Source organism: Lampris incognitus, chromosome 4 (assembly GCF_029633865.1).
Source record: "Lampris incognitus isolate fLamInc1 chromosome 4, fLamInc1.hap2, whole genome shotgun sequence".
Lineage (NCBI taxonomy): Eukaryota > Metazoa > Chordata > Actinopteri > Lampriformes > Lampridae > Lampris > Lampris incognitus.
Genome location: NC_079214.1, coordinates 19,464,917 through 19,609,095, shown reverse-complemented (window position 1 = coordinate 19,609,095; position 144,179 = coordinate 19,464,917). Strand labels below are relative to the sequence as shown.

Below are 144,179 nucleotides of genomic sequence, written 5' to 3'. Positions count from 1 at the left end.
TACCGACGAGATCCTGGGGATGGCGCTATGTCTGCGTCCGATAGGATTTTGGATAGAGGGCCATTATTCCAGTGGATGTGGTTCATGTGTGCGCTGCTGCATTATCTGCAATGTGCAGTAGGGTAAGACGCTGTGGTTATCCTGCCAGCCTAACCCACGTCAGGCAGTCGTGGTGGCCACTGGGGGATCCTGCCTGGTCCTTGAAATCCAGTGTGTGTGTGTGTGTGTGTGTGTGTGTGTGTGTGTGTGTGTGTGTGTGTGACGTGCCAATTGCAATAAAACAGGGCGTAAAAAATAGATGATATCGAATGTCGAGGGCAGAATTGTGCACTCTTTACTTGAAAACTGCGTGTTAATCTTTGCGTTACAACTTCGGCGATCAATTAAAATGATCTCATATTGAATATTATTCCAATTAGGCTGTAAACTTGAGGATGGCAAATTTGTATCTATAAAAGCTGGAAAGAATTTTAATTGTATTTCACCTTCAAATATATATTTTTTTATGTTGCGCTGAAATATATTCAACTATTCAAGTTTTCAAATCTGGATACAAGGTTTGTTGACAGATACGTTTCATCACTCATCTAATAGTTATACACAATCATACACAATAACAACCTTATAAACAACACAGTTGCATAACGACCGAAACCAACGATCAGTTTCATATGCAAATATGGGTGTGACAATTAACTACAGTTTCAACGGCCATATGTACTATTCACAGAGCAGTGGGGGATGTTTACAATCACAGCATTGTAAGATGGCAACAGGTGTACGCTTGCCCACCCCCTTGCCCACCCCCGTTTCAGGGATGGTCGTTCCCTCAAGTTAATGGTCACGCCCATATTTGCATGTGAAACTGATCGTTGGTTTCGGTCGTTATGCCACTGTATTGATTATAAGGGGTGGGGACACCTGCAGTCAGTTTAGACTGAAGAGGTCACTTAGATGAATGATGAAACGTTTCTGTCAATAAACGTTGTGTCCCGATGAGCTGATTCAAATTTCTTTCTTTGATTTTCTTACCTGGAATACTGAGCATGCATAAAGACGTTTCAAAGTTCTGAAGCGTGTTGGCGACTTTACTTTATTGTAGTTTGAATCTCTTCCACTAGAGGTCACCAGAGCTCCATTACAATTTGTTTACGTAAGCAACTGTAGTGCTGTGTGTGTGTGTGTGTGTGTGTGTGTGTGTGTGTGTGTGTGTGTGTGTGCGTGCGTGCGTGCGTGTGTGTGTGGCTTTTATTGTGGAAATAAACACCCCAGTGCTCCCCTCACAAATGTTTGGTCAGTGTTGTTTGTGCCACTGGAACAGCGTTGCACCACGTGAAACAGAAATTCTCCACTTAAAACCCATTAAAAGAGATAATTTTACCATGTGGTGTTGGTTCCCCCACCTTTTGTTTTCACTTATAAATAAAAAAAACATCAGTCCAGCCTCCTCCCCTTTTGAAGAGACACAGCCTGTGTTTCTCAATAAAAGGAAATAATGTTCACATAGCCAGCCTAGTTGTTAATCTGAACGTGGAAGCATGATGCAGACTGTTGTATTCTACTGATTCTGTAGAACAGGTGGCTGCACCCTAGTTTTAAATAATCTGTCAAAACAACAAAGAGCAGTCTAACATGCAAATAGTCAACATCTGCAGTCCTGCAATTCCCAGTTGTCGGCGTATAATCTTGATATTACGCTTCCGTGATTATTGAAACGGTTGTGAAAGGCCAGTATGACTGACAGAATATGGTCCTCCACATAAAGTTCCACCTTTGCCCTGTAGTGCTCAGTGGCCCATCAATAAAAAGTGTGCGGTGAATTTTAATGTTTTGCAGGTCACCGATCTTCAGCAAGGTGTAGCGCTCTGTAGGCAAAATGAGATGAGGGTTTATTGATTGTTCTCTAACTGACTCAAGGGTAAAAACATTGCACATATTGTCAAAAGGCACACAATGCCAACAATTGCCTCCCCGTTGGCAAAGAATACAGTACTGAAATGTTCAGCTGACGATGTGAGGGGCTTTCTGGAGATTCAGTGGACTACAAGGTCATACCGTCTCATCGGATGCTGTGTGTTTTAGTTCACCTCACAGCCATTCTCGTGATCTATGTGTATAGTCTGCTCACAGAAGTAGCATGCTTTGACTTAACACAGTATTGTATTTTGATCTTGACTCATTAATATTCTGGTCTAGCACAGATAGTTAGTTCATCGTGATGCATTATCGAGGCAGTTTGACTGCCTGAATTTTTATTGTAGAATTGCGAAGAGTGGAGTCTTTGAAAATGCATTTGAAAATGTTGTACATGTGGGTGCTTGACTTAATAGCAAGGTCCGTCTCCTCCTCCTCCTGGCCTTCCGCCTGCCCTCTCTATCCTCTCCACTCTACACTGCCTGTCTAGACTATGATTGAGATCTGCTTCATCACTTTGGGCTGTTCATTTAATGTACTTTCTTGCTCCACCTGCATGATTGCTCCCCATCTCTCTCGCTCTCCTGCTTTCAAAATAGATATGATTGTATTTATATATTTGCCTAATCTGAATTCAGTGTTCTTGGATTTCAAGTGCACTGATTTGGGAATGTAAGGCAATATAAGGGGTTGTTCTCCATCCAGAAGCACATTTTATTGTATAATCATTGATTCATGGTAGAAAAAAATACCCTTAAAGGAAAAATGTACCAAAAAAATAAAATGCAATGAGTTACTCGCTATGACCTTGGGCGGTATGCTCTAGATTTGGCACAGTGAGTATACTCCATGGCTTAACATAATAAACGCAAAGATGTTGTCATCAGTAGACAGTGAATAAAGACCGTGTCAGTAATTTTTGCTGCAAATCTATAAGCATTGCAAGCGCATCGGGGGGAAACATCTATAACCTGACACAAGTGCCCTGAGTGACTCTCCAACTGACTGTGTAAAAGGATGATTTACGCAGTGTCCACAAATCAACACCTTGCAATCATTTCTACTTCCTCCGACATCCAACACTCCACCGAGAGCAGCGGAGAGCAGTTTTGTTGAGAAGTATGACAGATACTGCTGCTGCTAGACTGATAAAAGAAAATATGATGAAACGATGTGAGGGAAACTAAAACAGATTCACATTGTCCCAAATGACTGGAGGACGATGCATTTTTTTTCCTCTTCCTTTTGCCCAAAACCATATCCAGCCTTCAAAAGCTCCCTCTGTGGGATTCATCACTGTGGAAGACAACAGTTTTTTTTATGAAATGTTTTGAAAACAGAAAACATCAACAGGCACATTTACAACAGCTCAAAGGTAAATTAGCTACTGACACTACCCTTAGTATGTAGTGGAGATGTGACACTGAAGTTTAAGCTAACCCATAAGAGACGCATTGACATTGCAACAGTGACCAAGGGAGGTGGGACTTGGAAATATTTTCCAGATGGTCTTGGTCATTCTTAAAAGAGCTATGTGTAATGATTCTGCTTTCCTGACGTATGATGTGAAAGACAAACATCAGGAGGAGTTGCTGAGTGGTGCTCACTGTAACAAAGTTAACCACTCTTTCAAATATGCAGAAATCTGGGGATCTGGGCATGCTAAAACGCTTGTGTCTTTGTTTGCAGCGACGACCAAAATATTTTGCTAGCATTCACGTTTCTCTGCGATCAGAAATAATCTAAATACATATATATAAACATCTACAGGGGACGTTTGAAAGTGGCAGATGTCTGCAAACGTGCTGTGTATCTGCAACCTCTCTATTTGGATTTGTTTGTCTTGCTTTGATTTGTTGTTGTCATTCCCATGGCTGACCGACAGAGGTCAGGATTCAAGTAGAATTACACAAAGCACTTCTGACAGAGGTACCCCAGTTTTGGTCTCCTTATCACATAACGGATTAAAACCTTTGTTTGCTGGATTCTAGCTCTAAGTGCTACTAATATTGATTGAAGTGTCTAATGGAAGAGGATACGAGTTCTGTTTTAGGGCAGCTCCTTCCTGTAACAGTTAATGGTGAAAATACCATGACAGCAAAATCCAGCAATACCTTAGTCCGTTGTAAAGGGCACGTTGCTAAATTCCTGTCCATTTACAATTTTTTTTTCATTAATAACTCGACCATTCATGACTTGACCCAATCCCCCTCAGTGGAAGCGCAACTCCTCATCAAATCCACAGTTTAGAGGCCGCAGGTTGATACTCCCCACAGATTTTAGCGGTAGACTGAGAGATTTTTGGGCCGCCATGTGTTTAGGGTGGTCAACACACGGCCATCCTGTTGAGTAGACAGCTTGTTTTATTAGGGTGTAGCAGTATTACATCATGTGTCCTCCGACAACCAGCTCCAGATCCCCAGACTTTACCAAAGATGTGCAGGCAGGGTGTGTTGGGGTAGCAGAAGTTCACACGCTGAACTCCACTGCAGTTCGCCTGAGAATACACAGGCTGTTGCATAAGGGCCTGTTTCAATGAAATATCCTTTGTTTTCCTGTTGAACCGGGAACAGAGAAGAGCTGGTGTCTGTCCTAGATATTGCACATGTACGCTATGTTTGAATGAGAATCTGATAAATGGGAGTTTTAAACATTCAGTGGAGAAACTGCAGCATAAGAATGCAAAAATCGTGTCGTTCCTCATATTGCTTCAGATAATGCTTTGATACTGTACAGACGGTAATGCAGATGCACTCCAAGGGGTTGTATGTGAACTATGACTGCAGTGTGAATACCACAGCAGGGATCAGAATGTCTCAAGATTCCTGCTTCAGGAAAGCGGGGTCTTAATTTAGCGAGGGTCATTCTCATCCCATGGCGGGAGGGCAGTAATTAACACAATGGTATCCCATTCCAACAAGGCACAGTGCCCTGGAGTCCAGCGGCCAGAGCCAAAGACTTGTATCTATTTTGAGATCCATGGCTCCGGTCAGGGTTATTTAGGAGTGCATCTGGTGATATCGTCTTGGCGTTATCGTTTTACATCATGTTGTTTGAAGAGTTTGAGTGGGGAACGTACGGGAGCAGCATGCAGACAGACTATCTACAGACAGGTGGGAAGCTACAAAGGACATAATTTGAAGACAAGTTGGACGATGCCTTCCTGGCATCTCCTCTCTTTTAGTGCTACTGCACCCTGTTTGCTCTCAAAGGCTTTAAAGTGGGGTTAAGCAGGTGTCTTGTAAGACAAAACTTTTCATAAAGAGTCTCTCAATCAACTCGCTGTAACAGTGATTGAAATTCCTTTGCTCAGTCCCAGTCTGCAGTCATCTACTGTTGCATGCAATTCATGTAATAAAAGGCGGTACTTCATGATGGTTGCTTCTCTACTATAGGTCACAATGTGAGCTAGACTTTGAAGGGTATCAAAGGAGTTCACACAATCCCAAACCTCTCCTATTATAACTCAAACAAAAATAAAAAAATTAAAGGGTTAGCATGTACGCTGTAAGTTCAGTAGATACAACAACACTTGTAGAACAGGTGGGATAGGAGCCTCACGCAGCCAGACAGGATATGAGGCTTGGCATCTTTGTAGACAACTGGACACCAGCCTGGCCACACACAGTCACCTGAATACTCCATGTTGTAGATGACAGCAACTGAGTATACGTCTATCATCCATTCATACAAATTGTTTGTATGAATGTGACATTCCCTTGCATTGTCATTTACTCCGTTTACCTATTTTGAAAAATGCAATTTAAATGTAAACTCCATCTGACACTTAACTGCGATTTAGGGCTATATAAATAAATTTGACTGACTTGAATGATGGTATATATACACACAAAAACATCTAACTGCTGGTTCAGCCACAGCACAGTGCACACCGCTGAGTTAAAAATGTGGGGCCCTTCAATCGCTGCAGCTAGAAAATGGCATACATAGTCTACTACTAGAGCTGGCCCTTGAGCTGGCGACATTCCACATGCTAATTGGTCTCTCTTTTCTGTTTCTGTGCCATGTAAGGCGGGAAAAAATTCCCACTATATCTCCCAGTGAGCTTTTCCTGGTTCTTTCCATTTACATTGTCTTGTTTTCAACAAGCAGAAATTATCACAGCTTTTATTGCATATTGTTTTACTGAAAAGGCAGATTGGATTCTGGCTAATGACTTTTTTTTCTTCTTTTTAACATGTCAGAACCAGCTTCGTGTGGGTGAAGGATATCCTCATTAGCAGACATTGGACAATGGCACTGACCCGTTGGGTTTCCTTCGTCACTTTCAATCAGCGTGGAAGGAGGAACGCTGAACATTTCATTGTTCTTGTGTCACCTTTTTCGTTCACAGCTTGTCCATTTTCCCTTCGGAGTTGATTTTTTTTTTCGGATTCTATTTAGGTCCATTAGGATCTCTGAGTTCGAGAACAAGCTGCTAATGAAAAGTGGCTGTTCTCAGGTCTGAACATGTTTATATACTCATTTGACCACTAAAGACCAGAGAGGTTGATGGAGTTCAAAGCAATTACACTCGAAGAGAAAGTCACCGGTGTTATTTGGGCTGATTACGGGTCTGATCCAACTGAGGCTCGGAAAGGAACACTTTTTTAGGTGGAAGTTTGGTATGTTGTTGAGACTAACAATTCCAAAAAGCATCTGAGATTCGGGTATGGTGCATTCTTACTAAGTCTTGTGAAATCTGAGCACTGAGTGAAAATGCCACGTCCCTTAGGGGTACAAGTAAGGAAGAGCAGCTGCAATGACAGCCGAAGATGCTTTGATCTGTTGTGTGCGGTATCAATCAATACTCGAATACGACAAAAATAGGAACATAAGACCCTTCGTGGGATTTTGTCTGCTTATGGTTAATCGACCGACTTGAGATGTTGGAGGATGTGAGAGTTATTCCCGAAGCTGTGGGCAGCTTACACATGAACAAGCAATCTTGCTTTGCTGAGAAAAGGTATAAATCGCAGTGGTTGTGGGCATCTATCCAGAACCCAGTACAAAGCTTTGACAGAAATCCAGTGACTCTGTGCATGGAGCGATGGAAGCTGTGCACCTGTTGGGGGTGTCTCCCTCTGAAAGAGCGCTCTCCAGCCCGAGGTGTGCAGCGAGCACAGACGCTGCCTTTGTTTGATGTGGAGGGACTCCTCTCTTCACCGGGGGAAATCCACCCACCTGCATCCGCGTTATTGAAAACTTGCTCTCCTGTAATTCTGCGTAGATTTTAAAGGGCCTCTTGACAGACGACACCGATTAAACATCACACAAACGTTCTCCAATCATCAGTGCAAGTTATGAAGCACACATAAGCTGTTTCTCTCTGTGTCGTACTACCTAAAGACGGACAATGACATTTTTACCCATCAGTTATTTCTAGTGGTTTTCTGGAAAGCTAACTTTTTCCAAGCACACTTATTCCAAGATGAACGCATCTGGGGTGTCCAGTTAGCATGGTGGTCTATTCTGTTGCCTCGCAACATGAGGATCGGCAGTTCGAATCCCCGTGTTACCTCCGGCTGCGGGTGGGAAGCCGGATGTGGGCCTGGTCGCTACACTACCACCTCCTCTGGTTGGCTGGGGCGCCTGTTCGGGGGGGGGGCATGAGCCTCCCACGTGTTACATCCCCCTGGCGAAACTCCTCACTGTCAGGTGAAAAGAAGTTGCTGGTGACTCCACATGTATCGGAGGAGGCATGTGGTAGTCTGCGGCCCTCCCCGGATTGGCAGAAGGGGTGCAGTAGAGACTGGGAGGGCTCAGAAGAGTGGGGTAATTGGCCAAGTACAATTGGGGAGAAGAAAAGGGGGGGCAATTTAAACACATATATTGCAAGACAGAGGGTCTGTAATGATAGGAAGCACTTATATAGGTAAGGTTATCTCAGGGTCATAAAGACACATATTAGTAATCAATCATTGGCACCTGCTATGTCCTATAAGGCAATAAAAAAGCTAGTGATAACAGGCTTACCATATTCTGTTGCTTCACAACCGTTGTACTTATTCACGCCTCATCAACTAACAGTATGTGTCTTGTTGTCATGACTCTCTTGTGTATTCTTTATTTCGATCCAAATTTGTTGATTCTCCACCCCACACCCAAGTGTTTTTGAAGTAATTTGTGTGACTTGCTTATGCTGCCAATTAGCTGGCGGTAGATCAGAAGTATGATTTGTGGAGGAAAAAAAAATTTCATGCACAGATAATTTGAATAAACTCAACCACCGACTGCCTCCCTGCATTTATTTTGCAATTAGTTATTCCAATTGTCTCGTAAATTTAGCACAAACACACAAATAATTTCACAAACTCAAGCCGAGGAAAACCGCTTCACTCGAGCCGAAATGAAATTGTCATGGCCATCAACAATTTCTTAGGATGTCAAATAAAAGAACGCACATCCATTATAGGTCATTAACTCATGACAATGATGGCCGACTCATGTGTCATCCAGTCGCATTCCTCTGTAATGTCTCTTACATGTGTATCAGTTATCAGAAAGAGCCATCACAAAGGCGGATATCCAATATCCTCAACGTCAAACGTGATTGTGGCCCGAATGCATCCTGCTATTTTTAACCAATGAATCACTGTAACACGGAGAGACCCACCAACTGTGTTCACTAAACATACCCAGATTGTCTCCCTGGCCACATCCTCTTGTTTTTATGGGAAGTGTTGTGTTACCGCTCTTTCACAGGCGTAACGAGTCAATGCCGGGCCCCAATGCAAGATGGTCAAAGCAGGCCCCTGGCCTGCTCATCACAATCAGATATAACATAACCTCACGTCAGTTGTTTCCTCCTGTTCCGTTCTTTACTTAACCTTACAGAATGGACAGCTAATGCTTTACTTGCTTACTTATCACTTTATTAACAGAAATCCTTAAGTCATACAGTTCAGCTACTTTCATCTCTAGCCAGCGTCACCCGCGGTCTGTGTCACACTCTAATTGCTCCCCGGAACCACAAACTAGGAATAACAATCCTATTTGTTACATCAGTAGTTAATGAAAGCAGTGAAACACGCAGCTTTAACATGACCAGCAACGGCAAAACGCACTGCACAGTTGATACCTAAGTGAAATTGACACTAGGAAAACAGGCCGCCATGCTGTAGAAGATGAGTCATAACAGAAAGGCCAAGTTGGTGATAGACCAGCCCACTTAACAAAATCTGACACAGGTGAAAACATAATTGGTGATGGCGCACAACACATGGACAGCATTATTCATGTCTGCACATAGGCCTTATAAACACAAAACAGAAGTGTGTAGGTTAGTCAAATAAATAATAAATAAAGTCTACTTACATCATAGGTGCACTCGTTGGGCTTTTCGCTGTGCGAAGGCTTGAGACTTTGCCAGCTAGCTAACGCTTCTCTGTGGATTTTGCTACGCAGTAGTACGCACACTCATAATTATGCGTAGGCAAACTTTGCGCATTTTTGAACATACCGTATACCGTAGACTCAGTGCTCAAGATCTTTGATATGGTAGTGGCGAGATAAAGAGGGGCCCGTGCGTGCGGGCCATAAACTGTTGCGGGCCCCAATGCAGCTGCATTACCTGCATATTTGGTAGTTTCAGGGCGGCATGGTGGCGCAGTGGTTAATGTGGTCACCTCACACCAAGAAGGTCCTGGGTTTGAGCCCTGGGGTAGTCCAACCTTGGGCGTTGGCCCGGGTCATCCTCTGTATGGAGTTTGCATGTTGTCCTTGTGTCTGCATGGGTTTTCTCTGGGTGCTCTGGTTTCCTCCCACAGTCAATCAATCAAGTTGCATTTCATATAGCCAAAGACATGTAGGTCAGGTGAATCAACTGTACTAAATTGTCCCTAGGTATGAATGTGTGTGTGTGGGCGTGGGCCCTGTGATGGACTGGCGGCCTGTCCAGGGTGTCTCCCCGCCTGCCGCTCAATGACTTCTGGGATAGGCTCCAGCATCCCCGCGACCCTGAGAGCAGGATAAGTGGTTTGGATAATGGATGGATGGATGGATGGATGGATGGATGGATGGTAGTTTCACCTCTGCACTCTCTTACAGCCTCGTTTAATCATTTTCATCCACCTCTATAGCTAAAAATAAGTAAAAAATAAATCACATCTCTGATGCAAACCTTTGTGAGGTGGCAACAGGATGACTGTTACTTCATGTGAAATATGGCTTTGTTGACCTAAGGATTTTGCTGGTGTTCGACTGGACTGGGGCAAACGAAATATTTGACGTAAAGGTATCCTGATGGAGGTTATGGATGGAGTCTTTTTTTTTTAAACAGACCCTGTTAAATATTTTGCCAAAATGATTTGCAACCTAACATACATCGAAACAGAAATGCACTCAATATGTGAAGAGAGACGGTACACTGTTGGAGGCCCCCTTGAAGGGGACCATGGTGCTCCCACCTTTAAAATGTTAACGTGCCTCACTGTTTCTCGGAGCCCAAAGACCACTTTCTGGAAAACCTTGCAGTAATACCGTCACCCAGAGATACTTGGTGAGGGGGACTCCTGCAATGGCTTCCATTGTATGTTTCAGTCACGCACCACCACTCCAGAAAAGCTTTGCTTCTCTTCTTTTTTTAACTGTGAGCTTACATTAAATCAAGCCCAGATGTTTCTTCTCAACTGCGTAGAGTTACATAACACAGTTTTAACCTATGGATAGAAAGTGTATGCTCATGCATACCAACCATACAAATCCAAATTGATTTTTAAAAAAATAGCTTCTCTCCAGTTTACGGACCTGGCAACCTGTTTGTTTATCATACAAAAGATAATGAGGTCACTGTACCTTAGAGGGAAAACCTGATATGGAATATAACTTGATTGGGGAAAATGAACCTGAAGTCCTGGATATGTCAGATGCCGTTAGGAAATTACAATGCTTGTTTTCAAACTCAAAACTCTGTTTCACTCTTTTGTTTTTGTTATGTTGCATCATATCCTCTTTCCCCCACGGAGTGACGAGACTCATATGGGCTCGGCCGGGCTCGGCTGCACCGGACATCGATGACTATCTCGCTCTTCTCGGAAAATCAAAATTCAGACGCGTAAGAGCGTGTTTGGCATCCACTCTCTCTCCCCCTCACTTTATCTCTCTGTCCATTGCTCTCTCTCTCTCATGCTCTCACTTGATCTCTCTCTCTCCCTCACTTTATCTCACTCTCCATCTCTTTCTCTCTCACTTTATCTCTCTCTCCCTCTCTCTCTGTATCTATCCTCTCTCTCTCTTCTTTTTCTCTTACATGTAATTTTATCGATGATTGATGCTCCCTCCCCCAAGACTTGACTCATCTTCCACCTGCAACCTGCCTAACAGCTGTTCAGCCGACTTGGAACTGGCCCAAATGCATGAAAGCACAGATCTGGACACCAACGTCAGACTCCCAGACTCATATAAGCTCTTCAGAGGCCTCGTGGTTGTGGTGAGTACAAAGGCTGATGTATCCCTCGCCTTCGTCTATAGATGAATCATTTCCCATCCAATATGTTGTTCCCCTTTGAGTTTCATCTTCTGTGTGTTTGTTTCTTCTTGTTTGGACTGGGTGGAGATTGGGGAGTGACAGGAGAGTCCAGATGCGAGCTCGCCTCCTTGTTTGGCACCACATCTTTGCATGAAAACCAGTGCTTTTAGTCAACATGTGCTCTACCCTTTAACCTCATTCCCAGCATGGAAAGACAAAGAGACTTTTAACTCCATGTTGTCAGAATCTATTGTGTTGCATTGTACAAGATGCAAGATGTTTGCAAGATGTTTGCATCTTGTTGCATTGTACAAGATGTTTTTTGTCCATTGGCGGTGTGGGAACACGAGACGCCTGAACAGGCATAAATATACCACTCCGCAAACGAATGAAGCTGCGTTTCTCTTCACAGGGATCAGCACTTCCTCGATGCCAAATGCGGGGAAAGGCTGAATAAATGTTGATCCTCCCCTACTTCTCTTTCGATGATGGACGTCAAAGCCTCATGGTAAGACCCAGCACCGCTGCGCCTACGGAAACACATCTCTGCTCATGCAAATGTGTTGAGCAGGTCATATACCCTCAGCACAGGCTTAGCGCGGGTATTGTTTTTCCCTTTGTTTGGTTTAGGTTTCAGGTTCGAGAGGAAGCTTATTCTTGCAGGAGTTTATGAAGCCCAATCCTTGCTTTAAACAGATAGACTCACAGCAGTGTTTGGAAAGAGGGTGGAATTTGCTTTTGAGGAGCAATCTAACCCTTCGAAGATGATTGTGTGATTAAAGTTCAGTCTCAGGAGAAAAAAAAATTAAGTAGAAAATATTTAATGAACTCAAACATCAGTAAAACAATAATCATTTAGGGGGAAAATGCTGACAGGGATAAATCATATACATAAGATTAAGAGAATATGCTTTGAGGCCAGTTGACAGGAAGCCAAATAGCATAATCTTATTTTCCCCAACTCTTATGACCCGCTCGCACAACAAGTGACATGACCTCACTTCTCTCCTGGGAGGAAAAAAAAGTGAAGTTTTTCTTTTTTTGACAAAAAAAAGTCAAGGTAGTCACAACACCGATGTTTTCTTGACAACAATGTTCAGAACTTGATGTTGACGCAGCAACGTTACACACAGTAAAACCACTCGAGTCTTTATCCAAGGATCAAAAACAAGTCAGTTAAGCAGCGCTCTCGATGGCTGGCCCTATGTCAATATAGTGAGTGGTCTGCTTCCTTGAAACTTGCCCCAACCCCCCCCCCCACCGCCCCCGTCCCCACCCCCAATAGTCCATCTAGGGGGAACGTCCACTGTTTGTGATTACTCAGATGTAAATTACTTTGCATCCCCCTTCAAGAGTTACCAGTCTCCATTTTTAACAGTTTGTTCAAGGTCTCGGCCTTGTCACTCCCACGGTTTGCTGTATGAAGTCAAATCACACGTACAGACAACATAACCTCTGGGCATACAGATGGAAAGTCAAAGCTATATTTCACTGCAGCGGGTCGTTTTCAATGTTAAGCATTAGTATATACACGCATGAGTTCACTGACCATCAATCACAATTATTGCCCATGCCGGGCATTTATTACTGAAAGGAAAATGCAGTCTGAGCCGTTATGCTTCTAATAAATTGACAGTTCAATGACAAAGGAATCACAATGCTATGTTGTTATTGTGTGCTCTGCTTTAATGTAAGTTTGCCTCTCCTTTTCGAGTGTTTTTCCACTTGTTTCAGTGAAGAAAGATCGCAAGAGAACAAGTGCCACTACTTTTCTCGACAACTGATGCAGTTTGAAATTGAATGTCGATGAACTTGGGGCAAAATGAGCTATATTTCACATAAAATGCAAGTTTTCATGAAAATGCTCCATCCTCGGTATAAAATCAAATACTGCATGGCCGAACTGACTTCCTTGTGTATGTGGCCTTGAGTGGGAGCGCTAGCGGAGCCAGACCCCTCTGTTCACATTCAGCCAAGAGGAAGTTGACCTCATCAACATGAGAGCCCTCAGATGGCTGAGATCACGGAGAACCTATCCACCACTAACGACACCCATCCACCCCACCACACACCCACCTGCATCTGAAAATGTCTCCTCTCCACCCTCAAATGATGTATATGGTTCCTGTTTCGTGGGATTGGGGAGGCTGAGTGTGTGTGTGCATTCATTTCTGAAATAGCCCCTGCACAATACAGCATTGAGACACATCAGGGGCATCTGCCTCGGACTCCCATTGACGTCACATTAGCGACAATAAGACAATCAATCATTAAGCCATCCCCTATGGCACTGTGCATGGATGTCTGCCACTGCTTGACAGGTCTTATTAGTTGCTGGAAGTTTAACGCCTCTCCCATTTAAACTAAGCCCAATGTGGGCATGCAGACTTTTGCCAGTGACCCTGATAGATTAGATGCAGACAGTTATAGGGGAACCCGCAAGGTTTTCAGGGTGCAGCTGCCTCTTGACATGAATTTGAATGAATATATAATCTTTCTTGTGATGAATGTAAGTCTTGAATGGAGCCTTAGGTTATGACCTCGTCCTTTTCAGGGGAAATTCAAAACAGGGTTGAAGTGAAGAAGATTGCATCAATACTGCAAAGCTGTTCAGAGCACAACTTCTTCTTTTTTTTTTTTTAGCCAAAAGTTTCTATCACTGTAATAACTATCTCAGTGAGAATATATACCTTGAAATTCTGTGATAAGACAAAATTTTTGTAATTTTTTAATTTTTTTATATATACTCTATTGATCCCTGTAGGGAAATGATGCTCTGCATTTAACCCATCTTAGCTGTGTAGCTGGGAGCAGTGGGCAGCCGCTGTGCAGCACCCAGGGACCAACTCCAGTTCGTCTTGCCATGCCTCGCCTCGGTCAAGGGCACAGACAGGAATACTTACCCTAACATGCATGTCTTTTGGTTTTTTTTATGGCGGGGGAAATCGGAGCACCCGGCGAAAACGGCACGGGGAGAACGTGCAAACTCCACACAGAGGATGACCCGGGATGAGTCCCAAGGTTGGACAATCTTGGGGTTCGAACCCAGGACCTTCTTGCTGTGAGGCGACAGCGCTAACCACTGTGCCCCGGTACCACCAAACATGAAATATATATATGGAATTTATCTTGAAACCATTTCTAAAAGGAGGGGTGGGGGTGGATTTCCATCCATCCATCCATCCATTATCTTAACCGCTTATCCTGCTCTCAGGGTCGCGGGGATGCTGGAGCCTATCCCAGCAGTCATTGGGTGGTGTAGTGATATAACGCCATGTATATACATGGCGTTATATCACTACATCCCCCCTGTTTAGTTTTTTCAGTCGTTTCTGGGTGCATGCATTTTCACCGTACATCTGCTTGAAGGTACGCAATGGGAGTGTGTTGCCTGACGCACCTGTGTCTATCTTCAGACGTAGTGTGTATCCACGACCAGGTAGGTCAGGTGGTGTCACCTTCAGGACTGTGTACGCCTCCTCTCTGGCCAGCTTGCTGTCTATGCTATGCATGCACTTTTCACTGATAGTTATGGAGTGGAACTGTTTCTGGTAGGTACTTTCGTTCTCACTGTCTGTTTCACTGCTACTCTCTACAGCATGTATGTGAGTCCTGCTCTGTTGCTTTTTGTCTATATAGGTTTTGCGCTTGTGCTGTTTGTCTTGTGGTGTGTGGGACTTACTTCCCCCGCTCCTGCTCTGGCTGGAGTGTTCCTGGCGCTCTCGTTTGGCCTTCCTGCAGCACCGCTCCCAGTGACCTTTTGCACCACACGCATTGCATTCATCATCATATGCAGGACATCGACGTGGTTTGTGGCTTCTCCCACAGTTACGTCATATGCGGTCCCTGTCCACAGCGTGGATTCTCTCATTGTGTGACAGGCTAAGTTTGTCTAACTGTTCATTGCCTGCTGTCAGGGCTTCATATTTTCGTCCCTCGGCTAGAACCTCTGCTAAGGAATATCCTTTTGGTTTGCTGTATAGATCATTCCTCAGGGCATCATGGGGAGTGCTCGCAATAATAAGCTCAATCATACGCTCGTTAAGCTCTTCGTCTGAAAACTGACATTTCTGTGCTAGTGTTCTGGCTCTGGTCACAAAATCATCAATATTCTCATCTGGTTTCTGTCTGTGTTGCATCAGTTGCAGTCTATGGATTCTGAAATTTACTTTCAACTTCAGCTGTTTTTCAAAGAAGTCCCATAGTTTGGCAGGCTTTTTCTTTTCATCATCGGTGAGACCACTGGCGTTCAGTCTTTTTAATCCTTCATCTCCGATTCCACGACATATTTTCCTAGCTTGTTTAGCTGCGCCATTTATTTCTTCATCTTCTAAATACAGAGTCATTTTCTGTTTATACAGTGAAATTGCCTCACCCAGGTCTGGGTCTGACCAATTCATCGTCGGTAGATGCAATGCCATGACGTCTCCTGTTGCTAGCTAGCTAGTTAGCTTTGCGGCTAGCTCAGCTCTGGCGCACTCTTGCTTGAATGATGACAGAAATTATCCACGGACAATTTTATCAGTCTATCTTCATTCTTCATAGAGAGTACTTTACCGCTGCCACCATGAAGTAATACTTGGGGTAGTATTGGTCGAGGATCAATGACCACACCGGGTTATAGAACTCAGGTTTAATTGTGGCTCAGTAGGCAGACGTAATAATCATACATGGTAGTGGTGTAACCATAATAACAGTCCGGGTAGTACATAACACCTAATGTAGTTCCAGTGTATATACATGGCGTTATATCACTACAGGTGGCAGGCGGGGAGACACCCCGGACAGGCCGCCAGGCCATCACAGGGCAGGGGTCGATTTCCTTCTTCTTTTTTTTTCTTCCTTGTTTCCTTTAAGTTTCAATCATCTCACCCATCTTTGTGCTGACCAGCTGATTTGGCATTCTGACTTACTGGAGGCCAAAATGCGTTTTTCACTTCAGGTGAAGAGAAAGTACTTAAGATAGCCGGTTCAGTGGTTGTTTCAATTTATGTCGCCTCATGTCCCCGAATGTATCGAGAAAGATTTTTACAAAGGCGGAGGTGAAATGGCCATCAAAAGTGGCCTCCAATGATATCTCTGTCAGTAAGTGAGAGTTTACTGCTGCACTGACCACAAAGAAAGCGAGAGAGAGAGAGAGAGAGAGAGAGAGAGAGAGAGAGAGAGAGAGAGAGAGAGAGAGAGAGAGAGAGAGAGAGAGAGAGAAGAGAGAGAGAGAGAGAGAGAGAGAGAGAGAGAGAGAGAGACACTTGGAGCTTAGTGTGCTTCTTTTGGTCTCTCGCTCTCGGCTCACCGCATTCAGCTGTATAATATGGGAGGATTAACACCATCTAAATGTCAGAAACCCATGTAAGGTTGACTCATGTCTTCTTGTTTTTGGAGTGATTGCTCAATGAAGCTTGGGGAGCAAGTTTGGAGTTGTTGTGAGAGATGTCAGGTTGACGGAGTAGGAGGGAGACGAAATAGAGTGGGGAAGGATAGATCATCTGGTTCTCAGGAAACTTCTCTGGAATCGTTGTTTGCATTTATGATTCAGTAATTATCTCATGATGTGACGGCAGTCATTTTTGTCCTTCATTGCTAGCATCAACAAAACAAGCTGTTCAAAAACATCCATCTGTCCATCACCCTGGGGGGGTCACAGACAGGGTTCTCTTGGAGAAAAGTCCATATTTGTCTCTTTTCTCTTCTACAGCCTCTCCGTACAGGGTTAAGTGATGGTTCAAGGCCCAAGCATCATGTCCCTCCCATTGGCTCCTGTTTTATCTCTCGGTCTCTCTTTCAGACAAGACACTTCTCCAAATATAAAGCTGCTATAAGGAGTTTTCACTGATTAGTCTCAATTCAATTTTGATGCCTCTATATGACCGACATAAGCAAATGAGGCCATCAGTGAGAAGATTAGATATTGCTCTGTAATGATTTCGAAGGCTTGTCTCCGGGCCGGATTCCCCACAGAATCTGATGAAACAATTTACGCCACACAGACGGGACACATAGCCACAATTAGAGACACATTATCTCATCGCTGCAAACACCTGTTTTTCCAAAACACCACTACACCTCTCAGCATCTAATTCATCAATTTAATTTGCTATCCTATTTCAGTGTTGTGTCCTTCTCTCACTCCGATGTGTGACTAATGTCTCTTCTCGTCTCTTCCCCCATGTATGTGAATGGTGTGATGTGAGTCTCCCCTGTGTGCGTGTGTAGTCTGTCCTCCTACCAGGTCTACATGGTGATGGTGGTCACGTGGCTCAGGTCCTGGGCTGTTCTGGTGGCATCTGGACACTGCTTGGCATCCTCCTCATCATATTCTTCATATATTTTATGATTCCATTATAATTCTGTTATCCTCTTTCAATGTTAAATTCTGTACATTGTGTTTTATTCTGTACACACAGCATCCATTGCATGTCCATCTGTCTTGGGAGATATCTGTTGCTCTCCCTGAGGTTTCTTCCTGTTTTTTCTCCCTGTCAAAGGTATTGTTAGGAAGTTGTCCCTTATCTGATACGAGGGTCTAAGGACAGGATGTTGTATTGCTGTAAAGCCCACTGAGGCAAACTTGTACATGTGATTATTGGGCTATACAAATAAAATGTTTAGGAGAGATGGCAGTGGGTTTTTTAACTAGATTGTTTAACACAATCTTGGAAAGTGAGAGGATGCCTGAGAAGTGGAGAAGAAGCATACTGGTACCGATTTACCGATTTTTACTGGTACCGTGATGTGCAGTACTGTAGCAACTACAGAGGTATAAAGTTGATCAGCCACAGCATGAAGATATGGGAAAGAGTAATAGAAGCCAGGTTAAGAGGAGAGGCGATGACTAGCGAGCAGCAGTATGGTTTCATGCCACGAAAGAGCACCACAGATGCGATGTTTGCGTTGAGAATGTTGATGGAGAAGTATAGAGAAGGCCAGAAGGAGTTGCATTGTGTTTTTGTAGATTTAGAGAAAGCATACGACAGGGTGCCGAGAGAGGGTTTGGTATTGTATGAGGAAGTCGGGAGTTACAGAGAAGTATGTAGGAGTGGTGCAGGATATGTATGAGGGAAGTGTGACAATGGTGAGGCGTGCAGTTGGAATGACAGATGGGTTCAAGGTGGAGGTGGGATTACATCAAGGATCGGCTCTGAGCCCTTTCTTGTTTGCAATGGTGATGGACAGGTTGACGGACAAGATCAGGCAGGAGTCTCCATGGACGATGATGTTCGCGGATGACATTGTGATCTGTAGCGAGAGTAGGGTGCAGGTTGAGGAGAGCCTGGAGAGGTGGAGGTATGCACTGGAGAGAAGAGGAATGAAAGTCAGTAGGAGCAAGACGGAATACCTATGCGTGAATGAGAGGGAGGACAGTGGAATGGCCAGGATGCAAGGAGTGGAGGTGACGAAGGCGTATGAGTTTAAATACTTGGGGTCAACTGTCCAAAGTAACGGGGAGTGCAGTAGAGAGGTGAAGAAGAGAGTGCAGGCGGGGTGGAGTGGGTGGAGAAGAGTGTCAGGAGTGATTGACGACAGAAGGGTACCAGCAAGAGTTAAAGGGAAGGTTTACAAGATGGTTGTGAGACCAGCTATGTTATATGGTTTGGAGACAGTGGCACTGATGAAAAGACAGGAGGTGCAGTTGGAGGTGGCAGAGTTGAAGATGCTAAGAGTTTCACTGGGAGTGACGAAGAAGGACAGGATTAGGAGCGATTATATTAGAGGGACTGCTCAGGTTGGACGATTTGGAGACAAAGCAAGAGAGGCAAGATTGAGATGGCTTGGACATGTGTGGAGGAGAGATGCTGGGTATATTGGGAGAAGGATGCTGAATATGGAGCTGCCAGGGAAGAGGAAGAGAGGAAGGCCAAAGACGAGGCTTATGGATGTGGTGAGGGAGGACATGCAGGTGGCTGGTGTGACAGAGGAAGATGCAGAAGACAGGAAGAAATGGAAATGGATGATCCGCTGTGGCGACCCCTAACGGGAGCAGCCGAAAGTAGTGTAGCAGTAGGGCTATAAAAATAAAACTGACTTGACTTGACTTGACTTGATTTTCCCCAAAGAAAAATGAAAGTGAATCTACATCTTTCTGATAATGAAGTCATTCTTCTGCAAAAACACATTTAACACTTTCGTCCACAGCGTCGCACAAACAAAAAAATCCCAAACTCGTCATAGCAGCTTTGAAAGATGTCTTGCTCAATAATCCGAGTAAGAAAACCAAAGAAGGTAGAATCAGTTCATCTGGACACAACCTTCATTGACAGATTGTTTCATCGCTCATCTAAGTGACCTCTTCGGTCTAAACGGACTGCAGGTATCCCCACCCCTTACAAACAATACAGTTGCATAATGACAGAACCCAACGACCAGTTTCATATGCAAATATGGGTGTGACCATTAATTAGCGTTTCAATGGCCATGTGTACTATTCAGAGAGGATTTGGGAATGTTCTGTCAGTTTTGGGAATGTTCTGTCAGTAAACGTTGTATCCAGCTGAACTGATTCAACATTCTTTGAGCTTTGAAAGATGTTTGTTCAGACTCTTGCACCTGATTACCCATAGCGACCGTCATTTATATTGAATATTTGGAGTCTCTTGAGTCTCCCTGCTTTGAACATGCTGCGTTTTGGAAAAGTGTTAGATTAACTTTCTTTGTAGTTTTTGTGAACTCTCACTTCTAAAGGTAACATGTGAACTTTCAGCCGCACCCTCCGCCTCGCTCGCTCTTTGTTCCCCTCAAGCATTGAGAGGGCCTTGACCAGAAAATCTCTTCTAAACTAGAAGATCTTGTTAAAACCAGAACAATTTGTTCTGCCAAAGGGGAGACGGTCTGATTCCAGCATCACATACACACACCAACGAATAAAAAGTTCCCGCAAGACAAACTAGGCAATTAAAGGCGATGAGTTACAGTTGGGGAGATGAAGTGATGGCCATTCTCTTGACACTTCATTAAATCAGCTGCAGCTGAACATGGGATGAGCCCCCCCCCCCCCAGAGTTCACATTGCGTTGTGTGGTATTTATGTGCTCATGAAATGGAAATGTGTTAAAGAGTCAAAATGACAACAAGAACCACCCTCCGGCCTTAATTAGCCTTGGTTTTTGTTTAGCTTTAGTTAAGGTAAATTAGGCACTGGTGAAAAAGATCACCTTTGGATAAACTTGCTGTCAAGAAAGCCCTGCATCTTTCTCATCCAGCGCAACATCAGGCAAAACAATCTGTGTTGGTATTTTCACAGTTGTCGCTTGGAAGGGGGAAATAATCAATTTTGCCAAATGGACAGTCTTGGCATTTTCCAGAATTCACAGCCCAGTTCTGTCAGACAAAAATATTTGATGGCTTATCTAGACAGAGTAATTAACATCAGACTGAAAGATGTTAGAAAAGTCTTTTTATTTATGTTCGTCTGACTGATGTAACAGTTAAATTGATCTCAGTGAATTTAGTGATGGATCTCTTATCAATCAAAGAGCTTCTTCAAGGTCACTACACTCCAAAGCATTACATGTGTATCCTTTCTTTCCTCTTTTTCTACCCTTTGAAGTCAGCATTTTGAAATGCAATGGATTAGAGGGACCCCCACATACAATTTTTTATTTATGCTTTATTATAATCCAGTGTCATTATTACACAGAAACCAATTTTTTTTTTTTTTGGCTGGTCTTTCCCTCACAGTTGGAGCTGGTTTCATCCATCTGACCTTGGAAATGAAGTGCAGTTATGCTGAAGTAAACCTTGTGACCTTCACACAGAATGAACAGACAGACAGACAGACAGATAGATAGCTAGATAGATAGATAGATTGACTGAGTGATCGATTGATTGGATGCTTGCCATTCTCTTGTTTGTGTGGCTGTGCAGGTGTCTCACTGGGGAGAGGACAGAAGGACAAGTGTGTACCTTTTTTTTCCTGAGCAACCTCAGTGAATCCTTCAGCTGCTCGGGGGCAAGAACAGAACAGCCTGTGTGTGGAGAGAGGGAAGGGGAGGGGGAGGAGACGAGGAGAAAGAGAGAGATGGAGAGAGAGAGAGAGGCCTGGCTGGCCGCAGGGTTGCCACGGCAACAGGGAACCGTACATGGCATGGCATTGAAAGAAGGGGTCTGAGCTGATAGGGATAACTGAGGACGCCAGGGGACACCTTTGTGCAATAGGCTTCTCCACTGACCCTTTTGAAATGCAAAAGCGACTAAATGTCTGTGGTCAGTGGCTACAAAAAGAGGTAGTTCCCGTAATTTTTTACTCACTGTTAGATGCAGAGCATTGGCATTGATTATATGATGTATGATATGATATATGATATATGATGTTTCAGTTATACACCATTATTGTACTGAAAATATAAAATATAATATAGCACATAGCATACATAACAAACTGAAAAATTTGTCTTAATTTCTATTTCACGATTAGCAAGTATATGTACTGGGCTCAGGGTGACAATTATTGTTTTCTCGTGTAAAATTCTCAGTCAGTGAAAATTAGTTTAGCTCAACTGGTAGGGAAAAAGCTTTGTGGATTTGAACTCTTAACATGCAAGTGGTACGTGTACAAGCGTACCTATCCTCCTAGGTGCACTTTGCTCAGGCTCAGAAAACGCATCTGTGTAACTCTGAAGTTGGCACTGAAGAAGGCTGCTGCATGCAGTCTGTCCCACAGGTTGAAACTGTTCTCTTTTAAGGGAGAAGTTGCCCTAAAGAGGTGAAAGAGATTACCCAAGTGTGCTTGTGACTTGGATTTCATTGATTTGACACTTGCTTGGAAAATCAAGGTGGATAAAGTGAGCGTCATTGTAATTCTTCCACCTCCCTTAATTGGTGTGGTGTCCTTGTGCAAGGCATTCAACAGCCCAATGCAGTGGTGCTAATGCATTAGATCTGCTCAGTGGACAACAGTGAAAGACTGTGGTTGTTGAGGCTCAGTCAGAAAACAAAGATACAAGCTCGGTCACAATTTCCTGGATAAATAATGGTTTAAAAAAAGCACAAATGGAACGTCATTTCGTGTGTGCTTGTATAGTTTGGTCAATATTTTGTTACCATAAATGAGTTGCTCTTCCAATTATAATTGATAGGAATAACAAAAATGCATCCTTGGATAGAATTATAGAATTAATGTGTCGTTATTACAGTCTTAGCCATAATTAAGGAACAAGTATTGGATTGCAAGCAAAATAGCAAAATCTCTCAAGATTTAGCTAGTGCCATGTGCATTTATTCTGGCAAATGAACATGAATATTGGTGGTAGTGTTGATGCTTGTTTGACTGACCAGCATGCCTGTAAGCAAAGTAGACAGTCGGCATGATCTGGACGTTGCAATCTTGATGTTTTGCATCTCTATGACTGCACACTGTAATTTAAGGGCAATCACAGAGTTTCTTCATCTTGTGAAAATGGTACAATGTGTCTCATTAAAGAAATCCTGATATACTAGATAGTTCCTTTAATTTTACCAGCTCCCTTTTGCGACTTCACAGGGTGATAACAGGACTTAGTGGGGCAAGGATATGCATAGCAGTCTGTCAATATATCTTTCCTTCCTTAGGTTGCACCCTGTGGTTCATAAACAACACAACTAAAAAAATTATATGTGTGATATCTAGTTGCTTTTTTTACTTTTCTGCTAAGATGGCTGGCATACAATCAGACAATTTGATGACACATCAGATGTTCATCTGAACAGGATTAAAATTACTCCAGGATATCAAAATTATCCCAGATACAGTTGGTAATGTCAGGTGTAATTTTTTTTCTGGAAGTCACTGACACGTTGGTTCCAGGCAGGAAGCATTTCTCAGGTCCTGAGGTAATAATAACCAATCACAAGACCTCCTCTGTTGATACTAATGCCATCCAGAGAGGGCTGCAGTTTGTAAAAAAAAGAAGAAGACATTACTGGACCTCCTTCATTAGGAACTAATGTAATCTGAATAGTGCTTTATTTACTATTTCCAGAACAAACTATCCACACATAGTCTAAAGCAATTACAGCCTTATCTTGAGATTGCAGGATATGAAAACCTCTCACACTTATAGTGTTAGAATTTGTTCCCTCCCTCCCTCCCTTCACCAATTGTACTTAGCCAATTACCCCGCTCTTCCGAGCCATCCCGGTCGCTGCTCCAACCCCTCTGCCAATCCAGGGAGGGCTGCAGACCCCCTCCGATACATGTGGAGTCACCAGCCGCTTCTTTTCACCTGACAGTGAGGCGTTTTGCCAGGGGGATGTAGCGCGTGAGAGGATCATGCTATTCCCCCCAGTTCCCCCTCCCCCTTGAACAGGCGCCCCGACCGACCAGAGGAGGCGCTAGTGCAGTGACCAGGACAGGGGAACCCTTAAGGACTTCTAGGACTCCAGAGACAGCCCAACATATCAATTTTAAATGCTACATTTAAAGTCTTCTAATTCTAATTTTAGCCATAGTTTCTATCAAGTTTGCTTCAGTAATGAAAGGGTTACTGTCCTGAAAGCATGAAAATCGAGTTATCCAATCAGATTTTGTTGTTGTTGTCTCTTGGCAGAGAAAGGGTTAGCTGGCTGGCTCCCTCATTGGTTAGGACTGCTAGAAGTCCTGTGCTTGTGTGTTTATTTAGAAAGCGACAGGTGAATCAGCCAATCATATTTTGCTGTTGTAGTGGGATACAAAAAAATATCACCCTAGGACTTCTAGAAGTCCAGACCTATCCAGACACGGGCTCACTCATATAAAAGAATGATGTGCGGTTGCTGAGGAGTCATTACTTGTGATTGACAGACTCTTTCACATTGGCGATTCAAATCTACTGGTTCACTTAAACCAATTGAACCGCACATCACTAACGTTAGTCTGTGTATCAGACGAGTGCGACGAAGTTTACGGAGCATGGCTACAGGAGGAGACGAGAGAGACGTTATAGCTAGCTTGTTAGCATTGCCCTTCTCAAGATGTGCTTTTGGGGAAAAGCAACAAGTGATTGGAAATGGAAGGCCAACTCTCACTCTTGTCTCACCTACGCTTCATCACCTCACCTGTCTGGTGTTGACCATCCCGGTATCCACCTCTTCAGTTGAGCGGTCTTTCTCGGCCCTGGAGTGCATCAAGACGCACACCAGAAACACAATGGGACAGGACCGACTGGGAGCTTTGGCACTGATGTCCATAGAAAAAGGCCTTCTGATGGAACTTAAATCCAAGGACAAACTGCATGATGCTGCCATTGCCCACTTCACAAAGAAGGACCGATGGATGGACTTTATATTCAAGTAGCCTAATAAGGTCAGCTGCCTAATTACATTTTACTCCAAATCTAAGCTGGCGTATTCATTTTACATATTGTGATGGCACCTCATAGCTGGTTAATACCGCACTTTGCTCATGTAACGTTAGGCCTACTATACTCAATATCATGGCGTAAGGTTTGGCATATTTTGCATATGATTGTATTGCTACTTTGCTCATGGCATATTCTGCGTGTGAAGGTTGATTTTATCATAATTTCTATTCTCTGCTCATGAATTGCTTTGACTTGGTCTGGTCAGTTTGTAAAGAAGAGGTTGTATGATGCTGCATGCTAGTGCTGCCCATGGTGATGTTGTAGGCCAGAAGCGGAGGCCATGTCATGTATATTTTCATTGTTTTCCAAGTATGGAGCGAAACAAAGGCTATTTGATATCCAATGGATTTGATTTTGGTGGATCTTGAGGCACTGAGTTACTGGCGGTGTGTGTGTGTGTGTGTGTGTGTGTGTGTGTGTGTGTGTGTGTGTGTGTGTGTGTGTGTGTGTGTGTGTGTGTGTGTGTGTGTGTGTGTTAGAGCTGTGTGTCGGAGCTGTTCACACATTAAAAAATACCCCCAAAATTTGGCTGCTTACAATATCATTGCGCTGTTGAAGGCCCACTGCCAGACCCCACGGTTCGCTATGGTGGGACACACACCCACATTCGGCTTCCCACCCGCAGACATGGCCAACTGTGTCTGTACGGACACCCGACCAAGCTGGAGGTAACACAGGATTCAGACAGGCGATCCCCATGTTGTTATGCAACGGAATAGACCGCTACACTACCTGGATGCCCTGAATTTCTGTTATTTTTGATACTGAATGATGCATTGCAGACAGTTTACATTAATATAGACCATATGGCTGGTCAGGTGTTATGGTCGCATACGTCACATCAATAGTATGCATTACTTCCATTTCCAATACAGTATTGCAGCATATAAATACGATTAAATGTGTCACATCATGCTGACATGTTGCTAGACCAAACACTGCAGTGTATCACATTTTGTCAACCGTCTCACGTCAGCAGGCTCATTGACTCTTGGTTTTCAGAGCCTGGGAACCCAGTCACAATGTTGACTTTAGATATGACCCCATCTGACCAAAGCATGATTTTGTTTTTACAAAGGAGGGAAGATATGGGCACACTGGAACTTGCACATTACAAGAAATCCAGGGCAAAATACACTATATGCCCATTCTTTTGAAAATTATAAATAGAGCAGCTTTACTGCTTCTCTTCATCTTTCAAATTAAATTAGTTTTGCACTGCAGATGCTTCATATTAGGAAATCCTTGTAACTTTGACGAAAAAAAAAAGTATAAGCCAGTTATACAGAAATCCCGCATCTTTGGTCTACATTCTGACACCATAATCCTTATACTCTCTGATGAATATTACCAGCAATGTCTACATCTAATCCTACAAACATGCTCTTAATTTCATGCCACACTGCATCACTCTATTTATAGCGTTTTCTGGTTTTGTGAGGAAATATATTGGAACATCTCTAATCCCATATTGATATTCCTTGAAGTCTATGGAGGCAGGCCAGTGTCTAAGGAATATATGCTGTAATGAGCAACAGATGAATCATGCACATCTGTCTATATGGTCATGATTACACCAGCTGTTGCCATATGAGGTCGGAGTTTTTTCCAGTGGCTTTGGGAGATTGCAAATCGCTTCACAGTGGAAAGTCGAACTCAGACTAATTTAAGTCAGACTCTGGGTACACAAGATAACTTTAACAGTCAGCTCAAAACATATGCACATATAGAACATGCAACTGCAACGATTGTAGATATCCTTGTTTTTAATCCATCCTGCACTGCAACAACACCCAGAAAAGAAAAGCGCTATATAAAATATAACTTGATTGATTGATTGATTGAACTGTTTTGACATTTCTTGCAGCGCCATAGTCAGCAAGATGCCGGTTTGAGGACTCTGATAATGGCTACCACTATCTTAGTCTAGTAACTTTGTTTATGGTGTGTGTTTTTGCAAAATCCATCCATTATCCAAGCCGCTTGATCAGGGTCGCAGGATGCTGCAGCCTATCCCAGCAGTCATTGGATGGCAGGCAGGGAGACACCCTGGACAGGCCGCCAGTCCATCACAGGGCCGACACATTCACACCAAGGGACAATTTAGTACGGCCGATTCACCTGACCTACATGCCTTTGGACTGTGGGAGGAAACCGGAGCACACAGAGGAAACCCATGCAGACATGGGAAGAACATGCAAACTCCACACCATACATTACCATACAGTATCATACATTAGTCTGCCAAACTTGCAGGTGACCTAGTCTGCCAGACTACTGGGTTAGCTTAGCAAAATTAGTTAGCTCACTTTAGCTAGCTCTAACTCTAGTTTAGCTCTTAGTTTTTGCAAAATAATTCTTTTTTTTTTGCATTACAAGCCCATCGAATTGGAGATACTGTGATACGGCCAGAGCTCATGTGGTATGCACGTTACTGGTTGAGCTACCGAGGTGCTCAGTGTGTAATTTCTCAAGCACGTTGACAAAGACCTTGGGGTTGAAATATTTCATACAAGGCGAGAGCTTGTACGGTATATTTCAGTGCTCTGATCTTTGAGAACCTGCCACACAGAAGATGGGATGACTGTACGGTATATCAAGTCAGCAACTCTTGTGGGAGAGAAGAGGGGACGAGGGGATAAGTGGAATCCATTCGTAAGCCAGTTACTGATTACGGCCAAGCTCGAGATAGGAAAAAAAAATGCATTTTTGAAATATGCTATACAACATTCAATATCTCCAAAAAAAAATGATATTGGCAGGAAAAGCACAGGAGGCAGCACTTCCAAAAGTCTGCATGACAGCAAACCTGCCAATAAAAATGTGGACACAGAACAGTCCATCAATCACTTCAGCTCACCATTGAGGTTTTCCCAGTATTTTGAGATATGATGATAATGTATCAGTGATTTATCAACCTGACTCATGGCTGCGGAGTTGTGCCTGCTATCTTTCAAACAAAGCCTGGGCTGCCACTCCTGTTGTGAGTAGCTCCTACCAATGAACTCATCAGAAATCCCTCAAAGAGTCATGAGCTGGATACAGCTGCAATCCGGGTGAAAGAGAAGCATAACAACTGGATGATACAAGTCCTGCAAGGCCCATGGGGCAAAAACCCTGCCATAACTTTGCTTATGAAAATGAATAAAGACAGCTACAAAAAAAATGGACGTGATTATCCCTATCTTGACTTTATATTCCATGTGTTCCTGCCAGTTGAATCCCCCATATCTAGTATCCTGCCTGACTTGTGTCAGATCAATACAGACAGAGCGGTGGTGCTCCAATGACCCGGTGCGTTCGTGGCTTTACCACTACCGCCATCCTTTATCTGCTTTTTTTCTTCTTCTTCTCCTCTTTCTCTCTCCACTTTCTCAGGGAATACTGTCTAAGCAAAGAGAGGCGGTCGCTACTGTTAAGAGGTTAAATAAAAGGCATCTTTCTCTTCCATTAGGAGACGTGGTCTGTCAGAGCCTGCAGAATGTGTTTGGAATCAGTCACCTGAAATGTCTTTGACTTCCAACACGGTGTCTGTCAGCGCTTTCTCAAACTGACAGGGGAGCCATTAGCTTGTACCACTGAGAGTGGCTTCCACAGCATAAGGGATAGGATATTTTTTAGCTTATCCATGCACAGAAAAAACAATATTTTAGCCTCTATATTGCAGTACTTGAATAGAATAGAATAGAACAGAATAGAGATTTTTATATTGTTTTATATTGTCATGGTGAATAAAAGAGTTCTGTGGAGCACACACAAATACATTCACACAGAGGAAAAGCTGTGAGAATATTTAATTTATATTTTTCTATTTGATGTATAACCATTAAACACCGTGTGCCAGGAGGCAGTGCGTAATCTATGAAATGAGGTGCACCCAGTCAATACAACTTTGATTACTGTACATTTGATCATAAAATTCGGCAATGTGTTCTGTTAATGATAGCTTGAGGTAACCACATGCTAGGGTTACGCAGACGTGCACACACAATAGGAAGGCACGACATAAAATGACAGCACAGCCACAGACGCACACACGCATGCAACCCCAGGTGCATACACTATGACAACACCATATGCAAGACAGACACACTCTTTAATCATCCTGTGGTCTGCAGCAGGAAGCAAACATGGTGAAAATTTGCACAAACACACACGCACACACACAATATGCATAAACACAAACACACACACACTTTCCTCCAGCCTCGGCCCACCCCCTGCAAACCTACCATTCCCTAGTCCATGATGTAATGCTATCAGGCTCCTGCTTCAGACCCCTCCTCTGCTGTCTCTCTCCCTCCCTCCTTCCCTCTCACACTCCTCTCTCTTTCCGTTCCTTCTATTGGCGGCTCCTGTCTGCATCTGCTAGATCAGCTCTGACTCCACACACACACACGCACGCACACACACACACACACACGCACACACACACACACACACACGTACACACACACGCACACACACACACACATATGCACACACGTACTCCATCTATCGTCTTCTCATACACTCTTACACACACACTACCGGGGGGATTCCTCCGCCGCTGCCGCTGCAGCTTCAGCGCAATCCACCTGGCTTCTGTCTCTGCTGTGGGGGAGAAGCACGGTAAGTCCCTCCTCTCTGTTATGACAGCAGGCGCTGTGGCTCACAACAAGACAAAAGGCTGAAAAGGTGGTTTTTCTGCGGAGAATGGGGACAATCATGGGGAGGTGTTACTGCTGAGACTGGAAAAAGAGGCTCACAGCAGGGTGCGTGGTAAGAGTAACGGAGTGGCCGGAGAATACTCAGCTTATAAAGATTCCGGTCACCTAGGCACTGGGTACCATGGCAATAGATTGCTATCTGTCAGGTCCTTATCTCACTCAGTTGTGTGTGTGTGTGTGTGTGTGTGTGTGTGTGTGTGTGTGTGCGCTGCCTAATAGTAAGGTGCTGAAAAGCATATTGATGTTCATTTGAGTGCAAATGTGTAAGTGTGTGTTTGTATGATTCTGTGTGTTTCTGTGTTGCATGCATGTGTTTTGCCTTGTAGTGAGGTGTTGGAAAGCATGGTGAGGTCCATTTGTCTGTTTGAGTCTGTGTGTTTGTCTGTGTTCATGTGTGTGTGTGTGTGTGTGTGTGTGTGTGTGTGTGTGTGTGTGTGTGTGTGTGTGTGTGTGTGTGTGTGTGTGTGTGTGTGTGTGTGTGTGTGTGTGTGTGTGTGGCTTCTCTCACTTACACACACAGCATAGATCAGGAACCCTTCCTTGCTCCAGGGTTTGTGCGTTTGTGTTATCTGGTTCTGAGGCAGTTCCATTTCCTTTCAGATCAGAAAAACGTCACTCACTTTCCTATGAGATGACACAGGGGAAAAAAAACAGTTTGCATCACATGAATTTTCCAGTGGCAGGATTGCTACTGCATTGGTTCCTGTCAAAATGTGAATGGTTATGTTGCTTTAGTTTTCATTCATTGATTCATTATTCAAACCACTTATCCTTACTCAGGGTCGTGGGAATGCGCTTTAGTTATCTCTATTTATATGTATATGTCACTGTCATAAGACTGTCACTCTACCACAAATATATGTATATATGTATACATATATATATGGTAGAGTTACAGTCATATGGTAGAGTTATAGTCTTATGACAGTTTCGTAATATAGATTGTTGCTGTTGTGTCACTGATGAAACAGGGTGTGTGCATTTGTGCACTCCTTCCTATGTGACCATTTGGATGCTTTCAGGATGGGCTCTCTCTATCTTCCACCTCTCCCATTGTGTGCACTGGGGTCTCTTGTTAAAGGGCCCATGGATTTTGAGACTAATAGGGAAAGCAATTTCATTATATCCTTGGCTTTTGACTGCTAAATGGCATGTTAACAATAATAGGAATACAGAACGAGTCAACCCTGGATTTTTCCCAGGCCAAGTCCGACCAAAATATGTTTTGTGAAGCAGTGCACTGCAGCCTAACCTTTAATAGATGGTGTGCTGAAATGTTAATATTTTATATGGTGGGTCTAGTTCACATGTGGACTCTATCATAACTAATTCATCCAGATGTTTTTGTTTTCATTTCGTAGAGAACACAGAAAAAGAGAGCAGAATCAGTATTTTCCATTACACTCAAATGGATAAAATGTAAACATTCACAATTTCTGTATCCTATTTGGTTAATTAGTGATTTTCTTTTTTCTTTTTTTTTTGATGGATGTAGTGCCACTGACAGGTCCCATAATCCAAACATATATCTGATGAATCCTGAAGGAAGCAGAATCCTTCAAACACCGTGAGCACACTGGCTGCAAACCAAACATTATTTCCCATGCTAGATAATCGACATGCTGTTCTTCAATTAACCGAAAGCTTTTTATTAGCGATGATTACTCTCTCAGCTACAAGCCCTCCAAAAGGAGAAAACCCATGATGAGTTTTCACACTCAGCTGGCTTTATTCCAATTCTTTGAAGTCATTCATAAAACAGATTTTGCAAATATATGTTGACGCATGCTTGATCAATGCTGAGCACATGAAAGTGCTCATCCCTAAGGCTATTTAACGCCGATATACCCTCTGTTGGTATAGACAGAAAGTAATAAGGTAGGTGGCTTTGGAAGAAACCAAATGGCTAACCTGAAATGAGGACGTAAGCTGTAGGATTTTGGTCAGGATTTTGGTCCTATTGGATGTTTAACATCACATGATCCCTTAAAGGGTTAAAATATGGTTATATTGAGATAGGTCATAGATTTCTCACTGTTTGATTGGATTACAACCAACGGCAGGCTTTGTGCTGTCCCACTATCCCAAAGACCTTTAAAAGTGAGATAAGAAAGTATTTCGGTGATCGTAAGCTAAGTTGAAGTAGCAACGTCTTTTGAACTGCTCTCCTCGGGGCAGTTCCTTGGTTATGACAGCGTTCTCAGATTATGAGGCTTCCACTTCCTCACCCATTTTATCGCCTACAGAAACTGTCTCTTTGAGAAACTTGGGGAGTTTTCTGTGAATTGAAATTAAGCTGAGGTGCAGTTCTCTTGTCACCAATGCATTAAATGTGCTACAGTTTGACACTGTTGATTCTGCATCAGCCTGTGTAATGATGTCAAACCAATCAAAGAAATATCCTTTCTTCCTTAAGGCAGAGGAGGGAAAGACTAGCAAAGAAAATAGTTCAGTCCAAGCAGGGTTCGAATTACACAGTGGCTTTCAGATTACGTGAAGGAAAATGAGGACAGAAATTCCGTGTGTTTGATTTTTTGAAGTGGAATTGCTGGAAAGACTGCACCATGAGTATGTGTGTCACAGGATGAGGCCATATGAGAGAGCTCCTCTCAGATATTTTTGTTGTCAAGACTATGGACATGTTGCTGCTGTTCGTAGGGGCGTCAGAAGATGTGGGAGATGTGGGAAGGACAACTGTAACGTGCAGGAGTGTAAAGTTGAGAAGGAACGAGCGAAGTGCCTGCACTGCAAGGGAGATCATGATACGGGATCAGCACAGTGTCTAAAAACAATTAAGGAAGAGAGACTGAATAAGGTGAGAGCAGAAATGGGATTGTCATATGCTGAGAATGGAGAGAAATGATGAGATGGTGGAAGTGCAAAAAGAAATGGAGCAGAAAAGGAATGGAGCTGACCAGAAAATCTGTATGGCCAAGAAAAGATTTTTGGCATTCAATTGCCATGGTCATAAATTGCGCCGCTGAAATAAAGGGGAAGTCGGAAAGAACCGTGATGGTGTTGGACGCTGCCAGGAGATACTTGAACGTTGTTGAGATATCTGGAGAAAATCTAGACGTAACGCTGCGGGAAGGGTTTGCATCAACTCAGACTGGGTCTGGGTTACAGAATGGACGATGTCTTGAATGGGACCACTTTCGTTGTACAATGTACATCAGTACTGTGAAGGTCTTACATTTCAGTAGGTGGCTGTAATGCAACATTTCGGATGCCAACCGCCAATAAAAACAGGGAGGAAGAAGAAGAAGACGACGAAGCCGAAGAAGAAGAAGCGCTAAGAGAAAAATCGAAGGACAGACAGAAACTCTTTCCATTTTAGTTAGATTATTATTATTATTGTTCAGGGGAATTTTGAACGTACCTCTCAGATCGTCCATGAGTAAGTGAGTGACCACAATTTGCAACGCAAAACAGAATAGACTAATTGCATCGCAGTTAGGGAACAGAATCATATAACAATCGCAACAAAAACCGTCAATAATAATGATAATAATGCGTTTTATTTTTATAGCGCTGTTCATCGTACTCAAAGACGCTTTACATAAATAACAAACGTCAATTATTAATAGGACTACGGCTAGTCCTCACAAACGCACCGCTCAAGTAAGTGTAAACTACTAATAAGACACGTTAGCCCCTAGCCAACGGGTCTGACCCTTTAGTCGAGCGGTTAGTGACGTCGCCTTGTGGTGCAGTACACCCCGTGTCGAATCCCGCACCGGGCAAGAACATAACCGGTTACATTGGTGGCAGCGGTGGGATCCGGAAGTGTGCAGATCCTCAGAAGTCTCTTCGGAGCGCGGGAATAACAAAGCGCGAGGGCGCGCTTCGGGGAGAGGGTGACGACTGTAAACTACTAATAAGACACGTTAGCCCCTAGCTAACGGGTCTGACCCTTTAGCCGAGCGGTTAGTGATGTCGCCTTGTGGTGCAGTACACCCCGTATAAATCCCGCACCGGGCAAGAAAATAACCCGTTACACAAGTAATTCTCCTATTCTTTTTGACATTCTGATTATTCATCCATAGACCGTCGAAAAACTCCGAATTAAATCATTGTTCTCTAACGATTTACCATTCACTTACCGCATTAGCTAACCTGTCAGCTAGCCAACTCGGTGACAAGAAGTTCAAGCGGTGACGTAAACGTTAGTGATGAGTGCGCCGCCACACATGGATGGTCACAGCGGGAATAGACACTGCGTTAGGTTTATTAAAATGGAGACAAATCGATCAATCAATTTGCATTTTATATAGCGCTTTTCTAGCGGCAACAGCCACTCAAAGCACTGTTCGGAAATCGGAATGTAATGAGCGAATAAACACAACATTGGTATATTTTTAAAATTATTATTCATTTCAGGAACCTTAATGTACAGAAAAATAAAAAATATATAAGCTGTGACACAAAAATAGACGATGAGAGCCCCCCCCCCCCAATCTCTCAAAGTAGGCTTTCAAGGGAGCTCATGTCCTTTTCAGGCTAGCCGAGCTCCCCTTGGCTTCCCCGTAATCCGAACGCTGAATCCAAGCAATAACTCAACGTCGTTTTCTTCTGTGTACCAAAATTGGAAATTGGTTAGTACCTTTTATTGTACCTAATAAAATGCTTGACATTGTGGGCCATTCTCATGATGATTCTATTGATTAACAAAAAAAAGAAGCAGGACCTGAGTACCACAGTCTACTTCCCACATAGTAAAACTATCCTGCTTATGTAAATTAGCAAACTATTGACCTTCACACTGACCAAAAGCTCAACACATTAATATTATACCTTCAGACATGATGTTTGTCAAACTTATGACTTGGGCCAGAACCTTCAGAAATGACTGAATTGTGCAAACAAGACAGTGACACGAAGACAACTCAGACCACATGGCTGACATACATAACTGTAATGGTATGCTTGATCGCGACAGTGTGAGTGACGTAGAGCAGAGCAGTATAGCCGGAAAGGGGGTTGGACGTGGGCAGAACGACGATTGTGATATGCTGTATGAACTGCTGAAGTCCAAGTCAGTGTGGATATGGGGTCCAGCGCAACAGTCAGCATTCCAACAGATCAAAGTACTCCTCACCACCTCACCTACCCTGACATATTACGATGTCCACAAGCCCATGGCAGTCTGCAGTTGCGAGCAGCTATGGTCCTGGTGGTGTGCTGATGCAGCTCCATGGCGAGGACTGGAAGCCCGTGGCATACTGCTCCCGACATCTGAGGGATGCAGAAACCAAGTCTTGCGAGCGTCTGGGCCTGTGAAAGGTTTGGAAAATATCTGAACGGCCTAGAGGGGATTCAAGTTGATCACGGATCACAAACCCCTAGTCCCGCTGATGAACTCCAAGGATCTGGACAACGTACCCATCCGCTGTCAGATGTTGCTAATGCGGCTGATGAGGTTTAACCCCACAGCAGAGTACGCACCTGGCAAGACCCTGGTCGTGGCGGACACCCTGTCCAGGAGCCCCTTGAGAGAGTAGAGTGCTATGTCGCATCCATCATCGATGGCATGCCAGCTATAGAGCAGAAGATGGACAGCATCAGAGCAGCCACAGCAGCAGATGTCAAGCTACAAGCCCTAATCAGGTACATACAGTCTGGGTGGCCAGAACACATATGTAAAACACACACGACTGTTAGAGAGTTTTTCCCAATGAGAAATGAACTGTCAGTACACAATGGGTTGATGACGAGGGGCAACAGAATAGTCATTCCGGAAACGTTGAGGGTAGCCATATTAGGCCAAATACATGATGGCCGTCAGGGCTTGACTAAATGCAGGGATCGAGCAAACGCGTCGGTATGGTGGCCCGGGATATCATCCCAAATCAAAAACAAGGTCTTGCCTTGCCCGTCATGCCAGGAACTGAGAAGAAGGCAGTCCAGAGAACCACTAATCTCCACACCCCTTCCAGAGAGTCCTTGGAAAAGAATAGGAATAGACTTGTGTGAACACAATAAGCAGAGTTACCTGTCATCTCAGATTACTATTCACGGTATATAAAAATACTGCACATGCCCACGACCATCAGTGCTCTAGTGGCCACAAAGTTAAAGGCTACGTTTGCCCGATATGGAATAGCAGAGGAGGTAGTTAGTGACAACAGGCCACAGTTTGCTAGTGCGGAATTCAAAGAATTAGCGCGCGAGCCTGACTTCCAACACATAACCTCCAGCCCACACCATCCCCAGAGAAACGGACACACTGAAAGGGCAGAGCAAACAGCAAAAAGGATCTTAAAACAAAAAGACCCTCTTCTAGCACTCATGTGCTATAGATCCTCTCCATGCAACAGCACAAGTGCTAGCCCTGCAGAACTCTTAATGGGCCAGAAAATCCGAACACCCCTGCCTACCGTCGGCAGCAACCTGCTACCCAAGTTGCCGAGTAGGCAGCGCGTCAAGGCCAAGGATGCTGCAGAAAAAGCAAAACAAGCGCACTACTACAACCAACATTACAGGGTGAGATGCCTACCTTCCTTGCAGCCAGGGGACCATGTCCTCACCAAGCTGGACAACCAAAAGTCCTGGCTTACACCCGCAGTAATGACCAACGAGAGTGTCACACCGAGGTCCTACCTCATTGAGACAGAGCAGGGAGCTACACTCCGCCATAACAGGTGCCACCTCCAGGCGGTGCCCACTGCAGGATCACCGGTTTCAGACACCATACCCATACTCCCCCCCGACCAGCTGCTGGACACCCCGGTAAGGCCAAGGAATGGGCCTCCTGCCCTGAGTGGGCGTAAACCCAAAGACACTGATGGACTGATACGGACCAGGCAGACCAGGTCCGGCAGAGTCAGTAAACTAGTCAAGAGACTGGACTTGTGGAAAAAAAACAAAGAACTAATGAGAAAGGGGGGGGGCAAGAAATGGACCGTTGAAATACTGCAAGTTCCTGGTTATATAATGTGAAAGAAAAAAGAGTTCCAGAGAAAACTGTGAACTAATGAGTGGGTACTTATTGTTCCTGTAAAGTGAAAAGAGTTCCAAAAAGAGTTCTAGAAAAGTAAAAGTAGCCAGTTGGAACAGTAAAAAGCAGTCACAGAAATGTAATGTTCTAGTTCATGTTACTTAATGTTTTGTAGTGAGCCAGAATAAGCTTCACTGTTACTTAGATGTTGAGCAGTTGCACTATGGTGAGAGGGGAAAGTTTAAAGGGGGAGATGTAATGGTATGCTTGATTGCGACAGTGTGAGTGACATAAAGCACAGCGGTATAGTCGTAAAGGGGGTTGGACGTGGGCAGAACGACGACTGTTGATACGTGAATGTAGTGCCTGAGTTATGCAAAGTAAAGGGTAACAAAACGGACATCCTAAGACTGGACGTTGTATTATTGTAACAATAATCACCAAAAGGGTTTATTACAGTAACAAAGGAGAAAAGGGAGGAGACTCCCGTCTGTAGAGCAAATAGATGCTCTTGATCCTTTTTCTTTGTTTTTTTTGGGTGAGGGTCTCTAGGGTTGCCAACTCCTTGAAATGGAAATAAGGAAAAGGGGACAGGGACGGGGGTTGGATGGATGGGGCGGCACGGGCATAACAAATATAATGTGCCTTACCACTATACACACACACACATATATATATATATACATATATACATATATATATGTATAATTTATATATATTTTTATATATAATACGGAACGATTCCTTATTTTAAGGAACGGTTGGCAACCCTATGGGTCTCCCCTTCTCCCATTTCCCTGCTTTGTTAAAGTCCTTCATATCATTTAATAGCAGTTAAGTCTAAACATAAAGAGGAAAATTCGATTATTTCCTCTGTTCTGTTGCATGTTTTCTCAAGACATTTTTATTTTTAAAAAATTTAAAAAATTCCACATATTTGTATTGGGGTAGGCTCAGGCTGTGCATCAGTGTGACAACATCACAGACCAGAATCTTTGTTGTCAGGTTTCTAACATTGGTAGATAATGACAATTATGCAAATTCTTAAATTTAGGCGTATTTTCCCTTTAATACTACGCTTTATTTTATATGTTAAAAAAAAGTATTATCTCCACCAGGCGGTGGTCTTGAGGGGTTATGCGTTTGTGTGTGTGTGTGTGTGCGCGCGCGCGCGCGCGCGCGTCCGCGGCTAATATCGCAAACTATTGGACCTATCAGCCTCTTTTTTTGGTGCACAGTTGTGACTGTATGATGAAGAACCATTCGTGTGGTTGCGATGATTCATAACCTTCGAAAAACGTTTGTTCTCGCTATCGCCGTTCCCTCTCCTCATCCACTCTCTAGCTCACTCGACCAACGCCGCTTTCCGTCGCTGTCCGCTTTGAGTCAACAGTGCGCGTGCGCGACTCACATCTACAGTTGCGTCACATCGGGCAGCGACAGCATCAAAACCAAAACATTATGTATTCGGGTCCTGAAAATAAACGAGAATTCGGTCGTATTACGCAAGTCAGCAAATCATTCATTGCTGATCTCGGCACAGGAGAACTGGAGGAACATTGGATGAACCAAACATAATCGGCTCTGTGCATGACTACAGTCCACTGACTTCCGGTTTCTACCGCAGCGGTCATACCAGTTTCCTGTTTGTTGGCGTGTGCTATTGACAATGGCCTATTTTTCGCGATGCCTGCAGCATTTACCATGGATGTCAACTACATGCACTCGCCACACTACTACTACTACTACTACTACTACTACTACTGTTTTCGGCTGCTCCCGTTAGGGATCGCCACAGCACGTCATCCGTTTCCATCTCTTCCTGCCTGCACCTCTGTCACACCAGCCACCTGCATGTCCAACTCCACTCCAAAAGTACAATTTCAAGAGTAGGATTAATCACAGTCACAGCTGGAAATCATCTCAGTAGCTAGAACAATATATTAACCATGTTTTGTTACTGCTGTTTTATAAATTAAAACCGATCAGCAGAGCAGCCATTCTCCTTGATCTATTTTATATCATGAAAACTGCGATGGTTAAACATTTGAAATATTTTCATAAAATTATTGATTAAAATTATGATTTAAATTACGATAGCCATAGTATATATATGGCAAAATTGGGCGGCATGGTGGCGCAGTGGTTAGCGCAGTCGCCTCACAGCAAGAAGGTGCTGGGTTCGCACCCCAGGATAGTCCAACCTTGGGGGTCGTCCTCTGTGTGGAGTTTGCACGTTCTCCCCATGTCTGCATGGGTTTCCTCCAGGTGCTCCAGTTTCCTTCCGCAGTCCGAAGACATTTAGGTCAGTTGAATCGGCCATACTAAATTGTCCCTAGGTGGGTGGGTGTGTCGGCCCTGTGATGATCTGGCGGCCTGTCCAGGGTGTCTCCCCACCTGTCACCCAATGACTGCACAGATAGGCTCCAGCATCCCTGTGACTCTGCACAGGATAAGTGGTTTGGATAATGGATAGAAAAGATTATGATAGCCTGAGAACTGTCATTTCATGTCAGACATGGTCACTTTTGTGCGAGGGTCTGTCTAGGAGGCTGCACATCCACAGACTGACAGGGAAAACATTTTTATTAGGTAGATTTTTTAGTTTCTGTGCTGCATATCAACTACTTTCTTTTCCATATTTCCCATTCAATCGCTGCGCAAAAGTCTTATAAAGGCAGGAAGAAACCTTGGTTTTTCTGTCTGTGTGTACATGTATTTGCCTTCTCCCGGTAGGCAAAAAAGGGGTTTGTTGCCAAGTCCAAACACCGGTGAAGGGGAGATATGTATGCCTGGCGGAGATCTGCACTCAACTGAGTGCACTCCTCTAGTTTTTAATGAAACTCTGAAAGTAATTAATTCATTCTTAGCACCTGAAGGCTCCCCCCCCTCTCAGAAATGTATAATGCAGCCCTTCCCCCTTCTTCCATGCAGCTGAACAGGACCTTCACCTATGCCCTGTTGTGGCATCTAAAGCCTTCCAGGCCCTGAACCACAAGGGCGGAGCAGACAAAGAAACCCAGCATACACACCAGTATATTTACATATACTCAATTGGCCATTGTTGGCCTCATTTCCATTTTTTCCCAAGCCCTCATGAGAAAACTAAACAGCAATTAACTTGTGTTAATATCATATAGAATTAATTTTAGCACCATATGCCAGCCCCTTCCCCCTCTCTGTGCGGAGACAGTATATATTGGCTTTCTTGGACTATCAAAGATAAAGGGCTGTCCTGTTGGTTCAGCTGGCTCAAATCTGTGCCACATGTTCGCATAATGGAGTCCATTTTAGGACCTTCGTCACATGTCGAACTCTCTCTGATTGCTTCCTCCCTCTATCTGTCCACTCCCCATTTCTGCCTTTTTTTGTTGTCTCTGTGCATATTTTCTCTCATTTGGTGCTGTTTACAAGCCAGCGGAGCAGAAATGCCATAAGGATAATCTCTTTTAACAGAAAAATAAGCTTAACAATTTTTAAATCAGATCACGATTCATTGCCATAGATGATTTGTTGAATATTTCCAGGCTGTTAAGGCGAAATGATGAATAAAACTTGCGCAGCAATAAAACATCTTGTAAAAGATTAAGATTGCAAAACCGATATAAGCTCGAATCGAACCCTCTTCTGCCATGTATTGTACCTGTTGTATGGTATGGGCGGATTAATTTGTAAACATTTCTGACATGTTCCAACTGGTTCGGACTGAAAGTAAAAACCTAATAAGATTGGTAAAATGATGAATAGATTTGTGAGCTCGCTATTATTGACTTTGATGCAGACATGAGATTACATCCAAATGATCGATGGTTTTCTTGAGTGGCACTTCAGTCTTTATTGCTGCAGTGGCAGCAGACAAAGCCCATGTCCAACATGGCTAGCAAGCAGATACGACCAGTATGGACAGAGATTCAGAGTAGCAGTGCCAGGAATCTCTATGTGGAAAGGCCACACTTTGACTTTTTGATATATCACATTTCATATGGGTCAGGACACAAAATGGGTACTGGCGTCAATTATGTCCTTAAGGTCCCCATTAGCCAAATAAAATAACGATGTGTGTTCATGAGTCTGGGACACAGACATAGTCTGAATACACTTAATTTGATTTCTGCTGTTCTATTTCTCGATTTAATTACTTCTTCATGGGTGTGTTTCTTTTTGTTTGTGCATGAGTATCGACTGCAGAAGTCTATTAATGTTGCTCCCAACACGACATCAATGTTTTAGTTGACTCCTTCCCGATGGGAGCAAAGGGCAAAATGCAGCAGAAAGCAGAAAGTTCTGACGAGCTGTTGAGCGCAGTGTACAGGCCTAAAGAACATCAGACGAGAGACTCGTGTTTTTATCTCTATCTGCATGTGGTAAATGATATTTTTGCTTCTTGTCTGGTGCTAACGGTTTATATCAGCAAGGATCATGCGAGTAAAATGCATGGCCTGCTGTCGCCATCAGCACCAAAACAATGTCGCCAAAACAACCTCGCTCAGTATCCTTGTTTTTACTTTTTCAGAGAGAGGAGATGAGATAGTTTTGGATAGACCACCACTCCTCGGTTGATCAGACAAGAATCAACAAAATAGCACCCTGTGAAGGGAGATGCTCCTCTGACTTCTCTTGGCATCTCCCGTGTACGTTTACATTTTCTCATTTAGCATACACTTTTATTCAAAGTGAATCACAGAGGCAGTGGTGCCCGCAGAAGATTCTAAATGGTCAAAAGAAGGACCGATGACTTTTGGGGTTTAGCACTCAAATTGTTCTTAAAATTTGGACTATATTCCTCATGATACAATTGCAGCTTACATCATTGTGCAATCAAGAGGATGAAGAGACGTAATTTGCTAAATTCATGCAAATGAATATTTGGACATAATAGAACAAGAAAGCTGTTTGAAGACAGAATTGAAAATATTGTGCTCCAGCTGACTTTGCATGCACCCTTGTACTGTACAGTAGTTACAGCATTTTCAGACAGCACTATGGTGAAGTACTAAAATATGTGGATCAAGCTCAGGATCTATTCTAAGGTTTCTTGCAAAACTGGAATGCAGCACTGAGATATAGGCTACATATTAGGTTAATATGGAGTGGTTAATGTCACGTGACCTCACCACTAACACAAGACTTTTTAATTCGTGAAGACAGAAGGGTGGCAGCGAGGGTGACCAGGCCTATATTGAGGGTGACCTCAGTCACCCCTAACTCTGATCTTGCAAAGACAGTCAACAATTAGGAGATTGTATTCCTGTTTCAACCCACGGGCATTTTCTATCATTGATAAAAGTGCATGTCATTACAAGTGCAATTAGTGTAAGTGTACAAAAGGTAGCTCACCAATAGTGATGCAGGGAATAAAAAATTCCAAAGTAGCTGGACAATTCCCCAAATCCTAATCACAGTCATGTTTAGAGTCTACCTGTAGATAACATGCCTTTCTTGAGTGAAATGTGAGTTTGCAGTCCTGATGGAAGATGGGAGTTTCTTTCACCATTTTAGGGCCAAGTGAGAGAAAAGTCTGGACCTAGAGCTCAGCCCTCTTGAATTGGGCATGTAGACAGCATCCTTCCAGAGGTAGAACAAAAAGCAGTAGTGTACATTTTAATATGGGTTTACAGTTCCCTGGACTGCCCAGAAAATCAACAGCAAGGTTTTGAACACCACGAGCACAGCCACCAGGAGCTGGTATATGGATGCAAGTGGAGGTGATACTGATTTCTTTGGACAGGCATATAGAGAGGATGTGTAGAGGAGGCTGAGTGAGTTGTGAAGTCATTTTTGGGGCTGCCAAGCTGGGACGAGGTGAGGGTGTTGGAATGAGTCATACAGACTTTTATAGCACTGTTTTTTTTTGTGGGGTTTTTTTTTTTTTTGGACTGAAGGCACCTAGAACAAGCTGCTCTACCTTCCTCATAGTCTGAGATGTAGCTCCCTGGACAAGAGTGCATACACAAGGATGTAGGTTCACATCTGTTTTATGATCTTGACAAGTCATCTCTTTGCTCCCATCTATCTTTTTGTTTTGTGTGACTGTATATCATTAATATTAATAGCTCTTTTATATCTATGTTTAGATAAAGAAATTCCACAAACGTCAGGCATGACATATAAGCTCAATTTATTTGTAATAGCCTGCTTTCCATTAGAAGCCTAGTAAGGGCCCTAACTGTCTATATTATGCAACTACTTGGTTACATCAACAACCACTTTACAGTGGTATCTTTTGTGTCATCATTAAACGTGACTGTCAAAGACCTAAAAAGCTAAGTGCAATTAACCATTGCAATTCTTCAGAAAAGATACTGCTGAAAGCTGTTGTCGGGCTGGGCTGGAATACCTTCAGAAGGTTTAGGGAGTCTCAAAATCCAGTGTTGCGTATTATTGGAAGAGTCTGTCACATACTTAACCCCAATAAAAGCTTGATGGGGGGCCCTAATAGGAATGACTGGTGCATGCTCCCCTGGGTGTGCATGTGCTATGATGGGGGCATTAGTTAAGTGGAGCAGCAGATTAAGCTTGATTTGGTCAACAGCTAAGCTCATCTTTTAGTAAGTACAGGCTTCTTTAGGCACCTACTGCCTTAATTCATAATGTTTTTGAGAGTTTTATTTTCCCGGTTGTTGTATCTCTTAATCAGTGATGCCGGCTTCGTTATTAAGTGTAAAATGCTCCAAACGGGCCTTTTGGCACTGAGTGGTTCCTGAAAGACACCACTTCATTCTTATCAAAGCACTTTTGCCCCAAAGAGTCATTGCTCCTTGGCATCTTGTGCACCTTCAGTTTGCTAGTGCCACTGTCTGAGGCTTACGTAGCATTTTAATTTTGCCTGCCTTTTTTCAATGGTGGGTACAGGCCAATGTGCAAGACATTGTGAATCTATCAGGTGGCCCACAAGATTCTGGGGAACTCCACCACAAGAACATCCCTGTCAGAAAATCACTGTCAAAGTACTGTGTTCAAGTGAATCACATCTCATGGGATGTCTTATATTAGGCTGCGGGGTGAATATGGGCAACAGGGAGGAACATTATGCTCAAGTTTAAAGGTATTAATTCTACTGAGTGGCCTATCCACCTCCTGCTGTTGCCTGCTTGACTTTCTGCAGAAGTTGGATGATCATAATCTTCCTAGAAGTAATCTGTGATTCAATTTAAGGGATTACAGAAGCCTCAGCAAATAAAGGCGAAGAGCTTTGATTTAGTCTGTATCCTCCAGAGGACATACTCAGAGAAAAATACAGTCAGTAACAGAGAGAGAGAAAGAGCGAGAGAGACCAAGACTCAGTTTAATCCCCACTTGTCGTAGGTTATTCCTGAGGGAGAGGTGTGTTGGCCTTTATTTCAGTTTACGCACAGTCGTGCAACACCAGTCAGACAATGACAACTTTTCCAGAAGCAAATGTCAGGACTCTGTCAGGCTGGTTTATCAGGACAGCCTCACACATTCTGGATATGGCTTGATCCCTTTCATCACCTTTTTGGCTGTCAGGCAAAATTTTGCTGATTTTTCATTCAGACTTTGCATGGTGCAAAGGCCAAGAAACTAGAGACCAACTGTTATCTGGCCCCCTCTGATTCGATTGTGTTTTTTAAAAAAAGTTCTATGCTTTACGTGAGGTCTTGATTTGCATGCTCCCCTGTCAAGAAAGAGAGATAACAATGGTAATTTTTGATGAGCTGTGTGTTGGAGCAGAGATAATTCTTTGACGTGCTGTGGCTATCCTGATCTGGGCAGAGGTCAAACAGAGAGGCCATTGTTTTTTATTGTTTTTTTTTTCCTCCAACACTTAAAGGAAAGTGTGATGACTGGAGTCCTCTACTCCTTTTCTCCTTTCAGGGGTACTAAATAAGAGATTACATGAATGGCTGAGTTTGGTTGTGTTCAGGTCGTCGCCTTTGTGCGTAATCCCTTGTAATTCTCTTTGTGGTCAACATTCTCAGTCGTCCTCCATTGTTTGACTTGCTTTTGATGAATAAACTGCAAGGAGTGTCCCGGGGGCTGATACCCATGAAAACACACCAAGAATTATCTTTTTTTTGGTTCAAATGAAATAGAGAGCAACGAAATAGAGAAACAAATAATAATAATAATAAAATAATATCTCAAGCAAAGTTTAACTGAGTGGTATATGCTATTTTCCTTATCTCACTCTACCAGTGCGCGCGTGCGTGCGTGTGTGTATGTGTGTGTGTGTGTGTGTGTGTGTGTGTGTGTGTGTGTGTGTGTGTGTGAGAGAGAGGGGGGGGAGAGAGAGGGAATTTTTTGTTTGGGAAAAGTTTTGGAAAAAATTACTTCTGGATAACTGCGTGTGTGTGAGACGTGAGAGAGAGCGAGAGAGAGATAATTTTTTTGTTTGGGAAAAGTTTTGGAAAAATGTATTTCTGCGTGTGTGTATGTGTGTGTGTGAGAGAGAGAGAGAGAGAGAGAGAGAGAGAGAGAGAGAGAGAGAGAGAGAGAGAGAGAGAGAGAGAGAGAGAGAGAGAGAGAGAGAGAGAGAGAGAGATTTTTTGTTTGGGAAAAGGTTTGGAAAAAATTACTTCTGGATAACTGTGAGAGAGAGAGAGAGAGAGAGAGAGAGAGAGAGAGAGAGAGAGAGAGAGAGAGAGAGTGAGTGTGAGAGAGTGAGTGAGTGAGTGAGTGAGTGTTTTGGAGAGAAGTTTTGGGAAAGTGAGCCTTTATGTGCGGATAGCGTACAGGCTCCGCTGGTCTTTTGCAGCCTGCGGTACCGAAGCAGCAGCGTGTCTCGTGTGATGGGGGAGGGGCTTAAGTTTGCCGATTCGAACGCGGTCATCCTCAGTCTGTGGCGAAGGAGGCGAGTATCCTTTGGACACACGAGTGATGGACGAGTCTCCGTACTCACGCCGAAGTTAAATACGGGATTTATTCGGGAGCCGTTTTTCTCTCTCGACTGGATTTCTTCGAAGTGAGAGGAGGTAAAAAAAAACCCGCCTACGGTTGTTGACCCGCAGCGTACGGTGAGTTTTCTTTTTGTTTTCTTTGTAGTTTTACGCGTCCCTGCACCCTCGTTACCTTAATAGTTTTAGGTTACAGACCTTTAAAACGGTCGGGATTGCTTGTCAGACCGGCGAGGTCGTGTACCACCGACTCTTAGTTTGCGCCCTTTTCTTTGCTTTAAATTGCCGTTTTTAAAACGTTTCAGAAGCGCCGTGCGACCATATTTAAACTGCTCACCTCAGCGCAAATGGCATTTTTTTGTCCCCAGTCAAAGGAGCGCGATTTGTTGACAGAGGATTGACAGGTTTGATAAGCCCCCCCCCCCATATCGACGTGTTTACATGTGAAGTGTGCTTATCAGGGGTGGAAAAACCCCGAGCTGTGGGTTTAAATGTCTTAACCGCACGTCGTTAGGGTTAGCAGAGCAGCTCAAGTAGTTCCTATGGCAGTATTTGTGGGGAACGCAGTTTTGGTAGGTGAGGCTGACCAACTGGCCCCACTGTTTTCTTCTGATCAGGCTGAACGGCTATTATTTGCATTTAGAGCAGAGTAGCAATAAACGAGTGGCCATTTTGGTTCCCTTGCTTGCCTTTTTTTTTAATCTCTGGTCATCCCTTGTAACACTCGCAAAATACCCACTGCTCAGTGTTTATTCTTCCAGCGGGTCTGCCACCAGCACACCAAGCCTTTTGGATTGGATGTTGATGTCACCTCTCCTTTTAGTTAGCTTCGGATGACTGACCCCTTTTCTGCTGACAAGTTGCAGTATATGTTAGAAAATCACCTCCCACTACTGTCCAGTTATTGAAAAATGTCTCCATTTATGAACGTATGGCAAAAAATAAAGGTCTGTTTTAATTTACCACGTTATTGGTAAAATCGAGCGTTTGCACCATTGACAAAGAGCATCTCAATGTTTTTATTCTTTGAAAACCAAACTGAAAGCGATGTCAGTATTCAAACTGCAGGCTCCTGGCTGTAGTATGCTGAAATCAGAAACTGATAGGCAGTGATGGACCACCCCTCCCCTTTTGGCCTCTGCTGCGCTCCAAATGGATCCAGTCTGTGATGCTGTAACACTTATGTCATTAATAACGCGGACGGTCTCTCCCTCTTTTTGGGTAAACACAGGCTAATCAGGGAAATTTTCTTGAGACATTCTTGAATTCTTGTGCAAGCAGCCTGGGCTCTCTTCTTGGTCTCTCTGCTGTCTTCCTCTCTCTCTTTCTCGCTGGTTCGTATGCACACACGCGCGCGCACGCGCACACACTCAAAACAAACACACTTTTGGACTCCACCCAAAGCTCCACCCAGTTTAACAACTTCAGAGGGCTGGTCAACATGTGGAGAGATTGTGGTAAAAGCTGGAGGGGAAGTGGAAACTGGGTAGGGAGGACCATGAGCCTTGCACAACCCCAAGAGGTTTGCATCTAGAAGGAGTTGGTCTGTTAGATACAAACTGATGGGAATTTGGTGAACTGTGGTCTTCAGAGCCACAAAAGCCCACCGCTGTTCCCCATTCAGTGTGCAAATGTTAGAAAAGACTCATCACTCTTGCACCCCTTAAGCTCAGAGGTGACAGCCGTTGCAGAGCAGACATGAAGTAGGCAATGATGCCTTTTCAGAATGTATTGTCATTCTGATTCACGGAAACCAACTTTAAGGTTTAGTTTGATCTGGAGCAACCTCTTACCTTTTTGGGATATCGTGCCATACATTGTTGTTAACCATATTTTTGGAGAATGTAGTGTGACTATGATGTGAATGTAGAGTCCTCTGCAACCGTAGCTGTGATTTTCTGCAAATAAACTGCTTTGCAATAGATCCATTTGGTCCACAACTCTTGAACATTTGGCCGGAGGGGAGCATAGGTAAAGGAATCTGCAAGGTTTGATATGCCATTAATGTGCCCTAACCTGTGAAAATTCACACCTCCTGGTTCTCTACAAGGTGTGAATTCAATGACTAGCATTTGCATTTTCTAAGAGCCGGCTGTAGCACTGCCCGCTTGTCTCTACCGTGTCTACCCTTAGCTTTGTCTGCAAGTCTGAGCCACTTAGGAGGCCATTCATGGTCGGTGTGACTCACTGGCCATGTGAAAAGGCTGCCCATAGCCTGCTGGGATTTAGATGCTAAGTTTGAAAAAGAAAGGGCCTTCTGCATTGACTTAGACAAGGTGTCTCTACTTGGATAAAAATGTATTATGTAACATGTCCTCAAAATCCTGAACGAGAAATGAATGTCCTGCTCGACACATCTTTTGTTTTAATAAGAAATGCAGAGAAAAAAAATATGCTGTGAAAAACACTGTAAAGGACCGGTCTTAAAGAAAACAGACTTCTAACTAGTCTGGAATGTTTTCCCCTCATGAATCCACTGATAACCAACGCTGATGTTTCACTTAAAGCGATAAGGACGATCGTATTCTGTTTTGTACGCTAAGGCCTTCATGTTTTTCAGTGTTTGGATAACGCATAATAAAATATAATCATATTACTTTACTATAGAAAAAATCACCTCCTTAAACTTATATTTTTTCGTCATTCTCATCAAAAGTAGTTTGTTTTGTTTTGTTTTTGTTAACGGTGACAAGCAAGTGTTCTGTACCATGACAAAAGTATAAATGGTGCTATTCCATTCTATTATGGATGGAAATTTAACATCCAAGTCACCTGGGGAGGCCTGGCATGTCTTTTTAAAAATATATATTTTCTCCCCTTTTCATCCCAAACTGACATGTTCAAGTCCCTTGTTCTTCTGCCACCACAGTAGTTACACGCAGAGTCGCTGGCTGCATCTGTTCATCCACTAGCTGCAGGTTTCTCTGGGGGAACTTAACATGTGTGGAGGCCCATGCAGACGCCCCACCACCAGTAGGGGTCATTAGTTGCAGTGGAGGGACACGTTACCCCTTCTGGCTCCCCATCCAGGAGCATTGCCAGTTGAACTCCCTGCGATGCCCGGCCAAGCCAGAAGCAGCCCCAGGATTCAAACTGTGAAACTCAGCATTGGGACGCTAGCAAGTTATTAGTCTGCTGCACCATCTGAGTGTGTCTTTATTTAATTTTTCCCCCAATACAGCACCTAAGAGAAGGATTGTTAAAATTAATATTGAAAAAACATTCGATATTTAAAAACAAATATGAAGTTGTGTGTTCCACAACAATACATTTGTGGAAGGGTCGGTAATAAGATGCCACATGCTATTTTTGCAGCTCCCTTTCTATTTCTTCTCAATCCATCAGTGATTGGGAATACACAGTGAGTAACTGGTGTTCATATACATATACAATACCTGTGTGTTAACAAATGTGTGTGTGTGTGTGTGTGTGTGTGTGTGTGTGTGTGTGTGTGTGTGTGTGTGTGTGTGTGTGTGTGTGTGATCAAGTCCCTGATAAAGGTACCGTACTAAATGAGTGAATAAAAGCCTTAATTTACCCATGTTGTCTGCAGCATGCATCAACTCTATCAACAGGACTGTTGTCAGGAGGGTTGCCATTGTTGACATATTACTTCCTGTATTGACTGCGACTGCTTGTAAAGGCTTAAGACGGAGCCCCCTACCTGACAGTAAACATTAGAAGGGTTTCAGCTGTTCCTTTTGAAGTAGACATTTGTTCGACAAGTATTAACAGCCAACTGCCTTTAAAAACAGCAAACCTGATACATGACTGAAAAAGTTAAAACCATGTGTCCACTTGGGAAGAGTTAACAGGATGAGTTTTCCCATCATAGTTTGTGGTTACAGTTATCAGCATATGTTAGGCAATAGCAACATCTGAACATGTTGAACTGATTGTGATGTGGGTATGACAAGGTGTAGCGTGGGCTAAAAACCAGAACAGTCATCTGATATGGCCAGTTTCTAAATCCTCTTTCTCTGCCTGTCTGGTCGTGTAAAGAAATGAGCCCTCAAAATGGTTTAGCCATAGGGATTAATCGTGTTCACCCAACCTAATGTTTAAGTCATGAGATGAATAGTTCAATATGGATGGCCAAGAATTTGGATTTGATGGTATAATTAGCAGATGAACTGTGGTGCTAACACGGCGTGGCGCAGACCTCCATAAAGGCCACCATTGTGCGATTACATGATTGTAAATCTCTGACTCCCCATTGTCACGCCATGATGTTTACACGACTGACATCATCATTAACCCAGAAAATAAATAGGACGCTGTCTTGTAATGCTGCCATTGGCATCTCTGATTGTAGCCCCCCCAAGGCAGATACCTGAGACAGAAAGACATGAGGTAACCAGGATCCCTGGGGAATAAATGAGATGCCAGTGTTTTCTACAACTCTGACTTTTTTGGACAGGCATAAAATTGCATTCTGTAAAGCTGTAGAGCACTAAACAAATGGAAATCGTTTCATGATCTCATTCCAAGCAGGTTGTTGGGCTTTATTCATGAGGATTGTCTCATTGGACAATCCCAGATTGTTTTTTATATGTATTTTTTAATCCTTCAATGGGGGAAATTTTCTTTTTGGGAGCCATTATTGTGGCACTCATGGAGCAGGTTGGATTAACGATCTTGCTTAATGATACTTTTTACAAATTGACAGGTATAGCCAAAGTAATCAAACGTTAGGAGACAACCCCATTAACCTATAGTGCACCCTGGCATCCCTTCAAAATGAACATTAGTCCTCTTCACTGGTCATGATGCTAAAAGTCTAGAATACTTCATATAATGGTTATTTCCAAATTTAATACAGCAATTTTCCAATATGAGTGGCTTTCCCAGGACTTACTTTGGTCCCAGTAGTTCCTGTGTGGTGATCAAGAGGGACTGAGAGAAATTATCCAGCCCATCATGCTGCATTGTGAGTGACATGCATGGCTCATTATTGACGCTTTGCAAGTTTTTCAAAAAATGATACCCTGCTGTTCTCCGTCAGGCTTGAATAATTTGAGGCAAGGGTAACTCCGTATCAGACAGAGCGAGGTGACCCCAACTTTCCTCTAAGCACTTATCTCCTCTGCCAGTCCTGCTTCACTCACTCATTTGAAATGATAATTACTCCTGACTGCACAACTGTGCTGAGCGGTGTCTAAACTGACGCAAAAGCGATTTGAATATTTCATCTTATTTTCTCATGGCGCTATAGGATGACTGCCTTAAAGGGTTGTCACATGTGCTTTTCTCTTGATTTGGATGTTGGATTTACAGCATATTGGTAGACAAAAATGGCGTTTCCCTCGATGGACTTTTTTTCTGCAGGACATTTAGCTGACTATGGTAACACTCCACATTGTTCGCTAGTTAGCACAGATTGGTCCTATGCCACATAGTCATGCCAAGCCAAGTAGGGCACATCCTGTGCCCCACCAAGTCTTGCATTAGGCTAGCATATGAAAAATAAGTTTGGCAAAGGGTTGGAAGTGTCTAACACACAAAGTAACCTTGTGTATTTAGAGATGTGAATGAACAAATTGATGGGGTTGTTGATTAATTAATTATGCATGATCCAGACTGTCCTCTGAACAGTATCTATAACTAAAGTTTTTTTGTTATTTGATATACTGAAAAGGAACGTTGAGCCACATCTGTGTCTCCCAGACAGCCTTTAAAAGTCAGTATTGGGTTTAGGGTCACAGCATTAGACTAGATTGTGACCTGAATTATTGGTACCAACAGTTATAATAGGTCACCTTATTTGTTTAGAGTGTGATCCGTTAATCTTTTCATTGGCCCTTTAATAGTCTTTTTTTAAATAATTGTGAATTAATGAGGGACTTCCACTTCTGGTTTGGGATGATGGCGGCGAAAATTCACGTTTGCAGCGGCCTCACCCAGTACCGTCCATGCAGTGTCTTTGTCCATGTCTGCGTCTAAGTTTTGTCTTCGTTTGATGGCTGGGAGAGCTGGTGCCGGATCGGCTTGGAGAGCTTGGTCTGCTGCGTCCTGTGGGCCCAGGGACCACGACCCTGCCTGGAGCTGCACCTGAGGAGGTAACACTGAGGGGGCGGTCTGACAGGACACAGAAGTGGGGCAGGCTAAGCTAACTGCTATCCTATGCAGACCGGCAATTCCGATAACACCGAGAGCGGTCTGGCGGCGGCCTCGCCTGGCATTGACGGTGTTTTTGGTGTCGTCATGTGGAGTGCGGGGAGGTGTGTCAAGGGTGTCTGGCTGGGAGAGCTAGCGTTGGGTTGCCTGGGGGAGCCTGGTCTGCTGTGTTCGGTGGGCCCAAGGACCATGGCCCCTGCCCGGAGCTGTGACTGAAGTGGAAATACTGAGGGCGGTCTGACAGGATGCGGAAGCGGGGCAGGCTAAGCTAACTGCTAACCCATGCAGACCAGCAGTTCCGACAGTTATCCTGGCTGGCGTTCGTTCCCTTGTACAGTGATTTTTTTTTTGTTTAGTTTGGATATATGTGTTAGTTTGGATGCCTTTGTTAGTTTGGATATGTGTGTTCTTGTAGTTTTTGGATATGTGTTTTTGTCTTTGTGTTGCACTGATGTGAACTGGGGGAAACGATATTTAGTTTCATTTCATGTATGCAAGTACATGAAATGAAATGACAGTGATCTTGATTCCTGACTTTCTTTAAACAAAAGCCTATATTTTGCAGCCCATCAGGTATTTGAGTGAAAGAGGGGCATACTGCAGCAGGATATATTACAGTCAATAATCAATAGACGGATGATGGTATGAATATTCACTTCAAATTTCAGTTGTCACATTTTCACTATCACTTGGCTATCATACCGTTGAATCAGTAATGCAATAGCAGCTGAGCCTGTTTATTCATTTTGCTTAGATTGGGTTATATTATTTGCCTTCAGAAAAAAGCCTGGAGAGGTGGACTCTTTATTTTAAAGTGCTATCATCTACAACCTGGGAAGCATTGTTTAAGGCTTTTAGGTTTATTTTTTCTTTTTGAGACAAACTCATATTCATTTCCTTTGGAGATTCCTTTCTCTAGCTTGATTTCACCCACCTCCTTGGAGAAGTACTCCTGTCCAGTACAACGTTACAAAAGTGCAGGTTGTGTTTAAGCAATCAAATAGTAATGTGTTTGAACTAAAAGAGATGGAGAGGAATCAATTAAACCAACAGCCACTGCTTAGCATTTATATGCCGTGGTGTGTCTACAAACTCATCTCTTTCAGATCCGCTTGCCTTCAGGCTTCAGAACCCCAAATCTTCAGCCACCAGCTGTTCTGTATTATAGGCCCAGTGTTTGGAACGTGCGTTTAAGTTTGATTTCTTGGGCTAAAACCTGAGCTTTTGTAGCCCGACACGGAGTTTGTTGGTTTTGGAGCTAAGAGAGAACACTGTTACCTGCAGGGTGGAATTGATATTGGGGGAGATGGTAAGAACACGTGTGTGTGTGTGTGTGTGTGTGTGTGTGTGTGTGTGTGTGTGTGTGTGTGTGTGTGTGTGTGTGTGTGTGTGTGTGTGTGTGTGTGTGTGTGTGTGTGTGTGTGTGTGTGTGTGTGTGTATTTGTTGAGTAACCTCAAGAGCGAATCAAAAGGGATGAAAAGCCTTTTTTTTCACATTTCCACCAAAACTGTTTATCTTTAACATAGTTTTAGTTCAATGCATAGTTTTTGAATGCTTCTGAATACATTACACCTAACCAGTGCTTCAAGCTCGGTTCCAGAGGCATTTCCTTTAAACAAAATGAAAGCTTTATGTCTACTAATACATATGCAGATGGAAGAATCTTATTCCATTGCATGCATTGTACCTAGCTTATGAGGTACTACACTATGGAAAAAAGTGAAGGGTTACTGAGACAGGATATCCTGGTGATTGTTTGTTGATAGACTCGCTTTTACCAAGGCACAAGCCACTGTTCAGGATTTCTAAGAAAGCACTGACCCATTTAAGCAACATTATGCATGTATGCCAGACTTGGCCATGTCTTTTAGGCTTTGGCTTCCTGTGGTCAAGGCCTGGTAATGCTTTAACGCAGGCTGATGTGCATTTAAACCTTTGCTGGAAGTGGAGAATGTATGATTTAGTGGTTATGGTGGATGTAGATCAATGTTGCTTTTTCTGTCTTGATGGCTATCTTATAATTAACAAAGTCATCACTGTCGCACACTCCATCTGCCCCAATAGATTTATCCTGCAGCTCTCTCCTCCGGATATGCCGATTCATACTTAGACGTTCTGTGATCTCATTGAGTCACCATGATGATGAATTTACTATGAGCTCTACCGGTTTAGGAAACACTTGCTGCTGCCACGGCTGCTGCGAGGGGGTTCACAGATTATTTTTAACCCAGTCTTGAATCATTCACGAGTCTGCTTCCTCAATGCCGGGAGCAGTCTGCTCTTCTTAGACCTTCCTTATTTCCCCTGTGCCATTCCCATGAGTTAGGATGTGAGGAAACTGCATAACTTGTGTATTTTTCTGGGAAAATAAATTTAGTTACCATTACCACCCTATCATCGCCTCATTTTGTGAAATTTGAAAAATAAAACAACAGCAACCGCTCGCCAAGATCAGATAAGGTGGGAATTTTCTGGTTAGGTTTCCAGAAGCCCCACAAAATCGAGATACAAATCCATTTAGTATTGACTTACAATGGTATGGTTGCCAAGTTTTTTTAGAAAGATGAGGCAGGAGGCTGAAATGTTAGCAGGCCTCTGCTAAAACCTTGTTTTGTTTTCCCTCCTGTCAGTTCCAACCTAGATGATGTGTGAGACGGTGGCACACCTGCTGTCGACACGAAATGCATTAACATATGGTAAATCCATAGTGATATAGGTGTAAATCAAGGCAATACTCTCTCGATAGATTGCGTTGTAGGCCCTCTTCACCTCATTTTAATACCTTAAAGCAGCGGTTCCAAAACTTTTTAGGCAATGCACCCCCCTCTACATCCCAACCGGATTGATGCACCCCCAATCCCCCACATTTTAAAAAAAAGATACAACATAGCCTCTTCATAGCCACATTAACGACATCAAGTTCAGTCATGCAAAATAATCAGAAAACAATTTGCAAATGAATATTCAAGAGATCACAACAATGTGCTCTCACATTCAAATGAAACTGAAACCTCACTGCAACAAAGTTTCAATAAATCGCAAAAAGGTTACACACAAGCTATCACTTTTAAAGAGCAGAGAGGATTGGTGAGGGCGAGGACACACACACAGGCTCGGAGGCAGATAGGCCCATCACAGGCAGCATGGTAGCCCAGTGGTTAACACTGTTGCCTCACAGCAAGAAGGTCCTGGGTTCGAACCCTAGGCTGTCCCAGGTCCTTTCTGTATGGAGTTTGCATGTTCTCCCCGTGTCTGCATGGGTTTCCTCCGGGTGCTCCGGTTTCCTCCCACCATCAGAAAGACATGCATGTTAGGGTTAATACTCCAGTCTGTGCCCCTGACCAGGGCAATGGAAAGAAGAACTGGAGTTGGTCTCGGGGCGTTGCAGCTGCCCACTGCTCCTATACAATAGGATGGGTTAAATGCAAAGAACAAATTCACTGTAACCTGTACATTGACGAAATAAAGTGGCTTTCATTTCTTCTTTTCTTTCTTCGCAAGAAAAGATGGAGAAACACGCTGTCATATTTTCTCCTGCATTAACGTAAAATAGCATCAAGTTTAAATTACCATTAACCATACATAACATGGCAGTTATGGAAATAAGAACACAGGAATTTGAACCAAACTGCAATAAAGTTACACACAATCAACCACAATTCACCAGTTTAAATTTCATGTTTTTTATTTCATGAAAAATCCCATCTGACAAAAATCACAGTATAATGGTGTAACTATTACACCATTACACCACCATTGAATCTTTCTTCTCGAGCACCCCCTAGAGGCAGATCGAGCGCCACACTATGGGGAGTCCCTTACTTGAGGTACAAATTTACGACAAAGGAGCTTTGCATGATATCAAGCACAAATAGTGACACTATCACAATGAAATGAAAGCTTGGGGTTTTACTGGGATTGGCTTTGGTGTGAACATGGGTCAGAGTCCTGCCAAATCAGTCCTGGGTACAAGTCAACAGTTTATAAAACCTCAATATTTGCATGTTTGCCATGTTGTGTTTACCATGTTAGCAAAACATACAGTTAAGGAAAATGCATATCTGTACTCGGGATTTGCATATACAGAGATGACAGCTCTGCATTCTTGTGGCCAGTGTTATTTCACAAAGGCTCCATGAGTGTTGCTGGAGAGTAGTCTGTAAATCCTGAGGATCCTGGCTGTTTTCTGACTGTCAGACACAGAAAAAAAATAATCTGTCACTCTAAACAATGTCTGTAGAAATTGTTTGACCCTATAAAAACAATTAGATCTCTCTGTTTATCTCTGTGTTTGTTATTGGAAGCTGTTATTGAATTTTTGCGATACGATCTTACAAAGTCACCCTCGGACCTGACAAAAAACTGAGACCCAGATACTGAAATAAGTTTCTATTTGATTGCAGCCACTCAATTAAATGCAAACTCTTTTTTTTGTTCTCTTGCTTTGGACTTAGATAGACTTGCGATAACGTTAATGGATTGGATGATGGCCTAATCTAGCCTCATGTCTAGTCTGTGATAGAGCTGCCATCACAGGGGTTCTGCCCGGCAAATGATCATCTCCATAAGTGCCTCAGTCCATGCCAAAGACCAAATGAGAGACAAGTCACTTTGTACAGATTAATTATTGGGTGCTGATAGCGGACCACAAGGTCTGTTCATCTATAAGGAGTTAGCTGACTTGTTAGCATTCAGGCAGTTCACTCTGAAGTGAACTCGCCACGACCCATCACAGGGTAGCTAGCCTCTTATGTGTCTGCTGCCCACTTTCTTTGTCTCAGCAGATGCAGGTATTAAGAGGGAACCTCAGCGGGAGGTTCAAAAGGTTAATGAAGCTATACCCCCAAGCAATATGACACCAGATTCACCCTCCATTGATAAAAGGACCACCAGACCCTCTCTTAGCTGAGCAGATGGGTACTGGGCATAGAGGGCCACTTGCCCTACAACAGCTTCAGATGAATAGAGCCCCCGGGGTTGGTATCCGAGAGGTGCTGTAGCAAGAGACGACAAAGAGCTGTAATGAATATGATGCCTTTCATAGGTTTGCTCAAAGTGTAGCCCTCCCACCCCCAACCCCCACAACCAGCAGAAATTTCATGTGGCTTCTATCACAGTTTTGTATTTGTCTTGAAAATTGTTTATCATTGTTGCCGTCAGATACCACATGGAGTTTATTTATCTTGGTTACCTTGTTTTTATAAGATCCTTGATGATTTGTCAGGATCGATCAGGCCAATTATACGTAGATGCTCCATGTTTCGCTGGACCATTTAGTGAAATGATGTCAGACACATGACCTATGTTACAAGTCATCCCCTCAATTTTTTTTTGTGGCTTTTTTCCCCCCTCTTTTTCTCCCCAATTGTACTTGGCCAATTACCCTATTTTCTGACCCATCCCGATCGCTGCTCCACCCCCTCCGCCAATCCAGGGAGGGCTGCAGACTACCACATGCCTCTTTTGATACATATGGAGTCGCCAGACGCTTCTTTTCACCTGACAGTGAGGAGTTTTGCCAGGGGGACATAGCACGTGGGAGGATCATGCTATTCCCCCGTCCCCCCTCCCCAAACAGGTGCCTTGACTGACCAGAGGAGGCGCTAATGCAGCGACCAGGACACATATCCACATCTGGCTTCCCACCCGCAGACATAGCCAATTGTGTCTGTAGGGACGTCCGACCAAGCCGGAGGTAACACGGGGATTCGAATCAGCAACGGAATAGACCGCTATGCCACCCGGACGCCCCTGAGTCATCCCCTCTCTTTGATGCTTCCTGTTATGTACAATTTGATATTATTAAGCACAACTGCTTGAAACAAAATCTAAAAGAAAAAAAAAGAATTAGCCAAATAAGGTCAACAGAATCAGGAGAGCATTTCCCTTGTCTTCCATAATGTGAACATTGTAGACATCATAACTATGAGTCATCTTTTATTTTGGATTCCCCTGATGTCCAGTGTTTTTTCAACCGGCTGTAAGGCCTTTTTTTTTTTTTTTTTACATTGTTAAGCTTCTCATTTATTAATGAGTTCTGCAGCTTCCCTTGTTTCAAAGTCTATTGATGTAATATACTAGAGGCTCTCTATAGAAGACTATTGATACAATATAGAGGCTCTCTATAGAAGTCGTGTTCAGATATGTTTGGCATGCTATCCTGCCAAGAGTAACTGGAAGTTTATAGTGTTGAGACTAAAAAATACTACACTTATCTTACCTGTGATGGTGAGTAATTTCACTGGTTGGCCTATAGGTACTATTTTGGTACACACTTTCTCACTTTGAACAACTGGCGTAAAGTTCACTCATTTTCCTAATTATTTCTATCTGAAAAACATTTGTGGAAAAATGCAGATAGACACTATTACCCTTAGCAACTGATTTTTGAATGTTAACAAATAAATATAGATAAAAGTATACATAAACATGAACCATCGTAGCTTCTTTTTCTTTTCTTTTTTTAATTTTCCCCCTTTTTCTCCCCAATTTTACATGGCCGACTACCCCACTCTCCCGAGCCGTCCCGGTCGCTGCTCCACCCCCTCTGCCGATCCGGGGAGGGCTGCAGACTACCAAGTCTCCTCTGATACATGTGGAGTCGCCAGCCGTTTCTTTTCACCTGACAGCGAGGAGTTTCGCCAGGGGGATGTAGCTCATGGGAGAAACACGCTATTCCCCCCAGTCCCCCCCCCCCCAAACAGGCACCCCCGACTGACCAAAGGAGGCACTAGTGCAGCGATTAGCACACATACCCACATCCAGCTTTCCATACGTGTCCAATTGTGTCTGTAGGGATGCCCGACCAAGCCAAATGTAACACAGGGATTCAAACCGGCGATCCCCGTGTTGGTAGGCAACGGAATAGACCGCTGAGCTACCCGGACACCCTTATAGTTTCTCTTTAATCTTTGTTTTGTTGCCAATGTTTTACATTGTGAAAAGTTGCCTTGCCGCCCACAGCTTAGTGGACCACATGAAGGGTTAAATATTTTGGGAAGTCTAAAAGGACAGTACGTGGAGTGAAAGAGAAAACTGAAGCTCCAGTTGAATTTATTTGGTCAATGAGAAAACGCCACAAATGATGCTGGAGCATTGCCTTACAAGTTTTCCGCATGAGTTGCAGAGTTTATGGCAGTATTAAGAGGCACTCCTAACTGCCCCTCTCTATCTGTTAAATTGTAAAACAACTTACGTAAGAATTTGCCCAGGGAACATGGGGACTTGGGGTGTGTGATACATGGAGGGCTGCCATGTTGGTTTGTGCAATCCCAGCGGACATGGGAGCGGCCATCAGAGGAGAAGGGGGAAATGTAAGCGGATCATGTGGCGGATGTTAGCAGCCTTCGGTGTCTGGGTTACCTTCAGTTCAACAGCAGAGACCAAAGCTGTCTGCTGCTGAAGCGAGGGTTGACACCGGGTGACACAGACTTAATGGTTCACTACCAGTGGAGAGAGGGAGACAAGGGCACGATGGCAGGAGACAGATGCATAAATGAAGAGGCGACAGGGGGGAAAAAAAGTGAGATAGTGTTTTTTTTTTTAGTAAAACCATTTTGAGCTTTGCCACAGTGACCAAGGTGAGACCACTGACTGTAGAGGTGAGGACAGGGAAGTAAAGTAAGGGATGATGTCCTTTTTGCAACAGGGAGCAGCTGAGTGACAGGGCCTGGGTGTGAACAGGGTGGATGTACTTAAGTGCCCCCTCGAACACACACACACACACACACACACACACACACACACACACACACACACACACACAGATACTGAGTGTGTCAGACTGCCTTCAACAAAATATATTTTGTATGTTCTCAAGGGCCAGCTGCCAGCAAGTTACTCATTCAGGTAGACACAGAGTCTGCCGGCAAACCATTCTACAAATCTGTCCCCTCAGTCAACCACCGTGCAAGCCAGCCAGGCAACCACCCACCCCCCCAGTCAACAAGCCATTTAGTAAACAAACTGTAAATTCCGCCTGCCTGCAAGCTAACCAGTCTGCAAGTCTGCTTGCAATTATTCAGCCTTGCTGCCAGCCGGTCTGCCAGCCTGTCAGACAACAGTGGTGTCCTGGGGGACAGCGTGACGGCAGGTAGGGGAGTGACGGTGTCCTAAGTCTCTTGTTTATTCTGCAGTCTTTGGTCTGTCCAGGCTGATTGCGTGTTTTAAGTACCCTCAGGCAGGACCCGGTCGCACCAGACAACCACCTGCAATTGACCCCAGGTTGTCCTATTTTGTCGTTTGGTTTTATTAGTCACCGTAAATGTTTGAATGTGGTCCTTGTGGAAGCTGTGTCAGTACCGTGGCTCCTTAACAGGAGACGCCATGTGCTGCCTCTCTGTTTATTCTCCAGACGTCATTACCTACGCAGGGGCTTGGAGGGTATCTAATGGAGTCGGACACGAGGAGCTGTCGGCTGTGTTTATGTTTAGAGCAAAGGTTTCATCGCAGAAAGTCGAATCAGTTAATTTCTGTGATTTTCTTACCTGGATTATTGAGCATGCATGAAGACGAAGGTCTCGTTGGTTTAGCCGAATGCTTCTATACTTTATCTTTATACTTTATCTATCTAAAAAAAAAAACAGATTTGAGATTTTGCCCTTGTGAACAGGTTAGAAAAAGGCTTGGCAGTAGTCGTAAAGTGTATGGCTCGGTTTTTAATTGTCCTTTGATGGGGTGTACCGGTGCTGTCATCCCAGGATTACCGACTCAGACTACTTTGAGTTGTTTATGATGTTTGGAAGACCTTAACAACAATGTTGCTGTATTTGGAAAAGATGGAGTTGGAACAGACGCGTAGTAGTATCTATTTCAAGTGATTTTTTTTTAAAAATTTCCCCCTCTGTGAACCATGACCATTTATTAAGTAGAAAAAAAAGATGAACTCAGCATATATCTACACGGCTGGCACCTTCTTTTTTTTTGTGCAGCTCACGTTGGAGCCAATAAAACAGCAGCTGTGTCCGGGGCCCCGTCTTTGGAGATAAATTACAGAGTTGTTGCAGTAGTCACTTGTCTCTCTCATTTTCCACCCCTCCGTCACCACAAAATGATAGCCAAGCTCCCATGTCGTCTTCTTGGTGATCTTTTACAGAGTGCTGATGACAGCCTGATTTGTATAAAGGGATACAAAAGCAAAATGCCCCCCCCCCCCGCTCCCACCCGAGTAAGTTGAAGGCCTGGAGAACAGGGAGCAAATTGGACGAGATCTGTGGCCAAGCTTCAACTTTTTTTAAACCGATCACGCAACCCTATGAATTAATGTGCGTTTTCATGTCAACTTATTGATGGCCTGAGTGGTCTAAGTAGATTAGGTTTTTTTTTTTCTTTCCTCTGGCAGCGTGGTGAAGGAGAAAAGAGAACACAAATGTTTTGTTGCTATCATGACATTTGGGTTAAGTGTGCCAGAGCTTTTTAAAACAATGTAAGCGTTGTTATGGGAAACTCGGCCTGTTAAAGTTCACTGATGCCATTTCTTATAAATAGAAATTAATAAATACGTTTGTGCATTGGCTATAAAGTCGTTAAATTAAATAAAAAAAAAAGCACATTTCCCAGTCAAGGATCAAGGCTACATTTCAGCTAACTCCCATAATGCTATCAAGCCCATATCATTGATTTACATCAAATGGTTAGTCATTGACCCGTTATTCTATCTCAGGATGCCTCTTGTCTGTGAAAATATCTTGTGTCAAGCTAAAAGGACTGGTCCTCTTCTCCTTTCAGCAGATCCTGAATTATAGACGTGATTACTGAATGGCAGCCGGTTTGGGTTTACCAAGAATCGATCGATGAGAACTACGGCTGGATGAAAACAGCGAGCCTTTAACTCCGAGAGGACCGCTCTCTGCCATCTCAAGACTCCACTAACGGTGCGTAAAGACCATTGGCCGTACAACAATCTGTTAAGGACGTTTTATTCTCCTTCTGCCCACAGGAAGACGCAAGCGAGCAAATAAGCGCTGTGGTTTGAAAGGGAGCTTTACGAATTCTCGGGAATCTTGAGAAAAATGTTTGTTTGTGTGTTTCTGCAACAGGATCGAATGACCATGTGGACGTTAGCGTCAGCTGTCTGCTCTCCTATGGCTGCTGTGCTGCTATTGGCCAGCTGCCTCCACTCAGCGATGGCTGCTGCTGATGATGTCACGCCACGCATCAGTTTCCCATACAGTAAGTCCAAATATTCTCATACGCAGCTTGACATTAATAGGGGATAACCTACATTATTTTAACACCCAACCCCCCAAATGCGCACGCACACACACACACACACACACACACACACACACACACACACACACACACACATGCAGATACTAAAACTGCAGTGATGGCCATAATAACTAGTTACATATATGGCTGGATACTTCATGTAGTTCGATTATACAATTTATTATTGACACATAATCATTGATTATCCTGTTATTTTGTGTAATCTATCATTGTGGGTTTTACAGAAACAAGTAGTTGTGTTCTATTTGAAATATTTCTATGCCAAAATAACCTTACTGAATGGTCCAGTATGATTTGATGGATGGCACTGCAAGTGTTAAATGGTTCCTTCCCACTTTCCATATATTTTCCACAGAAAAGAAAGGCATATCCCATGTGTTTCAGCACACGCACAAGGGCACATAAACACTAAGAGCGCACAAGCACCCACACATGGACATATACAGGACAACATGCAGACAACCACATTCACATACATTTGTTCCCAAGTATGGGGATTCTGTGGGTATCTGTAGTATTTGTAGTTTGTGCCACGCTCAAAGTATATGCTGCCATAACACCAGACGCTCTACTGACTAACTGACAGGACCACAAAATTTGCTGTTTGGTTTGGTTCGGAGTCTGTTTTACCACAAAACGGGGAGGGATGCAAATAGGTCCTAACGTGTGCCTACTCAGAGTATTACTCAGATGAACACTGCAAACAATGAGGCTTTTTACACAGCCTTTTCAAGGTGGGACCATGACGCCATTAATCCGCCTTGCCGTTCTGTGTAGAACGTACGAGCACGTGGGGGGGCATTGTTGTTACGGCGTTAAGCCGGCAACGGAGGTAGTCACAGAGCCGAATAAACGTCTTTGTAAAAGGGACGACCAGCAGGATGGGCCAGGCGACGCTGTTGTGTTACACATTACGCCGCCTCTGTGTCCAGAACACCGGCATGCTATGTAAAATCACACACTGGGGCATCATTATGCCTGCTTTGTTTGGCTCAGTGTAAACAAGACCAGGTCAAAACCTAGTATATGGCTGGAGCGTGCATGGTCAATATTCGAAATTGTGGCCAATTTGTTACAGAGATAGTCAGTGGTAGTGTATAAAATGTGATTCCTGGATATAAAAAGCTCATCTTCAGTTTTCTGCAGTGGTCCCAGTAATATTTGTTAAAATGTGCTGAAGTAGTATATCGCATGACATGGTGAAGCTACGTTCAAGTAAAAAGGTTATAAATGCAGTTGGGAGAACAATACTTTCCACTCATATCTTGGGATGTTCGATTTGAAAGAGAACTTAATTTAATTTAAAGTGTACCTATTCTAGGCGGCATGGTGGCGCAGTGGTTGGCGTGGTCGCCTCACAGCAAGAAGGTCCTGGGTTCGAGCCCCGGGGTAGTCCAACCTTGGGGGTCATCCTCTGTGTGGAGTTTGCATGTTCTCCCCGTGTCTTCGTGGGTTTCCTCCGGGTGCTCCGGTTTCCTCCCACAGTCCAAAGACATGTAGATCAGGTGAATCGGCCATGCTAAATTGTCCTTTGGTATAAATGTGTGTGTGTGTGTGTGTGTGTGTGTGTGTGTGTGTGTGTGTGTGTGTGTGTGGAGGAATAGGAGTACTGTGGACATGGTGTTCACAGCACGGCAACTCCAAGAGAAGTGTAGGGAGCAACATCAGAACCTCTTCATAGCCTTCATCGACCTGTCAAAGGCTTTCGACACAGTCAACAGGGACATCCTATGGAACATCCTCCTGAAGTTTGGCTGTCCACGAAAGTTTGTCAACATCCTTCAAAGATTTCATGTGGGGATGATGGCCCGTGTGACCATTGGAGGCCAGGAATCCGAGCCCTTCAGGGTGTGCACCGGGGTACGTCAGGGGTGCATCCTTGCTCCAGTTCTCTTCAACATATTCCTCCTGTGTGTGACATTGCTGCTCCACAAGGAAATCAGGAAGGACAGTGGGGTTACTGTGGACTTCAGACTAGATGGAAACCTATTTAACATCCGTAGGCTCCAAGTGGTCACAAAAATGACATCTGAGCACATCATCGAGTTACAGTACGCAGATGACTGTGCAGTTGTGGCCCACACTCCCGAGGCACTACAACCTACCCTTGCAGCTGCTGCAAGGGCGTATGGTAGGCTGGGGCTCTCTATAAATGTGGCAAAGACTGAAGTAGTATGCCAGTGGGCATCTACTCCTCCATCTCATTCACCAACCTTCAACATCTCCGACAAACCACTTGCAACAGTGGAATCCTTCAAATACCTGGGCAGCTTCCTCTCTGACGACTGCAGCATCGACAGGGAGATGCAAAACCGGATTAAACAAGCGTCATCCTCTTTTGGCAGACTTAGGAGAAGGGTCTTTCAAAACAAAGACCTCAACCTCCACACCAAAATATCTGTCTACTTGGCAGTTGTCATCACGACTCTCCTCTACAGCTGTGAGGCGTGGACCCTGTACAGCCACCACCTCAGGATGCTTGAGGCCTTCCACATCAGATGCCTACAATGCATCCTGAGGATAACCTGGCGTGACCGAGTGCCCCATACTGAAATACTCCGCAAGACCAACTGCATCAGCATGGAGGCTACCGTCACCCAGCACCAACTTCGATGGCTCGGTCACGTCATCAGGATGCCAAAGGAGTGCTTACCGCGTAAAGTGCTGTATGGCCAGCTACATCTTGGCCGCCGCTTTGCAGGGGGCCAGAAAAACGGTACAAAGACCAGCTGAAGACCATCATAAAAAAGTGCGGCCTGAACCCGAGCCAGCTGGAAGACACTGCCGCCCAATGCTCCATCTGGCGGCAGCTCTGTCAACAAGGGGTGCAAAACCTCGAGAAGGACCGCGGTGATCGACGGACCAGAAGACGTCTGAAGAGACATGAAGCCAGTACCACACCTACACCCCCAGTCAGTGATTTCACCTGTTCTGTCTGCGGCAGACATTGTGGATCGCGGATTGGGCTTTACAGCCATAAGAAGACTCACAAGTGCCAGAGGCAGGATTGTCATCATCGGACACGACGGACAACCTAAAGCAAGCAAAGCAAGTGTGTGTGTGTGTGTGTGTGTGTGTGTGTGTGTGTGTGTGTGTGTGTGTGTGTGTGTGTGTGTGTGTGTGTGTGTGTGTGCGTGCCTGGTGGCCTGTCCAGGGTGTCTGCCGCCCAATGACTGCTGGGATAGGCTCCAGCATCCCCGCGACCCTGAGAGCAGGATAAGCGGTTTGGATAATGGATGGATGGCAAACCTATTCTAATTATCTGTTAACTTCCCCTCCTCTTGCATCTGTTTCTATCTGGATGTCTCTCGGTTTTCTAAGATGCGCTCTGTCTTGAAGGGTGAAGTCACAAAAGAATGGACTGTGGCCGCTGATTGCGCCATGAATTGCGCATCACTTGCAACCACTATCTGCCCCGTGTCAAGGTCCAGTTCACAAAAGATATTGCCCGAATGATATTACAGCGCAAATACGCCCATGAAGTTTTGCTGCTGAGTGTGATTCGCCCTTGTTTTGCATCTGATTGCAATAATCTGTGTGGCAAAGTGTAAATGGGGGCTTTGTACCGAGAACACAGTAGGCAGGCTCAATGTCATCCTTGATGTCATCAAGAATAACAAGACTTGTTTGACCTGGCAACCTGTATCTGCGAGTGATTTCGGTCTCAGTTAAATCAAAAAGTGATATTCTCCTTAGGAATATCAGCTCATGAGCACGCCTGGCATGAAGATGCCTTCTTCCTGGCTACATCACTGCTGCCAGGATCCCTGGAAAGTCTGGGTGTGACACCCCTTATAAATGTCCTTAGTGACCACCAACTCTCACAAGACGCTAGTAATTTTCTCTCTAACTGCGTGTGGCGATACGCGCTAGTGTTTGTGAATAGGATCTTTGCACCAAATGTAGACTTACTACCTAATTTGAATACATGAAAATGGCACCGGAGCACCGAGACATAATTTGCTTAGTAGCGCAGTTAGGGGTGCATTTCACCCTTTGAGAATTACACGGTTCTGTTTGTCTTGTTTGTGCAGGTTTAGCGGCCGCAAAAGCTGTGCAATCCTTTTGTGAATTCGCCAGTGAGTGTTTTGCCTGAGCAATTGTTATTTGGGGTGCTTTAACTGTGCGCTTTCCCTCATGCCTCTCGGTGCTCAAACAACCAATCATGTCACTTCAGTGACGGGGTGTCCTGGTAGTGTAGCGGTCTATTCCGTTGCCTACCAACATGGGGATCACCGGTTCGAATCCCCATGTTACCTCTGGCTTGGTCAGGCGTTCCTACAGACACAATTGGCCGCGTCTGCGGGTGGGAAGCCAGATGTGGGTATGTTTCCTGGTCGCTGCACTAGCACCACCTCTGGACGTTCAGGGCACCTGTTCAGGGGGGGGAGGACTGGGGGGGACTATCGTGATCCTCCCATGTGCTACATCCCCCTGGTGAAACTCCTCACTGTCAGGTGAAAAGAAGCAGCTGGCGACTCCACATGTATCGGAGGAGGCTTGTGTTAGTGTGCAGCCCTCCCCGGGTCAGCAGAGGGGGTGGAGCAAAGACAGGGATGGCTTGGAAAATAGGGTAATTGTCCAAGTACAACTGAGGAGTAAAAGAGGGGAAAAAGCCACATACAAAAAAACAAAACTTCAGTGGTGTTGTTGGTCACCTTATCCAGCGGCCCAATTGTGTCAAACATGATCAGTCTGTCATTCATTCTAAACATGACCAGTCAGTCAGTCAGTCAGTCAGTCAGTCAGTCAGTCAGTCAGTCAGTCAGTCAGTCAGTCAGTCAGGGACATTCGCGTTTGTAGGGTTGGCCCACCAGCCTTTTCAGCCAAAAAGCAAAGCCGGTGTAAAGGCGGGTCTTCATCGCGGCAGTATTGCGGGCTCTCCGTAAAAAAGCCTAGTGGCAACACTTCCTGTGGTGTGTTTTACTGTGATGCATTTTGGTATGTTCAGAGCAGACAGCAAACAGTAAGTGTATTAACACCTTCAAACGCACACAGCCCGTCCTCAACCTGTCATCGTAACTAACTCCTCTCATAATGCAGAGCCGGGCTGAAAAACTTGTCTGTCAAATAAGCTTTTGTGGCAAACCCACCACTTTGACCAAAGGCCTTGTCACACCTTTATCATTTGCATGTCATTATTCCATCTAAACCGCAGTCTTCCTCTCATTGTGGTCACCTTGGGTTAAGCATTTATAAGTAAAAATCACAGCACACATCTTTTTTGGTAATTTGTTGGTGTTGCAGGGAATACTATAAATGGGGGGGGAATGGAGGCATCTGTCTGTAAGTAATTAGAGTGGAGATGGACCAATTGATGGACCACTCCACAGGACAGTGTAGCTCAAGATATCGCCGTGCTCTGAACACCCTGTGCGCTCATCGTTTGAGTTGTGTTGCCCCGTGCAAGAGTTTCACAGAGCTTCGTACTGTCAGCTCAGTAATTCGTCACTTGAACAGTATTTTTTCTGAAAGTCTGATCATGCAGACAAATATGTTCATCCCGCAGCAACCAAAGTGGTTGTTTTTCCAGCAGGGATGTAAGGGAGGGTGTATATGGGGTGTGACGGCTCTTGACTACCTGTCTGAACTTGAAATAAGTCGGTGAAGGTTTATTTTCACCTGTCAAACAAACGCAGAAAATGTGGCCCTAATATTTTAAATGGAGCGCGTTACAATAGCGTTAATCATACCTCAGTACATCCTTACAAATGTTGCTCTTGTTTTGCAGAGAGCAGAATGAAAACTCGAGCTGGTGCAAAGCCGGTTCCCAGTAAATGGGTGTGGTGCAAACCGCTCCTTTTCCCCCAACTTTTAGTCCACTCTAAATTCTTCTTTTTTCTTTTTTTTTTTTAAAATGTCATTCTTTTAACTTCATTTCAAACAGTTTATTTAGGGTCCTTCAACCAGCAAACATACTGGGTAGGCAGTCATGTGAGAGACAGAGGCCTTTCGGGTGATGATGTAGTGTGGAAGCATGTAAATCTCATCCAAATGTCAGTGACACTGATTGTAACCTCTTTTCATTTCAGTCCAAGAGTGCAGAGTTGTATAAATACGGTGTGTGGTATCGCCGATGTGCTTTACATATCCTATGTAAATTAAGCTCTAACACAAGAATACCATGCCAGTGAGAATGAACTTCACGTAAAGCGGCGAACCCCTTAAACCTCCTGGTTCATTTGTACGGTACAACAAAAAAGGGGCCCTGTCTATTTCTTCGAGTGAGGACCCTTCCTTCCTTTTGCAGCTTTTTTTTTTTATCTCCCCCAGAAAAGCTCCTTTTCTTACTTTTCACTCAATTTCTCCTCTCTCACTTTGCTTCTGCCCTAATGAGCGGGCTAATCTCCAATGTGTAGTGAGTGGAAGTATTATGGTTGTGGTGGGAGAGCTTGTCTGTTTTTCATTATGGCTGTTGTGCACAGGGAGACAGCCCAGAGGATCATGGGACCTGAAGTGGCAGGCAGTCAACTAGGCATGTTGCCTCTGTCTCTGTTTGTAACATAGAAGTTGGGTTTAAAAAGCAAACTTTGCTCCCATCTCGGAGCCATGGCAGCCAAGTTTTCAAACGTCTTCCTCTGGAGATGCAGTGTTGAGGTGTTTTCTCTTAAAGTTGGGACAAAAGAATCCGGTTGTGAAGATACCCAAGACCAGTTGACTTTTATATTGATTGATTGGTTGGTTACTTGAACATTGATGACTTAATCAATGTCATCTCGTTTTCTTTTTTTTTCCTGCTCAGCTTTTGTTACCGCCTCATTACTTGATAAGTCAGATATTCATTTATATGTTCATATATAGTTGTAAAATATTTCTGAGAAATGGGAATATTTGTCAGCCACCTTGTAGTATTACTGGCAATCCTGTCTGTAATAGATAGTGTTGTTTGTGATTCTTCCCATTCCTACCGTGACGAGGTTCGGGCACGCTCAGAGAGGACACAGCGAGAGAAGTGTGCTTGTGCTCAATGCATAATTCGTAAACGGTATAAATTCAAATATGGGTTTGACGCTCAAACAGTAGGTTCTTTTCAAACAGATCAGTCAATATATTACCCCCCCACCCCCCACCCACCCCATTCCAGGGTTTTAAATGATAGTTTGCAACATTGTCTGATATGTATATAGGGAGCCAGGGTTAATTTGATTGGGCACAGATGTACCTTGGTGACCAGATGGGTCTCTCGTGAGTCTCCCTGCCTCATGACCGCACCCCACCTGCTACACTAACAATGCATTGAATAGCCTTTGTGCTTTTCTATTACACTTCAGAGTGCCTGGTAAACCAGTAAACCAAATTTGCATGCGATAAAGGCTGTGAGCCAGATTTTAAAATGTTTCAATCACGGTAAATGGTAGGCCTATTACATTGCTGTGCACCATAGTATTCAGATATATGTGTAATATTAAAGGAAAAAAAACAGGTCAGAAAGAGAGCAAATCAAAGTACTCCTTCAAGCGAGAGGACTTAACTACCAACCATGTTGCGTTTGTTGCACGTCCACAGAATGTTTCCTTTCATTTGGTCAATGCACAGCAGATATTGTGTACTTTCTCTCATGCATGCTAACCCCGTGACCTTGGCAGTGTGTGGATTGCAGCGCAGGGAGGGAGGGGGGAGACAGAGGGGGTCAGGCAAAATACTCGTGAGTTTTTAGACATGCTCTGATGCCCAAGTAAAAACCCAGCAAGGACACGCCCACTGATCCTAAAAGAGAGGCAGTCTGTGGCTTCCAGCAGAGGTGGCACTCACAAGTGCCTGCATATAGCACCATAACAATCCTAACAATGGGACCTAATTATGGCACATCAACTTGGTCGGTTTCAGCCATCCTAATGGCTTCGTCACTTCCACGCTCCAGGAAACCTACAGAAAAGTACAGTCATTACAGATTTTGATAAATGAAGGTTGAATGGAAGAAACAGGGCAGCAGCTAGAAATGACAGCTTAGCTGTTAATCAAGGAGGACAGAAAGGAATGCCGGGTTAAAGATACAAATGTTGTCCGTTTGTATTGCTTTCACATGATATAAATGACCCGTAACAAAAAGAACGTGTTTTACCTCTCATACTCATCTGCATCTCGTAACATCATCTGGTTGTTATAGTTGTACAGTTAGTGTAAAAATGAGAAATGTTACAACGGTTGTTTAACCACTTTCTGCAATAGGGTTAATTTTGTTTCTGCTGTATAGTAAATGGATTTGCGTTGGTAGGGATTTTGACTGTCCTGCAGGAACCACACTCTTATGGTGCGTTCATGAGCAACTGGGAAGTGGGGAAATTCCAACCTCCGAGTGGGCGAACACACCTGAACGCCTGTCAAACTAGGAACATCTTGCTAGCAAAATGAGGGGTTTTTGAGAGCTCTGAGAAGTAGGTTTGACGTCACTTGAAATGGCAGCGTTTGTGGTCAAAGGTAAGACATGTACTTGCGTCGCGCACAAATAAGTCACTTCATTGTTAATTTAGGGCGTCCTCATTAGTGCAGGTGATTGTGATGTTAAACGTTACTTTGCAGATTACAACTCCTTATCGTTTCGGTGGCTGGGGTGGCGGCAGGTGGAGAACCACGCTGAAACACCATTCGACTATGACCTCAGATAAGATGAATTTAAACATATTACTACTGTAGTGTACAAATAGTATTGTCCTCCTGAGCTCCAGTTCACCCCGTGTTGGTTTATATGGGTGATGACAAGGTTGTTTGTCACTTTTCTGTATTCTGACAGCAGAAATAGAGCAGAGTTCCCAGGGGCAGCCATGTTGCCTGTTTGTTGTCATCATGTGAAGGCTCTTATCTAGGAAGTGGGATGTTCCCAAATGGGAACTTTCCCAATTCCCAGCTGCCTGAAAGACCGATCAAAACACCTTATAGTATTAGTCATAAATCTCATGACAGCTCTTTAAGGCGAAATAGCACCGATAACCTCCTAAACCCTCTCAGCCCTCCGCAGGTTCATCTTGTCACTTTATTTGTTGTGTGTCCACACTGCTGTCACAGGGAAGGGTTTTGTAGAATGAGATGACATACTCTAGATGCACAACCTTTGTCATACCCCAAAGGGGGAAAAAAATATCCTCGGTACCACCTGTCAAATTCACACAAACACATAAATTGCTGGGTCACGATTAGATTTTGATTTACAAAATTTTTTTCAGGGCGTCTGGGTAGCGCAGCAGTCTATTCTGTTGCCTACCAACACAGGGATTGCCAGATTGAATCCCCGTATTACCTCCGGCTTGGTCGGGCGTCTCTACAGACAAAATTGACCTTGTCTGCAGGTGGCAAGCCGGGTGTGGGTTTGTGTCGTGGTCACTGTACTAGCGCCTCCTCTGGTCGGTCGGGGTGCCTGTTCGGGGGGAATAGTGTGATCCTCCCACATGATACATCCCCCTGTTGAAACTTCTCACTGTCAGGTGAAAAGCGGCTGGTAACTCCACATTTATCGGAGGAGACATGTCTGCAGCCCTCCCTGGATCAGCAGAGGGGGTGGAGCAGCGACCGGGACAGCTCAGAAGAGTAGGGTAATTGGCCGGATACAATTGGGGGGAAAAAAGAGGGGCCCACCCCCTCCCAATTTTTTTTTCAGTACTGACGGCTATTACCATTGTTAGACTCTCGAGTCCTGATTTGTAAAGATCAACAGATCATTAGTTTTATGCCCTGACAGCGGACATTTACATTTAAATTCTTTAAAAAGATAGGCTACATGGTATCAAGTGTGATATAACCACCATATTTTTTTTCGAATGTACCACACTAAGGCCATATTTCAAATTTAAATAATCTAACTAAAATGGAAGGGATCTCTGTCTGTCTGTCTGTATGTATGTATGTATGTCCTTCGATTCTCATGACAACCATTCATCCGATTGACTCCACACTTGGCGGGTGTATTGCTGAGGACCCAAGGAAGCGCAGTGTCGAATGTGAAGTTGTTGGATGAGCGGTTTGTCAAGAAAATCGAAGGACAGACACACATACAGACAGAGACGTTCTTCCCGTGGCAACCGGACGAACAGCACCACTCTGCCATTGCAACCCACATTGTTTCAGAGGGGGGATTACACCTGAACGGGCACTGCACTAGTTCATTTAAAGTGCAATAACAGTAACTTATTTCACCAGTCGACATATTTGTCGTGTTGCCTGAGGTGGCATATAGTACCTGCATGTAGAATTGCCTGCAAACTATAAACTCCTGGCACAAACAGAGCAATATAGTGTCCATTGTTAAGTGCTGGGAGGATTGCCGTGACTTGTACATTGGGGAAACTAAACAGACGCTGGCCAAGAGGATGGCACAACACAGGAGAGCTAACACGTCAGGCAAGGACTCCGCAGTCTACACCCATCTACAGGCCAGTGGCCACTCTTTCAAGGATGAGGATGTGCACATCCTTGATAGGGAGGAACGCTGGTTTGAACGGGGAATCAAAGAGGCCATCTATGTGAAGAGGGAACGACCATCCCTGAACTGAGGGGGAGAATAAGAGTGCATCTGTTGCCATTTTACAATGCTGTGATTGCAAACATTCCAAAATCCTCTGTGAATAGTACACATGGCCATTGAAACTCTAGTTAATGGTCACACCCGTATTTGCATATGAAACTGATTGTTGTTTTTGGTTGTTATGCCACTGTATTGTTTATAAGGGTGGGGATACCTGCAGTCAGCTGAGACTGAAGAGGTCACTTAGCTGAGTGATGAAACGTATCTGTCAATAATCGTTGTATCCTGATGAACTGATTCAACTTTCTTTGACCTGCAAACTATAGTTTGTCTGTCAACGACAAGTTCGTTGTTGACATAACTCATGGGGAAGGCAAAAAGTTGTCACAAAGGGGACTTAAAGGAAGCAGGAGGATTTCCCGGTTTTGTTGTTTCTTCATCATCTCCGATTCCGATGGTGGCCATGGTGTCGGTGTCTCATCTTTGATGTGTTGTTGTTTTTTGTTTGGGTTTTTTTCCCCCTTTGGACATGTGCAAGTAAGCAGGTGTGGAGATTCTGGTAGAATCACTGATCCTGCTTTTGATATCTAGGGTTGAAATCGAAAGCTCATTTCGATCGATTTTCGATATAAAATCGAAATTGTGACACCCCTACTGGTTGAGATGTTCAAGATGACTTGATTCAATGGCAACTGCCTAAGAACCAGTGCACTAGTTTCACACAGTTCTCACAGTATCTCTGTAATATTGGTGCCACTGCTTCCACCGTTTGTGTTGGATAGACAAATGCCAGGCACCATTAAGCTCTTCAACATTAAAATGTGATTGGGATGTGAGCTTCTCTGTTTGCTCACATCACTAAGGTTCATTTGCTAATGAAAGTAGAGATTTGCAGGTTCCCATAACGTTGAATATAAAATGCTTGCTTTACTGGAAATGTGCTTAATCAGAGGCTTAACCCAGTTTTTAATGCCAAAGAATAGGCTCTGCCGTACAAAAATGATATGTCAGGTTGTACCTTATTTGTCACTTTAGAAATAAAACAAATTGAAATAAGTGATTACAAACACAAAATCCACATTTCCATACAAATGAGAGTAGATAGTGTTTTCGAGCAAACATAATTCCTCTTTGTATTTCCCCCTAGATTGATATGCAAGGAGTTGGGCTCTTCTAATACTCTTCCAGTCTGTTCATACGGACAGAGAGAGAGAGATAAGTGCAAAGAAATAGACATCAGTGTGTGAATGTGTCCCCACATGGCTTGTACCTTGGCCTGGCTGTGAACCAGGCTGTCCATCTCCGCTTCATAAAATGTTCGTCACTGTGCAATTCCCCTGTCATGCAGTCGCTCTTACCTGGGCACTACATGAGCAGTGAGACAGAGTGGTTAAAGTTTGATTAAAGTGATTTGTCTGCATAGTTAATGAAACAACCAGCTAGAATGGCAAGCACAGATCTGACATTCTCCTGACACCTGTAGCCTGAGATGGGGGGGGGGGGGGCTTGCATGCACACTAATTTACAAAACGCTGAAACTTAAACTTGTTTTTCCAAACACCTCCCGGAGAATTTGCCTCTCATAGCCAGAATTCAGATTAAAGATCTAATAGAGAATCTATGGAGGTGTTAGGGGGGTTAAATTTTTATTTTTTTTACAATAACTTATTTTACGCGGATACAAGCGGCTGAAATGAGTTTCCTCCGTAGGGTGTCTGGGCTCAGTCTTAGAGATAGGGTGAGGAGCTCGGACATCCGGAGGGAGCTTAGAGTAGAGACGCTGCTCCTTCGCGTTGAAAAGAGCCAGTTGAGGTGGTTCAGGCATCTGATTAGGATGCCTCCTGGGCGCCTTCCTTTGGAGGTTTACCGGGCACGGCCAACTGGGAGGAGACCCCGGGGTAGACCCAGAACTCGCTGGAGGGACTACATGTTCAATCTGTTCTGGGAACGCCTTGGGGTCCCCCAGGAGGAGCTGGAGGGTGGTGCTGGAGAGAGGGACGTCTGGAGTGCCCTACTTAGCTTGCTGCCATCGCAACCCGACCCCGGAGAAGCGGCTGATGATGAATGAATGAATGAAAAAGGTTTTTACATCATTCTGTGACTCCCCAGTAGTGTTCCCTATGTATTCAAACCTGAAAATTAAAATTTTGGTCGAAGTACGTAGGTTTCAGCATAAAAATGCTATTTCCCTAAGCCCTTGTAAAACCGTATTCCCATGTGACCTGACGTAGGTTTCTGCGCTTTTTTTAGGCACTTTCATCAGTCTCCGTGCTTACACTGTCAGCGAACTGCATGGCGGGGGGGGGGGTGGTGAGGGAGGGGAGGGTCAGGCATCAGCATTAACCCGCGTGACTGCTTTTTGCTCATGGCCGAGTGGGTGTTTCCATTTGAACAACCCGGAAAAGAACGCATATGGCTTCGCCCTTTAAAGAGACCAAGCCCACCACCAGGCTAATGGCAGAAATGCAGGTTGCAAGAGGTTACCCAGTGATCCCATTTAGATGCATCATGCTGGCATTATTGTAACTATGAGAATCAATTGTCGTACAGATGAACTAATAAAGCAAAAAGAGGTAGTTGGCAGAATCGATTTGGAAATCAGAATCCATTGATACCTACTCTCTCAAGGGGATTGGTAGGATGCAGTTAAGATGTCTTGGAAGCTCTGGTAACCTGTAAATGTCTGCACAGGCAGCCCCAGCTTGGTGAGTGGGTAGAATATATACCCTGTCAGTCTGTCTGTTGGTCTCTCGCTCTCTCTCGCCCTCTCTCTGTTTCTGTCTCTCCCTCTCTCATATTACCCACCCACTTAGTATCTCAGTTATCTACCACCTACTCTGCTGTGTGTCCTGCTCTTTCTCCCTTTTCAGGTATCTAGTGTTTTAAAGCTTTCAGTAGTAACAGACGGACTGACGGACAACTGCTCTCCATCAATCAACTGCTTTGGGTGGGTGTTTGCCAACCCAGGGTAGATTGGAAAACACCTAAGAGCTGATAATTACACAGCAGCACATCACGTCTGTGTCAGCCCTTCCTTTGCTCTTTGCTTTTAGTGGTGTCCAATGTGTGATGCACTCATGTCACTTTATGTACATGTGTGAGGTATGTCTTTTTTTTTCCAGTTATTTTGGACTTCAAGGTGACGACACCCCACCTTTTAGTCACAATCCTAAAAGAATGAGTCCTTTCTGGTTGTCTGTCTTTGTTGTTGGCGTTCTCCTAATCCTGAAACTAGAATGTGTTGGTGCAGGAATAATTTGTGTGAAATGCCACCATTAACCCGTCTTTGCTCCACAATCCTTGCACAGCAAACACTGGACTTCTCAGTCTTTGGCTGTTCTCTGCAAAGAATGGATAGTGTTGTGTGTTCACACTCAAACACAAGCAGAAGCACTCACAGAATCAATAAAGCCACGCAATCATTCCCTATGGATGCACACAGTAAGATGCTACACACATATATGAGCCATGGTGGTTCTCAGAATAGCATGGCCTTACTACTTACTAGGTGTCTTTCGCTTGCTGTTGCTGAAAGGCTGCTGTCTGCCTTTGTTTAAAGGCTAGTTTTCTTTGTCTCACTTTCTGCTGTCTTATAATGCTCGCACAGTTTTCAATCAAGCAGCCTTCACTTTGAGATAGAGAAACATGTCTTGAACAGAGCAGAATTCACTTGTTTCTTTCAGTGATTTCTGGATTGCTCAGTTTACGTTGACCTAGCTGTCCCAAGTTAACAGAAGAATATTTGTAAAATCTGTGTAAAGTGGATTTTACCTCATAATCTGATGCCCATAAGAGTTCAAGAACAACCTCTTTCACCCCTTTTTTTGGTTTAATATGCCCAGTTGTCTGAGGTCTTTGCCCTCTCAGTGAATAGACATGAGTGTTTTATGAGGGCCTGGCTGGCAACCCTGCAAGCAGCACAACCAGACCCTTGTTAATGGATAAATGTCACTATTTGAGCTCAAGCACTCATCTAGAAATCTAAATGCAAAATACTCTAACCCATGTAGGTATGGACTGTTGTTTAGCTTTAATTGGCACAGGACAGTACCATATATATATATATATATATATAGTTTTTTTATAAATGCATGTCTCATGTACTATATAAGATAAACAGAGTCCAATGTGAGATGAATATCAGCTGTGTGGGCTCAGCACTCTCCTCTCCTCTCCATTTTACCAGCCTGGCTGTAAGTAAACCCCTTTGTCCCCAATGCCCCCATGCCTTGTGACTTTACTTGTGCTGCTTTAGTAAATCTGGGGCATATTTATGGGCAGCCCTTTCAAGAGTGTCTGGGCGGCCGCACACCTACAAAACAACCAATCAATCTCCATCCAGCAACCCCCGCCCCTGCACCCTAGCTTGGAATATTCTTCAACTCAACAAGAGGCAGATGCCTGGCAAAGAGCTGGCATATTTTTTTATTACCAAATGAGATTTGTGTGTCTGCAAGTTAGCCGCTTTCAAACATACATTTTGTAAAATTGTCACGGTGATTTTTCCAGCAGCGGCGGTGATTTTCCCTATTCACACATGCAGCGTCAATTACAGATAGCGTTAATTCACACATGACATAATAGTGTCTTCTGTTTCATTCTCTGCTCACGTAGGATCAACCGCATAGCCACGGGTGTGCCCGGATGTGCCTGTGCCATCTAAATCTCAAGCTGGCACACCCAACATAATCATAAAAAATGTATGAGTTAGCTGTAAATTAAAAAAAACGTATTATTATTTCTTACACTATTAAAATTAATTGGAAGAAAACCCGACGTGACCAATGAACATAAAACAATTGTCTTTTCTTGCTTCTTGTTTACCATATGACGATGATAGGTCAGATTTTTTGAGTGGCGGTGAATTTTGGAAATGCCAGATTGCGAGCAGCCCCACCTGTTTCACTCAGTTAGGGCCCGTGTGTTGCACAGAGGAAGCCTACTTTCCGCTAGCTAGCTGCTGTTAATGTAGGTTAAGACAAAAATCATGGCGAAACAAAGCAGTTTGCCAAAGTTTGTCACAGAAAGACGTCGCGAGGAGCAGGAGGAAGAGAATTCAACTCAAATTCAGTCATCATTCTCAACCCAGACACCTGCTCCTGCACCACTTTCTCCTCAAGTGCCAAGTATTAACGACACATTTCCCCATTAGCAGCTGTACTGCTGAAAGACTCTTTTCAACTGTCAGTCGGATAAAAACTGGTATCAGGGCGTCAATGACGACATACAGACTGAACTCTTTGTGCCTGCTCTCCTTTGAAAGAGAACTAATTTAATCATTAGACTATAATGAAATAATTTCAGTGTTCAACACCAAACCCTGTTGCCTCCTGCTGTAATTATCAAAAGTAATCTAATTTAAAATTTCAGACTGGAGTAGCCTATTGCCTATTTCAGTGTTATTGTTTATTGGGTATGGTTTTTGGTGTGTGTGTGTGTGTGTGTGTGTGTGTGTGTGTGTGTGTGTGTGTGTGTGTGTGTGTGTGTGACTATGTGGCTGCCATGCCGGGCTACTCGATGCTGTTAACCAGGCCCGTAGCCAGAAACATATTTGGGGGGGGGGGGGGTCGGGCAACACTGCCGAAAGCTACCGGTAAATAAAATTCCCACACTGTATACTATAGCCTAATGTCCAACCATACGGTAAATGTCAACGTATTAATGGCCCATAGATAATCATCAATGCATTAATAAATAAAAGTGGGTCTTACCTTATAAAAGCAGGTCCAATTGTCTTTTTTGTCTGCAAAAGATGTCCAGTACCTCTTCCGGCGTCACCACAATGTCTCTGTGCTCCGAGAGCAATGTCAGTCCATTAAGCCCTCTTTCCGTCATTGTACTGCGCATTTTGTCCTTGATCCTTCCCAGACGGGAAAAACTTCTCTCGACATGGGCACTGGTGACAGGAAGCGTGGTCAAAACGCGGAGAAGCTTGAAGATGCTTGGAAACAACTCACTGTTACAGGCATTTAATGCCTCAATGGCATTTTGTGGAACATAAGTTGCATCTTTCCATTTATCCCGCCAGGTGTCAATTTCTGACTTTACAACTTCCAGATGCGGTGACACTTCATCAGGATATAGGTTGGAGAGCGCTTGAGCTGAGCTGTCGTTCAGCATGCTGACCTTAGATGGCAGTAAGGAGCAGAGGTTGGAGATCACATTTCTGTGTTTGCTGAAGCGTTCCTTCATCTGTGATGAATAAAAGTCGAGCATGACTATGAAAAGCTTTTGCCGGTAGTGATTTTCACAGGCCTTCAATGGATCCTCATTACAGTCCATGCCTCTTCGTGGTCGAAATTCAACCCCATACTTGGCTGCTTGGGAAGAGGTCTTTTGGAAAATCTGCCTGAACTCCATCTCAGAGTTAGCCCTCATCTCATCTACCTGCTTAATAACAGCATCAGTAGCTGAAACGCAACTCACCAAGTCACAATTTTCCTTCTGAAGGAAGGTGGACAGGTGGTAGGTTTTTGCAAGCATCTTCTCACTCACATTCATGGACAGCATGAATTCTGCATTGTCAATTGAATTAAAGAGCTGAGTGGCTTTGACAGATGTGTCTCCTGTGAAGGTTTCACTGATTTTCTGCAGGCTGGATCGCACAGGGTCTAAAAGCTTGTTGAATGTAAATATTGCGTCGTGGCGTTCGACCCATCTCGTTTCACACAACTTCGTCAGTCGCGTTTTCTTGCAGTCGGGTAAAAGACGTTCTGTCTCGTGTCGCAGACTGGCAGACCGCAAAGCCGAATCATGGAAAAAAGTGCAGATTTCCCGAGACAATTCCAAAGCAATTTCGCACCATTTGTACAGTGCAGCACTTGTTTAGGACCAAATTCAAACTGTGGCTGGCACAGTGCACATAAACTGCTTGCTTGTGCTTCTCTTTGATTTTAGCTTGGGCACCATTTAAACGGCCACTCATGGCAGATGCGCCATCGTATCCCTGGCCACATAAAAACTGTAAATCAACGCCTGCATTTGTCAACTGACTTTCGATTGAATTGGCGATTGCCTCCCCGGTTAACTTCTCGATATCAACAAAGGACAAAAAATCCTCTCTGATGCTATATTGGCTGTCATGCTGGTTCACGTATCTGACACAGACAGAAAGCTGCCCCCGCCCTGAAACATCTTTCATTTCATCTGCCAACACAGCGAAACACTGTGCGGAGTTTACTTTCTACACCAGTTTGTTTGTTATCACATCTCCAATTATGCTGATTATTTCATTTTGTACATCAGGACTGCAGTAGCTAGCATTTGCTGCACATTTACTCAAGTGTTGTAACAGTACTGTGTCGCCAGATGTAGCCCTAAACCTGAGTAAAGCCCTGAAATTTCCGTCATTGTGAGTTGGCTCATTCAATGTCACTGGTCCAGAATCAATATCACCTCTCAGGGCGAGTTCTTGGCGACCGCAAAAAATCAACGTTGCAATGATGCTTTTGAGTTTTTCTCTGTTTTCTTGGACTCGCTTTTTTCTCTCAGAATCTAGCCTCGGTGAAATTGCATCCATTTTATTGTTGAGAACCATTTGGAAATTGTCCGCTTTCAAACATGCATCCTTGTGATATGCCTTTTGTGCATGGTCTTTGAACGTCTCTAAAGCATGTTTCCAGTCTGAGAAGTGGACATTAATTAGCTTGCCAGCTTTTCTGTGCCCTCCCTTGCCCACATGCTCGACTGCAAACGCAACACAGTGCTTACAAAAACAACCGTCGGACCTTGTTGAGTATACTAGCCAGCTACACTGGTCAATCCAATGACGTTGGAAACATAGTTTACCTCCTAGTTTTGTAGGGAATGTTTGTCCGATATTGGCCGTCCAGTCCAGTGAGTATATTTCTCTTCTCTGTTCGTCTGATATTTTCCCACCAATATAATCCACAAAGTCGTGTGAAAACGTTTCCGAGGTAGAGGACGGCGGGTCTGCTAACTCTGGCTCCGTTTCCGAGGAGGAGGGCAGTGGGTCTGCTAACACTTGCTCCGGAAAATCAGTAACGTTAGTGACCGGATCATCTGTAATGTTCTTTTTTTTTCTTTTTTGAGTCAGGACACGTTGAAACAAAAAAATCACTGATTTTACGAATATTAACTTTACTGCTCTTGCCTGATTTACAGGTAGCTTTCGGCGGCTCCATTGCTTTTGAAAAGCAAACTATAGATCGACCATTTAGCTAGCATAACCAGTGGCAGGTTGCTTCGCTGACTCGTCAGACCCCTGAGCCAATCAAAAGCGTGTGATTTTATTTGTTTTACGAAACAGACCAATAAGATACATCATGTTGGAAACAAATTAACTGACAGGTTTAACGCCTGTCAGTCACGATAGATGCAGTGTATGAGTAGGCTAGAGGGGCGGTGACCAATAATCAAAATGATAACTAAATAATTATTGGTGCCATTTCAGATGGGCCGTGGGGTTTCGGGGGGGGGGTTCAGACATGAAAACCACCTACCTGGCTACGTGCCTGCTGTTAACATTACCCCTGATGATGTATAAGGCTCATATGATTAAACTGTGGTGCATTCAGGCAAGTATAGTTGTAATGGCCTATTCTGGTTAACATATGCGTTTCAGAACCTGTTTAATATGATTGGTCGTAGATGGGCTAGGCCCACCCGACTTTCCGTGTGCCCACCGACACTGTGATTTCTGCCTACGCTGTTGTGTAGGATATCGCTGTATCATAAATTACAGCATATCTAAGGTGATTATTTATTTATCTATCTATCTATCTATATATCTATCTACTATCTATCTATCTATCTATCTATCTATCTATCTATCTATCTATCTATCTATCTATCTATCTATCTATCTATCTATCTATCTATCTATCTATCTATCTATCTATTATTTTGGCATTCCCAATTTTCCATATAACTATACCACACAGCTACTTACTGATTTCGTCCTCTGCAGGACCTGAAAGAAGCTCTTATTTCTAGATTGTCCATTCTAGTTTCTAGTTTCTAGTTTGAAAATAAATCTCACACAAGTGTAAGTGTAAGGTACAAGTGTCGTGGCTGCTCCCGGTTCCGGCTACTCCAGCCCTGATTTCTTATGTCTCATGTCTTGTTCTGCTCTGACACCATCCCAGTCTTGAGCCCTATCCAGTTTTCCTCAGTTACCCATTTGGCCCAAAGCTGTTGTTGATTATTCAGTCAAGTTTCTGTGTATTTAAGTTTGGCTGTTCATTGTTTTCAGAGCGTATCACGTCCCTGCCATGTTACCGTGTTTGTACCATGTCACTACCATGTTCTCATCATGCGTGTTTCTGATACCCTCATGTTTCCTATAGACCTTTTGTTTAACCTGTTACTGCGTCTCCATTTGGGTCCTCAATTCCTGCTCCCGCCATGGCACAAGTCACGGATACATTCCTTGTGATTGGTTCAGTTACTCCTGGAAAAGCATTTTAATACGGCAATCAGACAGCTTTTGTTCACACTGTCATTGTTCGGTAATACCTCCGTAAATGTTACTCGGTCCCGAGTCAGCAAATTGCAGATGCAACTTTCATGGATCTATGGACTCCTGCTCACATTCACACATGAGCCCGACATGTAAAACTGAGGGAAGGGGTAACACTTTACAATAAGGTACATTAATTAACATTAGTTAATGCAGTAATAAGCATTAACAGTTAATTAGCTGTTGACTAGTGTCTAGTAATCATTACTAATGGTGTTCATCATTTACTAATATTAGTTAGTACCTTAATTAACCTATAAACCCTTAATAAATGTTAACAAGAGACATATAAGTTGTTAAATTACTTAGTGATTATTATTGTATTAATTGTTTGTTAATGCTTATTAGTGTATTAATTAATGTTAATAGCTCACAGAAAGTTGAATCAGTTCATCTGGACACAACGTTTATTGAGAGAAATGTTTCATCACTCATCTAAGTGACCTCTTCAGTCTCAACTGACTGCAGGTATCCCCACCCTAAGTGTGGTGATGAAACGATTCTCTCAATAAACGTTTCATCCAGATGTGAACTGATTCAACTTTCTGTGATTTCCTTACCTGGATTATCGAGCATGCATGAAGACATAATGTTAATAGCATTAGTTAACTGTTAATTAAGTGTTAGTTGATGCTTATTACTGCATTAACTAATGTATGTACCCTTATTGTTAAGTGTTACGAGGGGTTTATGGGTCAGTCAGCATGTTTGAATGAGGTTTTAAATAAGTACACACTTGATGTGCTACAGTGATATAAGTGAAATGATGCAACACAATGGTTTGATTTATGCCTGAATTGTAGATTGAAGGTATGGATTTATGGACCTATTTAGCTCATTGCAATGGCTATGAAACATGAATATGATGTTAGTATTAATTATGGAATATAGTTGTTAATAACTACATCCAATTATAATAAATAACATATATAACAAATATAATTATAATAATTGCTCACAACCAGTTATAATAAAATGGTGCAGTTATTGTTCCCATTACATAAATTCTCTCCCTGCAAATCAGTTTGTTGAAGCCTGTCAAAGAAATACCATTACAACCTCTGTTTCTTCTGCTGCTGAGCCTTTTCAAGCCCAGATAAATTAATTACCCTATTCCATTTCTCCTACTCATCTATCCTGGACCCTGTAGCCCCCATCAAATGTAAACATCCCAAATTTAAATCCCACCAGTGGTGGGACGATTCAGCCCATTTTCTTAGGCAGGCCTGTCGGAAAGCTGAGTGGAGATGGAAAAAAAGATCCTCCCGGGTTTCATTTGAAATTTAAAAACTGTCTGGTTAATTTCCAAACAGTAGCAAAAAAGCCAGGGCTAAATATTTCTCTGAGATAATCAGTAAACATTCTCACAGACTTAAAATTCTGTTCAGCACTATAAATTATCTCCTCAAACCCCATATCTCTCATGATTTTGAAGCATCCATGGACATCTGTGAGAAGTTTTTCACTGAAAAAAATTGAAATCATTGTTCTCTCCCCTTGTCTCTGACACCCCGCCCCACTGCTTAGGGGGCGGTTTCTATGTGTGGATTTAGGAATATAGTCATGCACATGAAACCCACTACCTCCCCCCAGGATGTTGTGCCCGCCCCATATCATAAAGGATACTTTTGATATAATTGGCCCTAGCATTCAAGTTATTATTAATTATTGCTTAGCCTCTGGCACTGTCCCCGCATGTTTTAAAATGCAGCCTCTGCTCAAAAATCATAACCTTGATTTTAAACATTTAAATAACTATCAGCTCATCTCTAAATTGCCATTTGTTTCAAGCATAATGGAGACAATTGTCCTGTCACACCTGCAACCATTCCTGAATACCAACGAGATCTTAGATCCATTTCAATCAGGGTTCAAAGCCCTCCACAGCACTGGAACAGCTCTGTTAAAGGTGACATGATCTGTTACGCTCTATTGACTCGGGAAAAATATTATTCTGGTTTTACTGGATCTTAGTTCTACCTTCGACACTGTGGATCATGACATCCTTTGACACGTCTCAAACAGTGGGTTGGTATTGAGGGTTCAGCACTAAACTGGTTTAAATCCTGTCATAAACAGGACATTCTCCATGGCTATAGGTCAGTTGTCCTTTTCCTCTGCCCCTGTCAACTGTGAGGTCCCTCAGGGATCCATCCTGGGGCTTGTTCTATTCTGCCTGTAAATGCTCCCTATTGGAAACATTAGGAAGATAATAGCTCCTGTCAATTCTATGCTGATGATTCACAGCTGTACCTCCCACTAAAATCTAGGGATTCCCTACAACCTCTCCTGCAGTGTTTCAAGGGCATTAAAGGCTGGATGGCAAAAGGTTTCCCTCAGCTAAACAGTAACAAAACTGACGTAATTATCTTTGGTCCCTCTATGTCCAGAAGCCATCTTGCCAGTAAACTAGGCCATCTAACCACATACACGAAGTCACATGCAAAAACCTGGGTGTTATCACTGATTCTGAGCTGTCTTGACAAACAATCAGTTTTGTTGTTAAAAATAGTTACTATCAGTTAAGAATCATTTCTAGACATGAGCCTATTCTGTTTTTCCATTATACAAAAAAATGAATTCACACCTTCATTACAACATGAATAGACTATTGCAATTTCCTATATTTAGGCCTCCCCGATCTTCATTATCTCACCTGCAGATGGTGCAAAATGCAGCTGCAAGGATGTTGACTGGTACTAAAATGTGTGAGCACATTACCCCAGTCCTTGCCTCTCTTCACTGGCTCCGTGTTCATTTTAGAATTCAATTTAAGTCCCTGCTGATTGCCTTCAAGGCTCTTAACAGTCTGGCCCAATCTTATATCACAGACCTTATTCATTGGCACGCAACTCCTAACTTTCTTAGATCTAACAAAAAAATCTCTCTTGTTTATCTCAGAGTCATGACTAAAACTAAAAGGCGACAGAGCCTTTGAAGTTGCTGCTCCATGATTGTGGGACCAGTTGCCTTTAGACATGAGATGTGTTCCCTCCACCTGTTTTTAAATCTCGGCTAAAGACACATTTTTATTCACTGGCCTTTTTGGCCCACTGATCTTTCAATCTGTTATCACATCTATAATTCTGTATCTGCCCCTTGTTGTTTATTGTTGTCATTGGTATGTTTGTTTATTTTTTACTTTTTATATTTTAAATATCTTTTTGTACAGTACTTTGGTCAGCTTAAGCTGTGTTTACAGTTATACTACTGGTTGTACTGACTGCACACAGAGTGTTCTTTTATTTTTCTGAGTAGAGCTTTCCTTTGTAAAATAAATCCTTGAGTTTCCCCTGTTTAGTGTGGTTTTCCCCTCCTTTTGTTTGCTTCCCTTCAGCCAGGGTTGCAGCTGTACTTTATATGCAAGGTTTGTTTGTGACTTCTTTCTTACATGTATATCTTGACAAGTTGAATGTGTTCAGGGCCCATCTGATTTCCCTAAACATGAAAACCAAGTTTTAGAATTAGAGAGCCACGGCTCTCTTATTTCTTTCTGCAAAAACTTTGTTCCCTAGCTGCCTTAACCACCTCTGATCAAACTGCACAGCTATGTCGAACCCATGTCTGGGATAGAGAAAAAAATTGTGCCCTGGAAAACATCTTTTAATTTTGCCTAATTAATTGCCAGGTGGGTATTATGTGTCATTGGAGAAACGACTTTCACTTGCTGCATGTTGATAATTCAACACTACGTTTTAGTGTGTGTGCGTGCATGTGTGCGTGCGTGCGTGTGCGTGCGTGCGTGTGCGTGCGTGTGTGTGTGTGTGTGTGTGTGCGCACAATAGTTGGTGTGGAGCAGCCTGATTTTGCAACCCTAAACAGTTCAGACAATGCTGTATTATGCCAGAATTCTTGTAACTCATTAGCTTCTTGAACTATGCTTTTGAACCCAAACTGGACAATTGGTTAATTCTTTCTTTGGGTGACTGTCTTAAAGGAGCTTTGCGTGTATGAATGATAATGGGTCCTAGAGTGAGATCACATTTACTCAGTGTTGCTCCCAGGCTTGAAAAGGTTTAATAACCCCTCATATATTAGCATCAACAGTAAAGTAGCTGTATTGATGGTGGGTGTGATGCGATGAGCAGTACCAGAGTTCCAGGTCCCAGCTCGGGACAGCCAGCTGATTAAACAAGCACGGGATGAAAGCACCTGATGCCTGGCTGTGAAATGGCCACGCTGGCCTGTAATTGCTGCAGCCCACAATGAATGCCCAAGATTCTGGCAAAAGGATGTCAAAATCCACAAGTAAACCACTTTGTCAGAGAAAAGCAGCAGTTTCCGAATAAGAGCCATGCCACTGTATTTGATGGACATTAAGAAAGAAAGTCATGCCTTTCTCTTTAAAGTCGCTGCAGTTTTGAATTCTTTCTCCTAGAACTTTTGAGAGCAGCCCCCTCCCCTCTCTGTCTCTCACTTTCTCTCTCTCTCTTTCGCTCTTTTCTCTGAAAATGTTACTTATAGGTCAACATCCCAATCCAGTGTTCCTGGCTACCACGACCCCCTACTTCAGTCTTCCTCAGCCCCCTCCCTAAATGGCCTGGCACTGCTCACCGAGTAAAAGTTTCACGAGTTTGCTTTCCTGTGCCCATTATTCCATCGTCTGTCGTAGAGGATGTCACTGTGATTTATGTCAGAGTTTTAATATGCAGGGGGGGGGCTGTTTTTTGGTTCCAGTGAATGGCCAAAATCCAGGGAGTTATATGTCCCCTGTTGAGGGGGGTGGCACTCGTTTATCTGCCAAGTGCAGGATACACTGTGACTAAGTATAGCTCTCTTTTTAAGGGGAATTAAGCCAGACATTTTGCAAGCATTTAAGAAAATTTTAAAATATTTAATTTACCTTGAAATAAAACTACAGAGCAATTTCGTCCTTGGCATAGGAACACTTTTTTTTCTCTCCCCTTTGATGGCCCAAGAATGACAATAGGAAGTAGTCCTTGCCTTTCGTGATTTTAATGACAGACCTCCTCTTCATTGACTCCAGATGTCACAAGGCATTAAACAGAAAGAGGGCTGTGGATCTGGAAAGAGCCTAAGATATGATTTTGGACAAGATGTGGCTTGTGCAGCTGGGCTTTACTCCCACAAGGAGGAGATAATCGTTTGCCAAAGTGCCTTGAGTGTTATATGAACCATTTGTTTACAAGCACATTGAAAAGTTTAAGTCCGGGGTTGTAAACATTTATTGCAGTTTATTGGGTCCATTTGTACTATGGTCCAGTGCACCACCTGGAGTGCCCAAGATAAACTTACTTTTGGTGTCTTTTCTTATTGCCAAAAGTCTCAAAATTTGAATTCAATTGGCTATATGTAGGGGGAAACTGTTTTACTGCAGCAAATATTAGTGTTTACAACCTCAGATACCCACCAGGAATCCTATTTGGACAAGCAAATGGAGTCCATGACCCAAGCCATTTAGCTTGGGGAGCACGATGAGGGGATTTAATATGTTTGGAATAGCAGTCAGTAGATAAACATTTACAGAGATGTACATAATAAATGCAAAGGCTATGTGAGGTTTAACCATTGAATGCACAAATATTTGGTTGTATATATCCAATGTCCTTGTCTAACTGGCAAGTTTGCAGGCCTCTCAGTTACATAGAAGAGAAGATACTTGTTAGTTGTATTGGTGGAAACCAGGTGATAACAACTACATAGTCGGGAGGTTGATGCACCCCCATACATCTGTTGTTTTTACAAAGGCCATGAAACTTTCAGGTATTGGAAAGAATATTTGAAGCGATGCCTGTCTATCATTTTTTTTCTCAATGTTAGAGAGCTTTTGAGTAACTTGAACACTAAATCCAAGTCCAGCATTGACAGACTGTAAGACATTTTAGCTGTTATTGAGGTATGGGGTGAACATTTCAAGATTTCGAAAATTAAACTTTCAGAGTGGAGTCTCGTTAAATAATGATGATGATGATGATAATAATAATAATAATAATACAGGCGGCATGGTGGCACAGTGGTCGGCTCAGTCACCTCACAGCAAGAAGGTCCTGGGTTCGAGCCCCGGGGTAGTGCAACCTTGGGGGTCATCCTCTGTGTGGAGTTTGCATGTTCTCCCTGTGTCTGTGTGGGCTTCCTCCGGGTGCTTTAGTTTCCTCCCACAGTCTAAAGGCATGCAGGTCAGGTGAATCGGCCATACTAAATAGTCCCTAGGTGTGGATGTGTGTGTGTGTCGGCCCTATGATGGACTGGTGGCCTGTATAGGGTGTCTCCCTGCCTGCCGCCCAATGACTGCTGGGATAGGCTCCAGCATCATGTGACTCTGGTTGGGATAAGTGGCTTGGATAATGGATGGATGGATGATAATACATTTTATTTGTATAGCGCTTTTCAAGGTACGCAAAGACGCTTTACATAAGCTGAAATAAAGCTAAAAGCAACACACCAAAAACATAAAACACACATTAATCATACATTAAAGCAATTCTTAAGAGGTGAGTTTTGATTAATGATGGAACGTGGACAGATCGGTGCAGTCTCTGATGTGTTTTGGGAGAGAGCTCCAGAGGAAGGGGGCAGCTATGGAGAAGACTGTCACCCCAGGTCTGGTGCTTGGTCCTGTGTGTTGGAGACAGGAGGTTGGCATCGGAGGAGCGAAGGCTGCGGGAAGGAGTTTGGTAGTGGAGCAGGTCGGTGAGGTAGGAGGGGGCTTGGTTATGGAGGGCTTTGTGAGTGAGGAGGAGGACTTTGAATTGGATCCATGCAGGGACAGGGAGCCAGTGGAGGTTCTGGAGGACAGGGGTATTGTGGTCACAAGAGCGAGAGTAGTCCAGCAGGTGAGCAGCAGAGTTCTGGATGTACTGGAGTTTGTGTAGGACTTTGGATGATGAGCCGTAGAGAATGCTGTTGCAGTAGTCAAGAAAGGTTTTTATCATGAGTAACTTCTGATTCCACTGTAAAGGATACTGGGTTGTTTATGAAGCTGTGAGGAATGTTGGTAAAGGAGACATGTATAATAAATCCAAAGTCCGTTGTAAGAGCCCCTGACACTGTGGGTAGGGAACTACATGGGGAAAAAGTGACTTATTCGACTCATGCCCGAGTGCAAAAGAGGCCCGTTTTAGGTGTGTCAGGCTGCAGGATTAAGGAGATTTCGATGGAGGAGTCTTTCACCCATCTGCCAATGTGGGTAAAAAAAAATAAAAAAATGCCAGCCAGGACACAAAACTGTTGACATGACTCATTAGTTTACAAATGGCATGTCGTTGTGGAGGTAGCCAATAGTTACCGCTGTGCTGCAAGGAAAGAGAGAGGGTGTTCATCTTCAGGAAAGCATGAAGAAGTAAGAAAGAATGAAGAGTATGGCTCACACACTGACAGCTATCAACAATCTGCTAAATTTGTGATTATGTTAAATGGATCAGGTGCTATTTCTGTGTTGTGCAGTCATTTGTAAGCGCAATATTGTCCACGTCTTGGTTTCCGTTCTTTCTACACTAGTCGCTGCTACTGTCTTGGAAACCTCGCCACGAAGCCATTCTGCTTTAGGCAACTTGATGTCAAAATAGATTCACTGCTCTCTGTTGCAGGGGAGGTAGTAATGCATTTTTAAACCTGCATCAGTGATCTTTTAACATGGGCTGTTCTGGGCTTGTGTTACATTAATATGCATAATCACAGTTAGGCATACAAGCATAACCAAATTATCATTTCAGGTATTTGTAATTCAATGGCAGTCATATAAATCATTTAATTCTTTCCAATAGGATGAAACCATAGAGCTGTTGCAAAACAATTCGAGCTGAACACACTCATTGTTAATAATTTTCAGTCCCTATGTAAATCACTCCTTGTTGTCTTTTTCATGTGAATAGACAGGTAAATGCAAGGCCCATCGAAGAGGATAGATGATGTTGTAGTTTTTAAAACCCTGCAGTGTTTTTGTATTTGTGAGTGGAAAATTACATCTGAAAACTGGTTTACCGGCATACACGAGTGTCCATGTGTTGTAATACTCGCCCTTGCAATGGAGCATCAGGATTTTGTGCCTATTCTATTTTGTGTAATTTTGACATTTGATGATAATCCTGTGTTTTTTTTTTTCTTCTGTCAATCCCAGATGCAAAGGAGAGGTCGGCCAAGAAATTCTCTGTGGATGGCGTCTTCAATTACACCTCGCTGTTGCTCAGCCAGGAGGACGATATGCTGTATGTTGGAGCCAGGGAGGCTCTTTTTGCCCTCAGCCTTTCAGACATCAGCAAGACCAAACTGCAGAAAAATGTGAGTATGTCAAAAAAGTCAATCAGTAGGATGATCAACCGAATAATGATCACTAAAAAAGATATCTCAGAACTGCTGTTTGTTGCCTTATGAAATTGTTGTTTTATATCCAGTGTTGGGAGGGTTGCTTTTAAAATGTATTCCGCTACAGATTACAGAATACATGTCATGAAATGTAATTTGTAACGTATTCCATTAGATTACTCAATGTGAGCAACGTATCCTAAATACTTTGGATTACTTTAATATTTTCTTACATTTTGTGTAACAGTATATGTAGCATTCACATAATACTACTTACTTGAGTAGACTATTCTGTTTCTTCTGTCGTATCAACTGGCTGGAAAATGCCTTTACCAGCTCCATAGGCAATCTTTTCTTCGTGGATTGAAAAAAAAAAGACTGCAACTATGAGTATAGTTGTATATCACAATTATGGCAAAGCATTTTATAGAGCTGATGTTACATGTGTAATATACGGACAGTATGAAATCATTATGAAACATGTAATTTAACAGTCTGGTTTATAGACCAAAGTGTTCACAGGCCTGCTCTGTCTGAAAGATATTATTGCCTGTCTATGAAGAATTTATTAGCTTGGAGCATTCTCATGCTTAAAACTAATAAAATGCTAGAAAATTGAATCGATCTTATAATATATCATACTTGGTTGGACCAACACCGAGACTGGCCGTCTCAGTGTTGAGACCAGGGCTCACGGTGCTCGAAATGTCTGCATCCATGGCACTGCCAGGCAGTATTGATATGAGCCTCCTCAATAATGTATTGATAGTCATTGTTGCCCCCCCCCCCATCCCTCACCCTCATCAGTGATAACTACTCCCACCGCAACAACCGCAAGACACCCAACATTGGAGATGTAATAAAGGTGGTTCTCCCTGTTTCTCATGACATAATGTGTTCTTTGTTTAGTTGACATGGGGCACTCCTGCTGGAAAGAGAGAGGAGTGCAGCTTTAAAGGGAAGAATCTACAGGTAAGACACATCTTTCAACCTGTACTTATCTGAGTAAATGAGACATATGATGTAAGTATGTAGAAGGAACATGTTGTCAAACCCTTGAGAGAGCAACGTCATTGAACACAAAGCCATTCTGAGTGATCGGCTTAGGGCAACAGGGTGAGCAGTGAGCAGGGAGTCATCTTTCAACCAGGTTAAAGCCCCTTTGTCAGCAAGCATCTGCCCTTTTCAAATGGCCCTCTGCCTAGATACTGGCCTCGTTGCTGAACTTTTCCGAGGAATGGAGAAAGTAAAAGGAGAATTTACACTACTTGGATCAATAAAGTATGGCATTCATCTTTTGCTGAAGCATTTCTTATCCGAATACAAAAGATTTTTCTTCAGTAGGATTGTGAGAAACTTGCAGAATGAACGCCCAGCTGCTCCGCACCAAAGCGGTCCAGTGCCCTATTAAGACTCCCCCTTTTGTAGCCGTTTTGGATGGAGCTGCTGAGTTCTGTTTTGACAAAACCTTCAACTGGCTGCAAATAGATTCATCAAGTGTGCAGACCTGCTTGTGAATTGCAGTTTTTTTTTTCTCTCTCTCTCCCCAACTGTACACTGAATTTCTCCGGCTGCCTGTTACCTTGTTGTCGTGCCAGCTGCTGTATCCCCGGGCGACAAGCCCAGGTTATCTGTGTACTGCATTGTACAAAAGTCTGTATATCAAAGCAAGCTCACACAGCAGTTGTTGCGTGATGGCGGGAGATTTACTCAGCGGTGTTTTCTCGAACAAGGAGCATTTTTCGAGTGCACCATAGTTTTTGTTATGTTTTCTTTTTTTCCCAGATCTTTGTATTCATATGCCTAAAAATTTGCCCTGAAGTGGTATTTCGCAAGGGAGTAATTTTGAGGAAACGGAGCACAGCTGTCAGGATAACAATCTTACTCTTATCCTTTCTCATCACTTTCAGTTTTCGGGATTAAATATTTCTCATGCATTCCTAGTCCTCACATTTTCATTTTCTTCTTTACCCAGACTGATTGCTTCAACTACATCAAGATTCTGCTGCGGCTAAACAGCACTCATCTTTATGTGTGCGGCACCTATGCCTTCAGTCCCATCTGTGCCTACATAGTAAGTGATGATTCCTCAATCCATACAGGCCTAAATGTTCCCTCAGTCTGTGAAATTAAGCTTTTTTTTTTTCTTTCTGCCCGTTTTTGCCCTTCCTTTCACCCAAATGTAATTGTCATGTTCTTGTTGTATTCTTGGGGAATCAAGGCCTTTTATCCACCATGTAGTGGTGGATAAAATGGTTATGGATAAAATGGTTATTTCTTGCTGTTTGAGCATGACAAAATCCCTCAGAGCAAGGGAAGTCAATGAGGGGTTATGTGGTTTTCCTCTGACAAGGAAGCGGTTGATCCGGGGACTCCCTGGGTTTTTGTCTGGGGAATGCTTGCACTGTGAGTGATGGCAGCCAGCATCCAAACAGGATGACTTTGAGTCCTGTGATAGGAAGCAACCAAGTTTGGAGGGAGTTGGGCTCCTAAAACCAGGAAATAAACATTTGATGTCACAATGAAACAAGAACTTGGGACTACTTGGAATGAGTAGGACTTGGCAGGACTATAGGTCCTGAACTGGGATTCCACACATCTCTCAGGCCTGTGAGCTGTTTAGCCTCCCACTTAACATCATGCTGACATATTGCAGAACACAGTGTGCAAGTATCCCGGAGTCTTCCCATCTCCCCAACAGCTGAATATGCTCTGAGGTTAAGATGTAATAAATCGTAATAACAGTGGTAAAATGTGTTTTATCGCAATTTGCAACACAGTACTGCAGAATAATATCGATTAAAAAAAAAGAGGGTGTAACATTCTGTAACCGTATGTTTAAAAGTTTTGTTAGTGAAAAGATGGACAAAGCTTTGCCAGTGTGACATCCCAGAGGTTAAGCAGTAGATGCTGCAAAGTCAAAGCCATATTATCTTTGCTTTTTAGGTTAGATCTCAGATTGGCTATGAGCAGTGTGCAAATTACACCAGGTAATTCAGGGTGGCCCTGTTTTTGCCAGGAGAAATTATCTCCAATACAATATTCAAAAACTCAAATGCCATCACTTACTTCAATTCAGTCTTCAAGCCCCCCTTATGCTGAATTTTTTTCTTCTTCAGGGGGGCTCAGAGGTCATTCAGGGGTGCTTAGCCTCATCAGACAGCCCCCATAACTCACAGTGTAGCCATGAGAACTGTGCTTGTAGAGGATAATTAAAGATGGGGGTTTATGGACAACTTATTTGTGTTGTAAATATTGTCTTATTTTTGCATCTCCTTATATAGATAATAGGGCAAATAGTTTCATATCAGTAACACGGCTCTAGATATTGCAAATTGCTGGTATAAATTCCATCAAACGGCTGCTTGTGTACCATGACCTTTGATTAGAAGTCTGAACTGATTTTCCTTTAAAAAATGTAAGAGCAAGGAATGAGCTTCAGGTCATTGAACTCACTGGAGCTGACTGTATTTTCACTGGAAGAGGGGTTCAGTAGGAATGTTCTTGAAGGAGTCGGGCTGTTTGTGATTCCAGAACACGTCGACATTCTCGCTGGAGAAAGACGAGATGGGTGAAGTCGCGATGGAGGATGGGCGCAGCCGGTGCCCCTTCAATCCAGAGTACAAATCCACTGCCATCATAGTTGGTACGTAGCACTGAACAATTAATTTTTTTTTCAGATGCAAAGCACCTCTTGAACCTGGCTCCTAAAACTCATATGCACACACACACACACACACACACACACACACACACACACACACACACACACACACACACACACACACACACACACACACACACACACACTGACATTTGCTAGTCTCACATGTTAGCAGTACCATATGTGTAGATGGGCGGGGGTAACTGAAATGTCTGCGAGTGCATCTATATATATATATATATATATATATATATATATATATGCTGTTGTAAGACATTAAAGATGTTATCATAATCACCTTTGGTAAGAAGGATTATGGGAACTTCATTGGCAAATTATAGTTTTTCTGCACCCCCACCACTATTCTCTCTCTCCACTATTCTTGTATTCAAAACACTTGGTATTGCCAATGCCCATCGACAAATATGCAAACAAGATGTGCTTTATCACCTTTAACATGCTCAAACAAATCTTTTCACAAAAGTTTTTAAGTGTTTTTGATGTGTCAGCTTGCTTTTCTTGGTTGTTGGTTAGCTAAAAACCTAATTCAGACAAGGTCACTTGGGCTCTGTCGAACCGCTGCAAAAGCATCTGTCATACAATGTGCAGTGTTAAGCGTCCAGTCAGGATGATCGTAAACCATATGTAACATTAGCTACTCAATTGAAAATGTACACACAATACAAAGGCCTATTTCCAATTACAAACTTAAGACAATGACCCTGTATCACAAAGTCACACAACAGTTGCGCTTTGCATCTGTGGCACAATATTGGGCCTCATTCATCAGTTGTGCATACGTACATACGAATTTGTTCTTGCATACCCGTGGAATTTGTAGCCCTGAAGTTTGTGTCAGAGACCAGTGTAGAACCTGGGTAACCCCTGAATATAGACACCGATTGGCTAACACTGATGTCTTTGCAGGCCTGGGGGATCGCTCGTTGCAAGAGGTAGACAACAGATGTTGGGGGGAAGGTATTATAAATAGCCATCAGGCTTTTCTTCTGACTGTCAGACTATCTTGAGAGCTAAAAAAAAAAATCAATGAGTGTGTAAGAACAAATTTGTCCATATGAACGATTCATGATGAATGAGGCCCAACGTGTCCTTGTTTCTGACTGTTATTTAGGGTTGGATTGCATGAAGAAGGATATCATTAATGAATGGTTTTACTCTGGAAAGTGGCTAAAGGCTTTTGAAACAAGAACTTCTCATTTCCACCATCGCTGCTTTGATGTCGCCTGCGACGCGGAGGCAGTAATGAGGATTCGTGATCTAACTGCTAATGTTGCCTGCCTGTACCAGGGTGTCTGGTTTGGAAACTGGCACCGATTACCATGGAAATGCATTCAGTTTATTTATCAATCAGTTTGTAATTAATCAGGTGCAATTTCCAAAACTACAGCTTGGAGATATGATTTGTCTGATCACTAAGTAATACTTTTCTGTAATGGTTGCATAGCTTGCCAGTGTTTGCCAGTTGCAGCATGTTGCTTGAACTCTTGTGGTAACTGCACTTAGTGGGCTTAGTGGAGAAAGTCCACCGAGTGCCGTTTTTATTCTGTTTTTGAGTTAATGATCTTAAAATTTGCGCATTTTAATTACAGAAATGCACTGGGTCAGACTCCTAGCAGTGTTATACTAATATGGCAATAGTATTCTGAATCCTCTTTCATTTGTTTTCATTTTTCTCAGATGGAGAGTTGTACGCTGGCACTGTCAGCAACTTCCAGGGTAATGAACCTGTAATTTACAAGAGTCTGGGGCAGGGCACGGCCTTGAAGACAGAAAACTCTTTAAACTGGCTGCAAGGTGAACTCCATTTGCTCGTGAAGATGGCAATCTTATGTTTTTTTTTTCCAACACATCTTCCGCTTTCTACCCAGCAAACTAGATAAGCTCCGAAAGTGGAGATCATTAGTGAGGCACACTCTCTATTACACGCAGATTGAGAGCAAAGACAAGCCCCTTTAAATTGCGGGAGCTGGGTGCTATCAGTCGCGGCACATGCACATCAAAACAGCCCCAGCTGGCTGGCACTGCTATTACCATAGCAAGCCACACTTTGTTCACGGTTAAGACCTCTCTTGTCTTTTGATATCAGGGTAATTCATGTAAAGTGCACCAACTGAAGCATCCCCACTGAGTATAGTTGTGCAGGGGATGTTGTGCCCTCCATTTTCCAAGGATCACACAGATCAAATTTCCCACATGACTTTTCAGTTCAGTTCCCACTTACGAACATATGCTTTCTTTTCTGCAGACAAGTGATGAGATAGCTGAGGTTGTTCCCCTGAACACTTTAGAGAAGATGATAGGCAAAGCATTATGTTGTTCTGCGTCTCACTAAGCGTTCTTGTTTTGCGGGAAACAGCATGTTTTGTCTTGTTGACAGATCCAGTCTTTGTTGGGTCGGCTTACATCGAGGAGAGTCAGCCGGCTGGTAACCCGGTGGGTGACGACGACAAGATATACTTCTTCTTTAGTGAGGCGGGAAAAGAATTCGACTTCTTCGACAACACCATTGTGTCGAGGATCGCTCGCGTGTGTAAGGTAGGATATCTGGGGGTAGCTGCCTGCTCACTTCACGTAACTGCTGGGTCAAAACAAGAAATACAGTAGAGCTCTACATCCTCTTCTTAATCCTAAAACAATCACCTCCAAAACTATGAGGGGTGTGTTCCTGAAGGAAAAAAAAGCATGCTTGATAACATGATCGCATGCCATGTCCGTGTAGGTGTAAGAGTTTTGTTTGTTTGACTTTTTGAGTATCTGTGTGGGAGTTGATGCAAACATTCTTTCCTGAATCCAGCCCCCCCCTCCTCCCCCACCCCTCGCTCCCTCCCTTTTCCCTCTGCAATGTCATCTCCCCATCTCCTTCCATCTCCCTCACAATGTCAGCTGCTCTTGTCCATCCCTCTGGCTCTCTCCATTCCTCCTCCAGCCAGCGCTTTGAGCTTTGCAGACGTTATTAGTATTCAAGGGCGCTTTGCAGCAACATGAAATACTTTTTCTCCTCCTGTATGTTTTTTTTTTTTTTTTTTTTTTGCAGGCAAAGCACATAAAGTCCCGTACTAGAGAATTCACTCAGATCAGTTCCAGTTGCACTGATTTCCTTTTTTCTTCCCCTTTCCTTAAAAGTTTTCTGTGGTCAGTCATCCCAAAAAATCAGCATTAGACCTTATCCCTTTCCACCTGTTATCAGATCAATTAAATGTCTAGAAGGCTGCCTGATATGCAAGCTGGAGACTCAGCATCCCGTACTGACTGATGCCGCTTGTTCGTGGAGGCAGTAATGTGAGTAATCGTGGGGACAGCATGTAATCTTAAATGACAGCTTAATGACTTAGTCTTGCTCAGCTTTGGCACTCAGCACAGTGACACCTCTTTCAGCCAACCATGCACCTACATGCGTCTATATATGGAAATCATTGATGGAAATGGCCTTAGACTGTGGCAGCTTGCTGCAGATGAGCTGTGCAAGAGAGAGAGAGGAAAATTGGCCGTGCCGCTCTATAGATCTCCTTTTATTTTGCTGGAATGCAGCATTCTCTGCTATGGGAGTACAGTAGTGTTGCAGGGTGCACTCTTTGGTCTGTTGATTAGATACTTAAATGGGAACTGATGGGTTTTTAACATTATCTCTGCATACATTATAGGGATAACGCTCCATTATCAGCCGTAATACTCGGCAGTCTCCTGTGTGTTGCTGAAAGGCTGTCAAAACTGTGCAGAAAAGTGCCCGGCAGTGACGTCGCTGGCAGACACTTTGCTGCGCAAAATTTCCGTGAATGTGTAAACTTACAACCCGCACTTCCTGGTTTGCCGCTGCTTTTGCTAGACTAAATAAAAACACTACATATAAGCTGTTGTCGTGCAGGCCACCGCGAATACCATATAAAGACAATCGTTCACAGATTGACGCTTTTCCATTCCCGTTATTGGTTTTGCTGTGGGTGAACAACTAACTCCAGGGCAAACCAAACTGCTTCGTTGTGAACATTGCAAGCTGTCAGAGGACGCAACTGTTTTCTCTCATGTAGTAATGTGCATGCCCAAGTCAGCTGCCCTGGTAGGGAGTAAGTGCTGAATTGAAGGATTAGGGTTCGGTTTGGTTAACACAAAGATATAAAAGCCCCTCCCAGTGAGTAGGCTCCATATATTCATCCCATGTCTGAGAAGTGTAAGCACGCAATTATTCTTCTGTCTCCGTATTGTTTGGAAGTCGTTTTTCAGTGTCTTAACAGTTTGAGTCGCATTGAATTTATCCTTTCAATATCTGCAAAAGCCGGTAAATAGGGCATGTCAGTCATAAGATAAGACGAATCAAGCCCTCTGTTTGTTTCCACGGTCCTTCAGCTACCGTTCTGCCCATGTTTGCCAAGTACCTCCACTACTGGTTTGTTTTTCTCTCTCCCCCTTCCTTCCCCGCTCCCCTCCCTCCTTCCACCGCTCTGTTCCTTTTGTTTATTCAGGTGTGCAGATTGGGGGAGCGTGGATAGCAGGCTGCTTTTGAACAATGTGTCGCACAGTTTTTCTTAACCTTTGCTTTAAAACTTCAGTGTCGCATTCACTGCTGATGCTAAAAAAAATTTTTTTTTTTAAAAACATCTAAAATTGGTTAAACGAATCTGAAAGGCGAGGTTTGAACTGAAATGTGTGGACCTCTGAGTTTCCCCCGATGATGAAATCTATGAGTCGAGCGAGCGAGCTGCAGAGGGAGGCAAAGCAACAATGACAATGGACAGCTGAGAGAGCTGCAATGTGGTGGTCTCATTATGTGGACAGGATACTACTACCACAGCCCTAGTAATTGGCTCCCAGCCCTGTGTATTAGTCCCATGTGGCTTCACCTCACTGTTCAACACCATGATTGTTGCTGTTTAATAGCCGCTCGGAGGAGGAAGCGAGAGCAGAATAGTTTTGCATTATATTAGCTCCTCAAGGGTGATTCACTCCTCCTGTTTTGAAGTTCTTGGTTTTGGGAATTTTGCTGTGGGATTAGTTTGAGACTAGGTGTGTCCTTGAGCCAGGCAAGCTGTTGGGGTTGGAGAAAACCTATTGTTGCAGTCCTCCTCTTTAAGCGCCTCCTTTTGGGTGTAATTTTCATAATGCTGGACGTTTGTAATTTTTTTTTTTTTTTTTTTTACATTTTTGAAAAAGTGATCCTGAATTGTGTTTAAAAGCACTTCGGTCATTGTTGGAAGCAGCTAAGTTGTCTCATAACTGCTCTTAAGGATATTTTGTGACGGCTTGAAGGGAGACTGAATTCTATTATCTTCCAGCATGATTAGTAAACCACAGATCTTTGGTTCAAAGCTGTAATTACTGAAGCGCTGTTATTTGCAAGCCTTTTCACCATTTCGAGTTCATGTTCTGCACTATGGCATCTTCTTTTTTTTTATGGAGGGTGTTATCTACTCCCAAGCTTTGTATTTCAAAAGCTGCAGCACCGAGTTTACTTTCGGAGGATTCTTTGGAATTCTGTTTTTACTGCAGCTCACAGAAGCCAAGCAGGAGAAACTTATTCCCTCATATGAACTTTCATCATCACAAGTCATTCCTGGTTGGCTGTGACTGAGGAGCTCTAGCTTGTCATATTTTCCTCGATAGAGTTCATGACACGTGCAGTCCTCTCCCTCTTGCCACATTTCTCCTAAAACCTCAATCCGCCCTCTTAAGGAGTGCCGAGGGACTGCAGCTCTGTTCACAATAAGCCATCTGTGCGAGGCTTTCCAAGGTTATGGCTTTTCAGGTTCTCTTTATGTGGCGCACACCTCCTATTCATTTGGGTTGCAGGTTATCCTATTAATTACCTTGTTTGCCTTTTTTTCCTGATCACATTAGAGGGTCCAACGATTGTTTACTTTGCTTACAGGGTGACAAGGGAGGCGAGAGGGTGCTGCAGAAGAAGTGGACCACCTTCCTGAAGGCTCAGCTCCTGTGTTCCCTCCCTGATGACGGCTTCCCCTTTAACATCATCCAAGACATGTTTGTCCTGAAGCCCACAGGAGACAGCTGGGAGAACACTGTTTTCTACGGGGTCTTCACCTCTCAGTGGTAAGGGAGGAGTGGAGGAAGTGAACACCGAGCGCCAATATCTTTCTTCTTACAATTCCAGTTTTGTGTGCTTTCCAGTTTTGTTTTGTTTTTTGTGTGTGTTGTGTCCACACTAACAATCAGTAAATTGTTACGACCAGCATTTTGTTTTTGTTTTTATTTCAAGTCTTTTGCCGCCACTACATGTAAAGCCACTACATAAAAACTTTAGAGTATTGGTAAAAAGAACAGAAATAAAATGTTATGGAGTTGAAGTATTGTAGTCAGTAATACTACTGATTTCAGGTTCACTAAGAAGTCGGTAATCGCCCCCAGATGGCAATTTAAAAGTTTAAACCTTCCTAACTGTGTGTTTTTATTGTGATTATAGGTATAAAGGAGCGTCAGGCAGCTCGGCAGTGTGTGCTTTCACCATGGCCCAGGTGGAAAGAGTCTTCAGCGGGCGCTACCGAGAGGTGAACAGGGAGACCCAGCAGTGGTACACCTACAACCATCCAGTCCCAGAACCACGGCCTGGGGCGGTAAGTGCTAGTTATACCCACTGACCTATATATGGTTATACCCCCCACAGTTAAACCCACAGGGGATGTTTGTTCTCGCACAATCCAGCAACATTGGATTGCATATTTCCATCTGTCAGTCTTTTTCACCAGCCTTCTATCTACCCGTTTGATAATTCAGCAGCCCTTTCATCAACCCAACAAATATTTCCATGTTTTCCGTGTCTAAATTCAGGCTAAGAACATGTGTTATTTTGCCTTACATAACCAATAAAAAGAACAACAGCACAGACAAATATTTACTATAACTTTCTTTAGATATACTATCTTTTTTTGAAAAGCCAGTGTAGCCAAGGCTGGATGACAACCGCTTCCAGCTCTTCATATTTATTTGTGTACAAGTACTGTGACTCTAACAGAGGTGTAAGAGTTTGAGCAGTTGTTGTTGACCTGAAGAACAGTTTTGTGGTGGCTCAAGTGTCCTACCTGTGGTTCACATAGCCTGTGTTGGGACCAAAGGACAAGTTGGGGGAAGACAGAAAAGGGCCCAAATCAGTATGCAAAGCTAATGGCTAGCTGACGTGTTGCTAAAGCCTTCACCGGTCCCTCCCAAAAACAGTCTGCAAAGAAAATATCAGTTTTAACAAGTCATTTAGCTCAGTGGTGCAATTCACCCCCCCCCCCGGAGGGGGGCAAGTCCAATTTTCTTTTTTAATTATTGACACAGGCAGGTGTTAAAAAGGGGAAATTAGATTTTAAGATTGAATATGAGCATACAGTACTTTTTAAGGTGGGTATTTTCTTAAGTTTCAGTTATTTGAAGCACAGAGGCTAAAAACTTGATAGGAGCAGGAAAAAAAATCATCTTCATGATTAAATTTTGTTTGAGAAGTCCATTTTGGGTGCACAAGGCTGATATTAAGCCTTATTATTAAGCCTTTGTTTGCAGTAAAGGCTCAGAAGCAAATGAGAATGCTGCTTTTACTGTTTTTTGGGAATAAATAAATCAAGCATTGTTGTTTGAATTGATCTAAATCTGTCTTCCCTTTGTTTTTAAGTGAAGTGCTTGAAAGAGCCGAAATAAATTTTTATCCCTGATTTACTCCCATACAGTGTGTGACAAACCACGCTCGGCAAATGGGCATCCACTCATCCTTACACATGCCCGATAAGGTGCTCAACTTTGTCAAGGACCACTTCCTGATGGACAGTGTGATCCGCAGTCCTCCGCTGCTTCTGAAGCGCAGCGTGCGTTACACACAGATCGCCGTGCACAAGATCCAGGGCATGGAGAGGGCCTACGACGTCCTCTTCATTGGGACAGGTACAATGCATCAGCGACTCACAAAGTCAATGAGTGTTAGCTATGCTGCCTAGAAGTGATCTGCAGATATTTCTGCCATTTTTCTGGTTTTTTTTTTTTTTTGCCTTGCTAATATTTGGTGGGAATCCCAAGTTATTCAGGCTCTTTCTTTGTTTCCTGCTTGATGTTAATATTTGTTGAGATTAAAATAGGATTTTGTGTCTGTCAAAATAAGCATGCAAGGTCATCCGGGTAGAACAGTGGTCTATTCCGTTGCCTACCAACACGGGGATTGCCGGTTCGAATCCCCGTGTTACCGCCAGCTTTGTTGGATGTCCCTGCAGACACAATTGGCCGTGTCTGCAGGTTGAAATCCGGATGTGGATATGTGTCCTGGTCACTGCGCTAGCGCCTCCTCTGGTTGGTTAGGATTCCAGTTCGGGGGGGGGGGGGGGTAGCGTGATCCTCCCATGCGCTACGTCCCCCTGGTGAAACTCCTCACTGTCAGGTGAAAAGAAGTGGCTGGCGACTCCACATGTATTGGAGGAGACATGTGGTAGTCTGCAGCTCCCCCTGGATCGGCAGAGGGGGTGGAGCAGCGACCGGGACAGCTCAGAAGAGTGGGGTAATTGGCCAGATACAATTGGGGAGAAAAGGGGGGTAGGAGATAAGCATGCAATGTGTCCACTTATAGTCTAATTAAAACTCAAGGACTTGTGTGTTAATAATTGTTATAGCAATCCTTAATCATTCCCCCTTAAACTGGCCTTGACTTCCAGTGAAGCCCTGTTGTCTTTTGTGTCTTGCAGATGATGGGAAGCTACATAAGGCCATCAACACCAATGACAAAATGCACATTATAGAAGAAATGGTTCTGTTTCCTAAGCCTCAGCCAGTGCAGCATATTGAACTGGATCCTCAGAGGGTAAATCATACTTTCATAACTTCATATAAAATATTATACAGTCATTTTTCACTTTTTCACACAACAGAAAAGGGAATCTTAATATAGGTGCAGAGATAATTGTATGTTTCATAACTTGATACAAAGCCTGGTTTAATAAACTTCTCTGTTTCCCTATTGATACCGAGGTTGATGTTTATTCAGTTCGTATTTTTATTCATAATGGTAGTTTTATCTAAGCGAGAAATTGCAGCAAATGTTTCCCCTCCTGCCGCCCCATTGAATTTTCCCCAAAGTTATAGTGCAGGCTGCAGCAGATTTTATGATCCTCTCTGGCATTTTGACTCGGATGAATTTCTCTCCCCATTACATGGAGCTCTCTCTGGGTCAGACCTATCCAAGCACAATCTGTCCATGCAATCCTGCAAAAGGGTACTGTGGTTGCTGTGTTTCCATGTTTAGTTCTTAGAGGTGATATAATGAAACCATTTGATAATATTTAATTGGTACCATGTTCTTGGCTTATGTTAAGTAATGTATTCCCTAATGCAGCAACAATATCTCAGGGTGCATCCTTAGCAATGTTTATGGGTACAGCAGAGTAAGGACCTTTTATTGCAATTATCTCAGAATAACAGATTTGTGCTCCTCACCTGCAGGGCTTACTGTTTGTGTCGTCCTATTCTGGTCTTGTGGAAGTACCTGTGGCGAATTGTTCAAACTACCAGAGTTGTGGAGAGTGTGTTTTATCCAGAGACCCTTACTGCGCATGGACTGGACGGCTCTGTCGGGACGTCAGGATGGCTCCACCCGATAGGTGAGAGTGAAAGCCCCGAAAAACACCACCTCTTGCCGATGTCATCAAGAGTGATGGCACCATTCATTTCAACATAAAATCAGTGCACTGGCAACCACTAGTCTGGTACTGACTGTGACTAAACACAACACTTTTCTGTTCTCCAGCACTGACGCACCGACAGATATGTACTTTACTGTTGCAGAACGGCGTTAAAAGCAGTGATTTGACAACCGGCGGCTTCTGCTTCTTGTTTGTGCTGCAAATGGCACGCCACGTCTGACATTTTACTCAACACCGCTTCTATGCCGGTGTATGTTCAGTCTAACAAACAGATAAAGCCGCTAATTGTAATTAGCCGCAAATAACCTGAAAGTTTGTGGAAAACACAGCCCAGCAGTACCCAGTCAAAGTTTGTTTAAAATATGAAACAGAAAATATGTTCTGCCTAATTTGAATTTGAAATGTCTAATTTCATGCATCAAAAAGTAAATGCAAGTTATTCCAACCTAGTTAATAAATCATAATTTCAACATTACTGCTGTTTTGTTTATCAGACCACTTTCATTGGCCCGTGTAAATGAGAGTCTACTGTGTATTTGTGAACGCTCGCTCACATACCCAGGAGACACAAGCAAACACACCTACACATAAAAACAGAAATGGACACGTTACATTTGAAATCATGTGTTCGAACCAGGAACTTCTAAGAGGATTGGCCTCAAGCTTATTCTCACAGAGCTACACTTATAGGTACTGCAATTAAAGGCTTCCAGAGGATAATGGAGGCACATGTACAAGTTTCCTCCCATTACAGATTGTAAACCCAACCTGTTGTTTGTGTTCTTTTGTTTTAGCCACTGGCAGCAGGATGTGGAAGATGCTGACACCTCGGCTATTTGCAACAGAACGTTTCCCAGCCCGCGTTCCACCAGATTGTCAGCCTCCCGTGAGTGTCGCCTATTCATGTAAAAGTCTTTAATTAAAGAGCCGTCAGTCGGGTGACATACCATCTACTTACAAATAAACTCAATACAAACAGGGTTGGCCATATTCCATGCTGAGTTTGAAAACAATGGCAGTAAGTGAAGAGAAGCCCCCCCCCCACACACACACACACACACAACTAATATATATATTTAAAAAAAATATCCCTCTTGCCCTTTTTTGGGTAGTGTGTGTCATCCTCAAGCTCGGGTCCTCTACCAGAGGCCTGGGAGTTGGAGGGTTTTGCGCAGTATCTTAGCTGTTCCTAGGACTGCACTCTTCTGGACAGAGACCTCAGATGTTGTTCCTGGAATCTGCTGGAGCCACTCTCCCAGTTTGGGGGTCACAGCCCCTAGTGCTCCTATTACCACAGGGACCACTGTGGATTTCACCTTCCACAACTGATCCAATATATATATATATGTGTGTGTGTGTGTGTGCGCGCGTGTGTGTGTGTGTGTGTGTGCATATTCCGCTCCTTATTAGTTGAGCGCTCACAACACCACTGACGGTTTCAGAAAAAGACACTCTATATATATATATATATATATATATATATATATATATATACATACATACAGGGTTGGAAATTAACTTTTTGGCTTACCGGCCAAGGGGATTGGTAGATTAAAAAATCTACCGGCCAAGCATATTTTTTACCGGCCAAAATAATTAGTAGCCTTTTTTGTGCCATACAAACATTTTCAGTACATAACAATGAGAGAATAACATATTGTGTTGAATAAGAGCTTTTAAAAATGTGCAGATTTGAAGCAAAAATATTTTATGTAAAATTAGTCAATGATAAAATGTTACAAGTATGATTTCATGTTTTATTTGCAGTATTATTGTAACTACTCTAGTGCTCCACATGCCCATCCCGAGTCCCAGACTACTTCTCGCTCTACAGCAGCCACTCTCTTTGCTCCGTCCATGAAGTCTGGCCTCCTGCTCCTGACAGTCTTGGTGCCACAGATTAACAGCACTGGTTGGGTCATACTCCCTGATCTCTGGAGATGACAGCTGCATCGTCAGTAGATCCGAGAGTGTGTCTGAGTTGAGGTTTTTTTTTTAATCATTTTTATTTCTGATTTTTTTTCCCCTTTTTCCTCCCAATTTAGTGGCACCCACCCTCGTACTGCATGCATTCGCCATCTGCATCTCTCTGGCCGGCAGTCTCAAAGGAGACACCTCGCCACTTTCGTGACAAGGCAAATCCAGGCCAAACCACTGCTTTTTCTGACACACCTAGAGACGCATTCATGTGATGAACTCAAGCCGACTCTGCCCCCCTCCCAAAGACAGCGTTGCCAATTGCTGCTTCATCAAGTCCGGCCATAGTCGGATCTGACGAGACCGGAGCGCGAACCCGGTCCCCAGTGGGCAACTGCATTGACACAAAGCCGATGCTTTGACCGCTACACCACCGCGGACACGCCAATCAGTTTTAACCTGTTTCATGGTGTTGAAGCTAGCACACAGCTAACGTTAGTGCAGACTAGGTGGTCACATACTAGTGCTAGCTGGCTAAGGTTAGCTACAGCCAGCACTTTGTTTACGCTGTATAAGGATATTTTGAGATGACAACTAAATTCACTTACTCGCACATCCATTCGAAGTCGGAGAGATTTTCATGCTGGTCTGCTTGGACATGGCTATTAGCGCCTCTACGGAGGATGTTGCGAGGACAGGCTCCGACTGAGCCCGAGAGGCATTCATACAGGTAATGTGACATCTGGAGGTCTCATGCTTCTTGATTGTTTTCTACCTTCATTATCTTGTTACCGATGACAAATGAATTGCTACGGTTTTTGGCATACTGGCGACAGACGGAGCAACTCATCACAGTCTGTGCATTATACTCCAGCCAGCCTCTCGCAGCTCCTTTATCGTCATACCGCCACTTTTCACTAAACTTTTTTTTTTTCGGTTTGGTGGTGATGGTGGCTTCTTCCTCCTGTTCGGGGCATGGTTGTCTGTTTGATGGTGGTTTTGTGCCTTCTAAATATCGCCACATAACTGGTGTTGCTCGCTAACGTTAGTTAAAAGAATAGAGTAGGCTAGTACCGAGTTTGACGGGTGCTGCTGTCGTTGTTCCTCTCGAGTGTGTGCATAATGTTACCCGCCAGCAGCAACTAGCAACATTCTAATGCACTTTGATTGTTTAATTTCTGTTATTGCTGTTGCTGTGTTATTGTTCTAATGCACTTTCGTTGGTTAATTTCTGTTATTGCTGTTGCTATGTTATTGCTGTTGCTAAGGAGAGAGAGGGGAGAGAGAGCGAGAGAGATGGGGGGGATTAAGTGGTTGGATTTCACTTTTTTTGTTACTCGCCATTTGGCAGGTAGGCTTCTGAGATTTACTCGCCAATCAGAAAATATACTCGCCTTTGGCGGGTGGCGAGTGTTAATTTCGGATGTATATGTATAGAAGGTCCTGGGTGTGATGGACTGGCGGTCTGTCCAGGGTGTCTTCCCGCCTGCCCAATGACTGCTGGAATAGGCTCCGGCATCCCCGCGACCCCAATTGGGATAAGCGGCTTGGATAATGGATGGATATATATCATCCTCTGTGTGGAGTTTGCATGTTCTCCCCGTGTCTGCGTGGGTTTCCTCCGGGTGCTCCAGTTTCCTCCTACAGTCCAAAGACATGTAGGTCAGGTGAATCGGCCGTACTAAATTGTCCCTAGGGGTGTGTGTGTGTGTGCGTGCGTGCGTGCGTGTGTGGGCCCTGTGATGGCCTGTCCAGGGTGTCTCCCCGCCTGCCGCCCATTGACTGCTGGGATAGGCTCCACCCTGAGAGCAGCATAAGCGGTTTGGATAATGGATGGATGGAGATATATATATAATTTTACAACATGCAGTTTAGTCCAGCAAACTCCTACATCACTTTTCAACCACCAGCTTATTCCTTTTATGAAGGAATGTATTCCCTCATTTTAAAATAATTTTTAACAGTGTGAGAATCAACATTGTTTTGTGTGTTTTTTTTTTTAACAGGTGGTTCCCGATGCCAGCTCGTAACCATCCAAGCCAACACCTTTAGAGTCCTGCCCTGCAAACTTCGATCCAACCTGGCACAGAGGAAATGGCGCTACAGCGAGAGCGCCAGCCAGTTCCTCTACGCCACGCCCGAGGGTAACCTGGTAGTGGTGGCGCAGGGTGATAGGCTGGAGACCTATGAGTGCTGGTCAGAGGAAGAGGGTTTCCGCCAGTTGTTGGCCAACTACTGCATAAGGGCAGAGCCCCGCCAGGAGAGCACCACAATGATTGGCCACTCACGTACACCGCATATTGAACATGAGGAGACCATCATCCTGCCCGGCGAGTCGCGATCGACGCAGATCCACACCAAGACCTACTGGAATGAGCTGATTGGGGTTTGCGCTCTGTTGGCATTTTCTCTGGTGGTGTTTTCCTTGTTCGTTGTCTACAGAAACCGGGACCGTATGAAGTCCATGCTGAAGCAGGGTGAATGCCCCAACATGCAGCAGAAGAAGCCAAGGATAGTGGGAAAGCCTGCTGAGAGCTTGCCCCTCAACGGCAACACTATTCCAGTCTCCACTTCTGATCACAAGGGCTACCAGACGCTGAATGACAACTATATCTGCAGCACGCCGACCCACGAGTCCTCGCCAGACAACAGTAAGAGTTTCTCCGAGTCATCAGACAGGCGGCCACTCAACTTGAAGGAGAGCCACGTGGAATACTCCCCCACCTGCCCCCGGCCCAGAGTAAGGTTAGGCTCTGAGATTAAAGACTCTATCGTGTGAGAGCACACACGGATGCTCCAGATGTTACCCTGTATCTCTATGGGGGGGGGTACAGGCTGAAGGAGAGGAGATGTCTCGCATCACGTTACTCCTACATCACAGCACATCTCTTTTGTTCCCGTGTCATCTTTGTTCTGTGATCAGTACGGAGTTCATTTTCTTTAGCCACTTCCACTCCTACGCCAAGCGACTGGTTGTCTTACGTATCGGTCGAAAAGTCCTGTTGTATGGGTGAGAAAACGGCACGGTGTTCCTGTTTCAACCAGGATCAGTGAACCATGGCAGCTGATTAGAATAGTTTTAACACAGTAGTTATAGCACACTTCGTTTGCTTGAGTATTTCTCCTCGTCGGTCACTAGTGGAATATGTGCATGTGAGCCTGTGTGTTCATCCACATACCTGTGCGCGCCCTGCAGAAGATGACCGTCCTCTGTTTTTAAGCGGACGGGTCACGAAAACCATGTTACATATGTCATGTTTCTTCACCAAGACCTCACATATGGGAGAATTTAATTCCTTCAGCCCTTCCATGATGATCTCCACATGATCCAAGCAAGTCAGAAGCACATTGGTTTCTCTTGTTTGCTGTAGAAATGTCCGACTGCATTAGACTAATGGTGACGAAAGAGAAAGATCCGGCAGACCAAGAGACAGGGCCTCACTTTGGTTAGACGAAGCCTTTTTCATCCTTCGGAACTAAAATGAAGAAAGCAGACACTTGGCCATCGTTCAACAAATGTTATCAGAAATGTTGTTCCAGGGCTCGAGTTTTCCTCCTGGAAGCATGCCGATCTTCAGTTGGACTTTCCCATTCATTAGATACAGCAACTGTATCATGAACATTGCAAGGAAAAAAAACGTTTTCAGTTTTTTTCTGTTTGTTTTTCTTTAATCGAAGAACACCTCTACTCATCTGAAGTAGACCAGTCTTCAGTGTTATACTGTAGAGGCAATATCGTCATGGGTTATTGAGTCAAATTTGACAGATGCTCTTTCTCTGAGGCAAATTTGACTGAGAAATGTATCAGAGAGACTCGGAGAACATTCTAGTTAGGCAAGGAGGGTATAAGATATAGCCAAGGAGAACAGCAGTACCCACAGGTATATCATGTCCACGGCAGCACCAAAATCAAAATGCGTACTGTGCCAAAAATGATCTTGATTGTCTGATTTAAATGCAATATTACCATTCTTGTATGACCACTCCGTCTCATGCCTTCTGTTAGCGTTGATCACTATCGAAAACTGCCCAGGTTGCTTCACCAGAATTGGGCTTCACAGAAGTATCTAAAAAGCTAAAAATCTGTTGCATCCATCCAAAACTGCAAGGAATTTAACAGGATTGGCGAATTCAAAAGACAAATACGTTTTGAATTCGAGCGTGAGCAAAATGGATGCTAATAGGATGCTGAAAAACGTGACAATGGGAAGAGACCCATACAGCTTCACCGGGTTAATGGTTGACATATAATTTTGAAATGTTGGCATCTCTCTCTTTGTTGGAAAACTCATCCGTTAGTTGACATTCAAATGTTATTTGCATGGTTAGCATTTCAAAATGGCACTAATAGGCAATTCTAGCTGCAAACTATTAAGGTGGCAAAGACTGATATTAATAATGTGAACAATACTGACATGCCCTCAGTAGTATTACAGATTTGTTTTTGTTTGTTGTTTTTTCCTCAATAGGAGAAGTGCCTGGCAGTTAAAAAAAATACTTCAAGAATTAAAATGGCGAGGAATATGTTGAGATCTAAATATAATTTCACTGCAGAGATTGGTAAAACTGAACCAGGTCGGCTGTAGTTGGGTGGGGGGGATTTTTTTTTCCAACTTGTTAGTCCAGACTGCAGTTGTTGTATCTCGGGAGGCAGGTGTGTAAAGCTCTGTATCACCTGAGCCTAATCAGTCCCGGTTGCATTTCTGCAACACATGCATTAACCACTCTCATTACCAAGACGAGGCCATGGAAAATGTGAAAGCACAAGTGATCTAGGCGTTGAACACTATCAGGTTCTTTGCACATTTCAATAAGATTTTTTTGGATTTAGAGCAGGAGAGCATTTTTAGAAACATGACTACTGAGAAATAAAGGGTCTGACTGATCAAGAGAAGGAGGTGTTGTAAAATTTAATTGTTATTATGACAGGGACCATTGCAGCCGTTACAAACACTAATATTGCAAACACATTTGCTGACAATTTGTCGAGACTTAAAAATCAGATTTTCCAAAGATGTAGGAAGCTGTATTTATTGTATGCTCTATTTCTGAGGTAAATGCATTTCCAGGGCCATAAAGTCAACGTGGCAGCATATATATGTTGTGGAATGTATCACCACTTCACTGTATTGACCAAGTTAGCCTGCAGTATGTACTCTTAACATCATACAGAATAAATATTTTATTATATTGAACACTGAGGAAATGACATAAAGCTATGTCTGCTAAAAAGTTGACAAAGTAATTGCACAGAAAGCATACTGCGCAATAGTGGTCAGTGTTTCTGTTTTGTTTTTTTGTTGTTTTTTTTTGTTACAGTTTTTGTCTTGTATATATCTGTAATTGTGTATTTTTAAGGGACCTTGTGCAAGATGTGTTGTAGCGAGAGTTTTGAAACTACAGAGTGCACACTGCTGATTTTATTTTATTTTTTATTTTGTTTTCATAGTGCTTTACTGCCTTGCCTACTCCAGCTTACATTTTCCCTCTTGTACAAAACATCACATACTCGTCAGTTCAATTCCCGGGCTTGCATTTATCAAGCATGTCAGAGTTGGCATTTTATCAATTTAACTTTTTATGTGATATCAATCTGTCTTAATTCTAATCCTGTACGTTTTCACTGGCCGACCGGCTTGGATAAAAACGAGGGATGCAGTCACTTTTCAAACACGTCTGAAATACACAGGTTCTGTCGGCCACGGTGAAGTTCACCACACTGAAAGGTACGAGTCCGTAGCAAGCCTGTGGTTTGACGCCTGAGCTGAAACCACTTATACGCTTGCGTAGCACGCACAGTTGAGTCCCTTGGTTAATAATGAATGAGGAGGTCGCCTACCTTGAGATGCTTGATAGATAAAGGCCGCAGCACATTTTCAAAATGCCTTTGGAAGTAACTTTGTTCTGCCTTCAGCCATGTGCCACATTTTACACCACTCAGCAATGACCTCACCAACGGCAGTGCGGTGAAAGGCTTGATTGTAGCCCTTCGTGGGCACACTTAACTCACCTCACTGCTACGCAACACGGGTTGACCGCAGAATGGATCCACCTTAGCCACCCTGCAAACTACCTGCAACCGACAACACTGGGAGCTGCTCAAATACGCTTCTCCTTTCAAAACCTTCTGCTTCTGTCGGTTACTCCCCTCTCTGAGCACAGTTTTAGCTATTTGCCAGTCTTGCACGGAGACGCAAATGTTGCAGTACAACACTACTTTGTTCATTTGGCTTCGTTGACTGTGTCAAGAGGTAAAGTAGAAATGAGACACATGCGTTCAGTTTAAAAAGCAGTAAAGAATAATATCAAGACGATTAATGTTTTTTTTTTTAAAGGTTGAGTTTTGAGCAGCTCTCCAGTAATTGCAACATATTGTACTGTACATGAATGTAGCCAAGTGATATATAATAGATCACATATTTTGCAGAACATCAAGGTTACACAAGTCTATTTTCTTAAAAAGCCTTAAAAAGTAGGCAATCCATTACTTTAGTTTTTTTTTTGCAATGGTCACACAAGGAAACGGCACACTAGAAAAAAGCAAAACTGGTCATTTCGTTCGCTGTGTCATGTGTTATGGTCAAATGCAAGCACAGCTCCAGATACTCCATGTCGGCCATGAGACACGGCAGCAACGGCTTTGCCTCAGCATTGTGACAATACTGAACACCATAAGCTTAGTTGATTGAAGAACTATTAGACTAATGTGGTCTCGTAAACCTGCATGAAAATTTGTTTTTTATTGAATCTGTTGAGTACAAAAAATGTTGTGAACTGTATTTTTTGTATCATACATTGATATTGTGATTGTTGTTTTTATTATATTGTAAATAAAAAGCACTTTATTTTAATTTTCTAAGAAATTAATAAAATACATGTTATAAAACATGGATCTAATGTGGCGTGTTGCTTACTTGATTTTTTGATTTTTTTTAAATTTCCCCCCTTTTTCTCCCCAATTCTATCCAGCCAATTACCCCACTCTTCAGAGCTGCCCCGGTTTGCTGCTCCACCCCCTCTGCCGATCCGGGGAGGGCTGCAGACTACCACATGCCTCTTCCGATACATGTGGAGTCACCAGCCGCTTCTTTTCACCTGACAGTGAAAAGTTTTGCCAGGGGGACGTAGTGCATGGGAACATCACATTATCCTCCCCCCCGCCCCCGAACAGGTGCCCCGACTGACCAGAGGAGGCGCTAGTGCAGCGACCAGGACACATACCCACACCCGGTTTCCCACCCGCAGACACGGCTGATTGTGCCTGTAGGGACGCCTGACCAAGCCGAAGGTAACATGGGGATTTGAACCCGTGATCCCTGTGTTGGTAGGTAAAGGAATAGACTGCCACGCCACCCAGACACCCCCCCCCACTTGGTTTTGAGTGGGATCAGTAACACCCCCGGAGTCATTTACAAAGATCGGAGGAAGTCCCTAGGTGAATCAATGATAAATTCTAGCCAGTATTCAATTTACTGATGGTCAGTTACTGTTCACTGCTGTATAAAGCAATGTAAATCTGCCCAGCTCCCACCGAGATGCAGGTCCCCTCAACACTTCGCCAGCGAGGAAGAAAATTCCTGATGTATAGTACCTGTGGTGGTGGTGTGAAATGTTTTGGTAACCTGGTAGAGAATGTCTCAGTCAGCATGATATTGAAATTTCTGTTATTTTTCCATCACATTTCACTCACGGTGAATAATTCTATTGCAGCCACGTTGCCGTGCTCATGATTTGTATTCTGCTGTCAGTGCCACTACCGGCAGAAAGAGCTCAGTTTTGGTATCAATGTGATATTAAAAATAAAAAAAAAAACCCTGAAACCTATTAATATGTTTCTTGATCTGGACAGATGCCATGCTGACCTTTCACCCCTTTTATTCCACCCATCAGTGACTACAGGCACATCAGAAAGATGTTTAATGTAGTCTGCAGGTGTCAGTAAGCATCTAAGACCTCATTTCTACATTTGTCACATGTGGTCATGTGCAGTAATCAGCTGTAAGCCCAGTCATTTGTTAAAACACTAAAAGCAATGTTCCAATCCGGGTCTCATCACAAACACACCTGCAAACAAAACAAAAAATGGTCGTCAACTTGATTGTGAATAACCACAAGTAAAAGCCAGGTTTCAAATAATAGCCAGGGGTTTGCCCTGTTTGGGCAAATAAAAGCCGGTCCAAAATAAAGGCTGGATAAAATATGATGCAGAAATTATCCAGAAGGGGTCAGTTGATCAGTTTAGTACATTTCCACAGCAGTGAATACATCATTACAACAACATTGTCACGCTCTACTCACTTTTGTTTCCCTGAGTTTCACTTTCGAAAACTGAAACCTGCCATTTTTTCCACTAATAAATCGTTGGGTTTTTTTCCCCCCATCTTAACCATGGAATCAGCTCACATGATAATAACTGCTGTCTCCACCATGGTTGGAGACACTCTCCATATACTGCTATTAAGATGTTTGGACCGGGTAGGACAAACACTGGTGCAGCTGCAAACGCGTACGTGGCGGAAACAATCCCCGCAAGAAAAAAAGACCAAAACGTTATGCTAATGTGATAATGCTGCTGTCAGACAGACAGTCGGTGTTACCACAGAACAGCGAGTAATGAAATGATAGCTGTTATAAAACGTCACAAAAGTGGAAAAGTACTGCATGTGTGCCACATGCCTAAATTAAAATTAAACATTATGGTATAGAAATATAACATATACCACTATCAAAAGGATACACTATAAATAATCACCTGTCTCAAATAAAGGCCTTTATCTGTCCCTTCAGCTGAGGTAAATAAGGGCCCGAGCCACCGAGACTGCAGTAATCCATTTTGTTACCGATTAGCACTGGCGCCACACAGCAGGAGGGACTTGGATTCAATCTCAGCCCATGTGTGTATATATTTCCCATGTTGGCTTTCCTCCCTTATTCCAAAAATATGCATGTTAGGTGAAATTGGAGGCTCTAAATTGTCCAATGGTCCAATGGTGTGTGGGTGACTTTTGTGAGTGGGCCCTGTGATGGACCGGGGACGTGTCACGAGTGTCTGCCTGCTGGGGAAGACTCCAGCCCTTTGCAAACCCTGAACTGGATTAAGTGGGTATAGATAACAGATGGATGGATTTGATCATGGTTTTGAGTGTAAGCCAGTACAATTTACTGTATTTCATCTGCCTGTCCCAAGGAAGAATAAAAGGGAGTCTGAGTGATGACGCACCCTTTTCCCATAAAGAACTAGCCAACCTATTTAACTAAAATAGCAAATATGTCTGCCCGATTATAGCTGAACCATCTTGCACAGTAAAGACATATCGCTAAGAGCATCTGTGTTTCTGTATGAGGCTGCTTGTATCATTGGCATGTTGCACTTCAGCTTGTCAGAATGTGTTTATGGGAGCTTAGCGAACACTGCTATGACAGCTGATCATTGGAAAGCTATGATGGAGGCACTGACTGTACTGTTTTAAATATACAAAATAAATAGATAATAATAATAACAACAGCATGAAAATGATAACACTACAGCTAATAATAATAATAATAATAATAATGATAATATGGTTTGGGTCCCTGGACTGCTTTTCCTGTCTGTAATTCGAACATTAAATCCTTCTCCATGTATAAGTTTGGTTTGAGTATGTTACTTTCCTTTCCTTGCCAAGACCCTCTGCAAAAACATCTGCAGGCATCCTGGCCTCTGCAAGGGACTGGCATCTGTTAGTGGACCTTGAGCGGCAACTGAAGTTCCCCAACCACATCATGACCAGCCCACCTTGAGACCAGACATCACTCTCCTGTCAGAGTCCACCAGACAAAGAGTCCTGCTTGAACTAAGACCACATGGAAGAGGCCTTTGAAAGGAAGCTTGCCAATTATGACAGACTGGTCAGCAACTGTCAGCAAGCCGGCTGGAGAGCAAGGTGTCTCCTGATAGGGGGCGCACGCAGGGGCTTTGCAGAGCCTTTAGTATTTCGGGCATTGAGGGAGCGAGGGAGAAAATAGCCATCCGCAACACCACTGAAGCAGCAGAAAGAGCCTCAAGATGGCTGTGGCTCAAGAGAGGAGCTAGCTTGCCATCTGGACGCACGCTGGGGTCTGATCAGCCTCCTCACCTGGAGGAGGACATATAATGTTGGAAGACCCGAAACACCCAAAACACATAGTCTGTGATATTCCTGGAATATCACAGACTATGTGTCCAGAATCATCAGCAGACGTACTTGCACAGCTCCTATTAGCTGCTAAAGATAAGCTCCAAGTCTCCTTCCCCCTTGCCCCTGTTGTTGTTTTCGACAAGCAAATGACCAATATTGTCATCATCACACGGGGGGGTTGAGATAATTTGCAACCTACCAACTATGAGAATAGTGGTTTTTTACCTTTAAATCTCAAAGTATATGTGCCAAACAAAAGTACTAAAGTAGGGTCGCTGGGGATGCTGCCAGTGACAAAGTCTGTTTTATGTGCTTACATCAAAAACCTAATTACGTTCTTTTTCCGGTGTGAATTCTGTCTGCATTATCTCAAACAATCAGAAGGTAAATGTTAAATTTAACCTCTGTATCAGCACCTAGGGGGTGTTTTACTATGCTGAGCCTCAGAGACGTCATTATATTGTGATTAAATCTCACCTTATTGATGTCTAAGCATCCCTGTTGTGACAGACCTCAGCTGCCAACAGGAATAATGGGCCTCTTTGCCTCATAGTGAGCCCAAAGGCACTGATGACATGACTGTGGCTGTGAAAGCCCTGATGGACACATGGATAACACACAGAGGGTGTCCAGCAAGTGTTGCAGGGACTCATATACACTTGTGACAGAATCTATTCACCATCTTGCTTGAAAAAAAAAAACACGGTAATTAAAAAAAAGTCTTGTAACCTGCTTGCCTTTTCTCTGACTTTGTATTGTCATTTAAATGCGTTTTTGCCCTTTGTCTGTATGTATGCATATATGCTTCTATCTATATATCCATCTATCTATCTATCTATCTATCTATCTATCTATCTATCTATCTATCTATCTATCTATCTATCTATCTATCTATCTATCTATCTATCTATCTATCTATCTATCTCAAATGCCTGCTGTATTCTGATGTCTGTTATCTTTCTGTTATTGTTAGTAGCGTCTGGCAGATCCCATTTACTTTCCACACCAGCACCTCACCCCCTGTCACCAGCCGTTTGATGAGCGGCAAAGAAGGTAATTTGGTATTCATTATTAACAAATCATTGTGCTGTGAAAAGTGTCTTTTGTTTGCCTCAGCCTTGAAAACAATTACAGTCAGCTTGCATTTCATTCACGCGATTGTATTGCATATTTCATGGCAACGGTTCGTTGACAGCGGAATTGAAAAAACAGACTCTCTGCTCAGAGTCGATGAAAGGTGCTGCAAGATATTCTGTTTGACTGTGCAAAACCCAGCTGCCTTTGACAACATACCAACTCGCCGTTCTTCAAAACGAGATGCAGATACACAACTCAACTTTTGATTATACATTAACTTATTTTCCGTGTACTAACCAGATCTACCCTAAAACCTCACATAATTTCCATGATCTCGAGTGGTTAGGTCCAAGAGAGATGGCTTTAGATGCCAATATTGAATTTAAGACTAACTTTGGGGACATTTGACAGTGGCCAATGTGTCACCAAGTAGCAACCATACTACTGTCAATTCTGCATTGTGTAGGCCTACCTATCTTCGTGTGTTGACACCGATTAAGCTCAAATGTATACCTATCCAACGTTAATGCCAATTTAAAGGTAGCGTTATACAGCGTAAGACTGACACCCGTGAGCGCACAATAGATCTGAATCAGAATAAAAACAGTGCCTGACTCCATCTCCAACTCCAACTCCCCTCCACAAATACCACCATGTGCATCAAAAGCAGGTAACATTATTTCATCCACTTGCAATGAGAATGATCAACACATTAAAGACAGAGAGAAAAAAAACAGGTGTTTTTCCCCACCCAAAAACTTGGAAGTATGCCAGCACCGAAGGGGGTAGGCCTCGCCTATATTGACTGCTTTGGCTGCACACTTGGTAGCAACCGGCAACACAACCGTGCTCAGCGGCAGCGAGCTTTACAACTACACTTTGGCAGCGACCTGCGCTAAGCAGCTGGCCAGTAACAGTGCACTGATGGTGAGAAGTGCGGCGGCGCTAACGCTCCCCTGAGACGCTTGATCGCCGCCTGTGCAGATTCATTTCAATTATCCAGGTAGTAAAATACCAAGGACGGGTTTAAATCTGTGCACCGGATGTTTGTTTTCAGTTTCACGACATTTCGTCATTCATCCAGATGGCTTCTTCAGCTCTGAGAGCTGGGCGGAGAGTAACATCACTATTAATGCCTGCGGTGGTGCCGTTTCTGGAAGGAGGACTTGAGTGGGGACAGCTGTTCACAGCATGCATTGTTTTGGCGTGCTCTGAACATGTCATCCCTCACCCTGGGCCACCTCCCCTTTCCTTGAACTGGGCCCGAGATGTGACCCAGGCTGTGACCGCTTCCGCCCCACTTTCCCAGGGCTGGGCCAGGGTGGCGTGTCGGGGTACCCCCCCGCCCCCCGAGGCGGCGATGTTATGGAAGCGTTATAAGTGGCGGGAAAAGTGATGCTGTAACCCTCCCCGCCATTTAGAGAGGGATGTTCCAGTTTTAATATGTATTTTGCCTCTTTGACTCCTTCTTTGAACCATTTCTGTCCTCCCTGTGTAGACTGTGTACATCCTGGTCCTCAAAACTTTTCTTGTATATGAGTGTAAACTCGAGTCCTGTGCCGAGTGGTTTGCTCTCCTGTGTTGTACCATGCATTTGTGTAGCGGATGCTTGGACTCACATGTTTGTTTAAATTCATTAAATCAAAATAGCCTGCATCAGACCCAGATTAGACATAGACTATTGACTGGCATGTAGATAAACTCATTACTGTAGCCCTACATTATAAAATCAAACCAAATGGTGAGAGACTTGGACTGAGGCTCACTTCACAACATATCACAACACCCAAACGGCAGCATGGTGGCCCAGTGGTTAGCGCTGTTGCCTCACAGCAACAAGGTCCTGGGTTAAAACCCCAGGCTGTCCCAGGTCCTTTCTGTGTGGAGTTTGCATGTTCTCCTCGTGTCTGCGTGGGTTTCCTCCGGGTGCTCCAGTTTCCTCCCACCATCAAAAAGACATGCATGGTAGGGTTAATACTCCTGCCTGTGCCCCTGAGCAAGGCAATGGAAAGAAGAGCTGGAGTTGGTCCCCGGGCACTGCAGCTGCCCACTGCTCCTATACAATAGGATGGGTTAAATGCAGAGAACAAATTTCATTGTAACCTGTACAACAACAAAATAAAGTGTCTTTCTTCTTCTTCATAAAACTGGGGTCACGGAGAGCTCACAGTGCACCATTAAGCAACAGCTACCCATTTCAAAACTCATTCTAATGCAGAAGCTGAACTAAATCAACAGCCATGCTCCTGTTTTCTCATCTTTTCTAGCATCCCCACAAGATTAACCTGCCGTGGACGCCGCAGCCTCTGAGCTCCGCTCCTCCGGTTTCTAGTCAAGGATTACTGGAATAAGATGAGCTACATTCTGCTTAAGGTTGCTTTTTTTTTTTTACTTTGATAAACATAAAGGTACTGACCATTCTGAATTCATCAAGAAGAGTAACATTTGCCCTATACACTGAAATTCCCTGATCCTTTAAGGCTTGTCCATAACCCTTTCCCTGCCAGGTAGGTGGACTGGAGCTCCCTGAGGAGGTGGCATGGATCAAAGCCGACGTGAACTCTACCGGGTGTCCTGTGACAACTACACGTTGTGCACTCTGCTCACACAGCTGCAGGGGAGAGCCAGCGAGACCTTGGCTTTGCTGACAAGGCCAGACTGATCGATGACAACTTTCCTCTTGCCAGGTCGCTAGCTACTGACTCCATCCTGCTTGCAAACCCACAGACATATACTATGTACACGCATGTGCAAACACATGTGTATATGTGCATTATACATCTTTGCATTTGAAGCTTTCGGCTGACACTCGTGCAAAACGTGATTGAGTTCAACAGTAAAATAAACTCCAGTTCCTAAAAAATTAGCATTGCAAGCCATTGATCATGAGTTCAAAGGTCACAGTGCTCTGTAAATACTCCTATGGAAGAATTACTGTGAAGAGAAATAAAACCTAAGTTTTTTTGCACACACGCGAAATCGACACACGGGACCAGACTGAAGACCCACAAGTATATCTGCAGACGAATGTGGCTGTTTCCCATAGTGCGTATGTTCAAAATAGAACAATCTAACACGTAACTGTTACACCACATGAGAGATGTTTTAGTGTTGTGGTGGTGACTGTACATTTTAAGCATCAATGCTGCAGTACACACCGATCAGCCAAAACATTAAAACCACTGACAGGTAAGTGAATAACACTGATTATCTCATTACAGTGGCATCTGTCAAGGGGTGGGCTAAATTAGGCAAGTGAACAGTCAGTTCTTGAAGTTTATGTGTTGGAAGCAGGAAAAATGGGCAAGCGTAAGGATCTGAGCATCTTTGACAAGGGCCAAATCATGATGGCTAGACGACTGGGTCAGGGTATCTCCTAAACAGCAGGTCTTGTGGGCTGTTGCAGGTATGTAGTGGTCAGTACCTACCAAAAGTGGTCCAGGGCACCCTGGTGACTCGCCTGGTGGAGCACGTACCACATAAGGCTGAGTCTTTACCGCAGTGGCCTGGGTTCGAATCCGGCCCGGGCCCTTTGCTGCATGTCATCCCCTCTCTCTCCCCTTCCATTCCTGTCTCTCTCTCGACTATCACTATCAAATAAAGACGGAAAATGCCAACAAAATAAAGTAATCTTAAAAAAAGAAAAAAAATGGTTCAAAGAAGGACAACTGGTGAACTGGCGACAGGGTCATTGGCGCCCAAGACTCATTGATGTGCGTGGGGAGCAAAGGCTAGCCTGTCTGGTCCGATCCCACAGAAGAGCTACTGTAGCTCAAATTGCTGATAAAGTTTATGCTGGCTATGATAGACAGGTGTCAGGACACACAGTGCATCACAGCTTGCTGCGTATGGGCCTGTGTAGCTGCAGACCGGTCAGAGTGCCCAAGATGACCCCTATCCACCACCGAAAGCACCTACAATGGGGATGTGAGCGTCAGAACTGGACCATGGAGCAGTGGAGGAAGGCGGCCTAGTCTGATGAATCACATTTTCTTTTACCACATGTAAACAGCCGGGCATGTGTGCGTCATTTACCTGGGGAAGAAATGACACCAGGAAGCACTTTGGGAAGGAAGCAAGCCGGCGGAGGCAGTGTGCTGCTCTGGGCAATGTTCTGCTGGGAAACCCTGGATTCTGGCATTCATGTGGATGCTACTTCAACACGCACCACCTACCTAAACTTCGTTTCAGACCGATTACACCCCTTCATGGCAACAGCATTCCCTGATGGCGGTCACCTCAGGTGGTTTTAATGATTTGGCTTATATGATGTGAAATTACATGTCTAAAATACATGATTTTAAAGTCTACAGATGCAGCCAAATGAAATGCGTTTTCTACCAGGTTGAGACGCCATGCAGCAAGATTCATATGGAGGATTTACAGTTCTCCTTTTGGCTTTTTACTAATTATTTATGGTGAAGTAGTGTACAGTAGAGGGCTGCGGTAAGTGTTGCACAGGGCCAGATCAGAGCTTATATAATGTTCCTCATCCATTGTGCAGTCACATTCTACACAGCTTCAGCTGTTTAAGTACATGAAAGTCTAATTATGTGTATGACAGTCTTGTCCCGTCAACAGACAAGGACCTCTCGAGTTGCTGCAGTGCCTTCGCCAGGCACCGGCGTGCTCGTGGTGACAGAGGAGGAATACTAATCCACAGCTGTATTCATCAACTACATGACGGACCTGACACGCTCTCCTACAGCGGAGGCTTCTGCATCGCTCATCTTCTCGGGGGTAGAAGGCTAATAAACAAAGCAGCAACGCGGGAAAGCTGGTGGAACAAGACATTTTAATTGACAGCTACAGCCTGCAGGAGACATAGCAAGTTGAAGCTGGGTTGAACGCAAACACAAACTCAAGTCTTGTACTGTTGCCATAAACTGACTCAACACAGAAAGGAGAGAATTGTCACCAAAAAACTCGGGGCCTTATTACGAGTTAACTGTTTTCCTTTCTCTGCCCTACGTCTTCTGATATCAATTGGACTCAGTTAGGAGGAGATGACGCAAATGTAGTGTGCAGTGCATAGTAAAGTGCGGTGTATACTGTGATATGTACTCTATAACTATAGTGAATGACATTACATACCCAATGACACCACATCTCCCTCAGTGTTAAATGGATTGAGATTGTGACACGATTTATAGTCTGGTCACTTCATTTATACCCTGTCTATCCCATCAGCACCTCTTCAACGCATCTCTATAGGAAGTCCTGAGGAGTATTTTGGATGGGACAATAATGCTAAGCGGGCTAGTTCCCAGTGGAAACGAGGCAATTACAATCCTACTGACCTACGCACAAGGACTCGAGACTTGATCAAAATAAGATTAGGGGAAAGTAAACTTCCTTTCTGTGGGTAATTTGTTCTCATTTAAAATGGCTGATAGCAGATGGGTATGTGTGGTTTTCTTTATAACTTGTACGTAACGATGCAGGAGACAATTCATGCCAACAAGCCACGATAAAAGAAAAACTTACAAACACCACGAGGTCAGATGAGTATCTCAAAGGTGCAAAGTCATTATAGTTGAACTTACCTGATGCGTCATACGGCTAGAAATGAGCAGGGGTCGGTTCCATAGCTGGGATTAAAACAGAGTAAATAACCAACAACCCTCCCTCCCACTCCCCAGATTTCTGCACTGAAAAACACTGCACCTGGGACGAGGGCTTTGTTTGCTGTGGCTTGAAGGGCCTTGCATCCTCCCGTGCCCGCGATGACCCAAAAAGACTCACTCTCATCGCTCAGCAAGCTATGCAGAAACTACAGTAAACTCATATCTTCGGGGAGGTTTTTAGAAAACAGCAGGTGTCAGCAAACACACAGCTCTTGAGTGGAGCTCGTAAGCCATAAAAGCTTTAAATGGTAAATGGATTGCATTTATAAAGTGCTTTTCTAGTCTGTCGACCACTCAGCAGACTATGCCTCACATTCACACACTGATGGCGGAGGCTGCCATGCAGTGTGCCAATCTGCTCATCAAGAGCAGCTGGGGGGTTCAGTGTCTTGCTCAAGGACACTTCAACTCACTCTCTGGAGGAGCCAGGGATCAAACCAGCGACCTTCTGATTACTAGACAACCCACTCTACTGAGCCATGCCACCCTAGGTGGCTTTGCTGTGAGCAAGAATTAATAAGTCTGGGTCTAACTGTTGGCCCGAGCATCACAATTGCAAACTTGACTTGACGTTTACTAAATAGCCAGAAAGGTGAAAATAGCTGGATAACTGAAGGAGAAACCTGTCCTTATGTACTTGCTACCCGGGCTATTTTACACTACCTTGGTAGCTAACTTACTTATGTTGTTAATTACAATTTTGCTAAAAGTGCAGTGAATTCTGACAACAAAATAATAGCCAAAGCGGTTTATCTTGCTTGATAGCGCCTCAGCACTTATCAGTAACTGATGTCCAGTGCTACTTGTGTGGGGTTTATGCTAGCTTTCTGTTTGAATGTGCTTGTCTGCTTGCTGTGAGAGGAGGGGGGGGGCACTATCATTCGCACCACTGAACAACCCACTTCACCATTCAGGTAGACGTTACAAACGGACATCAGAGATGATTTTTTGAGTGGTTACAGCTTAAAAATATTAAGAATAAACACAATAAATATTGATTTAAGGTGTTTCAGTTGATGTGTAGGGTCATGCTTCAACTTGTATCCAGTGCTAGCTAATTTTCCAAGGGTGGTAAATAAATACATTCGCAACAAATAATGAAGAATCCGTGATTACATTTGATTACATAAAATATTCTGCTTTCCCTTAAAAAAAACGAACAAATCACCAGCATTCTCAGTATCTGTGTCAAAGATTGGCTGACATTGATTGGGGAGAAGGTCACAGCACCTCCAGCCTGCCAGAGTACGTCAATCAAACTCCCCGAACCGCAGGATGAATCATCAAAATCTCAAGGCACATCTGTAGTATATGTAGTCTAAAGTCTGATGAATTTTGCAGCCTGTGACCTATACTTGTCTAACGTCACATGGAGATTGATATTACTCAGTTGGCTAATTTCAACAATGCCCCTTGTATTCACACTCCGATTCCCATAGAGCGGAGACCACACCTCGATGTGGAAAAAAGACTATCCGTAGAAGCTTCCAGAACAAACGTGTTCCCATATGCACTATGTCTTGCTTGTTTTTATTTCAAGAGTGCACACATACATTTCCATGCATCGTTTCCATATGCATGCATTTCCATAATGTGTGCATGTCCAGTTTTGTCATATGGAATAGTTTATTGTATTATGTCAACAAATAATCAAACCTAAACTCTTTGCAGTAGAAAGACTACCCATGGTAGGGACTGTTTTCTTTTATTTGTTTTTGTTTGAGTGGCTGTTGCATCTGGAAAAGCGCTATATAAAATGCAACTTGATTGATTTTTTCCCCTTTTGGTGTATGCTACCACCCAGTGGTAAGTATGTGACATCAACCTGGTCCAAGGTGTAAGTAAGAGATCAGTTATGACGACTTGTCTTTTTAAAAAAAATCAAATTTCACAAACTTCTGTGTTCAAAGACAAATAGAGAGCTCCACCCAATCAATGCAAAATTATCTCACTTATTGCATGTGCAAATATAAAGTATATCACACTTTATAGAAAAAAACATTTTACTGCTGCTGTACAAGAATAATGTTTATGTGACAAATAAGTTTCCATTTGATTATATAATGCACAACGTGCATCACACTGTAAAATGCAAGAAGTCACCTTTTAAGAGAGTGTAACTGAATTGCATAATGAATGCTGTGTGTCATTTTATGAAACAATTCAATTCAATTCAATTTAATTCAATTTAATTCAAAACTTTATTGCAGACTCAGGGTCCATAACAGACAAAGACAAATAGGTAAAAGACAACCCCCAGACAATACAAAGAGTAAACACAATAAATACCATAAATGGAACAAACCAGTGTCTTATAAGAAGGCAGTTATACCAGTGGTCCCACTGCCGGGATTGGTAGCGTGTGGCACTGAATCTTGTATTAGTTAAACTCTTGATCATTATCAGAGTGATTGAGCCAGCAAATAAATTTATACATGAGATTTCTTAGAAGAGTCTGAAAGGTGCTGACTCCTACAGCCACAAACATTTCACTTGCACTACACCATCTAGGTCTTTTTAGTAGTATTCTCATTGCATCATTATAAGCTACTCGAAGCCTTTGTAAGCTTGCTTTTTTATATTTTGACCACAGGGGGCAGTGTAGAGTGTTGTACGATATGCTCTGAACAGAGACATCTGACATACCAAACTTGCGTGACAGTGTTTGCTTGTGCATACATCATGCTGTATTGCCTATGAATATCATCGTCGTCTGTCATTTGTTCAGTAATATATGCCCAAGATATTTCATCTTATTACATACCACAAGATTATTATCAGATAATTTAAAATCAGGAAATTTTAGATGATTGACCTCTTTGGTTCTGCAGATCATGACAACACTCTTACTAGCATTGTATTTGATATCATGCTGCACACCATACACAGAACATATATCAAGGAGCTGCTGGAGACCGGCGCTACAGGGACTAAGAATGACAAGGTCATCTGCATACATAATATGGTTCACCAAGGTATTACCCATCATGCACCCAGTGTTACAGGCTTTCAACTGCTTGGACAAATCATTAAAATATAACTTGTAGAGCATTGCAAACAGGATTCCCACTTATCTGACACCATTGCTGACCCCAAATGGGGCTGAAACACTTTTACCCCATTTCACTTGCATAGGCTGGTGGGCATACCGATAAGCCAGAATTCTCACAATGTATTTAGGCACCCCTCTTTGACTCAATTTAACAAACAACTTTCTATGATTAACACGATCAAAAGCTTTAGAAGCATCAATAAAACACATTAGAACTGATGAGTTTTGGCCTCTATATTTGTTTACAATTTCCTTTAAGGCATATATACATAAGTCAGTGCCATGTTTAGCTTTAAACCCAAACTGGTTATCTGTGGAGTTGATAAATTCATGCACCCTATCCAGCAGGATTCTTTCTAGGACTTTTGACAGTATGCTGGCTAGAGCTATAGGCCTGTAGTTCTCTAGGCTGCATACTTTACCAGCTTTGTCCTTAATGACTGGCACTAACAGACAACATTGAGTCTGGTAACAAGCCATGGACCATAAAGCCAGTAAAACAGATAGCAAGGAGAGGCGCTATCCTCGGACTGGCATATTTAAGGTGTTCATCAGTAATATGATCTAAGCCACTTGCCTTGTTAATAGACAGCTTGTTTATAGCTTGGCGCACCTCGTGTGACATGATCACCATTGAAACATCACTCTCAATATTGCCCACCTTGTACAGATCACTGTGGACACAATTGAATAAGGTACTATAATGCTGTTGCCATAACTCGACAATATTGTCTGTACCGGCAATACCATCAACAGTGCATGGTAGAGATGTTTTATAGTTGTTGAGAGCTCTCACTTCTTTCCAAAAATTAGCAGGATCATTTCTTGGCAGCTTCTTAGCCATGGAATCTGCCCTCATGGCTTGTTCATTTTTACAGATGAAGCCAATGGCGTGCTTGTATCTTGCATTAGTGAGCTTCTTGTGTTCAAGCTAAGGCCCTTGTCTGGGTCTGCCTGCCATAGCCCATGATTTAAAGGCTTCACGTGCTTCTTCATGATACCCAGCTACATATTTGTTCCAACCAGGCCTGATGTTATGTGTCTTACTTTTATACTTATAAGGGGGCTTACTACCTTCATACAGAGCACTATCAATATCATCATACATGAAGCAGAGATCTCTTCTATGCCTCATATCCTTACAATTGATGTCTCTGCACATAACTGCATCTCTAAGCAGATGTACTATATTACCTAAGGTTTCATCTGTACAGGCATGTTAGGCTAAGATGTCCTCCTTTGTAAGAGTTGACCAGCCCAACCTTTCTGCATTGTCAGTATCGCCATTACTAGACAGCACTGGTAGATGTTCAACATTTATAGCCATAGCAAGAGGTATGTGATCAGTCTTTGCTGCCCCATACATAATACCCATACTCCCCAATGAGGCATGTGCACCAGCAGTGCAAATACAACAAATACAATGGTCCAGCCATGACGTAGTGCGCCAGGTCTCACTTATGTATGTAAAAATATTTGTAGGCAACAAGACTTTGCTTGACAATATAAGATTACTATCTTGACAGAACTGAAACATGTAATTAGCAAATAACGAATTCCTGTCTGAGATATCAGCATTCAGATCCCCAATGACCTACACACTGGAAGAAGTATTATCTCGAATAAAGGAATTGATGAATGCAAGCCTATTTAAAAATTCATCCTCATTCTGCTGGCATTCATAGGGTGTATACACATTTAGGATAAAGAATTCCCTGTCATTGTGGGTAAACTGTATTGCCATGCACCAGTCAACACCAAGCCTAACCACATTTATCAATGAGTCGAGCTTCTTATTCCACAGAATAGCCACACCCCCTGGTATCCTGCCTCTGACTATTCCCACGCCAAGGTCAGTTGTAGACTCCCCAGCCCCATGAAAGTTCTCATTGAAGGAGTTTAGTTTTTCCAGCTCTTGCTTTGCTAAAAACGTCTCTTGCATACATAGTATGTCACAGTTCTCCAGAAGTTTTTCAACAACTATGCGGCGAGCTTTACCCCCTGTGCTCTGGCACAGACGCAGGCCGCGACAGCTGTATGACAAAACCCAAATGTTCATTTAGCAAGACTAGTGAGTGACCATATCACCAGCAGGCATACTCATCCCCCCTGCCCCCGCCCGCAAGAAAAGCAGTGTTTGACCCAATAACTCTGAAACAATGCTTACAGACAAAAAAAACAAAACCAAAAATCAAAACCAAAAGCCAATAAGATAAACTTTTAAAATATGGGGATAACAAACAAGATTATAGGCTAAAATAATGACAAAAATAAACCCTGTCAGATTAAAATGTTTTTAAAGAAGTGCCTTATATAACTAATTTATCCAATTGGGGAAAGGTCCTATTTAATAACAGCTCTGTCACAACAAAACACATGGGAAGATACGATGGTAGGTGTACATACCTGCACACATTTTGTTACTTTATCTGTTTTTAATCGATATTGTTCCATAACTGGAGCTTTTAAAACTGAGAATTCAGTCTGTTGTTGATGTACTTGTCAGTGCTTGGAAGCTGACTGACATTGGATGAAAGCAGCGGGGACTTAGAAATTTAACTTGCAAAACAGAAATATATTTCTTGCCACCCTGTCAGATCCATCAGATGTGAGGATGTAAACGTTTTATCAGAGTCAAAGTCATTTTCAGCAGGTTGACATAATCATCTCCTGAGTAATGTACAACAAAGGCTCCAGATTTTGTCATCGTAGAAAAACTAGCAGATCAACCGGAGAGCACCAAACCTGCATGGGCCCTGCTGCAGAAACAGTGGGACAGGGTGAACGACACAAAGGCAGTCTATAGTTAACTATCCAGTTCCAGGCTAACCATACAATGTTACAATGGTACAATTTCATTTAGCAGACGCTTTTATCCAAAGTGATGTACATCTGAGAGTTAATACAACACAAGCAAGAATCTAGTCAGGAGACAACAACGCAACTAAGCGTAAAAAAACTAGGTTCAAGTCCGATACGACATAGGTGTCACCAGGCAGCGCACAAAGGCAATGCATAGGGTACATAGAAGCGTTTTTGGGTTTTTTTTTGTTTTTTTGGGGGGGGGTTGTATTTTTATTAATGCTATTCTGGTGTTCATGAAAGAGTTGGGTCTTTAACTTCATCTTCTATGCATCTTCATCTTCTGGATAGTGACTTAGGGCCCCGTTGTGGCGGAAGTGCCAGGCGCCTTTCATTGGCAGAGTGTAGTGAGCGGGAGTGAGTGTAGACCTCAATGAGGGAGTTCAAGTAGGTGGGAACCGTTTTAGTTGCAGTTTTGTAAGTAGGCATCCATCCGTATTTTGAATTTGATACAGGCAGCAACTGGGAGCCAGTGGAGGGATATGAATGGTGGAAAGACGTGTTGTTTTGGATTGGTTGAAGACCAGATGCGCCGTCACATTCTGGATGATTTGCAGAGGTTTGAAAGTGCATGCACCTGCCAGTAAGGAGTTGCAGTAGTCAATGCGTGATATTACAAGAGGCTGTACCAGGAGTTGTGTTGCAAGCTCAGACAAGTAGGGTCTAATTTTCCTGATGTACAGGGCAAATCAGCACGACCGAGCAATCAAGGCCACGTGAACCTTAAATGTTAGTTGGTCATCAATCATGACACCCAGGTTTCGGGCAGACATTGTGGGCATGAGTTGAGTTGATCCGAGCTGGGTATTGATCTGTTGTTGTATGGATGAACTGGCTGGATGACAAGGAGCACAGTCTTAGATAGGAATCATGATAGGGTGAGTCTCGTCCATGCCAAAACTCGACCATCCGATGCGACTTCCTATTCGCAGAAGTCCGTCATGGTCTACGACAGGATAAAATTTCCACAGGCTGCTGGAGGGTGAGATGTTGGACCCCGAGGCTATGCACCTGAGCTCTTCTGCGTAGCACTCGTTCTGGATGCTCTTCACAATCCACACTTTGGTCTTCATCAGCTCTTCCTCTGTAGGACAACAGATGTGCCACCCCTGACACTTGTCTTGGACAGAGCAGGTGAAGGTGCAAGCTATATGGATCAGGAGTGCCACAGCAGTGACAAAAGTGCTAAACCTGGAGAAGTGTTTAAAGTGTTGAGAGTGTACCACACCTCTGGAAACAATGTGAGACTTGTAGTCACCTGAGGAAGCACCTCAGCATCGGAGGCAGGGTCGATGAGGTCGTAAGTCTCTTGTGGCTCAGATGGGTAAAAAGATGCATTCTGAAGAAAGGCTGGTCCTGTGAGCCATGTTGTGCTGCTAAGGATGGCTGGTGACACAGATCTTGATCCAATGTTGGCAGGATTCAGGTTGGAAGAGATATACTTCCACTGGCTAGGACAGGATGATTGACGGATACGCTGAATCCTGTTATGCACATAGACATAGAATCTCCTTGACTGGTTGTGGATGTATCCTAGTACAACTTTGCTGTCCGTGTAGTACGCTATGTTATTGTTCGTCACATCCATCTCTGTGACTTTCAGCTCAGCGATCTCCACTGCAAGTACAGCAGCACACATCTCCAGTCTTGGGATCGTTAGGCCAGGCTGGGGGGTCAATTTCGTCTTTCTAAAAATGAAACCGACTTCAGGTTGTTCTTCTTGGCTCATCACCATGATGTAGGCTACGACTGCAATTGCTTTCACTGACGCATCTGCAAAGATGCAGAGTTCTTTTCTTTGTGCACCTGTGGTGGAGAAATATGTGTAAGGGCACAGTATCTGGAGCGCCTCTAAGTCTTGGAGCGACTTCCTCCATCTAGTCCACTTAGTCTCCATGTCTTTGAGGAGTGGGGAGTCCCAATCCTCTGCTTGTGAGGTGAGCTCTCTGAGTATCAGCCTTCTGTGAACAGAGACGGGTGTGAGGAACCCTAGGGGATCGTAGAGACTATTTACTGTTGACAACACCCCTCTGTGAGTAAAGGGCTTCTGGTCATCTGCAATCTAGAATATGAAGGTGTCCATGCGCATATTCCAGGACAACCCAAGGCTGCGTTGCATGGGCAGGTCATCAGCAAAGAGATCTTAAGTTGTTGATATACTTGGAGCGGTCTTCAGGTGGAAATGCCTCAATGACTGCAGGTCGATTTGATGCAATTTTGTGCAACCTGAGGTTAGAAGCTGAAAGAATCTTCTGCCCTTGCCCAAATAGACTGATGGCCTCTTCCTTGGTGTCATAGGACTTTAGAGCGTCATCAACCTAGAAGTCATGCTCAGTGAATCTTCTTGCATCACTGCCATAGTCAGCCTCTGCTTATTCAGCTGCTCTTCGCAAACCAAACATGGCCACAGCAGGGGAGGGACTATTCCCGAACAGATGGCCCCACATCCTGTAATCTACAACATCGCAGGTAGGGTCATTGTTCTTATACCATAGGAAACGGAGGAAGTCTCTATGGTCTTCCTTTACCATAAAACAATGAAACGTATGTTCGATGTCAGCAGCGATGGCTACACGTTTCTTTCTAAACCTCATGAGCATGCCTAGCAGGCTGTTGTTAAGGTCAGGGCCTGTGAGCATGACATCGTTAAGTGACACTCCTTCATGTGACACGCTGGACTCAAAGACCACTTAGACCTTATCCGGCTTTCTGGGATGGTACACACCAAACAGGGGCAGATACCAGCGCTCTTGATCTTGTTGCAGGGGTGGTGTAACCCCTGCGTGTCCTCTGTTGAGCATATTCTCCATGAACTCTAGGAAATGGGTCTTCATCTGCGGTCGTTTTTCCAGTGCGTGCCAGAGTGACACGAGGCAGTCATATGCTTGCTTTCTATTGTTAGGCAGCTGTGGTCTTGGTGACCGGAAAGGTAAAGGTCCGACTCAGCTGTTGGAGCTGTCCTGGTAGAACTCAGCCTCCATGATCTGAAGAAACCTCATGTCTTCCATCAATGGTGCAAGTTTGTGATACTTGGCAGTATGAATGAAGATGGTTTGACCCAGGCTGTCTCCAACAAGCATTGGCAGTACGAATGAAGATGGTTTGACCCAGGCTGTCTCCAACAAGCGCCGTTGAGCTGTATGTGGAGGTTAGCACTGGATGATGTTGGTGTTTAGCTGCTTGGCTAAAAACCTCCTTCACTTTGACAGTTGTACGGCTGCAGATGGCTTACACGACCGTTCTCTAGGATGGATGTTTTGTAGCTGCTCACCTATAGTGGTCTGTGGGCACCTCCAAGGCATACATCACTGATGACAACCCATCCCAGATCCAGCCTTTGAGCAAACGGTGCACTCTTTGGACCACTAATCTGCTCACGAACCTTGTGTACCCTCAGGACATCTCTGCCCAGTAGGAGGAGTATGTTGGCATCCGGATTGAGGAGTGGTATTTCATCGGGGATGTGCTTGAAGTGAGCATGATGGCAGGCTGTGTCCTGGGTAGGTATCTCCAAGCAGTTGTTAGGGATTTGGTTGAAGTCAAAGAGTGTAGGTAGAGGAAAACGTAGCTTCTTGTCTGCTGACTCCAGTGTAACCACAAGCTCTTCTCCCCACAGTCTCTTTAAGTCTAACACATGTCTTCAGCGAGTATGGGTAGGAGCATCCTGAGATTTTGAAGACATTGAAGAACTCAGACTGTGCAAGAGAGCGTTTGCTCTACTCGTCTAGTATTACATGCATTTTCTTGGACTCCTGTCTGCGTCCAGTTGGATACACGCTGATGAGACATGTCTTGGAGCATGCTTTCGTGCTCAGTCCTTCACCACACACCTGTGTACACCTTGAAGTGACCTCCTGGGCATCTGCTTTGTCCTCCCCGCCATGCTCCGAAGCAGGAGGGGACAACTTAGATTTCCAAGTAGCTGATCCTAGGTGAAGTGCTGTCACATGGCTGCTGCGCTCACATTCCACGCATTTGATCTCAGCTAAGCAGTTCCTGGCGAAATGTTCAGTGAACGAGCAACATCGGAAGCAAATGGAGTGTTCTTTTAAGAACTGTTTGCGCTTTTCTAAACTCTTTTCCATAAAGAAAATTTCTTCAGAGGAAGAGTTTTTTTTATGTATGGGGCAGTGTTTGTTTGGATCTGTTGATTTCTTATCTTCTCTATTCTCAGGTTTGTCTATCGAAGAAACTTGTGTCTTATGAACATATACAGGCACCTTCACAGGCCTCTCCCACTTGTTCTTTCTCACTGTTGAACCTTGCATGAAGGGGTTAAAGCTGGGATCTGTGTGGGCCTTTGTCTCTGTCCAAATGAAGCCTGCAAACATGGAGAAAGGAGGAAAACTGACATACTGTTCACGCATAATATTTTGACCCAACCTTTCTTGAATGTGGGAGCTTCTCGATGATTGGATTAACCCCTCTGGAGGTGTCCCAGTCTGACAGGCCTGGGAGATAACCATCTTGCTTTGTGGCTTCCAGCTCTGAAAGCAGGTCTTGCTAGATCCTGGAGCCTCCATTGCTCTTTCACTGTAACCTTAGGGAAGCTTTCCAGCTTGTTGAAGAGAGCCTGTTCAATGACTTCCAGTGAGCCATGTTTCATCGAGCTGCTCCCATGCCATCCTCAGTCCAGTAGGCGGATGTATGATGTTAACTGCTTTGATTCTTACCTGTTCCGCCGACTCTTTTCCTAGATACTTGATTAACAAGTCAAATTCTTCAGCAGACAGGTCTAAGCCAGCGGTAGCACTTTGAAATTATGTTTTTCCAAGCCCAGTAGTTCATTGGGTGATCATCATATGCGGCGGGTCTTGAAGTCACCAGGTGGCTGCAGGCGAGGTATTTAGCGAGGCTGTTGGTGGTTTTTGAGAGTGGTCCTAACTAGCTCCATAGGGCGCCCTGTGAGCAAGCTGATTCGTAGGAAACGGGGGCTGCTTGTTAATATTCTGTTGTGGCGGTACTTCACTATGCCGAGGAATCTGGGATGTGTAAAGAGGAGTAGTGTAGACAGAAGCAGCAGCTTGCATTTGGCTGATATTGTGGGGTAATGTTGGCATAACTCTGTTGCTCCCCCTGAGGTTTCTTCCTATTTTTTCTCCTGTTAAAGGTTGTTTTTTTTTGTTGTTTTTTTTAAATTTTATTTCTGATTTTTCCCTTTTTTCTCCCAATTTAGTGGCCAATTGATCCCTATTTTAATTCAAACACCCACCCTCGTATTGCATGCGTTCGCCAACTGCATCTCTCCGGCCGGCAGTCTCGAAGGAAAGCGCCTCCCCACTTTCGTGACAAGGCGAACCACTGTTTTTCCGACACACACAGAGACGCATTCACATGACGAACACAAGCCGACTCCGCCCCCCTCCCGAAGACAGCGTTGCCAATGATTGCTGCTTCATCGAGTCCGGCCATAGTCGGATCTGACGAGACCGGGGCGCGAACCCCAGTCCCCAGTGGGCAACTGCATCGACACCAAGCCGATGCTTAGACCGCTACGCCACCGCGGACCCACAAAGGTTGTTTTTTTATGGTGTTGTTCCTTATCTGATGAGAGGGTCTAGGGATAGGATGTTGTGTTGCTGTAAAGCCCACTAAGGCAAATTTGTAATCTGTGATATTGGGCTATACAAATAAAATTGAATTGAATAACATTGTCACTTTTTATACTGGCAGGCGGATCCCCTGTGCATCTGCTGGCTTGCTCAGACACACAGGCAGCGGTGCGCTGGTATTGATTATTTTGCAGGGCCAAGCAGAAGGCCTTGCCGCGTACTTCAAAACTCAGGTCCAATAAACCATTCTCCAATGCTATTGCCTCTGCTATGGCAGCATCCCTTACTTTTCCGTCATTTAATTCACCAAGTGAGGCTTGAACGCGTGCCCGCTCAACCTTTAATTCAATTTCCTTTCTAGAATGCGCTGCTCTAGCTTGCGCTGAACCAGCTTTTGCTTTCGCCATGGCAACCGCTACATTAGCCTTTGAGCTGGACGATGGACGAGATGCCCGTGAGTTTACAGAGCGATTATCTTAATTTCTTTTGTGTTATCAGTTTCTTCCATTATGATTTATTGAGTCTTTAATATCAGAAAGCGAGTTAAGCTGGCGTTAACACTGTCTGAATGTTTTTGTGCTAGCCACATAACTCCAAGAAATGGCTGTCTTCGTCTCTCTCCACCGCTGGCCGTGTTGCCGTCTTTTCACCGTGTAGGCCTCGTTCGCCGATATCGCCAACTATCCAACCCGATAAACACTCCCGAGAAAACTCCACGGCAAGGGTATCAGTTTTCATGACGTTTACCGAGAATCTTATGAAACTGCAAGCACGATACCGGAATTATGAAACAGCATTAAACAATAAACATAGAACAGGTTACGGTAAGTATCTAGGCTGATAGCATAGAGGTGCGGAGCTAGCCTAGCCACAGACAGGTAGCACAGAGATACAAAGCTAGCTTAGTTTTGCCACATAATGCTACGGCTACCGTAAACTATATACTTGGACATTCATTCGTCACAAATCATCCTGCTGGTTATATTAACACAGAGAAGAGCTGATGACGGCGCGGCGCGTATCGCGAACCATGAGTTTACTTCCGGAAGCCTGTTCGCTAAAGTCTGTCTCAACACGGAGGCATTAAACAAGCAAGAAAAGACATTGTACATGAACTACCGCATGGTGGTGCTACTACACAAGATAAACAATTTAAACACATTAAGCTACCTTTGTAGGGTCATACCAGCTATCAAACTGCAAGTTCATCTCAACCACTCAAATGATCATGCATGGATGTGGACTATTGCACAAAAGAGCTGGGAATAATCCAGGAGAGTCATCCGTTTGCGCAAATCAAAGTAAAATTTTTAATTATAAAGGAGTATTTGACACCTTATAAAAGCTCAATTTGCAATTTCAAATACCCCGTTGTCCAGACAAATCATGTAAATTGTTGTTAATGACAAAAAAATAATATATCCGACAAATACAACATAAAACCCCAAAAGCTTTGTTTTAAACCAGACAAAAGTCTCTGGCCACAGTAATACCGAGTAAAACACTCAGAGTACTACTTTTTTATCTAGGGGAAATACAAGATTTCCATAACTGAAATTTTGCTTGGCCTTATTAGGATTGAGTAGATGGAACAGAACCTCGATGCACATTGTTTTACTGTCACAGTGGCCAAGAACCACAGCCCTATTTAACCTTAACTTGGATATTGGCGAGTAAATTTCCAACTCTACAGTTTTCAGAGTGGGCTAAGAATTAAAAAAAAGAGCAGAAAAACAACACAGACAGTTGATGTCACTTGGAATAAAGGGGAAGATTGGTAGAGAGTAGGTGAGGTGCATAAAAAAAAAATAAGCAAATGTCTCCAAGGCATCACTTTTTCTGTTTAGGAGGTCTGTAGACTGCTACCACTACAGTATGGTCTCGCTCAAAGGGCTCCAGTGTGAGCTGTTCCTGTGGTTTCCTGTTTTCTGAGCACATTGTCTTCGCTTCTGAAGCAAACACTGCCTCTGGAGCTGCTGTGGAGTCTATACAGTTAGCCTTGATTGAAACTACAAAGTGTCCACCATTCTTCAGGAAATTGGGAGCATGGTTAAAATCACTAATGATCTTTTGATGGCAGCTGACTCTGGGCTCTTAACCATACTTGTCCTCCTTGATCTGAGTGCTGCCTTTGATACCGTCTCACACAACATCCTCCTAGAAAGATTAGCTTCTATTGGAATAACTGGCACCCCCCTTGTCTGGTTTAGATCATATCTCTCTGGCCACACTCAGTTTGTCCAACTTAAAATTTGAGATCTCACTCCTTTCCTGTTACTACCGGTGTTCCCCAGGGCTCTGTACTGGGACCCCCTCCTATTTGTTATTTAGCTACTACCGCTTGGCCACATTTTCAGGAAATTTGGCATTCAATTTCATTGTTACGCGGATGACACCCAGCTTTATCTATCCACCAAACCTACCTCCACTCTTCCACCCACATCTCTTTCTGAATGCTTACTAGAAATTAAATCCTGGTTTTCATACCACTTCCTCAAACTTAATAGTGATAAAACTGAGGTCCTTTTAGTTGGCACTAAATCTGCTTTGGCCAAAACTGATAGTTTTTTTCTTACTATTGACAATTCTATAGTTCCCCCATCGCCTCAGGTTAAGAGTCTGGGTGTCATCCTGGACAGCACATTATCTTTTGAAACCCACATCAACAATGTTACTCGGTCTGCATACTTCCACCTACACAATATTAATTGTCTTCGGCCATCACTTACACGTAAAAGCACAGCCATACTCACTCACACCCTGGTTACATCCCGTATTGACTACTGTAATTGTATCCTTTTTGGTCTTCTCCTCAAGTGTCTTCATAAGCTTCAGTTCGTCCAGAATTCAGCTGCCCGTATCATTACCAGAACTCCTTCCTTAGATCATATCACTCCTGTTCTTCAGCAACTCCACTGGCTTCCTGTTTTATACCATATTGACTTCAAGATCCTGCTACTCACCTTTAAGGCCTTAATAACTTAACTCCTTCCTATCTTTCTGAACTCCTTCATATCCGCACGCCCTCCCGCACTCTCAGATCCTCTTCTGCTCTCCAACTCACTACACCATCGGCCCGCTTGACTACCATGGGGACTAGAGTCTTCAGTCATTCTGCCCCCTGCCTATGGAACTCTCTCCCACAAGAAATTTGCAACTTTGACTCTCTTTCAACCTTCAAATCCCATCTCAAAACGTACCTTTTCAAACTGGCATATTCAGTTTGATCCACGCTTCACTGAGTTTTGTGCAGATGTTCATTTTATACTTACCTGTTGTATTAAATTTTTGTCTACCCTGCTTTGTTTTGATTTTACGCTGTCTGATACAGTGCTTTTTTTTAAACTATGTTCTGTAAGGTGTCCTTGAGTGTTTTGAAAGGCGCCCACGAATAAAACGCATTATTATTATTATTATTATCATTATTTAAAGCAACAGCCCTCGTCTGGTCAGGTTGGACAACATCAGCAAAGATGACGTCAACCATTCCAACCAGAATGTGGTATTTGTGTGGATGACGGGCATCTTCTATGATGGGAATGATGTTGGTTTGTTTCTTTGCCATTTTGAGAAGGTCATGACCTGACCTGTGGGAGAACTCCATGGCATAGACCAGACCATCCGGTCCAACAATGTCAGAAATATGGGAAACTGGTCCCAGAAGAAGCTCCTAGGTACATGACCTTAGCCCCAGGTTTTATATGCATCTGGTTCACACCTCCTAATATTGCTGCTGCCAACTTAGAACGGAATGAATTCCATGCCCTGTATTCAGTCTTTGTCTCTTCTTCCTCCACGCTAATCCTATTCGCTCCATAGACAGAATCTCCCATAACTATGTTCTTGGTCACAAGGGCATCCTCCTTGCCTCTGCAGATAAACACACCTTCATGTCTGTGTGGCTCCACCAAGACTTTCGTCCCTCCACCAAAGCCTCCTCTACCCCTTGGGGTGCCCGTTAGCCCCTCTACCTGGTGATTTGAAACTGCCACCTCTCCCACCCCTAACCCCCCCTCTCCACGTTTCCCAAAGCTTCTCCCAGCTCCTCCACCTCGCCCACCGCGAAAGCCTCCTCTTCCTCGACCTCCTCGGCCCCCACGAGGACTGAAACCTGGTTTCATGTTGAATAATACGAATTCCTGTCTTTGCTTTTAAACGCTCATTGTTGTTATTAGCTGCAGCTGTTTATCCTGCAACGCTGGCGTCAGCGTACCAAGACCAGTCTAGCATGCTTTTTAACCTGTAGATGGCAGTAAACTCACTAGTTTAGTTACTCTCCAAATACCGTGGCAGTCTAACCACCTCCGAACGACATCTCATCATCTGGGACGAGGTTCCTAAAGGACGACGAATAAGAAGGCTGTAGCTAATTTACCAGTATCTGTAAAACACCTTACGTCACTGTTATCCTGGTGAAAGTTGCTAATGTCGATGTGAACTCTGTCCCCGTCAAATTCCTGAAAGCTTTTTATTATGTTTATATACGTGCGACTGAAAGCAGAAATTTACAATTGATAATCTCGTTTTGCAGTTGGGGGTTATACATTTGCTTGTGTAAATGGCTGCTTTGGGGATTTCTCTGGTTTCTCTCCATAGAGTCTCTAGGACATTTTGCTCAGAAGCTTGCTTCTCCTTTAATTAAAACCACATCCTGGTCCGGCGGCGATTGTCTGCAGTGAATGGTAATGCAGTCTGCCGTCAGCAACGAGACCTATGCATCAGCCTGGAGCTCTCGAAATGAATAACGTGTTTCGCTAGGGAACGGGGAACATCCGTCAGGCTTAAACTGAGAGGTGAACGACATTTATTCGCCCATCCAAACCTCTGGGAAGCTTGCTCCCGTTTGGTTTCCAGATCGCTATCCCGAGTGTCGCTCCCCGAGCCAGCGGTTGAGGACATGGCATTCTTAGAAAAACAATCATCTCAAATTCGCTTGCCACACCGTTTCAGGCTGAAACGCAAAAGCTGAAAAATTAAACCCGAATTGACAATTTACTGTTTTAATAGCAAAGAAAAAACTGGCGTCCGTGCACTTTTCCAATACAATGGATATTGAACCGATAACCCTTTTGCATTTGATCAGTATTATTTCTGGCTTGATGTTTCTGATGGTCAATCATTTCCTGTCTGCTCCCCGGTTTAATTGGCTCCACCGCTCGATGTCAAGAACGGACCAGACCTGCCTGACAGTCACGGAAAATGGCAGCAGTTGCTCTGTTGTGATTGGAGCACGGGGAAAGGGGCGGGATTTAGGACTGTGATAATCCATTTCGTGACAATTCGTACGCCACTTTAACATTGGATTAAAATAAGGGTTAACATTAGATAAGAACAGGTTAAGGTGCAGGGTTTAATTTAGAACCTGAGTTGGGGGTTAAGATTAAAAACCACAAGGTCAGAAATGGTTAAAGATGATAGCATCTGAGTGAAATGGCATACAAACAGGCAGTCCCAATCCACCCACAGGTCATATGTAATCAGTAGATGACAAAAATCATTTAAAATATCAGAATACATTGAAAAGCAGCTAATTTCTTGTATTTATAAACGCTTTAATATATATCCACTGACAAATTAAAACTTGAGAAATTTAAAATGTGGAAAATTTATTAAAAAAAATTCTTAATGCTATACAAGTTTTGATGAACATTATAGATGAAGAGCATTCTCAATCCAACCTCCCAGTTTGTTCTTGATTATTTCCATTAGAAGGAATAAAGTGATTTAGAAGGTAGTAAAACCTGTGAACATGCACAATAACCCAAGAAAGCATAAACTAAACCGATACACTTTATTTGGAACCATTAGGGGACATTTGATACAAAAATACATAATTGTTCGCAGATGCTTCAAGAATTGTTAATCCCTCCTGCTGCTTATACCACTGATGCTCCTCTGAATGACATGCACGACCAAAGTGGGAAAACCACTAAGTCGACTTTATTTCACCCGGTTCAATAGAACAATTCCAATAAACAACAAGCAATGTCATTTGCCATGGGGAAGAATGTAGGATCTGAGATTCTTGAGTCTAGACGAAAAATTAAAAAGATCCATTCTCATAAATATCAAGAAGAATGTCAGACAAAGGACCTTCTTGAACACTGATCTTAACTTGTCTTGGGCTTCTGACATTATTTGGACTTGTCATTTGCTTTCCCGCCTTCAGTTGACTTTTTCTGCTTCTGTTGCATTATCTCTGCATCCCTTAAAAAGAAACAAAGATTCATGAGTTAATACATTTAAAAGTTGAACAAAAGACACATTTGCTATTAAAGTAGGATAAGCTTCACTGTCACCTATATAAGAGTTATAATGCATTTCCATGGCTACCTGTTTTCCAGAGATAGAATTATATTGAATAAGTTCAAATTTGATTGGACTAAACATGACATGTTCCAAGACTTCTGTCACTGATGCAAGACACAACTGAAATTATCACAAACATATCTGGCTGGTTGCTTTTGAGAAATTCAAAAAACTAAAAGGCAATGCCTAAACCAGACTCAAAAATACATTATGAAAAATGTTCTCCTAAAGTTTTTCAGCACATGCAAGTCCTTCATCCCGCTTCTAATGCTTTTGAGATGTTCATCTAAGGTGTATTAAAAGCAGTGGTGTGACAAAGTATAGGGTATTGGATTTATAAAAGTATAAAAGCTCATTCTTTATTTGCTGTGGGATTACTATTCATTCACAAAGAATACATTTACTTATTCATAATTGCTGATATCAAAAATTACTGAAAACATGTGACATCAGCATTGATGTCATGGGGATAGTTTAATCGTTTGCCCAAGGGCTGCCCCCTAATAGTCGACCAAACATTAGCCGATGAGAAGTCTCAAGTCGATCGACTTTTCATGGCTTGCGGAGGGGGGGGGGGGGGGGCTGTATGAAACGCTAAAAACAAAAAACCCTGTATGCTGAATGAAATGTATGAGAGCTGTAAATTTGACAAATTCAGAATCATTATTCATTACCGTTTTTGCCGGTGTCATTAACAAGTGACTCGCTTCGTGTGTATGCTTGTAAAATTTATATTTTAAAAGCTCAAATTATTGTGTTGGTGTTACAAGTTCAAAAGTTGTGTGATGTTATACATGATGAAAATTAACAAAATGTTCAGTCTCCTTGCTGGTTGTTCCGACACATTCAGAATTATTACCGCTTTTGCCGATGTTGATAACAAACGGCTCGCTTCCTGACTGAGCTTGTAATTTATATTTTAAAGGCTTATTATTATGGTTTTGTATTTCTCTGTAATCTAGCACAGTGTTAACAATATTACTTATGACATTCTTTCCCAGCACCGGAACTCAATACATTTTCGGATGCCCCCCCCCCAAAAAAAAAAAAATTAAACAATTACATTAATATCATAAATGTGTGTTGACTAGTCGACAAATGGCTTGACTAATGATTACTAGGGGACAGGGGAAAATCTTTGGTCGGGGACAGCCCTAGTTTGCCCCAAGGTGGAAAATCAAACCTATTAACAATTTGTGAATCACCCCCTACTTTACACCAAATTGAAAGATTGCAAATAACCCTCTTTTACCTAGAAAAATTGTGGAAATCATGAAAATTACTATAGGCCCGATACTAGTTTGTGCCGTCAAGTGCTGTTAGTCGCATTAAAATACAGATACTTCTATTCTTGTACCATGTTTTTCCCCATTAAAGAGTTTTTCATTTAACACTAGAACGATCAAGGCCATCACTAGGACAGTTTTGGATTTTCAAAGTTTAATAACTTTGTGAAAAAGATACAGGCCTGCCGCTCCCTGAATGCTCATAAAATTGCACATATTTTTATTAAAATTAGTTTTAGATCAATTGCACAAAAAAAGTTATGATCTACCTAAAACGACCATGAGCCGTTACGGCTCATAATTTGCACGTGATCGTGTGTGTCATGTCACTATTTGACGTGTGTTGGTCGCATCATTTCCTTCCTGAAGTTCATTGCTCTGTCCTAGAAACACACTAGCATTCTCCAATGCAGAGAAATAGTCTAAACTTGATTTCTGATTATTGCCAACATGTCTGGTTACAGACGCCATCTCAAATGCACCATGACTACTACCGAGGCGTTGCAGTATTTACAGGCGTTGAACAGCGGCGATTTTAAATTGTTTGAAAAATAGTATTAAAGTTGTTAAAATGTTAATTTTGGTGTCAGTTGTTTAACAGACATACTAACATATGAAATGCATTAATATCTCATTTGGGTATTCATCGTGACAGAATAGAGTTTAAAAACTGTAGGAGTCATTTTGACAGACCATGGTCGTTCTAGTAGTTTTTAAGTCCCAGTCGTTTTTTAGGACTGTTTCAATAGTTATTTTCAGTTTTTTTCCCTTTTTTTTTACATTTCACGTTTTACGGGCCTTGTTACGTTTGTTAGATGGCAATATGTGTTTTCTATTTTGTTTTTCAGATAATTCAATTTTGCTATTCATTCAATTTTGCTATTCAAGTTCGATCATGTCTCTCTGAAGTTTAAGTTATTTAAAAATAGCATTATACTTAAAATTTTAAGTTTGGTGTCAGTCGTTTCCTAATAGGCATACTAACATATGCAATGCATTACTATGTCCATTGGGTATTTATCTTGACAGAGTTTAAAAACCGGCCATCATTTTGACAACCCAAGATATATTACAGGGGTTAAATTATGACGGGTTGGGGGAAAAGTTGGCTGTTGATCTTACGTACCTCAGCTTCCGTGCAGCAGCAGACAACCCATCCTCGTTCCTCTTCCCCTTGCTTTGGTCACCTTGCTTTTTGGCATTTTTCTGGCGTGCAAGCTCACGCTGGTTTCCCCCTGCAATAAAGAAAAAAAAAAGATGCGATTTGGACTAAACGGCAGTCAAACAATCAAATATGAGCGACGATGAAATCCAAACCGCTTCCAATGCCTTTCAGCAAAAATGCAACCTAGTTGGAAAAACAAAGTATTTCTAATGTCCTGTATAACTTCAGCATATCCACAGACAGTTAAGACACAGATTCGATGGTAGATGTGGTTGTTGCTGGGTTTTAGTTTTTTACTTTGCAAAAGTTCACGCTGGTTTCCTCCTGCAATAAAGGAAAAAAGTGTTTTGGACTAAATAGCAGTAAATCAAACTTGAACCATGATTAAATCAAAACAACCTCCAATGTCTTTCAGCGAACATGCAACCTAGTAGGGAAAACAGGTAGTTCTAATGTCCTGTACAACTTCAACATATCTACAGACACTTTCAGAGATGCGACGGTAGATTTTTACTTTGCAAAAAAAAAAAAAAACAACTGGCGGATTGCAGCCTACGTGGCAGAGGCGCTCTTAGGAATTAGGTTAGGACCCAAAGCAAACACATTTAAGCTATATCGTAGAGATGCTACACTGACCTAGCAAATACATTTAATGAGGCCAGAGTCAGATTGTAAATACAACAAAGTTAGCCATTTACCAAGCGTTAAACGTGATATCAGACTCGTTTATCTCATTCTTGTCTTCTACTGCAGGCCGAGGGTTGGGGTAATTGCTGGCGGAGCATTCAATGTTTACAATTTTTAAAGGATGCGTGCTTCATGTTACAGATGATCAGAATCCATAGATGGATGCAACCCCCGTTTGCCTTAGCAGATAGCCCCGTTAGCACTCAAAAAACATGGTTCAAGGCACCGAATGCGTTTAGTTAACTCTAGAAGCGTCTCATGGACGTTATCTCCACCAGCAAATAGACAGAACCCTGGTCGGCAGACGCCATTTCTATGAGCGGCGAAACGAAGAGCGGCGACAACAACGCGAACAAAATGGTAAAGACAGAGGGGCATAAATGTCTTAAGAGTAACAATACATGCGGATACCCACTGGTCATTTTTTGAAGATGAAGTCTTATCCCGAAATCCAAATAAGCTCACCCCAAGGGCCGCTTGCTCCCTCCTCGTCGTGGCAGTCGCTAGCTTTTCCTTTGAATGTCGGCGTCTCAGTGGTACCGACAAAAAAAACCGCGAGACTTTTGTACCCGAACGGTAAACCGCGAGATTTTCTTTATACGAGACCGTTCCGCAGTCCTCCCTAAATATTCAATTTAAATTTTATACCAGACACGTCTTAGTAGAGTTCCATATCAAAAAGAAAAGAAAAGAAACCGTACAAGACAAAGGGCATACACATAGAACATGTTACAGGGGCAAAAGCATTTATTTGTCAATCTCATAGTTAACATCGAGGCTCTTGCGCCGATGTGGCGGCACATATTTGATGAGAATCGAATATAACTCTTTACAGGGTGGGTTAAAACCACGATAACGTTATTCTCTGACTTGTCTAGATGGCACATACATTCATACATAACGTTTCTTAACAGTGCTTGACAGGTAGATATACCAATATTAACAATCATCTAGCTAGCACTGCGATAACTTAGTACTGTCGCGGTTTTTCTATAGCCCGGATAACTATGGATGGAGGCGGGGACTTTTAGGTGCGACAAACCGGGCTTCACCACCGTTAGCTAGATAGCTGCGCCAATGCTAGGGCTAGCCTGCTAGTTAGCTAGTTAGCCGTGTGCTAATGGGTTAGCAAGCTCACCTTGGGACCAGGGCTGGTGATGGAACAGGGTGGCTGAGCTCTAGGCGGGGCGGGAGATGGATGGCTGCTCTCCGGGGTGCGTCTCTCTCTCTCTCTCTCTCTCTGTACTCTGGCTCCGGTGTGACCGGGTGAATGTCTCTCTCAGTCTCTTTGGGGAAGCTCTCGGGGGTAGTCAGCTAGCTACAGGTACCGAGGCAGTCTGCTGCTAACACTACCACTGCTAGCCACCGTATCTACTGTCTAGCCCAGGAGACGCTAGGTTTCCCTGCTCTATCCCACGCTAAGGTGACAGTCTACGATATGGTTACTAA

The 144,179-nt window shown here is 43.4% G+C and overlaps 2 protein-coding genes and 1 pseudogene across 5 annotated transcripts; 1 reads left to right on the top strand and 2 right to left on the bottom strand.

The window, feature by feature from the left end:
- Positions 1-29,373: 29,373 nt before the first annotated feature.
- sema4bb (sema domain, immunoglobulin domain (Ig), transmembrane domain (TM) and short cytoplasmic domain, (semaphorin) 4Bb) lies at positions 29,374-111,842 on the top strand. 4 transcript variants are annotated; one of them, XM_056278786.1, is made up of 16 exons: positions 29,374-29,449; positions 61,044-61,186; positions 61,352-61,484; positions 89,562-89,722; positions 90,656-90,718; positions 91,722-91,820; positions 93,281-93,392; positions 95,109-95,225; positions 95,809-95,966; positions 99,292-99,473; positions 99,844-99,994; positions 101,087-101,297; positions 102,086-102,201; positions 102,840-102,997; positions 103,834-103,925; positions 106,963-111,842. In XM_056278786.1, the coding sequence occupies exons 3-16, from the start codon at positions 61,358-61,360 to the stop codon at positions 107,733-107,735; spliced, it is 2,520 nt and encodes an 839-aa protein (XP_056134761.1). In that variant the 5' UTR covers positions 29,374-29,449; positions 61,044-61,186; positions 61,352-61,357; the 3' UTR covers positions 107,736-111,842. The 4 variants fall into 4 exon arrangements, with proteins under 4 accessions (XP_056134761.1, XP_056134759.1, XP_056134760.1 ...); XM_056278784.1 differs by lacking the exon at positions 29,374-29,449 and adding an exon at positions 45,157-45,316; XM_056278785.1 differs by lacking the exon at positions 29,374-29,449 and adding an exon at positions 45,157-45,316 and having other exon boundaries at positions 61,041-61,186.
- A 23,271-nt stretch (positions 111,843-135,113) lies between these two features.
- LOC130111903 (rRNA 2'-O-methyltransferase fibrillarin-like) lies at positions 135,114-137,404 on the bottom strand (annotated as a pseudogene).
- Positions 137,405-139,055: 1,651 nt separating this feature from the next.
- Positions 139,056-143,287, bottom strand: serf2b (small EDRK-rich factor 2b). The gene is made up of 3 exons (XM_056278901.1): positions 143,146-143,287; positions 142,005-142,113; positions 139,056-139,490 (listed from the first exon to the last, which is right to left on the bottom strand). Exons 1-3 carry the CDS (start codon positions 143,150-143,152, stop codon positions 139,418-139,420), a joined length of 189 nt encoding a protein of 62 aa, XP_056134876.1. The 5' UTR covers positions 143,153-143,287; the 3' UTR covers positions 139,056-139,417.
- Between the last annotated feature and the right edge of the window lie 892 nt (positions 143,288-144,179).

Excerpts from the sequence above, each read along its gene's own strand:
- sema4bb (XM_056278786.1), top strand. The coding sequence starts at position 61,358 with ATGACCATGTGGACGTTAGCGTCAGCTGTCTGCTCTCCTATGGCTGCT. Across the intron at positions 99,995-101,086 it reads CAGAACCACGGCCTGGGGCG|TGTGTGACAAACCACGCTCG; the intron begins GTAAGTGCTAGT and ends ACTCCCATACAG. Across the intron at positions 101,298-102,085 it reads CGTCCTCTTCATTGGGACAG|ATGATGGGAAGCTACATAAG; the intron begins GTACAATGCATC and ends TGTGTCTTGCAG.
- serf2b (XM_056278901.1), bottom strand. Across the intron at positions 139,491-142,004 it reads GCTGCTGCACGGAAGCTGAG|GGATGCAGAGATAATGCAAC; the intron begins GTACGTAAGATC and ends TTTCTTTTTAAG.